Source organism: Haliotis cracherodii, unplaced genomic scaffold (genome assembly GCF_022045235.1).
Source record: "Haliotis cracherodii isolate W230 unplaced genomic scaffold, xgHalCrac1.p SCAF_1, whole genome shotgun sequence".
In the NCBI taxonomy this organism is placed as follows: domain Eukaryota; kingdom Metazoa; phylum Mollusca; class Gastropoda; order Lepetellida; family Haliotidae; genus Haliotis; species Haliotis cracherodii.
The window spans coordinates 31,246,013-31,388,732 of record NW_027266264.1 but is presented as its reverse complement, the minus strand read 5'-3'; the positions used below and the strand labels follow the sequence as shown (position 1 = coordinate 31,388,732).

General features: G+C 41.0%; 5 protein-coding genes across 6 annotated transcripts; 3 read left to right on the top strand and 2 right to left on the bottom strand.

Annotated features, from left to right (window-relative positions):
• Positions 1 to 11,759: 11,759 nt before the first annotated feature.
• LOC139463479 (uncharacterized) lies at positions 11,760 to 22,670 on the top strand. Its single transcript, XM_071244754.1, has 9 exons — positions 11,760 to 12,661; positions 13,307 to 13,613; positions 14,977 to 15,087; positions 17,553 to 17,747; positions 18,430 to 18,705; positions 19,302 to 19,525; positions 20,362 to 20,486; positions 22,032 to 22,092; positions 22,569 to 22,670. Exons 1-9 carry the CDS (start codon positions 11,765 to 11,767, stop codon positions 22,668 to 22,670), a joined length of 2,298 nt encoding a protein of 765 aa, XP_071100855.1. The 5' UTR covers positions 11,760 to 11,764.
• Positions 22,671 to 29,138: 6,468 nt separating this feature from the next.
• On the bottom strand, positions 29,139 to 44,302 carry LOC139463468 (sigma intracellular receptor 2-like). The gene is made up of 3 exons (XM_071244743.1): positions 43,982 to 44,302; positions 32,338 to 32,488; positions 29,139 to 29,734 (listed from the first exon to the last, which is right to left on the bottom strand). Exons 1-3 carry the CDS (start codon positions 44,099 to 44,101, stop codon positions 29,484 to 29,486), a joined length of 522 nt encoding a protein of 173 aa, XP_071100844.1. The 5' UTR covers positions 44,102 to 44,302; the 3' UTR covers positions 29,139 to 29,483.
• A 15,439-nt stretch (positions 44,303 to 59,741) lies between these two features.
• On the bottom strand, positions 59,742 to 64,145 carry LOC139455290 (uncharacterized). The gene is made up of 3 exons (XM_071236845.1): positions 64,142 to 64,145; positions 60,337 to 60,526; positions 59,742 to 60,075 (listed from the first exon to the last, which is right to left on the bottom strand). Exons 1-3 carry the CDS (start codon positions 64,143 to 64,145, stop codon positions 59,742 to 59,744), a joined length of 528 nt encoding a protein of 175 aa, XP_071092946.1.
• Positions 64,146 to 71,699: 7,554 nt separating this feature from the next.
• Positions 71,700 to 73,479, top strand: LOC139455279 (uncharacterized PE-PGRS family protein PE_PGRS54-like). Its single transcript, XM_071236834.1, has 2 exons — positions 71,700 to 72,134; positions 72,229 to 73,479. Exons 1-2 carry the CDS (start codon positions 71,700 to 71,702, stop codon positions 73,477 to 73,479), a joined length of 1,686 nt encoding a protein of 561 aa, XP_071092935.1.
• Positions 73,480 to 74,164: 685 nt separating this feature from the next.
• LOC139475835 (transcription factor HIVEP3-like) lies at positions 74,165 to 117,218 on the top strand. Of its 2 annotated transcripts, none has more exons than XM_071259047.1 (11): positions 74,165 to 74,388; positions 91,781 to 91,837; positions 94,103 to 94,204; positions 94,733 to 99,851; positions 100,353 to 100,490; positions 101,748 to 101,809; positions 104,332 to 104,469; positions 105,691 to 105,875; positions 106,310 to 108,031; positions 111,375 to 111,482; positions 111,855 to 117,218. In XM_071259047.1, exons 1-11 carry the CDS (start codon positions 74,343 to 74,345, stop codon positions 112,437 to 112,439), a joined length of 8,262 nt encoding a protein of 2,753 aa, XP_071115148.1. In that variant the 5' UTR covers positions 74,165 to 74,342; the 3' UTR covers positions 112,440 to 117,218. The 2 variants fall into 2 exon arrangements, with proteins under 2 accessions (XP_071115148.1, XP_071115140.1); XM_071259039.1 differs by having other exon boundaries at positions 106,307 to 108,031.
• Positions 117,219 to 142,720: the final 25,502 nt, after the last annotated feature.

Sequence of the window (142,720 nt, the reverse complement as noted above, 5' to 3'; positions counted from 1 at the left end):
TACATGTCATGATACGTATCATATCTTGACCTTGCTGTATCGTTTCACCCTAATCACAATGACTGTGCTGTCAAAACAGGGCTCAAATTTGATATGCCACTTTGAAGTCAAATTCTTTTTGGTCAAATTGTAGTGTTTATCAATAGCAGTGTCTATACACTTGGTTTGTCAGTAGTAATGTTGATAGATATGTTTGTCAACAGGAGCATTGATAAGCTTTGAAAATAGGAATGTTTATAGACTTTGGTTGTCAATTGGAGCCTTGATACCAGATCTTTAGCAAACAATCCTGATGTGAGAGTATCATTAGTGCTTTCATTACCATGTGATATTAGCGCTAAGGTGATCATAAGTCCCATAGTTTAACACAGGCTTACGATCATCGTAGCGCTAAGATCACGCCAGGTCTATAAAATTGATATTTGAGCTGTTGGTAAGTGGACAGTTATCATGGTAAGAGTGAGTGAGTAAATGTTGTTTAATGCTGCAGTCAGCCATAGTTTATCTAAATCACAGTGGCCTGTAAATAATCAAGTCTCAAAGTGACACATTAGTGACTAAAAGCTTGAGCAACGAGATCAGGACAGCGTGGATCGATGCTCATGATATTAACCACTGGATTGTCTGGTCTGGACTCTATTATTTACAGATTGCTTTTAGATGGCTGGAATATTGCTGATTGCAGTGTTAAACAACAAACGAATTGTAAAATGTGCAAAAATGTGTATAACTCTGGACGTGCCATACAAAACTGTATACACATGTATCAATAATTATATATCATACTTATCAGATCACTCAGGTCATTGCCTTCGTTAACAAATACTTAATAATACTCAAGTGTCTCCTTTACCCCTTTATCTCAGGTATTTATTATTGTGTTTGTTGCATAATCTTTGTATACTTCATCTGCTGGAGGGGGCACAGGTGGCCCAGTCATCCAAGGCACCCCGAATCGCTGTGCAGAGTTGCATCCCTTGGCCACGCCAGAAACCTATGATTGTGTGTTCGAATCCCGGTTCACCCCGATTATGTTTGTAGGTTTGTCAGCACCATACCCATGCTCATGAGTTTCACGGAAGTGGTAGACGTCTGAAACCTGCATCACTTCGTGCTTTTCTCCCACATTAAGCTGACACACGGCAATATAACTGGAATACTGTTGAAAGCGGCTTTAAACCCAACTCACTCACTCATCTGCTGGAATATTTTGTAATAGATTTGTGTTTGCTCAGGTATCCTTGTTTACCAGATGATTTTACATCATTGTTCATACAATGTTACTGTATTGATACTGTGTGTTTTGGGGTTGCCACTTCACTGTTTCCTACACTAAAAAACAGCCCTTACAAAAAACACTTGATTCTTTTAGCACATATTGTGCACAAAGTGTACTTGTTTGTATTGGCAAGGGTATAGAACTGATTATCACAAAGACCTTGTAATCCATGTCAGAACAAAGTCTATATGTTTTAAATTTCTGACATTATTATTGTTGTTGTGTACTTCATGTGTTGTTTTCATGTGTAGTATAGCTACTTCTGTGATACCTTTTATATCATTCTTACACCAATTACAGGTGTACAAGTTGTGTCATATACTATAAATCTTGAAATTAACACAAGCGTGAATTAAATGTGAAAAATGCGAGTGGTCCTTTCTCGCATTAATTAACTCTGCAATGACTATCAACAATGAGACGGCCTCACTGCACGCTTTGGATAGCGGAAATACCAACTTGAATAATAATACAAACACTGTTATTATTTCCAGATTGACAGTGCTTCATTTATAAATTGTTATTAATGAAAATGGTATGTCTTTGTACCTATACATATATACACTTCCAAATGAGTATGGAAAAAGTCAGTTTCATGCAGCCAGGGTAGTAAAAAACCAATGCAATGTGAACAAATCATTATTTTGTTATATGAATGTTGTGTAAATGTTGTGAACATTTATCGATTTCATGTGTCTTGCTACTGATATCCAGACTACAGGGATGTCCAGACTACAGAGATATCCAGACTACAGAGATATCCAGACTACAGAGATATCCAGACTACAGGGATATCCAGACTACAGAGATATCTGTGGCAATGGAAGGAGCATAATACCGTGACCTTGACATTAGTGGTGGGACCAATACATTGGATCGTGATATTTTACTTCCCGATACAAACATCGATCACAGAGGCACACAAAATACAAAATAAAGATTCATACCTTAAATGTTTACTTTACGTATATAGATTTACTTTTTTGTATTTTATTAAGTTGTGGTTGCTGTGGTGTTTTGTTGATTTGTGATAATTACATTGTTGATGTGGCACCAAATGGCATCATAATCATGCTTCACATTTCGTTGATGTGCAAGTGTGTTTCATACATGTTGTGCACAATAGGCAAAAAGCTTTCATCTATGGACAACTTGATTTTAACAGTTTACTTGCCCAAGAACAAATGATTTGTTTGTTTGTTTGTTGTTTAACGCCGCACTCAGCAATATTACAACTATCACAGCAGTCTGTAAATAATCGAGTCAAGACCAGACAATCCAGTGATAGACATCAAAACATCGATCCACGCAATTGGGGGCAGCCCCCCTTTTTATTTTAGAAATTACCACTAAAGACAATAAATAGATCTTAATTGTGCACCCCCCCCCCCTTTTTCAAAAAGGCTGTATCCGCCCATGCCATCACATATGTGCTCCAGAGGTTTCAAATGTACAATCCTCCCGCATTACCCTGACACGTTGTGATATAACTGGAATACTGTTAAAAGCGGCGTTAAACCCAACTCACTCACTCAAATGTACAAGTATAATTTATGTACTGTAGGTCCGAGATGTCCAAGCACGCTGAGAAGCATTTTCTCGAGGAAAGCGAGTCTACTAACCTATATCATAGTCTACTTTCAAAACGAGACTGTGATATAGGGTTGGGGACACGCTTGCTAAAGAAAATGGCTTAAAGGAGTCTTTTGACTTCTACCACGAGTCTCCAAATCTCACATAAAGGAAGTATTTCGTGTTTGCTATTTGTGATATCACTGAGCACTTATCAAACTTTGAAACAACAGCTTGTTGAATATTTAATAAAACTTAAAATACTTATTTAAAAGTATGTTTTGAAGTGTGTGTTTGCTTAATATGACACTGATTATATGACTGAAATATGCGACTTGGTTTAATTTGTCGGGTGACATTCTGTGTTGTGTTGACTAGGCAATCCAATGACTGAAAGCATGGGCAATCGTGTCGATGACATGCCTTTAGCAAAATCACACAGCCTGACAACCTGACAACCTCACACTTACAACAAGCATTGGCTACTGAATTTGGGAATGGGAAGTGAATCCATTTTGAGGTTGAGTTGAATCTACAAGAAAACGTTTACCAACATGACAGTGTAAGAATCTACATCGAAACGTCACTGTTGCAATAAATCAGAAGTTGTTATCCAAAAGTTGTACGTTTTCTTATTTTCTCACCAACTTCTAGAATGCCTGACAAACAGTAAACTCGGGGCGACCCAACATTCCTTCTATGTCTTAGCAGCCATGCAGTAAGTGCGGAACTGAAGTCTACTACTTGACGCAAGTCAGACAAGGGTGTTAACAGACTATAAAAGTCCAGATTCCTCTCTTGCCGAACTGTGCGGGAATATTTTGGCTCGTGACTAATCAGATTCCACCTCTCACATTACTTGTATTTGCATCAGACAAAATGGCAGCGCCCAATCAAGACTATTTGATCGATAATCAAGATCTAACTTGAAATAAAACAGGCTTTACCTCGCGAAGTAGATCAAATCATTTGAGCACCTTCATCAAACACATGAAAAGATTAGGAAAATATCTGTCGAAGCCCAGTTGACGGTTCACATGCTTTGCAAATCCTGCAGTCGTTCGAAATCTTAACGTTGAAATCCATGGTGTTTACGTACCGGATGTTCGTTGCGCGATTTTGGTGGCACAATGCATAGACTCGTAGTCCAGCCAAGATGTAACTCCGGAATTCCAGCCTACTTCAACTTTAGAGGAAACTGGACTTCTACAGTCAGTTAACTTCCTTGTCTCGGGAGACCGCCTCCGTGGTCTAGTGGTAGAGCATCTGCCCGGAAAGCGGAAGGTCCGGGGCTCGATCCCCGGCCGCGTCATACCAAAAGACGTTAAAAGATGTACTTGTTGTTACCCTGTCTGGCGCTCGGCATTTAGGGGCTAAAACAAGGACTGGTCGGCTCGGAGCCAGTATACTGTGTCTGAGTGGGGTATTCATGTTAAACTGTGGCATGGTATCTCAGTGAGCTAGCACTGTAAATCGGCATCAGTCCGGACTAGTACAAGCAGCCACACAAACACACACACGTACATGCATGTCGCTATATAAGTGCAATAATCTTGGACGCGACGTTAAACCCCGTTTCACCACACCTCACCTTGCCTCGGGAAGATGCGTAGGTCAAGAAAAAATAGCATTCATGATTACGATTCTTCCATCTCAAATGCTGCTAGTCTGATTATTGGTTGTAATACCATACCCGCACCAGAGTGAAAGGATTTCTTCCAACATGTCTCGAAATGATAGAATGGAATGTTTTTCAAAGCGGCAGGAAACCGCACTCATTCTCTCACTCACTTGTGGAGGACTGATAGACAAACGGATGCCCTGTACATAATTGACATACTGGGGAAACCCAGCTTACTAGGCTTCTGTGAATACATATGCTTCATGTCTTTCAAAATATAAAATCGATATCTCTCGGATATCATGCCGAACTACTTTCCGTCTGCCTCAGTGACATTGGGAAGGTCGTGGAAGAAAATAACTATGGGTAGAAAATAGAACATTTGTGTCTTTTCATGTCAAGTAACATGTTTAGCGTGTCGCATGAGCCAGTACAGTTGAGTTGTTCACTCGTGGACGCTCATGAAAATATGAACGTTTTGGGATCGCTCGATGAGATAAGTTACAGTCCGTTTGACACCAAATGAGAACGATGAATTGTAAAATAACTCGAAATCCAGAAAAGTGTCTGAAACATCAATACGGTACTTGACCATGAATACCCTGTATCTGAATTTTGTTTAACATCTGCTGAGTAGCGCATCTTGTCCTTGAATGAACACGGTCACTGTGCAGCACGTGCAGACCGTGCTTGCGCTGTGCCTTCCACGGTTTGTCCCCCTACGTGTCATGTACACATTTCTATACAAAATTACATGATAGTTTCTTAATGAACTTCATCCGTCATGGGTCTTAAAATAAACAAAATTCAGATTTTGTTGGGTACAGGGTATTCATGGTCAAGTACCGTATTGATGTTTCATACACTTTTCTGGATTTCGAGTTATTTTGCAATTCATCTTTCTTATTTGGAGTCAAACGGACTGTACATGTTACTGGACAAGAAAGTGCAATATCATATACCGGTACAGGCCAACATTGACAACATCCACTCACAGCAGATTAAATTGTTGGCAATGTATGGTGTGCTCTTCTTTTTTTTATCTCTACCTACCCTATAATCATGTACATTTCAACTGTAATATTTAAGTTATGTGAAATCATTAATATCATTATCATTGCAGCTACGTGACCTATAAATCATCGAATCTGGACCAAACAATCTTGTGATTGACATCAGTGACGAGCAATGATCCACGCCGTCGGAATACGATGACACGTGATCAACTACGGTCACCAAGCCTGACCACACCCGAGCCATTAAGTCGCCAGTTACGACAACCAAAGGTTGCTGGAGACCATTTTGAAAATCAAATTATTCGTTACAAGTATCTAGGCCACGCTCTAACTGGAAGAAACTGTAAACAGTAAAAGTCTAATCCAAAGATTGATGATATTCAAAATATTTAATTCAGATCAAATAGATGAAATAGTACATATATTTTAAAATCAGAAAAAATATTTGCAGAACCTAAAGTTCAAAATATGAAGTTTAATTTGCAATTATGATCATGTATTGTGTATGATATTTTCAGTGATGATAATGCAGTTGCCCTTTGCATTTGATACACAGCATCGATTTACGGGAGTGACATTACTCTTGACTTGCCCAATCTGTTTGTTATATGACACTACATTCAGCTCTTCTTAACACCACTGCTCGCCTCATGCCTTCGATTTGTGTCCACACGACTCAGAGAATTATCCTTCTACTTGTGCCAATCTCTCACATCCATATCAGAATTCGTAACACGCAGAGGCAACGAGTGTGATTTTATAACGCTTCGTGTGGTTTGAACAGGATAATAGGCGCACAAACTGCCGCAAAGTTTAGATACTTCCAATCTTAAATCTTAGCATTATTATGAATTCCAGATTGTGTATATAACTTTTAGAGATAAAAAAAGAAATAATAATAAGATCCATTTATATGGCGCCGAATATCATGCTCAAAACGCATTGTTACTCCCGGTGACGGATCAATGGATCAGTGTGCACTCAACAATCATTCTCAGCTCCCCGAGGAGTCTACAGCCCAAGCTGCCTGTAGGGCGCTTGAGGGTTAACAGCCACCTAATCCTATCGGGTACCCATTCACTGCTGGGTGAACAGAAGCACATTTCAAACAGTCACTTGCCAAGGAGACACACGTGCGTTATATGGGCATCAGTGTGGGACTGGACCTAAATCACCCATCCAAGGACTCTCCGCGACCACCTTTGTTTTATTGATTCTCCTAATTTGTGGCACTTACCTGGCTATAGACATGGCGAACTAGTTTGAATGGCTACTATATATATGTTCCCATGCTAGTTCAAAGAAACCGTACTGGAAAATATAAGCACGACATTGATCCGCCAAAATAGATCCGTCTACAAAATTGATTCTATATCACTTGCAAACGAGCGAAATTGACATCTGGTCAATAACATGCAAATAGGGGGTCTCCCCACTTGCCCGGCACCTGTTGTTCTCTGGTTTAGAAACCGGGCATAGGTGGGGTAATCCCTAAACAATGGGGTATTGTCCATTTCACATAAGATACTGTGATATACTCTAATAAAACAAGGTCGAGTTGCAATATCTGTTCTCTTATATTGACTTTTACATCCATTTGTACATGACATTGTTTCATCAATAAATTTGGGCACGGGTGGCCCAGTTATCTAAGGCGCCACGATTCGCAGTGCAGAGTTGCGTCCCTTGGGCACACCAGACCTGTATGATTGTGGGTTCGAATCCCGGTTCGCCCCGATTATGTTTCTAGGTTTGTCAGCATCATATCCATGCTCGTGGGTTTCACCGAAGTGGTAAACGTCTGAGACCTGCATTACTTTCAGGTTTTCCTCCCACATTAAGCTGGCACGCCGTGATTATAACTGGAATATTGTTAAAAGCGGCGTTAAAGTTATTTATGACTGATCAGTGGGTGAGTTGGGTTTAACTTAAACCCAACTCACCCACTCAGTCATCAATAATTTAAAAAACAATGGGCATTACAACATTGGTTTAAGTATATAACTTAGAGTGACATTATTGACGATACACGTGAGCAGAAAGGGAATTCCCTCGACTGTAATATTGGGATTCCCCGACATTCCGCAGTAAACAAAGTTGTGCGCCGCGGTGGGCGTGGCTTAATTTTTTACATTCATTGGGAAATGAATGCAGTAACAAGTGACCAATTCAGCTAATCAGAATGCAGGAATTTCCATGAACACAACGAAAATTTAATTATTTAAGTATATAACTTAGACTGACATTTATTTCATAATTCATTTTGTAATTTAGAAATAATCTTTGGGAGATATTATCAGTGGATGATCATAAATATGTTGCAATGTTTAGTTGACATATATATTCATGCTATATTTGTCCATCTTCCATACTGACATTTGAGTGAGTTCAGGTACCGGTTAAATGAAACACATTGCCCGGGTACTCGAGTAGCGACCTGGAACCGTCAACAAACAGACGCGTGAACCTGTCAAGAGCATGTTCCAGTGGTCTGAGCTACTTCTTCCTGGGTATCATTTTGCCATCTTCTGTACAACCCCATGTACCCGTGAAGAACCGGGTAGAATAGGTCTCCAGAAACCCATGCTTGCCGTAAAAGGCGACCATGCTTGTTGTAAGAGGCGACTAACGGGATCGGGTGGTCAGGCTCGCTGACTTGGTTGATACCTGTCATATGGCATCCCAATTGCGTGGATCGATGTTCATGACGTCAATCACTGGATTGTCTGGTCCAGACTCCATTATTTACAGACCGCCGTCATATAGCTGGAATATTGCTGAGTGCGGCGTTACACAACAAACAAACAAAACCATGTACAACATTTACTGACCTCCTCGATCATTACATCTCCCTAAGAATGTTCCAAATCGTCCCTCCATTTAGATTAATATTTAGTATGAGTAATAATATAATAGTTATTTATAAAGCGCTTAACTCGTAACACAAATATGTAAAGAAACAGATCGAACTACAGCTCACCTGGCATAATGAGTACAATGCAGAATCAGCAAACGCTCGATCACTCTATACGGGGCCCTCTATACACATACAAACTATAACACCATGCTCGCCCAGAACAGGTAATCCCATTTTATCCATGCAAAGTGCCGGGTATAGGTGAGAAGAAGACGATTTTATTATAGTGTCACCCGCTATGTAAAATCTGCGGCCGTCGGAAATGGCCCGCGAGACACTAAAAGATTCATAAAAAAACAATATCTTATACATATACACACCACATTTAATAATAATTATGAAAATAATATTAATAATATCCCCTGTACAAGCATCCTATATACACACAACCACATCCAGTCCTTCACTCACAGCAGCTAACTCAAACCACTCAACCACATCCGCTCATTCAAACCCATCCACACCCTCATTGACAACCGTTCAGTCACATCCGAACCCTCAGCCACACCCTATTTCTCGAACATACCCTCACCTGTACCCGCATCCATACCAACTCCCTCATCTAGATCTACATTATCAACCACGCCCTCGCTCGCAACCAGCTGAGGTAAATCCGCAAATGAAGATGTTTTGAAATAAATTAAATGTCAACTGAAGCGGATCAACTGCATAATATATGTGCAATAATTAATGTTTAAATCTAGTATGAAGGTTTATTACCATCGAAAGAAGCACATTTTACCATAGACTTAAACTAATTATAGTTATGTAATCTGGACCAGACTCTGGGACAGCACCAAACAGTATTTTCAGCAGCTTAACAGAGTTGCCCCCCTTGGATTCACTTCCGTATTATGGTTTCCATTGTAAACAAAGCTGTTGTCGCGTTAGAGTACAGACACGAGAACCAAGAAAAACAAATATCTAAAAACTGCGAAAGTCGGCCCTGGGATCGCAGATGCTGGACTGCTTGTGTGAGTAGATATGAAATCGGTACCACACACATAAATTCAGCTCCAAGATCCGATGAGTGGCTACGTGACGCATGACGAGAATACTAGTACTCACAAGCGGAGATCTCGAGTATCTTGTAAGAGTTGTTTTGACAGTTTGACCTCAACGCGTCACAGTAGTAAATTGTTTATTTAAGTGTCACACGCACTTGAACATGTAAAATATACATGTTATATACATATAAATACAGTGCTTCGACCCATAAGTGAGCATATGAGACATTATAACATTTCAATAACTAAAAAAAAAAAAAATAAATAAATAAATAAATAAATAAATAAATAAATAAATAAAATACTTGGTTGTATAAAATATAGATAGGATACAACATTTGCCTTCTCAAAAACATTATAGTTATATATCCAAGGATTATTTTCATGTGCTACATTAAAGAGATTGAAATGCAAATCATCATAAAAAATACATTGAGTTAAAAAACGAAATTAATTTTCAATGATATTAATATGTAAATCATTTGGAAAAATACAATATTTCCAAATTCTCTCTAAAAGTTGCACAAGACTCTTAGCATATCTGCCGATTTCGATATACAAGGGTAAAATACCACATCTAAATTTTGATAAAACACGACCAACATCACGTGACTAACTGCGGGTCCCGGTAGTCCTGTGAGTACCTGGGTCCTACTCAGTACCCACTCAACCCGAGTACCCGAGCTACCTGTCCCAGCCCTACATAAAACATTAAACATACTTTGGAGGGACCATTTAGTGGGGCCAAGAAATGCCATATCATCAGCATGAAACTAACTATACACCATGGGTTTATCAATAGTTATACCACACTTTGTATTATATATCTCAATTACCAAATCGTGATGTACCGTGAAGAAAGTGTTGATGACAATTTGATCCCTGTCTTACGCCTTGCGGATACTGGATACGAGTCAGTTATACAATCATTTAGTCGGACAGTACAATTCATATTTTGATATAGTGCTTGAAGAGCTTTAAGCATTTTGCCACACACTCCAATAGACATGAGTTTAAACCATAGGCAGTCTCGATCAACAGTGTCAAAAGCTTTCATAATATCAATGAAACATACACATGTAGAGAGTCCAGATGCTTTCCAGTTATTTACAACATTACAAACTGTATATATAGGTGATCAAGACAGTATCTTTCTGTTCTTCGGCAAGAATATTATCTTCTTCCAACCAGGTCCATATTTTAGTGGTTAAAATACACACATATATCTTGCAGCGGCAAAATGGGACAAAAGTAAAAATGACAATGGGAAAAGTAAAATATGAAAATAGTAAAAACCATGAATTCAGTTTATTGTTTTGTTTTTTAAATTGAATCATTATTGAAAATAAGTATTTAAAAAATTTAACTGTTATAATTATCTCTCTCATTTGGATTTTCTTGTCATGTATTGTATAACATGTTTTTTGTCATATATCACAACGAGGGACCTTACCTTTCAAGGTACAGATCATATCAAGCAGAGACTTACGTTTTGGGGGTATCTATTTTTCTTTACTGACCAATGAGTTCCTGCGGCAAATATAAATATACTGTTATCTGATTGTAACCTTTGCCCTTTAATTGGTGAAATCGGTAAACAAATTTTTTATGAAGTTTGGGGTTATTATGTAATATTTACATCGATGGATATAAACATAAATGGGTGGGGGGAGAGGGATTATAGTTTTTGATGTTCTTCAAACAGTTATAATGTACATATTTAAGATGCACTAAATCCAGTTATTCCACATCCTAAAGCATGCTCAAAGATCTACAATATTACCCCGGTCAATGGATCAGTGTGCACTCGATTTTCATTCTCAGCTCCCTGGGGAGTATACATCCCAAGCTGCCTGAAGCACTGAAAGGTTAACCGTCACATCCTACTGTGTACCAATCCACTGCTAGGTAAACAGTGACATTTTTCGAACAAAGTCACTTGCCTCCTAAGGAGACACCACATGTGCTACACATGCTTCATGTGGAGGCAGGACCTAAGCCCTATAGAAACTTTTAAGAGTCAAGCTGCCAAACACTGTTTTACATTCCACTATTCTCCGCGACCAATGATTTATATCCCCTGATTTATGACCAGTTGTCTGATTATGTTGCCATGGGAATTTGTCTTATCAGTCGTGCAGTTATACAACAATTTCTTTGTAAACTGGGAACAATAAAATTATGGTGTTATAAATGGGCTGTTTATTAGTGATGCTGCAATAAAACTCTCATAATTAATTTACAACAGCTATATTATGGCAGACTGATGAATGATGCTATGTTACTATAGAAATAAACCTATTTCTTTTAATTTGCAGATGAACAAGACAACCCTACAGAAAGTATTTTGGCATGGGATGTGGAACTTCAAAAACTTCCATTCATCAGTTTAAATCAGGAAAAGAAATTTTAACCAAAGACCTTGTGAATAATCAGACCACACAACAACAAACGGACAAACCATACGTATCACCAGAGAAGACAACAGAGATTGAGGCAAGTGAAGGTTCCCAGTCTCAGAAGAAACCTTCCACCATGGATGCTAACACTGAGGTACCCAGAGAAGAAGCAGCTGCAGAGACCAGACAGACAAAAGAAAGCGACAGTTCATCTGATGATGATCAGATTGACGATCAGTCTGTAGATGAGGATAATGATCAAGAACAAGAAGATGGAGATGAAAATGGTACAAGTCAAGGTCAAAGTGGTGCAGGTCAAGGTCAAAGTGGTGCAGGTCGAGGACCGAAGAAGCCCCGCAAAAAACTAACACCAGAAGAAACAGCGGAAAAATATCAGAAGAAGATTGCAAGGACAAGAGAATTAACTTCAAACATTATGGACAATGACATATATACTGACGAAAACATTCCGGCAGCAAGTTTTAGAGCTAACCTACTGTCAGCAGGAAAATTATACCATTCATTGCAGGGTGCACCAAAATCAGATATCAGCAGGTTAAGGCATGAAATTGCACAAATATTTATTGAAACAAATTTTCTGAATTGTTTGTGCAAGTTTTTGGTGTCAACACTGACTGAAAAGAAATATAAAAACTCGCAAGGCATGTTGATTAGTGACTTCAATAATCCCCTGAAGAATGGCCTCAAGGCACTGATCAACTTCACCAATGCTGTGCCTGCTGTTTGTGAGAGTATTTGTGAAATGGATGGTTTTCTGGATGGTTTTCGCTCAAGTCTGGAAGACATGGTTCCAGCTCATGGAGATGCAGTGACGAAAGGCCCTATAATTGTAATCAGAATCCGATTTGGATTTCTTTTCTGTTTTCTGTTGGTAAATTATGGTAAAACACCTGAAAAATGTTTCTAGAGGAATAATTCATTAATTCATTATTGCTCTTGTGTAAGGAAACAGGAGTGACATGAATTGTGCGGGGTCAGATCAAATCAGATCTTTTAGTTTGCAACAATGTGATAGCGCTGCTTTATATCTTTGCATTCAGACTTCCCTGATTATTTTCACTTTTGTGATACAGAAATATGTTATGGTTGTTTGAATGTTTTGCTCACACCTTACCAAGAATTTAAAATCCTTGATGCTGTTTAGAAAGTTCATCGTACACGACTGCCCCTTTGGAGGTGGTCATATCGGATTGAAAGATTTGATTTTAATGAGATTGAAATAATAAATCCGATGTACTTTAAGTATATTTTCAAAGCAAAAAGAACCTTCAATGCAGCTAGAGTGATAAAAATCAAATCTGGTACAAATAAGTTGTACAGGATATTGAATGCAAGATCAAGAACAGGATCCACATGCCCCCTTTTTCCAAACTCTTTACGTGTAAGTTACAAGTTTTGTTATCTTTGTGTATTTGGTATTGTGGTAACCTCCCTTTTTCAAACTCCTGGATCCGCATTGCGTTTTTGTTTTCAGAAAAATGAAGCTCTCTTAGTGAAAACTATGCTGGGTATTGTACATAATATCGGTATGCACGATCCCTGCGTGCCACATCTGAGGAGTCACAACTACACCCCAGTGCTTTTATCCTACATGGACTCCAAACTAAGCATGTCCAGGCTGGCGGCCATAGCTGCTCTTGCTGACATCCTGGATGAGAAGGAGAGTGACCTGCTGCAGTCTCACAAAGAGGGAATCAAGTTCCTGATCAAGATTTTTGAAAACTCTTTGAAAAAGCGCCAACACATCAATAGAGGCTGGTCGTCAAAAGAGTTGGGAAGGAGTAAGTACATATATTCTTCTTTAGGCCTCAAACCATTATTATTATTTGTTGATATGAGGCCAAACGGCAATTGTAGCTCACCTGAACTGAATGTTGTAACCCTGATATGAAGACGGTATGTCTAGAAACAGTAGGCTATATTTATTTCTTGTTTGTGGATTTTTTGTGGAAAGTCCTGGGATCTGTTCCACAAAGCGATGTTAGCACTATGACTATCGTAAGCCAGTGTTACAAGATGGGGATTACTATCAACTTACCTCTAAGATCGCTTTGTGGAACGAGGCCCTGGTTTGTATAACATATGTTCTTATAATACCAGTACTCATGACTACAGGACAAATCTGTCTCTATAATTATGTTATTGACCCCTGACATTATTGTTGGATCAATCAAGTTTTATTAAATTTCACTCAATCAGTGACATCTTTTGTGGACTGACAGTAATTTGAATATTATGATCAAACATGGCTGATCCATCATGTTATCATTACTCTGGCACTAAATATTTGTGCAAAACTTATTTTGTATTTAATGAAACATCATGAATCATCATCCATAACAGAGATGAGATGTCAGGACAGTCATGGCTCCTGGAGCAGGTTCAGATACTCTGAACTGTAACTATGACTGGTTGAATCCATGCATTGATCCATCTGATCATTAGTTAAACCTAAAATGTTTATGGTCATCTGTTGATTTACCTGTTAGAATTTGTTGAAAGAGATTCCTGGTTAAAAGTAAATCAAAGATGTTTTTTTTTATGTCCAAAACAACTGAAACACAGCAATAACATACACTTCCTGTTGAAGTGCTAAATCTAAAAAAATGAAATCTGTGTTGATAGCTATCAAAGCAATACTGTCTGTAAGATTCATGTAGGGCTGGGATGAGTCCAAATGTATGACCTGAGTACTCGACCCCATGTAACCCTACCCTACCCGGGTACCCACTGTAGGTCTCAAGACTTGACTATATAATGTAAGTTTGGGAATTGTTTTGCCAGAGCGCTGGCAAATACTATTCACATACACATATAAAACAATCAGATAATGCGTACACGGAAGTCAACTGAAGTTATATCTTTAGTCAAACGTATAAAAGTCAGAAAAGTTAAAATCTATGCATGAATTATAAGTCCTAAAGAAATGCAAACATAAACAGCTTCTATTGTGACTGTATTTAAACAATATATCGTGTGACTAACCCTGGGTCCGGGTAGTCCTACTCAGGACCCACACGACCTAAGTACCCGAGTTACCCGTCCCAGCCCTACTTTGTTAGAACCCAAATCCAATAAAACACTCTATCAACCATTTTTTGACTATATATGATATAAAATAGCTGAAACTTGGATCTATTTCAGCCGTGGGAAGACTGGCCAGAAACGATGCCAACAAGAAGATGTTGGTCAATGACGGTGCTCTCCCTCTCTTGTTGAAGCTCTTCAAATCTGACAACGTCGAGGAACAGAAAGGTATATACCATGATATACAGGAACTTGTGTAGCATCATACTGGCTTACTTGCGAATATAAGATATCTATGAGATAAATCCCTAAGATCAATGAAGAGTGAAGTGTGGTTTATTTCAGGATAAAACATTGTTCTATCATGACGTCATTTCTGGTGATTCAAACATGGGCTTGATGACGTTGTATATTGGACAACATTATTTTTGGGAGGGGAGTGTCTAGTGAGTTAGTTGTTCCCCAGATGTTGCTAGGAAACTCAGATAAACGTGATGGCCAAAGCGAGAGAGATATGACAATCGGTATTTGGGAGAAAAGGTACAGATAATTGACTGGAGATTTGTGAGAATATGGGGCAAATACCCACCTGTACATAAAATGGACATGTCCGATATTGCAGAGGTCGGGGTTTTTTTTAGGGAGTCATCATTATTTAAATACGGGTAAATATTTTTAAAGCTTGTACATTTTATTAACATCTTTAAAGAGGCCATGCATAATGTTAATATCTCATATAAGAAATAAATGACTCGTGGTTGTTGCGCCCCTCATGGTTAATTCTCCCTGCAGTGTTTTATTGTACGATAAACAACTCCCACGCATTGTATATTTCTCAAATAAAAGTAAGTCAATATTGACCAATGGTTGTCATTCCCACATGCGGGGTCAAGAGTGACCCAGTCGTCTAAGGCTCCGCAAATCGCTGTGCAGAGTTGCGTCCCTTGGGCTCGCCAGAAACCTATGATTGTGGGTTCGAATCCCGGTTTGCCCCGATTATGTTTCTAGGCTTGTCCGCACCATACCCGTGCTCGTGGGTTTCACCGCAGTGGTAAAAGTCCGAGACCAGCATCACTTCGGGCTTTCAACCCACATTAAGCTGACACGCCGCGGCGATATAACTGGAATACTGTTAAAAGCGGCGTTAAACCCAACTCACTCACTCACTCACTCATTCCCGCTTGCTATGTCAAGCGTTGTCACACAGGTCAACAGTTCACAGGACCAAAACAAGACATTCAGAAAGAATAATATTATGATTATAAATCAAGGGTATAAAATTCCCCAAAATTTCAGTCAGACAGCTAGGGTAGCAGCTTTGCAAAGTTACCAGACCAGATTGTTAACTGATTTCAAATAAACATGCCTCAACACCCAAAAGTACTAGAATTTGTACTTTACTAAGAAAGTGTTATCCTAAATATAACATTTGTTTCATGAGTCAATGAGGCTGTATTGAACAGCTTTGAACAGTATTTCAGTTACATCACAGTGTGTCAGCTTAATGTTGGATGGAGCCCAAAGTGATGCAGGTCTTCCACTTTCATGAGCCCAGTTATGATGCTGACAAAGCAAAGGATTATAATGAGGGAGAATCTGAGATGTGAACCTTTGATTATCAGATACTGGCATTAGCATGATCAGCCATGTACAGGCAGTGATGATCATGGGTTCATAGGTGAGGTGAAATTGGGTTTAACGTCGCACCAAGATTTATTGCACTTATATAGCGCATTGCGCATGTGCGTGTGCGCAGGTGTGTTCGCGTGTGCGTGCGCATGTTTTTATGTGTGTGTGTGTGTGCCTGCTTGTACAAGTCCGGACTGATGCTGATTTATACCATGCCGCAGTTTAACATGAATACCCCAATATACTGACTCCGAGCCGACCAGTCCTTGTATAAGCCCCTTAATACCGAGCGCCAGACAGGGTAACAACAAGTACCATCTTTTAACGTCTTTTGGTATGACACGGCCGGGGATTGAACCCTGGACATTCCGCTTTTCGGGCGGACGCTCCACCACTGGACCACAGAGGCGGTCCAATGGGTTCATAGGGACACAAATCTGTGAATTGCAGCATCTTCAGGTGACTCAGTGCCTCCCTCTCCTCCTTAGAAATAGGAAGAAGATGCAGCTGTATGGGGTAGTTGGATATGTAGCTTGTTTCAGCATGTTGAGAAAAATAATCATGAAAACTGTCCTTTCATCAATTCTGAATTTGCATTTATGATATCCAGATCATTCACACACCTAAAGTTTTCCAATTATGTTTGTTTGTTGTTTAACGCAGCACTAGGCAATATTACAGCTATATGATGGCGGTCTTTTAATAATTGAGTCTAGGTCAGACAATCCAGTGATTGACATCATGAACATCAATCTATGCATTTTGGATGCCATGACATGCATCAACCAAGCCAGCAAGCCTGACCACCCAATCCCATTAGTCGTCTTTGATGACAAGTATGGTTTGCTGAAGACCAATTCTAACCCATATCTACACAGGTTCTAAATTATTGAAGTTATTTTAGTTTCTCTGAAGTGGCAATAGTCAATAGCACATCAGAATTTTACAACATGATGTCTGTACGTACCGGTAAGCCAACTGTCTGGTGTGATGTAGATGGCAGCTTCAGTCAGATAGCTATATCCTTTGACAGCTTATTAATGTTCCTCCGTGTATCTCAACAGAGGCTATCGAGTCCATGTGGGTCCTGGCGTTTGATGAAGACAACAAACAGAGGATGATGGAGGAGCCGGGTCTGATGGAGGCTGTGGTGGACAAATATCACAGCTCTGCCGACCAGGACATCCGCAAGCCTTGTCAGGGGCTGCTGTGGAACCTGCGTGACATCCTCCTCCAGTCCCAGAAGTATGCAGACATAGGTGAGGGGGTCCTGATGACTGGTTCCATGCAACAATGAACGGTTGTGTTCAAACAAATTTTATTCATTTGGTGTGTAGAGCGGCCTGATGACTGGTTCCATGCAACAATGAATGGTTGTGGTCATACAAATTTCATTCATTTGGTGTGTAGAGCTGTGTGGATGTATTTCATGGTTTTTTAAAATTTCAGGCAGACTTTTTTATCACTGGGTGGACAAATTTGTTTTGTGTTCATTGTTTGTTCAGGTGATCTCATCAGTGACATATTTATCCATGATTTGTGGTCAACTGGTTGAGTGAGTCAGTCAGTTGGTTTTAATGCCGCTTTGAACAGTATCATGGCATATCAGCTTAATGTTGGAGGAAAGCCTAAAATGATGCAGTTCTCAGACATTTGCCACAATGAAGAAATCCATGATCATGGGTATGGTGCTGACAAACCAAGAAACATAATCAGGGACTGGAACCCACGACCATCAGCTCCAGGCGTGCCCAAGGGACACAACTCTGCCTAACGAATTGTTGTGCCTTAGACTTCTGCACCACCTGTACACCCACGAACAGGTTGATTACAACAAGTCATGCTTTTCAGATTCTTTTTTAATCTTTTTGGCATTGGCAAATCAATAAACCAATTAAAAAATGTATTACATAGAAAGCATGTCATTTCTTATTCAATTAGGCAAAGAATTGTCTGGATCTTCCACAAAAAGCAACAAAGGTCAAGGTGAAGGTCAGAAGTCCAAAGGTCATGTGATGATCAGCTACCAGTGGGCCAATCAGGAGGTGCTAATCAAGGTGAAGGACTGTCTGAAACAGAACGGCTACGGTGTGTGGATGGACATTGACAACATGGGAGGCTCCACACTACAAGCTATGGCGGAGGCCATTGAGAATGCATCTGTGGTGTTGATGGCCATGTCTCGGAGGTACAAGGACAGCCCCAACTGTCGAGCAGGTCAGTGGGTCAGTTGTCATGAAATTCCATCCTAGTTAGGTAAAGGTGGAAACTCGACTATCATAGTCAGTTAACTCCTTTGCCTCGGGAAGATGTGTCACTGATGGAATGGAAGTTTTACTCTGAATTAAAGTTCTTTGCTGTTTCTGGTCAAATATTCTTAGTTTAGTTTATCGTAGATCTGTGAAGGTACAACAGGTCAATCTTAAAAGCGAGTCATATGGTTAACTTAATAGAGGTCACTTGGAAGTGACTAGAACTGTGTTCTGGACAATAACTTCAACACATATTGATGGGATCTCAACCATAATTCATCCTGTAGACATGACATCAATCAAAACATGTCAGTTGTAACAGGCACCCAGATTGTTGAATATCTAGGTTGTCAACGTCAGCTGGCAATAATAATGATGACAATAATTATAAATTATCTATACCACTCATCATTACAGAGGCATAATGCCATTGAAACCGTGTACATATGTTGAGGTCAGTTTTGAGACAAGGGTACTCGTGTCCATATGTTGCTACACTCAGAGACCTACATTAATAGAGTTTGACTGCTATATAACTTCTGTTTACTACCATTATTACAGAGGCAGAGTATGCGTTTTCCCAGAGGAAGCCCATCGTGCCCCTTGTCATGGAATTGGGGTACCGCCCCGATGGCTGGCTGGGGATGATCCTGGGCGCCAAGTTATTCTTTGACTTCAGCGGCAAATACAGCTTTGATTCCAAGGTGGACGGCCTGAAGAAGGAGCTGGGAAGGAGCCTGTCTGATGCGGAACCTGGTTTGTCGGAGGATGCTGGGGTTGTGAAGGTACAAAGATGTCATTATGTGTTTTTGTTTGTTGTTTAGCATTCAGCATTATTCGTGCTATACCATGGTGTCCTGTTAATACTTGAGTCTGTATCAGAAAAAAAGTGATTAATATTATGAGCACTGTCCCATTTTGTTGAAATATGATAACGTCCAAATAACGTGACCCCAGTTACTCTGTATTTTCTCGTGAAGTAACCATAACAGAACAGTGTCCTTTTAAGCAAGCATCATCTTCCCTAGGGAAGTTGACTGAAGAAAAGTCCATTTTCCACTGGACTTTTATAGTCGGTGAACTCCCTTGCCACAGGAGCATTCATTATTACTAGAGCAGCATAAGACAATTCTCTCACACTGCCTCACAAGTCATCACACAGATCATGTTGTCTTGTAACCTGTCATCTTTCTGCTGTAAAATAATCAGCTTTTACCTTTAGACATGAATATATTCGACACTTTATAAATGTGCATTTGCATTCTCAAGACGCTCTCATGATGTTACCATTTGTCCATTCACTTACCTTGAATTGTATCCTTTAATCATTTTTATAATGAAACAAACATTTGGCATCTTGTGAGATTTTCATACTTAACAGTAAAAGGACTTTCCATTTAAGTGAATCACCCCCCAAAGCAATATGAATATTATTTTTGAACCCCTGTCACTCTTGGGTGACCCCAATGTGAAGCCCATTTCTGGTGTGCCCTGCCGTGATATTGCTGGAATATTGCTAAAAGCGGCATAAAACCATACTCACTCACACACTCACTCACTCACTTGGATGACCCCAATAACATGTTTATTCACTCACTCATTTTGTCCTGTATTGATACAGCCAGTAGCAGTTGCCAAGACGACCACTGCCTTCCGCTCTCCAGCAGTGAAGCCAGGTGCAGACCCCATCAAACTGTGGACAAGTGCTGATGTGGCCAAATGGCTGGCAAAGCACAATCTAAAGGGGTAGGTGTCTCTCCACTGTATACAATGTCTCTCTACTGTATATACAATGTCTCTCTACTGTATACAATGTATCTCTACTGTCTACAATGTCTCTCCACTGTATACAATGTCTCTCCACTGTCTACAATGTCTCTCCACTGTATACAATATCTGTCCACTGAATACAATGTCTCTCAAATGTAAACAATGTCTCTCTACTGTAAACAATGTCTCTCCACTGTATACAATGTCTCTCCACTGTATACAATATCTGTCCACTGAATACAATGTCTCTCCACTGTATACAATGTCTCTCCACTGTATACAATGTCTCTCCACTGTATACAATGTCTCTCTACTGTATATACAATGTCTCTCTACTGTATACAATGTATCTCTACTGTCTACAATGTCTGTCCACTGTCTACAATGTCTCTCCACTGTATACAATGTCTCTCCACTGTATACAATGTCTCTCCACTGTATACAATGTCTCTCCACTGTATACAATGTCTCTCTACTGTCTACAATGTCTCTCTACTGTCTACAATGTCTCTTTACTGTCTACAATGTCTCTCCACTGTATACAATGTCTCTCCACTGTATACAATGTCTCTCCACTGTCTACAATGTCTCTCCACTGTATACAATGTCTCTCCACTGTATACAATGTCTCTCCACTGTCTACAATGTCTCTCCACTGTATACAATGTCTCTCTACTGTCTACAATGTCTCTCCACTGTCTACAATGTCTCTCCACTGTATACAATGTCTGTCCACTGTATACAATGTCTCTCTACTGTCTACAATGTCTCTCCACTGTATACAATGTCTCTCTACTGTCTACAATGTCTCTCCACTGTATACAATGTCTCTCCACTGTCTACAATGTCTCTCCACTGTATACAATGTCTCTCTACTGTCTACAATGTCTCTTTACTGTCTACAATGTCTCTCCAATGTATACAATGTCTCTCCACTGTATACAATGTCTGTCCACTGTCTACAATATCTGTCCACTGAATACAATATCTCTCCACTGTATACAATATATCTCTACTGTATACAATATCTGTCCACTGAATACAATGTCTCTCCACTGTATACAATATATCTCTACTGTATACAATATCTCTCAACTGTATACAAAATCTCTCCACTGTAGAAAATGTCTCTCCACTGTATACAATGTCTCTCCACTGTATACAATATCTCTACACTGTAGAAAATGTCTCTCCACTGTATACAATGTCTCTCCACTGTATACAATGTCTCTCTACTGTATACAATGTCTCTCCACTGTATACAATGTCTCTCCACTGTATACAATGTCTCTCCACTGAACACAATGTCTCCACTGTCATGTTTCACCACTGTATACAGTGTTTCTCTGTTAGTGTATGGCTGTGGTGATTACTTTGTTTTATCTAAGTATTATAAACATACATAAAAAAATATGTTTGATAAAAGGGTATTAATATCTAGATGTATTAAGTAATTCCAATCATAGATTTTAATTATTAAATGTTTCAACCGCACTATAATGCTTGACTCTTTTGTTTTAGAAAAAAACTGGAGAAGTTAACAGGCCGTGAAGTTGCATTCCTCAAGAACCTGAGATTTGAGGTGAGTGTACAGATGTATCTAATATTTTAAGCACATATCACAAATTAATAAAGAATGTATTCCACATGTATCAGTGAATAATGCAGTATGTCAAGTTCACTAATATCACTGCTTAAAGGGAAATAACTTTTGTCAAGATGTGCACTCCTTTAGTCATCAAAGTACATGAAGCTCTCATAAAATCTGTACTGCTAATGTTTCCTTCATTTAACATGGCAACTATATTAAGTCCCAAGGCAAATGAAAAACTGGAAGGACTAGTATTTTTCTCCCCAAATCTAGATATTTACGAGTGGACGAGTTGAATTTGACTTTCCCTGGTAAACCTAGACATTGAATTTTTGAATGACACTACTTTTGTATATGGACAGACAATCTCCTACCGTTGTTAATGTAAAGTCAGATATGGCACATGAAAATTGTCGAAAATTAAATACGTTCCAGATTATGATATGACAATTAAAATATGTTACTAGGCACCCGAGTTTTTCTACCACACGGTGGAGACCAAACTGGCTGTCACAGATCTCCTGGGTCTCGTCAACTTCACAGAAGCAATGGATGATCTCACGTCTTGACTCAAAGGAGAAATGGCTGGAGATGACATATATCACAATGGCTGTGCTGTCAAAACAGGGCTCAAATGTGATATGACACTGTCTAGTGTTCCTGGGCTTAGTCAGTAGGAATTGTGTCTGCTTTGGCAGTAGGAGTTTCGCAAGCAATCCTTCCATGGATGTATCATTATCTAATATCATTCTGACGCATTAATTATGTTTACAGTGTTTATGATTTGAAAAATAAACTCATGTTTGAGACCATTTGGAAATTCACAGGGTGCATTGGTACAAAAGCTATGAATATGCACTTTTCATCTTGCCTGAAACTTTTGCACTATATTTTGTATGTATGTTCATGAAATCAGCTAAAATGCATTTTTATGCTTGGCTTGTTGCCACAACACCAAGTGGAACTAACTATCTTTCTCTTGTGCCAAATCTTCCATCTCAGTTGTGCCAGTAATATTGCGTGTATGAGTATGAGAGAGAGACTTCCAAGACGTCTATTTGACAGGTGGCATCAGGGAGTAGCATTGCTGTGGTGTCAGGTTGACTGGGTGTTTTCACTTATACCAACTCATATTCCACGTTGCAAAATACTGAGATATTTTGATGGTTATTTGATGATATTGTTGTAAAACATTATAGAAACACATGGATTGGATTGGGATATTTCTACCTTGTGCTTAAAATGTTGTTAATCGAACACTAGGTAATCAGGGAGGTGAAAAGGCAACCAACACAAATGTTAAAATGATGTAAAAATGTCCTGCTGTGCGTGTATCTCCTATTGGAGTCAATATTTGATAATAATAACGCAGTATTTACTAAATCATCATTTCATTTTTAACATGTTTAATAACATTTGGACTGCAGAGACAATCTAGTTGTTGATTATTTTCAAGTATTTGTGTGATGAATATGTACAGAAAGAGCCTTTTTGGCGGAATAAACTTTAAATCAAGCAAACCTTTGTCAGTTGTTACAAAAGTTATTAAGTTCGAACCCCATACAGACCTCCTCTCCACATTCTGCTTCCCATCCCCAGGTTCTGCCACTGGTGACTGAACGTGTCGGTGATAGTGACATTCAGGAATGTCAACATTCAAAACAATCTGTTCAGATAAATGTGCATGAGTAACTGGATGGGAACGATGGAACTGCTGGATGCAAAGCCGAATACCCGCGAAGATCCGGGGTAGAATAGGTCTCCAGCAACCCATGCTTGCGTAACCCATGCTTGTCGTAAGAGGTGACTAACAGGATCGATGACATGCATCAACCAAGTCAGCGAGCCTGACCACCCGATCCCGACCACCCGATCCCGTTAGTCGCCTTTTACGACAAGCATAGTCACCTTTTACGGCAAGCATGGGTTGCTGAAGAATTTTTCTTCCCCGGAATATTCACGGGTCACATCGCCATATAAGAGCAATAATCTTGAGCAACGTTAAACCCGATTTCAGTTCCCAACCACATGAGGGTGCCAACTGACAACAGATCTGAGGATTTATTCTCGTAATTGGATGTCCTCATATCTTGTTTAACGACAGCAAGAGCTAAATTGAGTTGAAACTGTGTTTTATGTTGCGTCCAAGATTATTGCACTTATATAGCGACGTGAAAACCGTACTCAGACACGGTTTACTGACCCCGAACAGACCAGTCCTTGTTTCAGCAACTTAGTGCCGAGTGCCAGTCAGGGTAACAACAAGTACCATCTTTTAACATCTTTTGGTATGACGCGGCCGGGGATCGAAGCCCGGATCTTCCGCTCTGCACGCAGACGCTCAACCACTAGACCACGGAGGCGGTCGCAAGTACTAGGATCTGAGTTTAATGAGATTGGTACAAGTAAATTACCATCACCATGCAAAGGTGGTGCTGCCGCACTAACTCAATCAGGGTTTTTTCACATCGGTATCGGGACATCCGCTGGCTTGTTCTCGCGCCACAATTGTGTAGAGTTTTCCTCTATCATGACGTCACTTTCACTATTCGTATTTGGATGCGGAAGCGGTATGAATCACTCCTGGCACCGATTTGCCTTCCCGCAGCCTCATCCGGACGCATGGAATCGTATAAAGAATTAACCTTTTCCCTTTTATTGCCGAAGTCCTTGTGGACATCCCGCACAAGAATCCTTGCATTGCAGGCCGTCCTTTCTTTTAGGATCTCACAGAAGCAGTAAAAGTGTTATCCAGTAATTTGTATGACACCTCCCACCCTCTGGAGTGAGTGAGTGAGTGAGTGAGTGAGTTGGGTTTAACAGTATTCCAGTTATATCGCGGCGTGTCAGCTTAATGTGGGAGGAAAGCCCGAAGTGATACAGGTTTCAGACGTACATGTATACAACTTCGGTGAAACCAACGAGCACGGGTATGGTGCTGACATACCTTGACACATAATCGGGGCGAACCGGGATTCGAACCCACAATCATAGGTTTCTGGCGTGCCTAAAGGATCCGAATCGCGGCGCCTCGGACGACTGGGCCACCCGTGCCCCCTTACCACCCTCTGGAAATTCCCCCAATATGGAACTAGCCATAGACTTTTTTGTTTGTTTGTTTGTTTGTTTGTTGCTTAATGTCGCACTCAGCAGTATTCCAGCTATAAGACGGCGGTCTGTAAATAATCGAGTCTGGACAAGACAATCCAGTGATTGTTATCATGAGCATCGATCCACGCATTTGAGATACGATTAGATCAACCAAGTCATCGACCTCTTACGACACACATGGGTTGCTAAAGACCAGTTCTAACCCGGATCTTCGCGGGTCCCACAGAATGTATCAGGTTACTATAATTAAACAAGGTTTTCCCCACCGCTTGACCCACACAGCCACAATGGCTCCGACACAGCATCACATGCAGACAATGAGGATGTAGGTTAGTAAGTATCCTGGTTCACTACGTAGTTTAACAGATAAATAACATAACCAATAACAGATACTAAAGTAAACATTCTATCATACTCCTTGTCTCCTGTGTGTGTTTTGTACTTTACTTTGGTAATATACTTGCAAAAAATGCACATATTAATCTTTGACTTCGGTTATACTTACAAACAATATTTGAAGCACCCTTTCGTCCACATACTATCATTGTTTATTGTGCTATTCATCGTGTATATAATATGTACTTGGTACAAGATAAGATAGATAAGACATGCATGCACGCACGCACGCACGCACGCACACATACATACGTGTAAACACAAAGGAATCATTTAAAGAAAATATTAGTATTTCAGGTTTGATTATAATATACATAAAATGGCTTAGTTTACAAAAGTGCATTCGATATTTTCTTATTTTACAGTGACTGGGAACAGGTTCTAATTTTATTTCATTTTTAACTATTCTATATGCTAAGTTTGTTTCCTGTGCCTTTCGTTGCATTATCATCTGAAGAGTTTCCTCGAAGAAAGAGTCTAATTTAATTTTTCGTGTCTCTTTGAATGTTGGTGATGCGAAATCTGAATTAAATAATATTGTGTTTTTCTAAGAATAGATTGAATTTGTATACCAATCCTATTCGTTTTTCACCAAAGATGTACCTTCGGCAAAAGCATCCTGAAGTATTATGCTTTTACACCTTCTCGAGGCAAGGGCGTTAACTGACTATAAAAGTCCAGTTTCCACCCTTGCCGAACAAGATTGGAATATCCAGGTTCGATCGTAGCGCCACCAATGACTATAACGAGTTATGTTCCTTTCTATGTACATCCCCAACTATTGCCCAATCAGATTCCACCTCTCATATCACTTGCAATTGTTGGAGACACCATATCTGATCGATAATACATAGTTCCGATCGGGAGTCATTTAACTAATCAGAGCGCTGCTCTCCTTCACTGCCGAATAGCCTGACACTTGGGTGCCATCTTGCCCGTCAAGCACACACATTATCCAAGACCTTTTACCTTTACCTTTACATGTGTTGTATTTTGTATATGACTTTTTTTATTTTAGGTATTCGCATACAGGCGTCGGGGTGCGCTTTGAAGTTTCTTGAATATGAAAGAGGTCTAAAATGGGTGAAGAACATCCATGGGCGCTCTGACACACGTCAATTTCGTAGCGGCGATGTCCCGCAAGCAGTGCCAAACATTTGACGGCGTTGGTACAAGCAAGTCATTGGAGGATTTGAATATGGACGAACAATTTTGCGTACGTTTGTATGCGCGATTGTAAGCCATTTCTGCTTGCATCTATATTTTAATTGTATATAAAGCAGGGCTAGATAAAGGATAAAACCTCATGGTTTAGACTACGTCATTGAAAGTAGCCTAATACTGCCGCATCTTTTTCGCAGAAAATGCGCCCGTGAATATCCGGGTTAGAAAAGGTGACTACTTGCTTGTCGTAACAGGAGACTAACGGGATCTGGTGGTCAGGCTGGCTGGATTGGTTGATGCATGTCATTGCATCCCAATTGCGTAGAACGATGCTCATGATGTCAATATTAGCTAGAATATTGCTGAGGGCGACATTAAGCAACAAACAAACAAATAATGTATTATTATTAACGTATAACATTTTCTCGACACGAATTGGTTGAACTACTGCCGATGTGTAAATTTCAACTCACTCCTCATGGTTTAACTGCAAAACGGTTCAAGGAGGCGTTGCACCAACTGACACACTCCTCATGGTTTTACTGCAATACGGTTGAAGGAGGCGTTGCACAAACTCACTCTCTCCTGTTCATTTAGGTCCGGGTTCGACACAAAGCGACACCTACATACATTGAGCTAATCCTGCTATTGTTGAGTATCTCCTGTCAAACTATTTACATCATCACTCCAGGATATTTTGCTTCAGAAAAGGAAAACAATACATCATGATTGTTTATCAGAGGAAACATTTGTGTGGTGACTGGCTTGGGTGAGAACAAAGGTCCGTGCATATGCAAGTTATTTCACGGCGTGTCAGCTTAATGTGGGAGGAAAGCCTGAAGTGATGCAGGTCTTGGACATTTACCACTTTGGTAAAACCCATGAAGACTGGTATGGTGCTGACAAACCTACAAAATTAACCGGGGCGACCCGGGACTCGAACCCACAATCATGGTTTACTGACGTGCCCAAAGGACGCAACTTCGCAAAGCGAATTGCGTCGCTTTACGGGCTACCCGTTACACCTCGAATCTCAGGAATATGTGTTGATATACTTCCGGAAGCGTGGTAACAAATCAAACTGACAAACGTCCTTCTACAATTAATAATACTGTTTAATTCGTATTATTTTCGCACATGACAAAAAGACGAGGTTAATAAATATTGCATAAAATGTGAATATAATGCTACACAACGTGAACCTGTCCATGACATGCATGTGTGTATATAATCACAACACCTCATCCTCGATAATACAGTGTATCAGTCGTCCTTCCTTTTCTCTTATAAACCCTGGACTTTTTCACCATCATTGCCGTGGGGTAGCCTAGTTGTCAAAGCGCTCGCTCGCCACGCCGAAGACCCGGGGTCGATTCCCCACATGGGTACAATGTGTGAAGCCCATTTTTGATGTCCCCTGCCGTGATATTGCTGGAATTTTAACCGGCGTAAACTCAACCTCACGCACTCACATAAACATGGCCGTCTTTCATTATGGAGGCTAACAGCAACAGAATTCGACTCGCTTTGTTGCGTGCCGTCTTTAACACAACTGGTTATAGCTTGTAGAACAAGGCCTTTCCTCCCTGTCTTAATACTCAGAAAACAACTATTACCAACTAAAAGTACACGTTACAGTCTTCTCATTCCTTTGAAAATAACGACTTTGTAGTACGAACACGCGATTCCAAATGCAGACCTCGCTTTCAGAAGAGGCAGTTGTATTGGTTGATTTCATGTCCATGTACGGGAGAACATATGTGGTAATTTATGTCACAAAAGAAAATAAGACGTTATGGTGGCGAATGGGCGCAGTGCATTTGTCATAATAGAATGGTGACATAATAAACTGGATAATCACTGATGACAAACAGCGTCCTCTAACAACCATTGACAAACTATGAGTAAATTACAACAAATGTATAAATGACAATACAGTGCAACATCCGGACAATTCAATAAAACTGTCTGGATTTCCGGTAATGTAATAAAGCGAGTTGGGTTTTACGACGCTTTGAACAGTATTCGTAAACCAAGCAGCAAAAGCCTGGTGTTCACGTACGTGCGATGCATGACGCAGTGATGGGTCGCCATAATATTGCAGGGATAGTGTTATAAGGTAAGCTAAACCCACTCCCTTACGATTCGGTAAGCGGGTGCGTTCTTTGTAACCATGGTTCCATCTGATGATGCGTGTAGTGCCTCGTATACTCCGATATCATCAAAATCAGATCTTAGTTCTCGCTACCGTCTAACAAAGATCTGATTTCAACTTTGGATTCTATCTTATTTTGCCGACACCCGATCCTGTGATCCCCCCCCCCCCCCCCCCCCCCCCCCCACACACACACACACTTTTCCCGATGTGAATCTTAATGAACCAGGGGTCGGGTAGCCTAGTTGTTAAAGCGTTCGCTCGTCACGCCAAAGACCCGGTGTCGATTCCCGACATGGGTACAATGTGTGAAGCCCATTTATTGTGTTCCTCGCCGTGATATTGCTGGAATACTGCAAGAAGCGGCGTAAAACCATACTCACTCACTCCCTCACTCACACTCACTTAATGAACCAAGGTTTGTGTGTTCATGTGGCCTTGCATGTGAACCACAGCATTAATGTGCACCCTCTAGGCAATCTCATCTTCATCACTGCATTAGATTTGAATCTTGTGTTTTTCTCCCTGTACATCACACCAGATACTATTCCACGCATCATGCTGTCTTCGCCTTGGGAGTATAAGCACTGCTGAATATTGCATCCACTAGATTTGTTAGTGGCACAAAAAAGAACAGACTGTAGTTGGTTCCTAGCTTCAGTCTTTCGCCAAAGTTTCTTGGTGCCACCAGCTTAGTTTTTGAAAAGTCGTCAAAGAAGACGCCTGCCTCGACTGCCGTTACGAAGGTGATGATCTGGACACAGTACATGATAACCGGGATGCGGATCCAGGGACACTGGGATGGACCTGTGGAATTCAAGACACAACATTAAGTGAGTGAGTTAGTCGGGTTTAACGCCGTTTTTAACAGTATTCTAGTTATATCACGGCGTGTCAGCTTAATGTGGGAGGAAAGCCCGAAGTGATGCAGGTCTTAGACGTTTAACACTTCGGTGAAACCCACGAGCACGGGTATGGTGCTGACAAACCTAGAAACATAATCGGGGCGAACCGGGATTCGAACCAACAAGCATAGGTTTCTGGCGTGCCCAAGGGACGCAACTCTGCACAGCGAATCGCGGCGCCTTAGACGACTGGGCCACCCGTGCCCCCCATTAAGTGAGTGCGTTAGTCGAGTTTAACGCCGCTTTGAACAATATCCCAGTTATATCACGGCGTGTATCAGCTTAATGCTGGGGGGAAGTGATGCAAGTCTCGGACGTTTACCACATCGGTGAAAACCACGAGCACGAGTATGGTACTGACAAACCTATCGGGGCGAACCAGGATTCGAACCCATAATCGCAGGTTTCCAGCCTACCCAAGGGACGCAACTATGAACAGCGAACAGCGTCGCCTCAGACGACTTGGCTACACGTGCTCCACAACATTAAGAGTAAGACTGAAACTTCGTACACTATTCAGGCACAATTTGCTTTCATGTGTTTTCTTATGGACTATTTTTGTATTACCCGCCTTTCACTTTCATCTTAACTGATGCATGTCATTGATCCCAATTGCGTGGATCGATGCTCATGATATCAATCACTGGATTGTCTGGTCCAGGCTCGATTATTCACTGACCGCCGTCATATAGCTGGAATATTGCTGAGTGCGGCGTTAAACAACAAACCAACCAACCAACCAATCTTAACTGACTATTTAAAAGTTCCGTTTCCACCTTTGCCGAACTAGGCTGGAATTATCGATTTATATTTTGGCTGGACTAACGAGTCTAATCCAATCAAAATCGCGTAACGAAATCAACGTGCAGTTTTCTGTTGATTAGGAATTTGCAAAATATCTGTACCGACAACTTAGCGTCAACAGATATTTTCCAAATCTCTTCATGCTTTTAACCAAGATGCTCACTTGATTTGAATCACTTCGCGAATGAGACCCGTTTTATAATAATAAAGATCTTTATTATCGATCAAATCGACTTCACTGGGCGACGCCATTTTGTTTGAAGCAAATGCAAGTGATATGAGAGGTGGAATCTGATTGGTCAATAGGCGGGACATGGAAGGGACATAATTAGTAATAGCCAATGGTGGCGCTACGATCGAGCACGGAAATTCCAGCCTAGTTCGGCACGGGTGGAAAGTGAACTGTTACAGTCAGATAACTCCCTTGCCTCGGGAAGATGATCACTCTAACAAACTCCAGTGTATAGGAGTGGGAGTAGGGTTGAGGTAGTCTCGTGGTTAACCTGGATTTTCAATTTTCTTCAGCCTTAATAAACTTTGTTTTAATTGTTTTCACTCATGGGTATGTCTGGTGTAGATTGCTGCAGTGTGTGATTGCAGCAGTATCATGGTGTCCATGAGAGTCGAACTTGGACCAGGCAAACCAGCGGTCAACTGTTGGTATAAACAATGACCCATTGCGTCCGCTGGGGTTACATACACTCAAACAAGTAAACAGATTACCGTTTATACATATTATTGACCCCCCTGGCCATTCTGCCAGGACTATGCATACCCATATGTACCCATATAGTCATTACAAGATGCGACCGCCTCCGTGGTCTAGTGGATATGGCGCCTGCTTGGACAGTGGAAGGTCGGTGGTTCGATCCCCGGTCGAGTCATATCAAAAGACGTACTCATAAAAACAATTATTGTCACACTAAGGGACAAAAACAAGGACTGGTTGGCTGCTTGTACTGGTCCGGAATTATGCCGATTTATAGTGCTAGCTCATTGTGATACCATGCCGCAGTTTAACATGACTACCTCACTCAGACACAGTATACTGACTCCGAGCCGACCAGTCCCTGTTTTAGCCCCTTAATGCCGAGCGCCAGACAGGGTCACAACAAGTACCATTTTTTAACGTCTTTTCGGTTAACGCGGCCGAGGATCGAACCCCGTACCTTCCGCTCTCCTGGCGGACGCTCTACCACTCAACCACGGAGAAGTTGCGCAATATACGTCTTTTATACATATATATATATATATATATATATATATATATATATATATATATATATATATATATATATATATATATATATATATATATGTGTGTGTGTGTGTGTGTGTGTGTGTGTGTGTGTGTGTGTGTGTGTGTGTGTGCGTGTGCTGTTTAACGCCGCACTCAGCCATTATTCCAACTATATAACGGCGGTCTGTAATAATCGATTCTGTACCAGATTATCCAGTGATTGACAACATGAGGTTCGATCTACGCAATTGGGATACCCGGGAACCTCATCACTCAATCCCGTTAGCCTCCTCTTACAGCAAGCATGGTTAACTGAAAACCAACCCTAACCCGGGTCTTCACGGGTCTATATATACATGTGGCATAAATAGGTAATGTATACAGTAGTATATTATCTATTGTGTATCAACCCACTCTTTAAACTCAAGATTCCTGTGGGGAATATTCATCAGAAGAAATACCTTTGTAGTATGCATAGATGGCGAAGAAGAAGAAGGGGATATGCGTGATGAACTCCACGATGCAGAAACTGGCGAACCAGGGCATGTTCCGAGCATTCGCCATGTATGGATCCCTGAAGTGCTGGATGTACCACGAGAACAGATCAGTCAGCTGTAACAGACAGGGCATTTGTAGAGATCAGTCAGCTGTAATAGATAGGGCATTGAAACAGATCAGTCAGCTGTAACAGACAGGGCATTTGTACAGATCAGTCAGCTTAAACAGACAGGATATTTGTACAGATCACTCAGCTTAAACAAACAGGACGTTTGAACAGATCAGTCGGCTGAAACAGGACATTTGTAAAGATCAGTCGGTTGAAACAGACGGGATATTTGTACAGATCAGTCAGCTTAAACAAACAGGACATTTGTACAGATCAGTCGGTTGAAACAGACAGGATATTTGTAAAGATCAGTCAGCTGTAACAGACAGGGCATTTGTACAGATCAGTCAGCTTAAACAAACAGGACATTTGTAAAGATCAGTCGGTTGAAACAGACAGGATATTTGTACAGATCAGTCAGTTGTAACAGACAGGATATTTGTACAGATCAGTCAGTTGTAACAGACAGGGCATTTGTACAGATCAGTCAGCTTAAACAAACAGGACATTTGTAAAGATCAGTCGGCTGAAACAGGACATTTGTAAAGATCAGTCGGTTGAAACAGACAGGATATTTGTACAGATCAGTCAGCTTAAACAAACGGGACGTTTGAACTGATCAGTCGGCTGAAACAGACAGGATATTTGTACAGATCACTCAGCTTAAACAAACAGGACGTTTGAACAGATCAGTCGGCTGAAACAGGACATTTGTAAAGATCAGTCGGTTGAAACAGACAGGATATTTGTACAGATCACTCAGCTTAAACAAACAGGACATTTGTACAGATCAGTCGGTTGAAACAGACAGGATATTTGTAAAGATCAGTCAGCTGTAACAGACAGGGCATTTGTACAGATCAGTCAGCTTAAACAAACAGGACATTTGTAAAGATCAGTCGGTTGAAACAGACAGGATATTTGTACAGATCAGTCAGTTGTAACAGACAGGATATTTGTACAGATCAGTCAGTTGTAACAGACAGGGCATTTGTACAGATCAGTCAGCTTAAACAAACAGGACATTTGTAAAGATCAGTCGGCTGAAACAGGACATTTGTAAAGATCAGTCGGTTGAAACAGACAGGATATTTGTACAGATCAGTCAGCTTAAACAAACGGGACGTTTGAACTGATCAGTCGGCTGAAACAGACGGGATATTTGTACAGATCAGTCAGCTTAAACAAACAGGACATTTGAACAGATTAGTCAGTTGAAACGGGACATTTGTACAGATCAGACAGTTGAAACAGGACATTTGTACAGATCAGTCAGCTGTAACAGACAGGATATTTGCACAGATCAGTCAGCTTAAACAAACAGGACGTTTGAACTGATCAGTCGGCTGAAACAGGACATTTGTAAAGATCAGTCGGTTGAAACAGACGGGATATTTGTACAGATCAGTCAGCTTAAACAAACAGGACGTTTGAACTGATCAGTTGGCTGAAACAGACAGGATATTTGAACAGATCAGTCAGCTTAAACAAACAGGACATTTGAACAGATCAGTCAGTTGAAACGGGACATTTGTACAGATCAGACAGTTGAAACAGGACATTTGTACAGATCAGACAGTTGAAACAGGACATTAGTACAGATCAGTCAGCTGTAACAGACAGGATATTTGCACAGATCAGTCAGCTTAAACAAACAGGACATTTGAACTGATCAGTCGGCGGAAACAGGACATTTGTAAAGATCAGTCGGTTGAAACAGACGGGATATTTGTACAGATCAGTCAGCTTAAACAAACGGGACGTTTGAACTGATCAGTTGGCTGAAACAGACAGGATATTTGAACAGATCAGTCAGTTAAAACAGGCCATTTGTAATTTGTATAGATCAATCCGTTGAAACAGACAGGACACATGAGGTCACGGAGTCAAAACATTTTAGTTTGTTGTAGTATGTATGGGGTGGGGATGGGGGGGGGGGGGGGGGGGGAGGAGGTTAGTGACTCGTGGTTCCGATTCCATCACAAAGTCATATGTTTCCGTGACAATCAGCAGCATACCTCGTGGCCATGAGTCATCCGCGAGGTGCACCAGTAGCTGCACAGGCGATAAGCAGTACACAGTTACAATAATTGTTATCGCAAAGCCATACCGAATTCAAGCTGCTCACTACGGCAACGGGAGGGAGGAATGTCATTAATCTGTCATCCCAATGTGTACCAGTCCAGTTGCAAATGCCAGTTGTTAAAATTAACTTCCTGAACCTGCAGCAGATCGCGCTGAATGTCTCTGAACACAAACCACGAGGATATAAAGTCGGGATTAATGATGTATTTGTATTCGCTTGCAAATAATTGGCAAAGTAGAGAGGATGTATTGTCTGACCTTAACCGCGTGAGGTAATTCCGGGCGGCCTATCACGAGCTAACAAGCTTTCATTTTTTATCCAAAGCCGAAAAGTATTTTTTCATCCGAAGCTAAGCTTCGCTCGATTCCTAAAAAGTTGAAACCCTTGCTTTGAAATATTGGATAGCATGGATCACTGTGGGCGTGCCCAAGCCCGCAGTCCCCACGGGGGACATGTGTGTTCATTAAACGACGGATGTGAATGATTACACAGGACAGAGGAAATAAGATTACTTGTCTAGTAGTAGTTGTCTGTGTGCCTAATTCCATCTTTATACACATTTCGCAGGGTTAATCGTGCTTTCGAAGCATACCTCTTGACGTGCCTCTCTGATAACATGCTAATGATTGTCGAGGCACCCGGTAAACTCTATGAGAAGAATGTACAAATCTAAATTTAATGTATTATATTAGATTTGTTTCATCTTTCAAATCTTTAAAGGCTCGCTGACTTGGTTGATGTATGTCATCGTATCCCAATTGCCTAGATCGATGCTCATGATGTCAATTACTGGATCTTCTTGTCCAGAATCAATTATTTACAGACCGACAAACGTTTATGGACTGGTACATGTCATCGATTTCGTTGGTAACGCAGGGCGAACAATTTCTCTGAAAATGGGTAGTGGGTCACGGGCCATGATTCATATGCAGAACTGACACTATTTTTGAGGTCACTAGTTGAGAACTTGCTGAAACAAGATTCGAACTTGAATCTTGCATAAATAGAGCTCTGCCAGACCTACAATGCATCGGACTTTAGACTCCCTTAAAAGCATTTAATTGTTTTCCATTCCTGCACTTGCCTCTAGTCTTTCCATCTAAAGTATTAATTTACTGAACAATGTCTCCCTTTAGGAAGTGCAAAAACGGTACATCAACTTTGGCATTTACTCCTGGACTGGAGGGCATGCATTTAATAAATTACACCTAAATTTATTTATCAAGGCTTTTTGTGCTATTTCATGCATTCCAGGCAAACGACAGTCACAAGTGTGTATTTTGCAGCGCTGATTGGTTAATCGGATTTAGCAGACCGGATGTTGTAAATAGCAACATGGCCTTCAGGTACTAGACGGTCACATCAAGACGTGCAGATTCTTACAACGAGTTGAGCGCGATGTAACGGCGTGAACCGGAAACATCGACAGTTGAAGTTAATACAGATGTCAGAGTTATAACTTGTTTCCGTATACTTATCATATCCTTTATTGAGTGAGTGAGTGAGTTGGGTTTAACGCCGCTTTTAACAGTATTCCAGTAATATCACGGCGTGTCAGCTTAATGTGGGAGGAAAGCCCGAAGTGATGCAGGTCTCTGACGTTTACCACTTCGGTGAAACCCACGAGCACGGGTATGGTGCTGACAAACCTAGAAACATAATCGGGGCGAACCGGGATTCGAACCCACAATCATACGTTTCTGGCGTGCCTAAAGGACGCAACTCTGCACAGCGAATCGCGGCGCCTTAGACGACTGGGCCACCCGTGCCCCCTCATTTTATTATGACGACATCTCTGCAGGAGCGGTAGGGTAGCCTAGTGGTGTAAGCGTCCGCTCGTCACTCCGAAGACCCGGGTCCGAGTCTCCACATGGATACAGTGTGTGAAGCTGATTTCTGGTGTTCCCCGCCGTGATATTGCTGGAATATTGCTGAAAGCGGCGTAAAACTCACTCACTCGGGTCTGTCGAACATGAGCATGTACGTTATCATCTGTTGTGAATCATGACAAAGTGGCTTCTAGTCCTGAGCGATTACTACACGCTAATGCAACTTAATTACAGTTGCTTAATTGAGTGATTATGAAATGTATACCACGGAGAGTTATTGGTTAAGATTGTCTTAATTGTCAATTCCTTCGCTCGTTCCTGACTGGTACAGCAATAATTAACGTCAGTATGCCCTAATGATTGTCTCTGTATTGGTTGTTGAAGTAATTGGGTTGGCTTAGTAATAGGAATAACTGGTGCAAAGGAATTTCGAGTGGAGCTTTGTGGATGATGACGTCCATATTAGTTATGTAAATATAAAACGTAAAAGCTATATAATAATAATTCTGGATGAACTGCAGAAACAAATTCGACCCGTGAAGATCCGGGGTAGAATAGGTCTTCAGCTACACATGCTTGCCGTAAAAGGCGACTATGCTTGTCGTAAGAGGCGGCTAACGGGATCGGGTGGTCACGCTCGCTGACCTGGTTGATCATGTTGATGCATGACTCGATAATTTACAGACCGCCGTCATATAGCTGGACTGTTGCTGAGTGCTGCGTTAAACAACAAACAAGCATATATAATAATAATCATTCTATTTTCTTTAAAATTCCTCCTGAACTGCAGTCAATGTTCTAAATGGGGTGTACAACCTCGTGTCATTTCGCCTTCAGTTTCAGTGATGGCAATATGAGATGTTGTCGAATAGGTACCCAACCCGGCACCCCAAGGAGTTAGTTTCTTTTCAGGAAACGCCCCATTACATCAACCTGACGTTTTATAGTACTGTTGAGATTCCGGGTCATACCTAATCACCTCGTGTTAAGTATTGCCGATTAAATTTACATCGTGTGGTCAGGCTCTATGACTTCATTGATGATGCCATCGTATATATCGAAGAGTGGCGTGACACATCTGGAATATATCTAAGAGGGGCGTGACACAGCTGGAGGGCGTCGTGACACAGCTGGAATATATCGAAGAGTGGCGTGACACAGCTGGAATATATCTAAGAGGGGCGTGACACATCTGGAATATATCGAAGAGTGGCGTGACACAGCTGGAATATATCTAAGAGGGGCGTGACACATCTGGAATATATCGAAGAGTGGCGTGACACAGCTGGAATATATCTAAGAGGGGCATGACACATCTGGAGGGCGTCGTGACACAGCTGGAATATATCGAAGAGTGGCGTGACACAGCTGGAATATATCTAAGAGGGGCGTGACACATCTGGAAGGGCGTTGTGACACAGCTGGAATATATCGAAGAGTGGCGTGACACATCTGGAATATATCTAAGAGGGGCATGACACATCTGGAGGGCGTCGTGACACAGCTGGAATATATCGAAGAGTGGCGTGACACAGCTGGAATATATCTAAGAGGGGCGTGACACATCTGGAAGGGCGTCGTGACACAGCTGGAATATATCAAAGAGCGGTGTGACACAGCTGGAATATATCGAATATATCAGCCAAATATCACATTTTGCATGAGGATGTGTCGGGATAAATTTGACGACAATGTACTTAACGTGATCAAGTGTGTGAGTGAATGGGTTGTACTCCGCTACTCAGTAATTCAGTTATATCAAGGCGTTTTATCAGACTGGGTAACAACAAGTGTCATCTTTTAACGTCTTCCGGTATAACGTAGCCGGGGATCGAACCATGGAACTTCCACTCCCCAGGCAGACGCTCTGTCCACTCGACCTGGGAAGATGACGAATCAATGGCCAAGAGCTTAGATGTATATGATCCTACGTTAACGTGCTGTAAGACGGTTCACATATTAATCATACGAGCTACTGTTTGTAACGTATGTCTGTATCAAGGAAGGACCATACAAAGTTAGCGACACGTGAAGATCCGGGGTAGAGTAGGTCTTCAGCAACCCATGCTTGCCGTATAAGGCGACGGGATCGGGTGGTCAGGCTCGCTGACTTGGTTGATGCATGTCATCGATCCCAAATGCGTGGATCGATGCTCATGATATCAATCACTGGATTGTCTGGTCCAGACTCGATTATTTACAGACCGCCGTCATAGCTTGAATATTACTGAGTGCGACGTTAAACAACAAGCCAACCAATCATCCATACAGCGTTTGCACATGTATCTATACAAACCGAACAAGCTACCTGCCCAAAAAAACCATCCAATTTGGAGGTGCCATTACTGGAGAAGTATGTGAATGTAAAGTATGTAGGCGTTACATGCATGTGGCAAGATAGGCATATCTACGGAAGCCTTTAAGAGCCATTTGTTTGGTTCTTTGATGCTATGTTACAATTTCAAAACACTAAGTTACAATTTCAAGATAATGATTGTAAAATTTAAAGTTGAAATGTGAAGATTTTAACTTGAAATTTCAAGGTATGTATCTTGAAATTTCAACATAGAATCTTTATATTTCAAGATTTTTTAAAATAAAGTGGCCCTAAAAGGCTTCCGTACATATAAGCAAGATTAGATAGATGAAGTGCAGTCCGGGTGAAAGTGATGTTTTCAGTAATGCTGAAACAATTATGTAGAAGTTGTCTTTGCTTCAGGATGATTAAGTACCATAATCTATTATTAATATAAGTCAATGAGACATCATTGTGCAAGTTGGTTGAGGATCAACGGTATTTGAGCTTGCGTTTGCAAATTGTTTAGGGGCTAAAATGACACTCAGGATAATGAGTTAACAGGAGTGAAATTATTAATTTATGAAGTTCTATGAAGTTTGTGCAATTCGTTTACACAAATTGTTCAAGACAAGTTGGAAATAACTCGACTCTGACACATGTCACTATCCCCGAGGGGACAAAAGGGGGTTGTGGTGTTAGTGATGGAAGCTAGAAGGGCTAAATGGTTCATGTTTACGAGATTGGCTGAAACATGCAAGGTATCACGTTGAAGCTGTCACATCTCCGGTACTTTGTATAACGTGAACAGCATGCTTCATGTACTTACGGCTTCACGGAAATAGCCGAACGTGAGATTGACTTGCATGTATCATTTCGGCCAACATCGCCCCTTTCCGTCACTTTCCGTAATTGAAAGAGGAATAAGCAGATCGTGTTTAGATAGGCCAGCATCACTTCGCTTACGGATAAAGGCGGAATTGGCCGATTAGTTCATCTAGCATGCAACAGCGGACATTCGTAGATACGATTTCCTCAGTGCTTCCTACTTAGTGTGATATGTATAACTAAGAGGTCCAATGACCTCCAAACAAAAATAAATAGGCAACGCCCACTAGCGGACTACTCTTTCCATATTAGATGATAATAGAGTGGGCGGGGCTTGTGTTGCGCTGAGTGATGTCACAGATTTCGTATTTGTTTTCGTTCAGTTCTTTTGTGTTACTGACAAAAAAGCAGTCTGTGAAGTTATCATAATTGACATGTATTTATAAGAATTGATTTTTATACAAAAACACATTGCGTATATGGAGTTATAAATGCAAAGAAAACGCAAAATATTATTGGAGTCAATTCTGAAATGTACGTCTACATATGACGTGCCATTTGATCTCATAGTTTGGGTATTACTGTATGCTTCTACAAAACCTCAATCCACATAAAGAATTGTGGTCTTGTGAAAGGGCTTTAAGAATTTAGGAAGAAATCCATTCGATGAAAACTCAAGTCACGTCCGCCTTTAACACCATGGCTAACTATGAAGTGACGTAACTGAAATTGACCAACAAGGAATTTCAAATAGACAGTGTGTATTACAAATGTTTGCCATGGTTATATCATCTCAGATTACTCCGTCATGTGACTCACTGCATGGACTGAAGATTGCAACCACCCTTATGACATTGCTTCTACACCAGGAAGCCTTTCCCTTGTGTGTTATACGGTGCACACGTAAACTCTCCATTACATCACCTCACTACAGATGCGTAATCTGGGTGTGATGGACGGGATGAGGTGTTGTTTAGTGGTTGATATGGGGAGTATTAGACTAACATCTAGTCTCTGAAATGAACATATCGTACAGAAAAAAACAGTTGTTCAGTTATCTTAATAAAAATCTAATAAAATGGGAGCCCAGCGATTCTCTTCATTTTCCTGATACTGCAGTAATCTAGACTTGCCAAACATTATAGACTTGCATGGGCTGTAGTTGATATAAATGTATCAGGGTCTGTAAGACAGACTAGGGGAGTATCTCTAATTGCGAAATCATACGTTTCTGTGGGAATAACTGAAGTATGCATATATCTGAATTTGAACGTGGGAATTAATTCTAATTGGGATTAAGAAATCGACCTCCACAATTTACATTTTAGGATAGACGTTATTGTATCGTGATTACATGCTGCGTGAACACAGTTTCTAATGGTATGCCCACGTTCAAGTTCAAAGATGACTTATAAATTTACGAACATATTTTTTCTTTTGAATGCTTCATTTATAAGGGACTGATTTGCACTACTTTATGACACGTTGGCAAGACAATCTGTTGATATATGTAAATAGTTATGTTTACCGAAATGGTAAACGTCTTAGACCTGCATCACTTCGGGCTTTCCTCCCACATGAAGCTGACACGCCGTGATATAACTGGAATACTGTTAAAAGCGGCGTTAAAGACAACTCACTCACTCACACTACTTCTGTGCACTACATCATAGGTTTTATATGACCACGACATATTCTCACTAAAAAAGTGACAGATAAACCAACATGTGTTATGTGAGGTATAGGAAATAAACATTGTAGGTACGCAGGACCCCTAAATACTCACCCAAACCTTTAAAAACAAAGTGAAGTGAGTTTTACTTGGGCTGTCGACAACTATATAAAGCACTGATCCCAGAGTCGAAGACAATTAGGATTATAGATTCAAACAAATGCACAAATATCCGAAGCGGCAAATTTCCGGTTAATGTAGGATAGAATAGAACAATACTTCTTCAGCGAAAACATGTACTACCCCCCCCCCCCCCCCCCCTCCACACACACACACACATCTTACCGATTGCTTAAATAACAAACGCCTTGTGGGTGCATGACAGTCGGCCTTCCTCATCTCTGAATGTCTGATTCGATCAAGGCTTGACATGGGCACACGTTCAATGAATATCAATTACGTATCAATGGTTCGTCATTCAGTATCTCAGTTCAATGCCGCTTCCTGAATCCCATACAGGAGTCTGGAGAGTTTGGCCTCTCCGACTGTCACCGTCCAAACATTCCTCACCCTGCACAGACAGTGTGGCCATTCATTTCCCATTCAAATCGCACTCCCCTTGAAGAATTACGGTACGCTACATGGGAATTTAGGGTGTCCTGACATAAAAAGATATTTCCTGCCTTTAAGTGGTTTCTTTGATAAAACATGTCTGCAGTTAAATCAACCTGACAATCCTAGCGCAGCTGAAGGAGCAACGTTAAATCTACATGAGGCATTCCTTATGTTTGCTCTATTAGGAATGTATGTTTTTTCAGCTACAGCTACTAAACCAGATACTGTTTTAGTTACGACTTTGAGCTTGAATAATGTTTTTAAAGAAAAACAACTTGCAACAATGTCATTTTGGTCGCAGGCAATTTCTCTTTTCTTTAAGTCTTCAGCATAATTATTTTTTTCCAGAATCTTCGGGTTAAATCTATTATTTTCGATAAAAACCCAGCATTTCGGTAAACTTACACCATGTCGTGAATAACAGTGAAATGAAAAACAATATCCTAAAATTGAACACGGATATCATGAAATTATTTAGATATCATGAAATCGAACTAATAATATAAAAGTGAACAAAATTTATATAATTGTAAAAGGGTTAGGATAGATCTTCAGCAACCCATGCTTGTTATGAGAGGCGACTAACGGGATCGGGTGGCCAGGCTCCCTGATTTAGTTGATGTATCCCAATTACGTGGATCGATGCTCATGATATCAATCACTGAATAGTCCAGGCTCGATTATTTACAGACCGCCGTCACATCTCTACGTTTCATGGTATTACAGATGGACTATGCCCCAGTCTATTGTCAGTCTACGTCTAGACGTTACAGTTTATACCCTGCGTGAAACACACACACACACACACACACACACACACACACACACACACACTGTCGCTATGAACATAAAGAGTTACAATGACATACATCACAACATTTGAGTTGACAAAGAAACTAGTGTAAAAAGAAGTTAAAGCATTTTTGCTCGGACTGCCAATTTGCTCAAACCTAGCTCCCCTATAACCCCATCAACATCAATCTGTCAGGCTGAAGGTTTCCAAACAAAAACACTTGTTTGTTTTTCAAAACACTTGCCAACATCAAAACTGTAGCTGGTCATGTATTTGACAGGTTTTCACATGATTCGACGCTCTGTTCCCAAAGCGCGTTAGGGCACGCAACGGATCTAGCAATCAACATCCAAGGTCGAGTTCCGCGGTTCTGAACTGAGCCTTTGATCTTCGTCGGCAAAAACAGATGTCCGACGCTGCTCCGGAATCCCAATAAAATGTTATCTGTGTCAGTAGGGTGCGAGTTGGTAACATATTCTGCCTCCAGCGATCCACTCGATCCCATCCAACAAGGAAAAGCGGATAATTACCATATATTTGTTCTCGCTCGAAGACATGCCTCGGGCATATACCAGAGAAACAATAGAGGCAGCTTATCCCGATCCGGAATGATGGATAGGGTCGTACAGGGGTAGGTTTAAGCTGAAGATGAAGAGATTATGATATGGAGGGGGTGGTCGTTTTAAGCTCGGCACAATTCTTCCCTTTATCCACCTTCCGTCTTATTATTCCTCTTCATTAGTTTTGCTCTCTTCCTTTCTCATTTCTTTCTCTAAATACTTTGTATGAACCCTAAGAATGCGTGTGACGATCGGAATACAGCTACTACCTTGACCCCCGACCTCTGTAGGTGAACACGTTGTTATATTTCACAGTCGTCTGTTTTCGCTTATACAAGCGTGACATACAGAATACATTATTGTACACTAAAAGCTTGACATACAGAATACATTATTGTACACAAATACACGAATATACATACATAAATACACACACACACACACACACACACACACACACACACACACACACACACACACACACACACATATTTATATATATATATATATATATATATATATATATATATATATTGCTCTAACAGAACACATATATATATTACAAACACACACACGCGTGTATGTGTTTTATTATCAGATAATTATATTTATTAAATCATTTCATGTAAGTCCTGCCTATAATCTCTCAACATTCAAACGAAACCAATAATTATATGTTTAAAATAGAACAATAAATCAATAAGTAAACAGACATTCTTCTCTGAAGTTGAAAGTGCAAAATTCACGCACGTGAATACAACACTTCGTTCAGCAAACCGCCTCTACGGCATAGTAAAAATATTTTTTTTCAAGACTTACCGGTTTTGGATAGAGATGAGAAGGTAGAAGTTGTTGAGTGTCAAAAAATATCGTAGACACTGCCTCAAACACGTAGAACGCGATGAAGAGAATGTCCAGAGACCGTCTTAGACCCGCCATGATGCCAGTGGAATGGCAAGTCGATGCCAGAATATTATATCGTTTCGTGAGGACTTCGCTACCGGCTCGTGTTCTATCCGCGGCTGTGAACACTATGACCTCTCACTCACACTGACCTAATCGTTGCTGTGGTTGTGCCTATGAAGCCAATGTTTGACGGCGGATCTAATCGCCAGCTGATGCTCTCTCCGTGACTTCAGTAAGCTCTCGACAGCTTCGCGTAGTGCGTGTCCTTATATGCAGTGAATGGAGATTTGCTGCCGTATTTGAAGCGAGTGCAACGATGAACTCTAAACTCGGTCGAACTCTTGACACACAATAGCCGCCTGTTGAGGAACCGCTGTAGAGCGTTATATGAACAGGGAATCAGGTTGATGTCGGAAATATTTGTTAGTGAGACGGTTTCTTGAGCATGAACGAGCCACACTGTGTTACACGACAATACTGTGTTGTACTTATCATTGATATTCCTGTATGTGTACGCTTAGCCCCCATCTGTTAGATTAGCATTACGTAACCCCCAGAAGCAAAGTTATCTTATTCAGGGACCGTCCATAATTTACGGATCGGGGATCGGGGATCGGGGAATTTCCTAGAAAACTTGTAACAATTCAAATGAACCCTCCCTTTCCCCTCATCCTCAAACTAAATATTGAATATATTGTAAATGAGTGAGTGAGAGAGTTGGGTTTAACGCCGCTTTTAACAGTATTCCAGTTATATCACGGCGTGTCAGCTTAATGTTGGAGGAAAGCCCGAAGTGATGCAGGTCTCTGACGTTTACCACTTCGGTGAAACCACCGAGCATGGGTATGGTGCTGACAAACCTAGAAACATAATCGGGGCGAACCGGGATTCGAACCCACAATCATAGGTTTCTGGCGTGCCCAAGGGACGCAACTCTCCACAGCGGCTCGCGGCGCCTTAGACGACTGGGCCACCCGTGCCCCCTTTTATTGTAAACAAGGAAACATTGATGCAAAGCATCAAAGTTCCCCGCCATATGTGAAGGTCAATTTAAAAATAGTTTCTTGTTTAACGCCGCACTCAGCAGTATTTCAGCCATATGACGGCGGTCTGTAAATAATCCAGTCTGGACCGGATCATCCAGTGATTGACACGAAGAGCATCGAACTAGGCAATTGGTGTTATGTAAGATGTTATGCATCGACCAAATCGGCGAGCCTGACTACCCAATCCTGTTCGCCGCCTCTTACGGCAAGCATGGGTTGCTGAAGACCTATTCTAACCTGGGTTTTTATTTAAAAAGTAGATCGAAGGAAATGGAAGCAATTTCTGGCACAAATGTAAACATGTTGAAATAGTATCAAAACTGCCAACAACATTGTCAGATGCACATACTCAAATAATAGATCACATTCTTTTTACACTTGGCATTTGGTTATAATAATGTAAATGAAAATACTAAGGGCTCCATATGGCTAAAAATCATACTAGATAAGGTCTTTTTGTCACAACCACAGATGCACATACTCAAAATATCACGTAGTTGGAGAACATTTCAATACTGGGACTAATCAATAACGGAGATTCCTAATCTCTTGTTTTACGTTTTTTAGTCAGATTCTTTTTTCTATATCTTTCTTTCAAAGAAAAGTAATTGTGATCATGATGGGTTGAGTTACTTGGTTTTTTTCTATGTACTCATTTTATCCAGTGTCAGTAACTGTTGTGGAATGTGGTTTACTTGTAACGATGACTGGTTTGAGTTCATATGATGATGATTGATTGGTTTGACGTTTAACGCCGCACTCAGCAATATTCCATCTATATGACGGCGGTCTGTAAATAAACGAGTCTGGACAAAACAATCCAGTGCTTAATATCATGAGCATCGATCCACGCAATTGGAATCGATGCCATGCATCAACCAAAGCCTGATCACTCGATCCCGTTTGTCGCCTCTTACGACAAGCATAGTCGCTTTATATACTGTTAAGATGTAACATAACAATTCATCCATACTACTTAACAGAGGAAAAACCGTTTGTCTATTCGGATCACTCTGACCCAAACCATTCCGCTGATGAGAGTCAAATAATGCATACGAATCAAAATCCGTTAAAATGGAGACATCATTAAAAGTTACCGGGTGATATCAATATTGATTGTTGAAATGATTCTATGATTTTTCTTTCCCTGCTTCAATATTTGGAGCACCTGTGACGGAGCCATAAAACTGTTCTGTTATGTAGACAATATCGCTTGAGGCAGTGGCTGCTGGGAGCTGATTATGACCTAAATACCCTTCATAGCCTTCGGTGTTAACTATGTGACTGTAGAGAGCTGTGCCCTCATCCAACAGATTATCGAGGTCAGTGGAACACGGTACAGACGCAAATAGATTTGAGCCATGGGACACAAAATATATTGGTGACCAGAGCTACAGCTGTACACTGAATTCCATTAAACGGTTGAAAAATACTACAGTCTTGATGCAAATTCGCCGACACACTACTCCGATTTTGCATTGACTTTGTTACCAAACGTTTCACATGTGGCTGTGTGCGGTGCACTGAAAAAAAACCACTGGGGACTGGGTTAATTCAAAATACGGAATATAACTATTCCAAATATTTCCAGGGAACATGAGCATCCAAACAATCAAAAGTATGGTATGTCGAATGTGGAATTCAGCCATGTTACATTTGAATTGAGATGTGGTCATTGTTCATGAATAAGCATATTCAGAACATATTTTATGTTATGCTGTTATTTAAGATCTCCGGAGTACAGTTCTTCTTTTGTATACATCGTGAAAATCAGAAAATTAGTCCTTGAGGAAAAAAGGACATCGGATTACACATAAATGGTTTAATAATGTCAGCTAATGACCAGAAACGGTCAGATGCAACAATTAACTACATAAAGACGATTTTGAAGTATCTCTTATTGCTGGAAAAGAATATCATCAACTTTCCACGCACATGATTTGTATGTTTTGTTTCCGTAAATGCGTGGCTTGAATTTTCAAATAAACCAACATGTCGACATACATGCTACAAAATTAACGTTTCCCGTATACTTCCCCGCCTAAGGCGGGGAAGAATGACACCCCAAACAACTCATGTATAAACTCGGGGGCACGGGTGGTATAAGTGCAGTAGCTGTGCAGAGTTGCGTCCCTTAGACACGTCAGGAACCTACGATTGTGGGTTCGAATCCCGGTTCGCCTCGATTATGTTTCTAGGTTTGTCAGCACTATGCCCGTGCTCGTGGGTTTCACCGAAATGGTAAACATCTGAGACCTGCATCACTTCGGGCTTTTCTCCCACATTAAGCTAACACGATATAAGTGGAATACTGTTAAAAGCGGCGTTAAACCAAAATCACTCATGTACTAAATCAGTGTTATATCGATCACATTGACATGATTGACTTGGTTGACTTGATATAGCACAATGGTGTGAGAGGGCAGATGCTGGAACGTGTCGTATATTTAAGTCCGATATGGAATACGAATACATAGAGCATGTAGCTGAACGAAACATTTCTGCCTCTTAAATACTTCAAGAAATATGAACATTTTACTGATGAGGACATATCAGCCCTGTCAATTAAAGATGATAAATTATCTTGAAAATGACAGAATGGAAGTTACATTCTCATATATCAATCATTGGAATGACTGATCCAGACTCTTTTGTTGACAGTTTTCATATGGCAAGAATATTTCTGAGTGCGGCGTTAAACAACAAACAAACGATAATATTGTGAAAAAAGGTTTCTCATGTCACATGAATGGCCCTTAATTTTAAGAATGATCAAAAGAGTTTCTTGGGAAATTCTTGGTTGCCTGTGTGCATTACGCAACAGAGTGCATTACGAAATGTCTATTTCATTTCTCCCCTAGGTCTTCAGTTTCGGGTGAATGCTTGCATTGTTCGGTGCAATGATGAACGGGAGGCTTTGTTACGTCACACTTGTGGAGTGAGTGAGTGAGTTTGGTTTAACACCGCTTTTAACAGTATTCCAGTTATATAACTACGTGTCAGCTTAATGTGGGAGGGAAGCCCAAAGTAATGCAGGTCTCAGAGGTTTACCACTTCGGAGAAACCAACGAGCAGGGTTATTGTGCTGACAAACCTAGAAACATAATCGGGGCGTACCAGGATTCGAACCAGTAATCATAGGTTTCTGGCGTGCCCAAGGGACGCAACTCTGCACAGCGAATCGCGGCGTCTTAGACAACTGGGCCACCCGTGCCCCCGTTAAACAGGAACAGACACAATGTAAAGACAAGTGAAGGTATAACCTGTCAGTGAATTCCCTTTACATAAGTACAACTGGTTACAATGACATTCATTTATCTTGTCATAAGGGGAATATTGGCCGCTGTTTTGTGTGTTTGTTTGTTGGTTATCGCCGCACTCAGGAAAACAATCCAGCTGTAAGACGGCGGTCTATAAATAACCGAGTCTAGACCACAAATCCCGTTAGTCGCGACTTACAAGCATAGGTTGCTGAAGCCGAAGTCTGACCCGGGTCTTCTTGGGTCTGGTTTTATGTGTGTGGGTCAGTAAGTATTTACCTTCAATTAACATATTTACAGCAATGGCACGTCGAGGAAACTGATCTGACGGCTTCACACATTTTACTCCTGTGGGGAATCGAACCCGGCTCACTGGCGTGACGATGACCACCGCGATCCTTACACCCCACCACCACCATCTTTTAAGGCTAAAACCGGGATCACGCCAACCATGATTTCGCCCCTGTGTTCGTATAAGCATCCGTATCCGTGACACACATCAGTATTTACGTCAACATACGTAGCCCCTGTTGCGGACGTCAAGAACGGCGATAATCAAGTAATGTTATTGAAAACAGGAAATAGGAATATAATAATTGTTAAAGACATACAATATATGAAGTCAACATAGCTTACCTTAAAATAACGCATAGAAGCACTGTTTGTGGACTTTAACAAGTCCCTCTTTGGGACTAATGGACATATCTATTGCGAGTTTTTTTTTTGTATTGATAAGATGTTTTTTTAGTATTTTGATATGATTTCTTTTTTTATCTTATATACGTTCGAGTAGATGTTCATCTCTCAGAAATAGAGTTAGTTTGGCCTTCGCTATTGCATGTCCTGGCTTTAGGAGATCTACGACAGATTGCGGATCTAATTGCAATTAAAACACCTGTGACGTCATTCTATTGTTTAAACGCTCCATTACGTTTCAGGAATGGAGAGTTGTTTGTCAATTATACTTTATCTTGAATCAATATTTCAATTAATTTACATTTGGAATTGACAGAAATATTTTTTAAATACTTTCAAATTTTGTCGGAAAAGAGGGGTTCGCATCAGCATCGTTTGATTTTAGGACGTGGAATTGTCAATCTGAGTAACGGCGACACATGAAGTTATCGTGTAAAATAAACTATTGAATATTTACATAATTTTGCATAATGCTTAAAAGCTAAAAAATGATATGCATATGTATATAATGTTGTGTTAGAGCAATATATATATATATATATATATATATATATATATATATATATATATATATATATATATACACACACACACACACACACACACACATATATATATATATATATATATATATATATTCCAGTTCGGGGGCTCTATATGTGCTATAATCCCTGTCATCCCTGTTTACAATGTGGAAGCCATTGATCAAATACCAGTTTACGACCCAAGAAAGAGCCGTGCACCGTGCATGACGGTGCTTGGTGCACTCGCAGCAGCGGCAGAGAACGCATTCCTCGTGCATCACACGCAAGGGCGTCTCATACATGAAAGTATGATGTGTGTCAAGTATGGTAATATCCTCGTGGAGACACCGGACATACCCCTCTACTCCTTGTTTTATACGTGCTTTTTGTGACCGAGTCTGAGGCATGAAGTGGCTGCTCCAACTTTCCTTTCATTTAAGTTTGAGTATGGCTTTTGGTTTGTTTGTTTGTTGTTTAACGCCGCATTCAGCAATATTCCAACTATATGACGGCGGTCTGTAAATCATCGAGTCTGGACCAGACAATCCAGTGATTTATATCATGAGCATCGAGCCACGCAATTGGGATCGATGACATGCATCAACAAAGTCAGCGAGCATGACGACCCGATCCCGTTAGTCGCCTCTCACGACAAGCAAAGTCACCTTTTACGGCAAGCATGGGTTGCTGAAGACCTCTTCTACCCCGTAATATGTCCAGGTGTTTATGACATCTGTTTTCCACATATTCTACATGTTTGCTCCAAGCGAGGTATTGATCTGGGATCACCCCTAAAAAAAATTGGTGTGTTTTCGACTTTGATTGGTTTACCCTTTATGGAGAGACGGGGTATCATAGCATCTTTATCCCTGCGTTTGAATGGAACTCCCACAGGCTCAGTCTTACGTTATGACCTAGAGATGAGTGTTCCCTTCCCGAAGCCACTTTGATCAGGTTTTTTGTGGTTGCCAGTTTCAAGGGGATGCATGAGCCTTTTAATAACAATGGCTTCCACAACTTTGCACATGTTTGAAGTGAACGAGATAGGTCGATACGAGTTTGGTAGGACTTCCTCTTTCCCTTGCCTAAGAAGCGTGATAACTGCAGCATGTGTCCATGTTTTGGGGACTTCTCCATTGAACCACATCGTGTTGGACTCAGTGAGTAAGCTCTTGGTTTGATTAGTTAGGTTTTTCAATATCTCATAGCCGGTTGTGTCAAGACCAGGTGCAGTGCCTTTTCTATGTTGTATAGCATCACCAAACTATGTCACTGTAAATGGACAAATGTATACCAGATGCTTGCTTTGCGACTGTTTTGATAATTATTCTGTTTGAATTCTTTGCTGCAATTTTTGTTGCTGCTGACAGATGAGAAGTGCTCAGCTTCTGTTGGCCTTTTCTTTGACTATTTTGGTGTTGGCTAATTTGGGCATTTTTGTAGCTCTATGCCTACCCCTGACTGCGTGTATTTTGGCCAAGACTGTTCTAGCATTTGTTTTTTCATTAAGGGACTTGTAATAGGTCTGCCATGACTCTTTTTTAGAATCATCTATGAAGTGTCTTACTTTTAAATTTGTCTTGGATGCTCGGGCATAGGCAAAGGCTGATTTATCTCTATCTCGCTCTTCTAGCTTGTGCTATTACCGTGTTCCACCATGGTACCAGAGTTTTGCAGAATTGATTTTTCAGTTGTGGCAATAATTGCTGATGTGAGATTTTTCTTAGAGAAAATCAGGATACCCCGAATAAAGCTGTTATTTATACCACTGATGCTATTAGAAGTCATGATATGGTCGCATGTTCAATTGTCACTTATCTAAACAATACTTACGATGTTGCTAATACAACATGCTGAATGTCTGAATTTAGAGATTACTTCGTTGTTTTGAAAGACTTAGTATGCAGAAATTCCTCAAATTACATAAGACTTTTCTCGGAAAGTGTGTTTTCATAGAATAATGCATGTTTACTTCTCTCTCCGGACATGTAGTCTTAACGCTTGGGACATAAATTATGAATAGAAAAATGATGACGTGTTTTTGAACTATGATATACCCCTTGGTGTCGTGGGGCTTTTGTCCTCAAAATCTTTTAAGTTGAGAGCATAATAGAAATATACAAAATACAAGTAATCATAACAAAGAAATGAATGCCAAAAAACACATCAAACATCAAAATCCATAAAGGGTTACATGATGTACTGTGTATTGTATTGCTCGGATGCAATGCCCACACACTACTTTGACTGCAACGTTTGGCTGGTCAATGATTTAAGAAAGCTGTTGTGGACTTGAAGAATGTGTATGCTAAAATGTGATGTTAAAATCTTATGGAGTTTACGGTCATTTAGAAAAAAAAATTCATATGTTGTTGTGAAACCTGGAAGTAGGGAAGATATAGCCACAGATGTGAAGGTTGTCAATAGTGTAAGGTGGTTGAATGTTCCAATACTAAGGGCAAAGAGTCAGAGACCTAACTGGGACAGTAGCACAATCAGGACCTGTTGTGAGTTCTAGCAAGAGACCATTCTGCGAAGTGGGGCGTTGGCGATATCGCAAGAGCATAAAAGACGCAACATCTACAGTGAGTAATCCTAGAAGGGTGATAGTCAGCCAGATCCCTTAGCACAATGCTAGATAAACCTGAACATGGAGTAGTGGAAGCAATTTAACTGAGATCTGGAGGTAACGCAGCTTTAACCGGGTCAGCACCGGTGACCAACATAAGGGCAGCAGAAAGGGAACGAATTTTAAAAAACACCCAAAGAGCCAAAACAAATGAGATAGTACTAGCAGTAATGGCAATAAGACCATTGGTTTCCAGGCATGATGATTCAACAGAACTTTTCCCATCAAGAACAGGTTCCATTATTGTTTGAAAACTAGTTTAATCTCTCTTAGCACTCGCTGCAATACTCTTGAGACTAATATTGTTGTTGTCATTTGCCAAAATATCAGACACTCATGTGAATGAATGTTAAATTTTGGAATAGAAAACATTAAGAGCTTTCTGAAATGTTGTATCTCCAGCAATTGGTGAGAGAGCAGACGAATCAAGGAAATGTTGAAGTAAAGCTAACTTGACAATAAAAGATAAGAGTAGTCCGCCAAGAAATTGTAATAAGATGAAAAGGCTGCTGAATAGAAGAATTCTTCAGTTGATAAAGAGCAGTAACAAGGAATTTCTATGACACTAAAACAACAACAAGTAATCATATGATTGTTACCGTTACAAGCAAGTCTTAGAAAGGGAATCCTGTAGATAAGAACATGAGAGGCATCCAGCATTAATATCTGGGGAGGCTTGGGCCAAGCAATATAAGGAAAATCACAGAGAACCTTAACATAAGATTTGATGTTTTGGAGTAAGGCAAGAGCACATGAAGGCATGAGTGTAGAATGGACGGCAATACGAAAGGGACGTAAAGTAATAAGTTCTAACCAGAGCAAGAGAATATAGTAAACATGGAAAGATCAACATAGTGTTGATGGTCTTGGGAAATTGTAATAACATCGGGGATATGTACAAGTTGTGTAGCACGAGGGGATGTTTCACTGATGGGTAAAGGCAGGGATATTACTTTGGATAGTTGATATGGCTGGGTCATGGAGGACAATGGGAATTTTATTGAAATGTTAACATGGGCTTTTGCATGGGTACAGATACATTTAGCATTAGCGCTAGCATAATAATAGTTGGGAATGGTTTTCATAATGTTGCAGCTAGGTACTTTTGAGAGAGAACATTTGCAATGTGATGTACGGTCTGTATTAAGATCTCAGGAGGAATTGGAAGTGGTGACAATTTATTTGGGCTAGATTGTGAATGCTTAACTTTAGTTCTTCAAGTTGCTGTTCTACAACATACGCCTGTTGAATCTGGTCAATTAAAAGAGATGTCAACGTCACAGAATAGACTGAACATTTTTCTCTAAAGCAACGGCAGCATACTGAATGGCATCCTGGTTTGCCTTAACACCTTTTTTACAGCATTTTTGAAGCGAGTATCAACGACGCTCATGGAATATGACATATAGGCAGAATGCTGTTTGGGAGGTTTGCGAGACTAATGTCATGTTTGGTTTTGGCATTTATGTGCTGAGCGAGTATACTGCCATCATTTGTAGTTGCTCTTCCAAATAATGTCTCAGACAATGAACCAACAAAACTTAAAATTGACGGTTTGGAGGGCAAGGAGGGAAGGACGGTGGGTCTCAGGAATGAGCTTCATAGGAATGAGCTTCATGATTTGTTGACGTGTTGCAATGAGTCGAGTGACACACTTGGTTTTGACAACAATCAAATGCATTTGAAATTGATTGAGGAGTGGACAAATGTTGTCGCCTTGGTGACAGCCGCTCATAGTTGGAATATTGTTGGAAGCTTGACCTCGTAGGTGTGGACGCAAAACTCTGTGGCAAAGTGAACTTTAGAGGTTAAGTGGTAAATGACTCCATAATTAAGACGTTGGATTGGACTTGAACACGTGATAGGGTGAGCAAAAACAGTCAGTAGCCAAATTAACACCAGACTCTGTACAGATCCTTAGAGAAACGAAAACAACGGAAAGCAATAAGATAAGATGACTTGCAGATGCAAAATGTCCTTCAGATTCATATGCAGATCCTATCACTTATAAAACACAGAAACCATGTAACTGTAGCAGTCTAACATTATCTAAGGAATCAAATGAAATATATTTAAGAGACTGCGATCACAATATGCCTTGAACTATGTGTTTGTGGAAGCGTTTGAGAAGATGAGAACTGAGGTTAGATGCAGGTCCCCTCGCTGGGAATACCTCTGAGAGCGAAGGATGTCATCAACAGGAAATGTTTCACTTTGATGAATGTCAACCTCACGTGTCTGAGATGTAGAGGGAGTGGGTGGAGAATTGAGGAAGTTAGACTGTGAGGGTACTGGGAGTGTGTCATCTTCAGGGTCATGAATGGCTGAGGAGCTGGGGATGAACATCTAATCTCTTGCTCTGCATCAGAAACTTGGGCATTGGGTGGATTTTCAATTCTCTCAGTGAATGATTTTAACCTGTTGGTGTAAACGAGGGATTTGTGAACTGTGAATTTGTAGTGTTGGCATGCATAACGATTTGAGCAATACCTACCACAGCCATGTCATTTCTCTTGGGGGTAGGTGGCACTGGTAGTCGTGGTCGTCTGCTGTTGAGGTTATGGATACTGTGTGGGCATGTTCGTTGGGTGAGCAGGCATCGGTTGGTGTTGCATGTTTGGAGGCGGCAGCTGTTGCAGCTGTTGCAGCTGTTGCTGCTGTCTACGTCTCTGCATCAGAGGTATGTTGTTGAGGTGGTCTTTTTGTCCAGTGGCTGATTGGATAGCAGCAGTCTGCGCGGTAGGGGGCGTTGGTGAGCCAGTCCACCTTCGCAGCAATATTGACATCAGCTGAATTAGCTGTCAAGAACCTTTCAGCCAAGTCTGCCTGATGCTTTACTTCCTGTAAGGTGGTTGGTTCCTTATCATAGACAATCTGCCTTAATGCCGAAAGACCATGGTTCTTCTCACTTAGATCTGGCGTTAACATTATATCTCTTCAGCGTTATCTGTTACATGACACACTACAGTTTGTTGCTATTTTATACTGAGGTCTGGGCCAGCTAGTATTTCATTGATTATTTTTGTTGGTAGGTTGTTACTTACATTATGGTCGAAATAAGCTGTTATTATTACTTCAATTGGTATTTCTGTTATAATCTACTGCTGACAGTTTTTGAATGGATGTGTTTTGACATATTTATTTCTTACTTGTTGCTAGTGGCTCAGTGGTACCTGTGATACCATTGGGCGCAGCTGTAGCTACAGTACCAGCACCAGTGCTAACAAAGGGGCTGTTATCTGGCACCGTGACAAACGTGGACATGCGCAGCAACAATAATGTGAATGTTGGAACGAATGTATTTCCCCAGGGAGTTTAGATTTAGCGAGTATTGTAACATAAACAGGCTTTACAGCGTCGGATGAATATCCGAATATCTCTTTGGTTCTTGTATAGGCGAGCCTTTTGATAAACGTGTAATTATCGGTCAAGCAGATATACATGTATTCTGTTTGTCATGTGCCCGGTGTTATAATATTAATATGCAATTCATATAGAAATCTCCTCTTAATGACAGGTATGGTTAGACCCCAACAAAAATTATATACGTATGTATACTCAAATACAATATAATGTTCATGTTCATATGTTCAATTTATAATGATTTATATATATACTGGTGCTTATTTAGGCTGAAGATTAATCATTTGATGAAAAATGCCAATGATGGCTTTGTGCTTTGTTCTTTTTAAGAAAAGTCCATGCTTACAGGCATGGATACCATATTGGTGAATCCGAAAAAGGAAATTAACAGTTTGTCATGGACTATGAAAACAATAGAGCAGCTGACCATGACAACAACAGTCGCCAGTGCCTCCCGGACCTGAATGTGTCTGGTTATTTCACGGTAAAAGTAGGCGATTATGCTTGACGTAATAGGCGACTAACGGGATCGGGTGGTCAGGCTCGCTGACTTGGTTGAAGCATGTTATCGATCCCAATTGCGTGGATCGATGCTCGTGATATCAATCACTGGATTGTCTGGTCCAGACTCGATTATTAACAGACCGCCGTCATATAGCTGGAATACTGCTGAGTGCGGCGTAAAACAACCAACCAAGTAACCAAGTAAATGTGCCACAGAGGTCAAGTGAAAAATTTAAAGACAGCAGGACCTGTATCTGTATGACAAGAGGTTGCATTTTGGTCACCGAGACACACGAATAATAGAACCCTTTACTGGAGAAAGATGGTGAGTTGTGTGTTGATACACCTACACCGACACCGACGTGACCCGTGAAGATGCGGGGTAGAATAAGTCTTCAGCAACCCATGCTTGCCGTAAAAGGCGACTATGCTTGTCGTAAAAGGCGACTAACGGGAACGGGTGGTCAGGCTCGCTGACTTGGTTAATCCCAATTGCGTAGATCAATGCTCATGGTATCAATCACTGGATTGTCTGGTCCAGACTCGATTATTTACAGACGGCCGTTATAGAGCTGGAATAATACTGAGTGCGGCGTTAAACAACCAACCAACTAACCGACACCGACGTTCCCATGTGGGCTGGCACCAGAGCAACCAATACCGACACTTGTCTCTGTGACTCCCCAGTTCGACCTGATGGGAGGTCACCGATATTACCACAAGTGAGTGTAATGCTGGGGCATTGTGACACTAGCCTTCACAAAAAACTGCGGGGTCGTTGGTTTGGAACTTATCCAGTTGACACGCTGTGTACAGATTATTCTAGAATAAGGGTTAGTTTATTTTTTGGCTGAAGGAGAGCGCCATGTTGGTTCCTCTAAATATATTTTACAATAAGCAATAGGCAATAAACAAAGGTATCTTATTCAAAAATATATAACATCAAAATATGTAGTATAATACGAATGGAGCTAAGAACAATGCTTATCTTTCTGTCTGGAGCTGAGGCAATCTAGACTTGAGTTCTGTTCATTTTTGTATTTATTCTCTTGGGTCTGGGAGACAAGTTAGCGTATGACGCATGTTTTCATATGACGCGTCTAATGTCAATGTAATGGGGTAAAACCATGACAACGTATCTACAAGAATGTTTCCAAACAGTTGTTGAATATTAAAATAATTGTTTCTTGCCAAAAACTACAAAATATCCACATCATAATCTGGAAATTTCTAATATTATTACACATCTACATTAGAATTCTAGTATTTGAATTGTGAAATGTATTTGACTCTGTTACATTTTTTTCATTTTATTTATGTTTATAATTTATCTCGTATTTATCCCGAATATTAATACAATTTGAGACAAGATTAAAGTATTGAAATCGCCATACCTTTTAATAAAAATGAACAAAACTGTACTTATTATCAATCAATCAATCAATCATTTACGAACATCAGCATGACAGATGAAATCCCGTTTCCCGATGGAGAAGTGAAAGAAATTATAAAGATTATCATACTGACCCGAAAGCAGAAAAATTGGTGTCTTATCTATACACATCTTAAATAGTTTCTTTCAGCAATGGAGGGGGCACGGGTGGCCCAGTCGTCTAAGGCGCCGCGATTCGCTGTGCATAGTTGCGTCCCTTGGGCACGCCAGAAACCTATGGTTGTGGGTTCGAATCCCGGTTATGTTTCTAGGTTTGTCAGCACCATACCCGTGCTCGTGGGTTTCACCGAAGTGGTAAACGTCTTAGACCTGCATCACTTCGGGCTTTCCTCCCACAATAAGCTGACACGCCGTGATATGACTGGAATACTGTTAAAAGCGGCGTTAAACCCAACTCACTCACTCACTTCAGCAATGGAGTCTGCCCATGTAGAATCTTTCATCGATGTAATAGGTGCATTTCACCACAAACGAGTATCATTTGGCAAAATGAATATTTTAGGAGAAGTCATTCGCTTGTTTTACACTGGGATGAGAGACGATCAATCACAGCTATAACTGTCATAATGTTATTTGGAGTCATCTTGTGAGCAAGCTTTATCGGTAGATATACACACTAGGAACTGTAGAACAGCTTTTTCACTGGTTTACATCGCAGACATTCGTCATATAATGGTCAATTGTAGTGATTGAAAAATACTTCGACTTTGTGATATTTTGTGTAAAGAATTCAGTCTCAATGTATGGCTCTGTCTGTCATTTACACGAAGCGATATATAGTTTGTTGACGTAGGTCTTTAATCCTCGACACATGACGTACGTCGCCGTTCAGTGAGGGAAAATGTGAGGGGGCGATGGGGTTGTTAATAAAACGTCTCTTATAATGAAATATGACCAGGGACATTGTTGACCTGTCCTGCAGTCAACAGAATCACACATTCCCCACATTGTTCACGATGATATAATTCTGGGAGCAGTGTGGATGTCTTAAGGAGGTATGCGATGTATGCAAGATACATATAGCACATTCTTTAGTTCACGAAACTCCGCTTATTGCTTATATTGCTGATTTGGTTTTGTTCACCAAACTATTGTACGCTGAAAAGGACAAGAAACTCCCCATGGCATTAAGCCAAACTCGGTTGTTGTACATATATTTACCTATGTCATCATGACATGCGGGTCTGTCGTGTGTGGCGCCGCAATGAGACCTTTTGACGAACTAGAAACATGATCGCCAGATTCGCCCGATAATATTTCTTGGTTCTCGTGTGTTTCACCAAAGCGGCAAAAGTTCAAGACCTGCATCGCTTCGACACGACAATGATGTAACTGAAATACTGTTAGACATAGAGTTAAACCAAACAGGATATATTTCCGAATGAATTCTTAATCGCTTCCAGTGCGTGTCTATCATGTTTAATGGTGGTAAAATGGAACAAACGAGAAATGGTTATTGGATGTTGATGTATTTGATACGGGTTGTGTTATGGACTTAGAGTTTTCAGTTTCTCGGCGACATTTTTCAGCCTATTTTTTTTTCATGTCGTTTGGAATTGTTTTCGTCAAATAAATACTTCAGGGCCCACTTGCACAAAGCGATCTTAGCGCTACGACTATTGTAAGCCTATGTTAAAGTATGGGAGTTAAGATCGCTTTGTGCAAGTGGGCCCTGGTGTATACTTTCTTTTGCCAGTAAGTTTTAAAAAAAAATGGCTTCAATATGTTTTGCGTTTATGGAGAGCACTCGGGGTGAGTCCGTACACACCACTCCACTTCACTTACAAGTATATCAGGTGTGCGATGCTCCTCCGATTTTGTCGTGCCGCCATGTTTAGATGTCTTGTTATCCCAGACAATATAGAGTGAAAATCAACGAAACTTTTGTGAATTTATGTCCTATTCAGATTTTATGTCAATTTATCAGACTATAATACCCATTCTTTTATCGATACGATAGTCAATACACCAACAGTTTTGACGAAACGCCTACATACCAAAACACCTACAGCTTAAACAAAATTGTTCACAGTTGAATGCCTGTTACCTTTGTCATGTTATTGGAATAACCCCAAGAATATTTATATACATTATATTTTACAAATGAGTGAGATCATAATCACAATAATCAAATTAATTTCGAAATGATTAGTCAGATGATAAACACAATAAGTCACTAGCCAAGTTTCAAATGATGACTAAAAGCATCCAAGTATTGGATGGGTGTTTTTTAATTCCTGGGCTAAATGTTCTTTTAAGCGGCACAGGCGATTCTCTACCTCTCGGTAGACTCGTTTCCTACTCCTGAGGGCAGCACCCAAGAGGATCTGCGAAATCTTGGCCAGATCTGCATGTTCTACCTTCTTGGGGACTTCAATGAAAAGGTAGATTTGGGGATGTCGATGAGGTAGTCCACGGTTCAGTCTGCTGTGGAATCCTTCCAGATTGTTGTTTCTTCTCGGATGGTGATGGTTCCACAATGGCAGCGGAAATCGTGCTCCGTCGTCAACCCAGTTGACAACCACATTGTCATTGAATTCAACAACTCTTGTAACGTTGGGAGTGTCATCCATCGCTTCGATCCAGGTGTCTTGAATAACTGCTTGTAGAAGCAGAGGCAGTCCAGCAGCTCTGCTTTCTATTGTGGTAGAGGGCGCTGCTCATGAATGGAAAGTTTCTTCTGGGTTGTAGTTGGCTAGTTCTCCGTTGTACAGTGTGTACATCTGTGTTGTTTCCTCTCTTGTTGTCTTCCTCAAGATGCTGACAAAGCGGACACGCTGAATGTCTTCTCCGGGATGGTTGTGTTCTGTAGAATTCCTAAGGATATTACCAACTGTGGTCACTTTCCCTTTACAGGTGGTTTTCACACACTTCCAATGAATACAAGTCTGTCTCTCTTCATTCTTGGTGTGGCGATAGCCATTAAATAAAACTTGTGCGCATCCTCTCTGTGGAAAAATATACTTAACATTCTGGAGACCGGCTATGTTGATGTGCAGTCATGTTGTTGTTGTTGCATTAAGTGTTTAAGAGGTCGCCTTCTGCTTAAGCAATTTCGGCTGACCTGTCCCTCTTTGGGACTTATGTGTGTGAGTAGGGTACATATAATAATCTATTGTGAGTTTGGTATTCACATAATTTCTCTATTTGCATTGATATGATTTCTATGTGCGTATATTGATATGATTTCATTTTATCTTCGGCTGCTCTGTTTATATACGTTCGAGTAGCTGTCCATCTCTCAGAAATAGAGTTAGTTTGGTTTTCGCTATTGTATTTCTTGGCTTTAGGTTGAAATTGGTTTATTTAAATACTTTAGGTACATTCATGCGTCAACCTTTACTCGGTTTTAAACCAATTCTGTATATCCCGGAACAGTGTTAAAATAAGCAAACCTGCTTCTTCACCAATTCAGGTTTCTTTAGAAATATAATATGTTTAAACAAACCAATCTTAAGTTAATTAATATAATCTTTTACTCAGTTTCAGTCAATCTTTCCAAATGTTAATCCAGCTTATCTTTACTTGGTTCATCCTTTACACAGATGGATTAATTAGTCTTTGGGACTGTTCCATTAGAAGTAGCTGACATCCCTTTGTTGTGCTAACCAAGTGTGGGGATACTGGGCTGTAGATCTTTTGGCACATAAGGCAGCCAGCAAACATCCAAGCAGTAAAACATGGTTAAAACAAGGGGCTGTTGAAATTTGTTCGTTACATCCGTAGTTCTCTATTCGAGAAAACTTGTTCGGTAGGTTGATCCCCCAATGTGGTTATACTACACGAGAGGAAAACAGTCAAAGATGGGCTCTGAAAGTGTCACCATTAGGAATCTGACATTTGCATGGGCCTGACTTACCTAAAGATTTTACTCCCGCACCAATTAGTGTCACAAGCGTGGCAGGGCTGAAGTTTACCGGATGTTTCCAATAAACACTGGAACTGACAAAATGCTTTGACATATAATCGGAAATAGGGGCTTATATATATATTAAATACAGACAGGAATAGTAGTTGCAAGAATCAGTACCGAAACGCGTCACTGATGAAAAAAAGAAGTTGAAACCTTTTTGTCTATCCGGTTTTGGAAGTACAGTCTCTGCGTGTCGCTTTAAGGTATGAAACATACAAATAAATAGTTAAACAAATAAAATCTTAGCATCGGTCAGTATTTACAAGTGTAATAAACACACCTCTTGTATTCTCATCAATCGTGGAATAAACCTGCACGTATAGCAATAAGTTCAAAACATTCTTCAGTACCTTTTCTTGCAAATGCTTAGGATTTTGTGAAATGACACGTGTGAATGTACACCATAATATGCATATGACTAATATGCTAGTAGTTTTAGAAGGGCAAAGTAGATATGATTGACATGGAGGCCACATAGGAACGCCTGGTAGATATTGATAGGGAGGCCACATGGGAACGCATGGCAGATATTGATAGGGAGGCCACATGGGAACGCATGGTAGATATTGATAGGGAGGCCACATAGGAGCGTTTGGCAGATATTGCTAGGGAGGCCACATGGGAACGTTTGGCAGATATTGATAGGGAGGCTACATGGGAACACCTGACACATATTGATAGGGAGGCCACATGGGGACGCCTGGTAGAGGTTCATAGGGAGGCTACACGGGGACGACTGGTAGATATTGATAGGGAGGCTACATGGGAACACCTGACACATATTGATAGGGAGGCCACATGAGAACGCCTGGTTGATATTGATAGGGAGGCCACATGGGGACGCCTGGTAGATGTTGATAGGGAGGCCACATGGGAACGCCTGGTTGATATTGATAGGGAGGCCACATGAGAACACCTGGTTGATATTGATAGGGAGGCCACATGGGAACACCTGGTTGATATTGATAGGGAGACCACATGGGAACGTCTGGTTGATATTGATAGGGAGGCCACATGGGAACGCCTGGTTGATATTGATAGGGAGGCCACATGAGAACGCCTGGTTGATATTGATAGGGAGGCCACATGGGAACGCCTGGTAGATATTGATAGGGAGGCCACATGGGAACGCCTGGTAGATATTGATAGGGAGGCCACATTAGAACGCCTGGTAGATATTGATAGGGAGGCCACATGGGAACGCCTGGTAGATATTGATAGGGAGGCCACATGAGAACGCCTGGCAGATATTGATAGGGAGGCCACATTAGAACGCCTGGTTGATATTGATAGGGAGGCCACATGGGAACGCCTGGTAGATATTGATAGGGAGGCTACACGGGGACGACTGGTAGATATTGATAGGGAGGCCACATGGGGACGCCTGACACATTTTGATAGGGCGGCTACATGGGACCACCTGACACATATTGATAGGGAGGGTACATGGGGACGCCTGACACATATTGATAGGGAGGCCACATGAGAACGCCTGGTAGATATTGATAGGGAAGCTACACGGGGACGACTAATAGATATTTATAGGGCGGCCACATGGGGACGCCTGACACATATTGATAGGGCGGCTACATGGGGACGCCTGACACATATTGATAGGGAGGCCACATGGCGACGCCTGACACATTTTGATAGGGAGGCCACATGGGGACGCCTGACACATTTTGATAGGGAGGCCACATGGCGACGCCTGACACATATTGATAGGGCAGCTACATGGGGACGCCTGACACATATTGATAGGGAGGCTACATGGGAACACCTGACACATATGAATAGGGAGGCCACATGGGGACGCCTGACACATATTGATAGGGAGGCCACATGGCGACGCCTGACACATATTGATAGGGAGGCCACATGGGGACGCCTGACACATATTGATAGGGAGGCCACATGGGGACGCCTGACACATTTTGATAGGGAGGCTACATGAGAACACCTGACACATATTGATAGGGACACCACATGGGGACGCCTGACACATTTTGATAGGGAGGCCACATGGGAACACCTGACACATATGGATAGGGAGGCTACATGGGAACACCTGACACATTTTGATAGGGAGGCTACATGGGAACACCTGACACATTTTGATAGGGAGGCCACATGGGAACACCTGACACATTTTGATAGGGAGGCCACATGGGAACACCTGACACATTTTGATAGGGAGGCCACATGGGAACACCTGACACATTTTGATAGGGAGGCCACATGGGAACACCTGACACATTTTGATAGGGAGGCCACATGGGAACACCTGACACATTTTGATAGGGATGCCACATGGGAACACCTGACACATATGGATAGGGAGGCCACATGGGAACACCGGACACATTTTGATAGGGAGGCTACATGGGAACACCTGACACATATTGATAGGGAGGCTACATGGGAACACCTGACACATTTTGATAGGGAGGCCACATGGGAACACCTGACACATTTTGGTAGGGAGGCCACATGGGAACACCTGACACATTTTGATAGGGAGGCTACATGGGAACACCTGACACATTTTGATAGGGAGGCCACATGGGAACACCTGACACATTTTGATAGGGAGGCCACATGGGAACACCTGACACATTTTGATAGGGAGGCTACATGGGAACACCTGACACATATTGATAGGAAGGCCACATGGCGACGCCTGACCCATATTGATAGGGAGGCCACATGAGAACGCCTGACACATATTGATAGGGGGGCCACATGGGAACACCTGACACATATTGATAGGGAGGCTACATGGGGACGCCTGACACATTTTGATAGGGAGGCCACATGGGGACGCCTGACACATTTTGATAGGGAGGCCACATGGGGACGCCTGACACATATTGATAGGGAGGCCACATGGGAACACCTGACACATATGGATAGGGAGGCTACATGGGAACACCTGACACATTTTGATAGGGAGGCCACATGGGAACACCTGACACATTTTGATAGGGAGGCTACATGGGAACACCTGACACATTTTGATAGGGAGGCCACATGGGAACACCTGACACATTTTGATAGGGAGGCCACATGGGAACACCTGACACATTTTGATAGGGAGGCTACATGGGAACACCTGACACATATGGATAGGGAGGCCACATGGCGACGCCTGACCCATATTGATAGGGAGGCCACATGAGAACACCTGACACATTTTGATAGGGAGGCTACATGGGAACACCTGACACATATGGATAGGGAGGCCACATGGCGACGCCTGACCCATATTGATAGGGAGGCCACATGAGAACGCCTGGTTGATATTGATAGGGAGGCCACATGAGAACGCCTGGTTGATATTGATAGGGAGGCCACATGAGAACGCCTGGTTGATATTGATAGGGAGGCCACACGGGAACGCCTGGTAGATAGTGATAGGGAGGCTACACGGGGACGACTGGTAGATATCTATAGGGTGGCCACATGGGGACGCCTGAAACATTTTGATAGGGAGGCTACATAGGGACGCCTGACACATATTGATAGGGAGGCTACATGGGGACGCCTGACACATTTTGATAGGGAGGCTACATGGGGACGCCTGACACATTTTGATAGGGAGGCCACATGGGGACGCCGGACACATTTTGATAGGGAGGCTACATGGGAACACCTGACACATATTGATAGGGAGGGTACATGGGGACGCCTGACACATATTGATAGGGAGGCCACATGGGAACGCCTGACGCATATTGATAGGGAGGCCACATGGGAACGCCTGGTAGATATTAACAGGGAGGCCACATGAGAACGCCTGACACATATTGATAGGGAGGCCACATGGGAACACCTGACACATATTGATAGGGAGGCCACATGGGAACACCTGACACATTTTGATAGGGAGGCAACATGAGAACGCCTGGTAGATATTGATAGGGAAGCTACACGGGGACGCCTGGTAGATATTTATAGGGCGGCCACATGGGGACGCCTGACACATTTTGATAGGGCGGCTACATGGGAACACCTGACACATTTTGATAGGGAGGCTACATTGGAACACCTGACACATATTGATAGGGAGGCCACATGGGGACGCCTGACACATTTTGATAGGGAGGCTACATGGGAACACCTGACACATTTTGATAGGGAGGCTACATTGGAACACCTGACACACATTGATAGGGAGGACACATGGGGACGCCTGGTTGATATTAATAGGGCGGCCACATGGGGACGCCTGACACATATTGATAGGGAGGCCACATGGAAACACCTGAACACCTACACAAGTATAAAATAAACGCCTTGATGGTTATCACAAAGGGGCGATGGAGCATCAGAACTGACACAGCATATCTTGCAAACGGTCTGCGTTCCAGATCCTGATGTTGGACATAGCCTGGGGTATATTTACTTGTGATTTAATACTGAGAGCAGTGTATTATAAGGATAACGCTATTTGGGGGGCATTTTCATTTGTAGATTCCAGGAGTATACCATCAACAGACTGATTTGTTTGTTTGTTGTTTAACGCCGCACTCAGCATTATTCCATCTATATGACGGCGGTCTGCAAATAATAGAGTCTGAACCAGACAATCCAGTGATTGACATCATGAGCATCGATCCACGCAATTGGGATCGATGAGATGCATCAACCATGTCAGCGAGCCTGACCACCCGATCCCGTTAGGTGTCTGACGCTGAGGGCTTCTGCAAATGATACTGCCCTGAAAACAAACTGTTACCAGTGTTATGGCTAAAATGGAGAGACTTTGTCCTTCGTATGATAATTTCCCTGAACCAACCCAATCAAAACACAACGCACGGCAGTTCTTATTCACACGAAGGAGCAGAGGTCAGTGTGACACTTGCCGAGAAACACGTCATCGACAATAATAAGTCATCTCAAAGAAACTCATGAAACTAGAGTAAAGATATCATCCACAAAAAGTATTTCGATTACTACATGTTACAAGAAAGGCTTGGTGAGAGGAATCAATGTTTTACACTGAAAAAAACCCATATTATATAAGACAGAAATTACCCATAAATATTGTCCCGAGTGCAAAAGTCGACTATATGCTATTCGCTGAGTCACGTGACTATGCAAGCCGGATATTGTGTGGTCATTCGTGACCGACTCGACTTATTCCGGGACAAGCCGAATGTGCAAGTGGTGACATACGATTGTGTGGTATTGCCGGGTCCTTCGCTGCACGCGATCTAAGAAAGGTCTGAATCGAAATTTGTTATATAAACTATCGAATTCAACCCGTTTTAGCAAATACACTTGATGTCTTGCATAAATACACGCCATGTATACAATACATTTCACGTTAAAGAAAAACACTTTCAAACTGAACTGACAAGACTGAGCGCCGACAGACTTTTTTACAAAGCAATTACGGTGGATTAAATTGTTTGAAGGGCTCGTAAAATCCACCAACTGACGCGAAATCTGACGCATTCAGCACACGGTGCAGGATTCGAACACCGCTGGCGATATACGTGTTTCGTCAAATCGGTTCATCATAAAGTTCAGTGATAGCGACAACAAGAAGTCGTGTCATTGAAAAGTGATATGTAACTAACGAAACAATTTCATTAGCTAACTCCCAATCAAATCGTTTAATGTCATGCCAATACAGACAAACAAAGGCATGTGAAAAAAAAAAAAAAAAAAAACAGGAACAGGATCAGACGCAAATATTTATTACTGTCAAAACGAATACTCCTATTTCAAGGAGGGGCGGTCGGGTAGTCTAGTTGTTAAAGCGTTCGTTCGTCACGCCGAAGACCGGGGTTCGATTCCCGACATGGGTTCAAATGTGTGAAGCCAATTTCTGGTGTCCCCCGCCGTGATATTGCTAGAATATTGCTTAAAGCGGTGTAACACCATACTCACTCACTTACTTCAAGGACTTCTATCTGGATGCATGTGATGTTTTCTTGTTGCTGTTTAGCACAGTCCCATAGATAATTCATGAAATTATTTAAAACATTTTGTCCATGTTTTAGAAAGGGGGACTATTTATTTATTTATTTATTTATGAGTGAGTGAGTATGGTTTTACGCCGCTTTTAGCAATATTCCAGCAATATCACGGCGGGAGACACCAGAAATGGGCTTCACACATTGTACCCATGTCGGGAATCGAACCGGGGTCTTCGACGTGACGAGAGAACGCTTTAACCACTAGGCTACCCGACCGCCCCTGGGGACTATTCATGAGATCTGATAACAGTTAAGCACATGGCTGAGCATGATGAACTAATCCTCTGTACTTTCTTTCACTTCTCGCTTGAATAAAACATTGAATAAAACGTGTAATCTTCTTATAGATATAAAACCCAATTCAAGCCACACAGTCTGGCCACCGATTCATTAAGTCGCCACTCACCACCAGCCTACATTTCTTCGGACCGGTTGTAGCCCACGGGGCGAATTTCATTTGTTTTGTTAAAGTGTTGTGCTGTAGTTGGTTTTAATGGTGTATCGTTTCTCCAATTAGACATAATCCCATTACTGCCCACTACAGCATATGACAAAACCGATTCTGTCCTCCAGGAATAATAGACCAGTGAAGATCCGGGGTAGAATAGGTATCAATTGGGATTGATGACATGCATCAACAAAGTCAGCAAATGTGACCACCCGATCCCGTTAGTCCCTTTTTACGACAAGCATAGTCGCCTTTTATAGCAAGCATGGGTTGCTGAAGACCCATTCTACCCCGGATCTTCAATTGCATGGTCCAAATACAGTGTTCTGGGTGTGATCATCTTCCCGAGGCAAGAGAGTTAACTGACTTTAAAAGTCCAGTTTCCACCCTTGCCGAACTAGGCTGGAATTCCTGGGCTCGATCGTAGCGCCACCAGTGGCTATTACGAGTAATGTCCTTTCTATGCCTCTCCTATTGACCAATCAGATTCAACCTCTCGTATCACTTGCATTTGCTTCAAACAAAACGGTGGCGCCCAGTCAAGACGATCTGATTGATAATCAAGCTCTATATTGTGACATAACGAGTCTTACATCGCGAAGTGCATCAAATCACGTGAGCACCTTGATTTAAAGCATGAAAAGATTTAGAAAATATCTGTTGACAACGAGTTAGCGGTGCAAATGCTTTGCAAATCCTGCAGTCGCCTGAAATCTGCATGACACTTTACGAACCGGATTTCGATTTCAGTGCGCGAGTTTGATTGGACTATGCATAGACTCGTTAGTCCAGCCAAAATGTAACTCCATAATACCAGCCTAGTTCGGCAAGGGTGGAAACTGGACTTTCATAGTTAGTTAACTCACTTGCCTCGGGAAGATGGGGTGTGGTGGGATGTCCGACAGTCAATTTTCAAAGCTGATCTTACTTCTGACAAGAGATTATAACATTTATATTTCTTTATTCCCTACTGTTCGGAGAGTATAAACACATTGGAACCCCACCGCTTTTCCATACCCTAAATATATCCGTACTCGAGACGAGACATGATTACCACACTCCCAAGAACGCATATGGATCAATTCGACTGCATCTCTGTCATTAATTATGTGCAAAAAGGTATCTAAAAAGCAATTACTCAAACGTAAAACGCTTGTTAAATGTTTGATTCGTCTAATGCCTTTAGGGTAATCCGTCAAAGAAGATTTCAAGGCTGTAGACTTTCGGTGTCACTCCTTTCAACGTTATGGATAATCAAGATAAAAGAATTACAGTTATCTACGTTTATAACGAACATGCTTATAACGAACTGACAGATATAACGAACTTATTTTTAGTCCATTTGCTGTATATATGCTTATAACGAACTACGGCTATGTCGAACAAAACTTAGTGATCCCTAGTTAGTTCGTTATAACCGTAGTTTACTGTAGTCAAATCAAAGTAGTGAACATAAAAAAAACTATCTAAATGAAGAATACTTGTCAAAAATGTAATTTGACTGTCATATTATCAAAACAACAGCATTGTTGAATATATCGGACTACACAACATAGGTTATTATCCGTAGGCTCGTATATGCATCTAGTGTGCTCATTCTGGTTGGTATATTGAAAATTATGAAATTTTCTCTCAACATGCGCTAGTGTTTAATTCTTTTCTGGTGTAATCCGTTCTGTAACTTAATGGATGGTGTCATTCAGATCTGGCGTTCAGTGATTCCATACCGTCAAAATGTTACTTTGTTCGCCGTGTGGATTTTACTTCAGCTATATTTACTGTATGCAAGTTTAAAGTGATGGAAGGTCCAGAGTGACAAGAGCACGGGTATCACGCCGACAGAATAGAATGATAATTCCACATGGGTGTGGTAAAGAACGACGAGCAATATCATGCACTGTTTTTTTATTTTAAAGAAAATAACATTGCGCGAATAACACTTTCGAACTCAATATTCCTCTTCCGAGGATCCCTAGGGTCATAAGAGCCTCAATACGTTTTTATCTAAATTCATGTTTCTTTTGAAATGCAGACAGTTTTGTCAAAAATACAGCCAAAAAAACAGACATGCGAAGATTCACAAAGGAATCCACATCTTAGTCGGCGTCAGAATGTATCGATTTCCTTCAGATTGCCATTTTAACTAATTCTTCAGCAGTTTGGCAAAATTAAACTTAGTATTGACTTTATGTTGGAAGTAATAATCACTGAAATTGAAAATATTTAAAATAGAAGTGTGCAGAGAATGTGACATGGGCGGATGAGGGCGTGTTCAGGCGCCTGAAAGAAACGGGCAGATTTGAATGGGAACAGACTGGACACAGAAATTGGGTTGGGGAAAGAGGGACACAGACACTGGATCGGAGAAAGAGAGGCACACGTGGACTGGGCAAGTGAAAGAAGAGCACAGAGACAGCGCCACTGCAAGAGAGGTATGGAGACTGTGTCAAAGGAATATGCACACAGCGCTGATTCAGGGACAGAAAGGCACAGGGCGGATTCATCGAAAGACATGGTTCATGGAAAGAGAGGCACAGGGCTGGTTCATGGAAAGAGAGGCACAGGGCTGGTTCATGAAAAGAGATGAACATGGCTGGTTCAAGGAAAGAGGGGCACAGGGCTGGTTCATGGAAAGAGAGGCACAGGGCTGGTTCAGGGAAAGAGAGGCATCTGGCTGGTTCAGCGAAAGAGATGCACAGAGCTGGTTCATGGAAAGGGAGGCACAGGGCTGGTTTAGGGAAAGAGAGGCACAGGGCTAGTTCATGGAAAGAGGGGCACAGGGCTGGTTCATGGAAAGAGAGGCACAGGGCTGGTTCAGGGAAAGAGAGGCACAGGGCTGGTTCAGGGAAAGAGGGGCACAGGGCTGGTTCATGGAAAGAGGGGCACAGGGCTGGTTCATGGAAAGAGGGGCACAGGGCTGGTTCATGGAAAGAGGGGCACAGGGCTGGTTCATGGAAAGAGATGCACAGGGCTGGTGCATGGAAAGAGAGGCACAGGGCTGGTTCAGGGAAAGAGGGGCACAGAGCTGGTTCATGGAAAGAGGGGCACAGGGCTGGTTCATGGAAAGAGAGGCACAGGGCTAGTTCATGGAAAGAGATGCACAGGGCTGGTGCATGGAAAGAGAGGCACAGGGCTGGTTCATGGAAAGAGAGGCACAGGGCTGGTTCATGGAAAGAGAGGCACAGGGCTGGTTCAGGGAAAGAGAGGCACAGGGCTGGTTCATGGAAAGAGGGACACAGGGCTGGTTCATGGAAAGAGAGGCACAGGGCTGGTTCATGGAAAGAGAGGCACAGGGCTGGTTCATGGAAAGAGGGGCACAGAGCTGGTTCATGGAAAGAAAGGCACAGGGCTGGTTCATGGAAAGAGAGGCACAGGGCTGGTTCATGGAAAGAGAGGCACAGGGCTCGTTCAGGGAAAGAGATGCACATGGCTGGTTCATGGAAAGAGAGGCACAGGACTGGTTCAGGGAAAGAGAGGCACAGAGCTGGTTCGGGGAAAGAGAGGCACAGAGCTGGTTCATGGAAAGAGGGGCACAGAGCTGGTTCAGGGAAAGAGAAACACAGGGCTGGTTCATGGAAAGAGAGGCACAGGGCTGGTTCAGGGAAAGAGATGCACAGGGCTGGTTCATGGAAAGAGAGGCACAGAGCTGGTTCCTGGAAAGAGAGGCACAGGGCTGGTTCATGGAAAGAGAGGCACAGGGCTGGTTCATGGAAAGAGAGGCACAGGGCTGGTTCATGGAAAGAGGGGCACAGGGCTGGTTCAGGGAAAGAGGGGCACAGGGCTGGTTCATGGAAAGAGAGGCACGGGGATGATTCAGCGAAAGAGAGGCACAGAGCTGGTTCAGGGAAAGAGGGGCACAAAGCTGGTTCATGGAAACAGAGGCACGGGGCTGGTTCAGGGAAAGAGAGGCACAGGGCTGGTTCATGGAAAGGGAGGCACAGAGCTGGTTCAGGGCAAGGGAGGCACAGAGCTGGTTCAGGGAAAGAGAGGCACGGGGATGATTCAGCGAAAGAGAGGCACAGAGCTGGTTCAGGGAAAGAGGGGCACAAAGCTGGTTCATGGAAAGAGAGGCACGGGGCTGGTTCAGGGAAAGAGAGGCACAGGGCTGGTTCATGGAAAGAGGGGCACAGGGCTGGTTCATGGAAAGAGAGGCACAGGGCTGGTTCATGGAAAGAGAGGCACAGGGCTGGTTCAGGGAAAGAGGGGCACAGGGCTGGTTCATGGAAAGAGAGGCACAGGGCTGGTTCATGGAAAGAGAGGCACAGGGCTAGTTCATGGAAAGAGAGGCACAGGGCTGGTTCAGGGAAAGAGATGCATAGGGCTGGTTTGATGGAAAGAGAGGCACAGGGCTGGTTCAGGGAAAGAGAGGCACAGGGCTGGTTCATGGAAAGAGAGGCACAGGGCTGGTTCAGGGAAAGAGAGGCACAGAGCTGGTTCAGGGAAAGAGAGGCACAGGGCTGGTTCATGGAAAGAGAGGCACAGGGCTAGTTCATGGAAAGAGATGCACAGGGCTGGTGCATGGAAAGAGAGGCACAGGGCTAGTTCATGGAAAGAGAGGCACAGGGCTGGTTCATGGAAAGAGGGGCACAGAGCTGGTTCAGGGAAAGAGAGGCACAGGGCTGGTGCATGGAAAGAGGGGCACAGAGCTGGTTCATGGAAAGAGAGGCACAGGGCTGGTTCATGGAAAGAGAGGCACAGAGCTGGTTCATGGAAAGAGAGGCACAGGGCTAGTTCATGGAAAGAGATGCACAGGGCTGGTTCATGGAAAGAGAGGCACAGAGCTGGTTCAGGGAAAGGGAGGCAAAGAGCTGGTTCAGGGAAAGAGAGGCACGGGGATGATTCAGCGAAAGAGGGGCACAGGGCTGGTTCAGCGAAAGAAAGGCACAGGGCTGGTTCAGGGAAAGAGAGGCACAGGGCTGGTTCAGGGAAAGAGAGGCACAGGGCTGGTTCATGGAAAGAGGGGCACAGGGCTAGTTCCTGGAAAGAGATGCACAGGGCTGGTTCATGGAAAGGGAGGCACAGAGCTGGTTCAGGGCAAGGGAGGCACAGGGCTGGTTCATGGAAAGAGAGGCACGGGGATGATTCAGCGAAAGAGAGGCACAGAGCTGGTTCAGGGAAAGAGGGGCACAAAGCTGGTTCATGGAAACAGAGGCACGGGGCTGGTTCAGGGAAAGAGAGGCACAGGGCTGGTTCATGGAAAGAGAGGCACAGGGCTGGTTCATGGAAACAGAGGCACGGGGCTGGTTCAGGGAAAGAGAGGCACAGGGCTGGTTCATGGAAAGAGAGGCACAGGGCTGGTTCATGGAAAGAGATGCACAGGGCTGGTTCAGGGAAAGAGATGCACAGGGCTGGTTCAGGGAAAGAGAGGCACAGGGCTGGTTCATGGAAAGAGGGGCACAGGGCTAGTTCATGGAAAGGGAGGCACAGGGCTGGTTCAGGGAAAGAAGGGCACAGGGCTGGTTCAGGGAAAGAGAGGCACATATCTTCAGGTGGTTCAGGGACAGAGAGGCACAGAGCTCGAAATAGATATAGTGATGCAGGTCACAGAGGTGTACCACTTTGGTGAAACAAGACATGCAGAGAGCTAGCATGTCGATATCCAGTCTTTTTACGGAACCTGTAGTGTGTATCTTGCCAAGACATGTAGAAATCAGATAAAACTAATTGTTATCAGCTTTTGGTTAGCCTACCATGCAGAATAACGTTTGACATATACCACCTAATGTCTTCAAATATAACCTGTCACACAATTATTGTGTGTTACATCCTTTATTAATGACACCTAGTTGAAATCACAATGCTATGCAATATTTACATATATCAAAGATCTACAACATATATTCATAATTTCATACGTTCAAAAATAATAGAAGATAATGTTTAGTGTAACTCGTTCAATTAACTATTCGTGAAAGTGTTCAGTAATCGAAACACGCAAAGTAATAAAATTAATTTATTCTTCAACTACATTTTAGATTACGTTTCATAATCATTATATTTATGATTATGACGGTGATATTCATCTGTTTTGCGCAGTAGGACATAATAGATAATTGTTTTACATGTAACATTATTCCGACGGCGAGTTCATAAAGTGACATGTTGGCCAACCACGCAAAACAAGTAAATGTAAACACAACATCAGTAGCCAGTCAGGCGTGACATCAGCAACAGAAAGGTCGCGATGACCACAAAATGCCAAGGTTCTGCTGGGATATCCACCAGCCTCGTTTTCATTTCGCCGTGACGTCACACTTCGTCTTTGTCGGGAGAAATTCCCCACATATCGAGAGATTCCCCAGCCTGAAATGTTGTATATTTCACGAAATCCTTGTGTTAAGGACATGATGTGGTAACGTACGACATTTTGACATTATTACCATGGTAACTACCTGACAGACAAGCTCGGCCAAGGCGGATTTAGCCCTGAGCTGAGTGGAAAATCTCGGGGATGCCACGTAGAAAATCAACAACTCTGGCCGCCTCACCTCTCAAACGTAAGTAGGCCTAATGTTTTATGATAATTTTTGAAACCGAGCTTGGCAAATGATGTTGCTGTCATGCATGTGTCTACATATCCTTGCTTTTGAAATACATGTTGTCTGATATTACACACGAGGAGTGGGAGGGTTATCATTTTCACCTCGTTTTGGGGAAACACCTCCAATATTCGACAGGGGTTACCCTTATTAGTTATGCATTCGCCCGCAACATCCGTTGGTTAATTCAGTAAATTGACTTTACTAACAACTTTGAATCTCAACGTGTGTGTAATTTTCGTATCTGTTAGAATGTAAACATGTGTTCATTGTCAACAAGCTTTAACTTATAACACATATTCAGCGAAAACATTGCTGTTGCGAGGTGGTAATGGCGTACGAGATGGACGAGTCTACATAGCAACATCGAGGGTGGGCGGGTTTCATGTGGCTCGTGGATCTATAAATAGCCGAGACAAGCATTCCTGCACAGGTTGTCGTGGGGTGTTCCGGTGAGGCCTCAGCACGAAAACAACATATTTATAGACTTGTGAACAGTTCGTAATGGGTTTGCGTTTCGTAAAAGCAGCTTATTGTAAGAGGGTGATATCAAACCTGAAAATAAATCATCAAAAATGTGAAAAATAATCTTGACTTAACGTTAATTAGCAGTTTCCATTAAAACAGAAAGCCTAATCCGATCCTTTGGAGACCAGAAAAGTGATTGCATGGGAGAATGAATTACCTAATGCAAAACAATACGATAAGAAAGTTTTTTTTGTATGTTTTAACTTACTTGAAAAATTATTAATACTAGATCTAAGTCATGAAAAGCGACATAAAACCCTCTGCACACGCTTTGGGACAAGCAGGTATGAATATAATAATTTGTATGAATACAAGAGTCACTGAACAGTGTCATAGTAACCCTTGACTCGTAACAACGAAACTAGACATATTTTAAAGTGGTTTGACGGGCAAGACCCTTGTGTGCTTTCGAACTCATGCATTTGGACTTTCTTCCCTTATAACTGACTAAATGTTTGCTATTAAATGATGTCATAATGCATGATCATGATTGTTAGAGAAATAATATTGTAATGTGTTTGTTGTATGACCTTTTCAAGGCCTATTCCAACTTAAGGCTGAGTCTACGTTGAGAGTGGTCGAACATGATGCCTTTTGAAGCCTGCAGGGGCATTCTTTGTTATTCCGCATCGTCTGTCAGATAGCATATTGTTTTGTACGAGTACACCAAATACCCTAGTCCTGCACCATGACCGTGGAATATATTTATTTTATGAAAAAATAATAACCTAGAAATGCATACAAAAGCAAGTCTAGCCAGCTCAAGCTAGCTCTATTCCACACTCTGAAATCAGCATAGGTTTTTTTTTTGTTTTCGCGTCAAGAAGGATATTGTGTAATATAAGATTTCAGAGACTAAATGTTAGTCTACAAATTCCCCAACAGCCTTAATCCCAAGCATAATGAGAAGGTGCAGCTGCCCAGTGATTGAAGCGTTCTCTCGTCACGCCGCGGCCGGGGTTCGTTTCCTGGATACATGTTGTAAATCCCATTTCTGGTGTGCCTGACCCGTGAAGATCCGGGGTAGAATAGGTCTTCATGCAGCAACCCATGCTTGCCGTGAAAGGCGACTATGCTTGTCGTGAGAGGTGACTAACGGGATCGGGTGGTCAGACTCGATGACTTGGTTGATGCAGGTCATCGAGCCCAATTCCGTGGATCGATGCTCATGATATCAATCACTGGATTGTCTGGTCCAGACTCGATTATCAACAGACCGCCGTCCTATAGCTTGAATATTGCTGAGTGCGGCGTAAAACAACCAACCAACCAATCTGGTGTACCTTCCCTGATATTGCTAGAAACGGCACAAACCCTTTCGCAAGCACTCGTTGTTACGAACATTCTCTGCATGTTGCTGATTCATAATACTGTTACAAGAACACCATGGGACTAGTTATATTGAATTAGGTGACCTAGCTGGCTAATAGGAAAGATTAAATGTCCTATTTCATTGTCTTTACTTAAAGCTTAATATGAATGGTGGCGATAATTTGCCAGGAATGTGTGAAGTATTTGTGTTTCTGAAGTTTAGAACTGATGTTCATGGTTTTCATGCTAATATATTGTAATAAGCCGGATATAGTTACATTGGTCATGGAGGCCTTTAGATTGACTGAGACTGTAAACTGCGTGTACTTTATGGTTTGCATTATATTGAACGGGGAATGTGAGAACTGTGCCATCCTACATGCCTTACATGCTAAAGTGTTCGCTCGTCGCGACGAAAGGTAGGATTCGATCGATACTCAATATGGGTAAATTGTGCGAAGCCCATTTCTGGTATCTCCGTGATGTTGATAGAATATTGCTGGAACGGCGTAAAACTATACTCAATCTTTCATGGTGAAAGTTGCTTTCTTATTAATAGTGACATGCAGGTTATTATACGAGCATTTGTGTCACACTGATTCTGCGAAACGAGCGTTAGAATTCTTGTATTTCTCAAGCGAGAGCGATGGTAATGCATTGATTCTTACACGGGTTTCGTTAGAACAGTATGACATACATGCGAGTGTAATGTTTTCTTTTCAGCCTATTATTCCCTAAACCTTTTGAGCTCCCATTTAGAAAAAAATGTACTGCTCACGATCACTGTCTTAAAATAACACATTTATCGAATAACGTCAATCTTCAGCCATGACGGCGTTTTCAGTGTGTCGTCATTCCGACCTTACGCCACAATAAGATTCGAATGACGTCAACAATGCAGTCAGAATGGCGTAAACACTGCACTGGTGAGCGTGAAGAGGTATTTGCACTAATGCACATACGATTTTATGACCTCAATTTACATTTAACCATATGGGTAATAAAAGATATTACGTTAGGAAACAAATTTGACATGGGTCAATAACAATTTTGTTTGTATGTGTTCAGCTACGAATTCTTGTGATTAGAGTAGATGCAAAAGAACAAAGTATTTCAGATCTGACATAAATAATTCTCTGTTTCCATGGTAATTGTAGGGCAGAATAGATCTCCACTACCATACACGTGTCGGGAAAGTCGCCTAATAGGGATCGGTGGTTACGATGACAGCTGATTCTATATCATGAAGATCCGGGTCAGTAAGAGGCGACAAACAGGACCGGGTGGTCAGGTTCGCTGGCTTGGTTTATGCATGTCATCGTTTCCCAGTTGCTTGGATTGATGCTCATGGTGTCAATCACTGGATTGTCTGGTCCAGACTCGATTATTTACAGACCGCCGTCATATAGCTGGAATATTGCTGAGTGCAGCGTTAAACAACAAACAAACCAAAAAGCATTAGTCCCGGCCATTTGCTGTATAAATGCTTATAACGAACTACGGCTATATCGAACAAAACTTAGTGGTCCCTTTGAGTTCGTTATAACCGTAGTTTACTGTAGTTAAATCTAAGTAGTGAACATAAAAAAAACTATTTAAATGAAGAATACTTGTCAAAAATGTAATTTGACTGTCATATTATCAAAACAACAGCATTGTTGAATATATCGGACTACACAACATAGGTTATTATCCGTAGGCTCGTATATGCATCTATTCGCTCTTCTATTCGTGCTAATTAATATTGTATCAAGTCTGTATAAAACTGTGTAAACAACAAACTAATGAACCAGCTATATGAGTCGCGCACGATAGCGTGCCCACTGTGGGACGATTGTGGTGCACTCAGTCACTGGTTTGTCTGACCCTGACACAGTTTTATACAGACTTGATACAATATTAATTAGCACGAATAGATCGAAGAGCCTACGTCATCAAGTCATATACAGTTACGGTGAATGAAAATCTGGACGTCAATGGAAGCAATTTGTGCTGGCGTTATTTGGTGCGATATTCTTCAGCTTGAAAACATCATTTGCTATACATGTAGATCTTTTTTGGTTTGTTTGTTGTTTAACGCTGCTCTCAGCAATATTCCAGCTAAATATGACGGCGGTCTGTAAATAATCGAGTCTGGACCAGTGATTGACACCATGAGCATCGATTTACTTAATTTGGATACAATGACATGCAGTAACCAAGTCAGCGAGCCTGACCACCCCGATCCCGTTAGTCGCCTCTTGGGGCGGTCGGGTAGCCTAGTGGTTAAAGCATTCGCTCGGGTTTGATTTCCGACATTGCTTCAATGTGTTAAGTCCATTTCTGGTGTCCCCCGCCGTGATATTGCTGGAATATTGCTAAAAGCGGCGTAAAACCGTACTCACTCACATATGTCACCTCTAACGACAAGCATGGGTTGCTGAAGACCAATTCTAACCTGGGTGTTCACGGGTAACATGATGATCTGTGTGGATTTGCAGAGGGTCATTCGATATATTCTGTTGACTTTGCTTTTATTCCTGTCACACACACATAATAATGTGTTGGTGAAAATCTTGATTAAGTTGTTCTAACGAAATAAAATCTGTGAACTATAGACGCAAAATATATTATTTCCAGCTGTTTGCGGATACGGTAACACCTACATATCTTTCGCGTTTTTAAATGTGTATTCTTCGCAAATGAAACGCTTCTTATAATAGAATTTGTATGTACATCAATATGATAATTAATAACATAATTACATTTTACTGACTCTCTTGCACGAAGCCAGTATAGCGATTCACGATTGCGAAATAGTTTGCAACAACACTTGTACCCCCTGCATTAGAAATGAACTGGTCCGGCAAACTCCCACCTGGCAAGGACCCAAGTCTTCTAGTAGATTAACGTGACCTAAATTTGCGGGATTTCGATCGATTCCGCAGTAGAAAACGAGTTCTGATGAATTTGCACAAACGTTACTGTTCTCAAAACACATATTTGATTAGACCATTGCAAAATTACGCTGAATCGATGCCAATTTATTGCCAAATTTCATGAATCATAAAAACGAGTTGTTATTCATGATGTTTTCGCGGCGATCACGGGGACTGCCGGTTAAGAGGTCCGAAAGGACACAGGTAAAGGTGCGGTTACATTAGCAATGAATAATTTAAAATATTTACCTACTAAATTACCAGATGTCACCTTGTTTTATATGGGAATTGTTAATTACCACACTCAGGGGCCCACTCAATGATTATACTGGATCGTTCAGTCGCAACTGAGTGCAATGTCTGTTGTAAATGAGACCTGACTCCATTCGAGCGCTGGGAAACTCAAGTTGTGACGTCATTGTTGCCGTGGTAGCGGTGTCACATGGGTGTTTCCCCATGAAATGATTTGCACGAGGAAGATGTTTCAAATCAATGTGTTTCAGTGTTATTTGACAAATATGAAAACAGTTGCAGGCAGTGAATGGCGGGAATGTCAGACATCATTGCTAACACAGAACCTATAGAACAACGTTTGGGAGAGAAATTGATAGCGTCCTGAAATAATTTCTGTAGACTGTCAAAATATATATAGGCAAGATAGAGATCTAAGGTATATTGTCAATAAAGCTGGCTAGAGGTTATTTAATACCAAATTCTTGTTTCTTCACCTCTCTCCAGATTGTCCAAATAGGGATGATTTTATCTATTTATTTATTTATATTTATCTAGTAAGTGACAATTTAATAAAACTAATTGATTGAATCTGGTAGTCTGGCAGAATGTTGCCATACAGGTACAGTACAGTATAATTTATGATTGTTGATCTTTGTCACAGTTTTGACACATGCAGTTATGTATCTAGATCTGCACAAACCACACTATTCTGCCCCAAGTTGGCTGCCAGTGTCTACAAATTTCCCAACTGGAATTATTTTCTTTCCTTTTAATGTTATAGGGGTTGTATAAATGTTCTGGTTTTGTTAAAATGACTTGTAATGCACCGATAATAGGACCAATAAAGAGGATCAAAGAGATTTGAATGCTTAGTTTTACACAACTGCACTGAATTTAATGAATTTAGTTAAAAGTTAGTTAACAAAAATCCCATTTACAAAAAACATGGTTTGTACCCAATTTTCTTGCCAAGGGCACTGAGTTTGGAACCCTAGATAAATCCCTGAGATGGCAGATATATGACAAAGTCTAGACAGACAATGGATACCAGACTATTGAGCACATTAAACTGTGCTTCTCTGAAATTAAGTTACTTCTGATCTGATATTTGCAGTTCACTCCTCTATTTTGATTAATTTGGTAATATCTTTAAGTGGCGTTATGGAAGCTGTGGTATTAATACAGTTGACTTCAAGTTGTTTATTGTTTCAATGGGATGTGGTACAGGTCCTATTGTCTTGACCAACACATTGAAAGAATTTAAAAAGCCAGAGTCCATGTCTGATAAAGGTCCTCAAACTCTTGTTTTTCTACCGATCAGAGGCCTCTCAGGAAACAGCTGAAAGTTTAACAGACATGAAGATTCAGCTGTCAAGTGTGTTGGCAAACATTTTAGCCATCTCAGCAATATCAGTGTCTCCTCAGCAATATCAGTATCATACAGCAATATCAGTGTCTCCTCAGCAATATCAGTGTTCACACAGCAATACCATTATATCAGCAATATCAGTGTCTCCTCAGCAATATCAGTATCACACAGCAATACCAGTATCACATAGCAATATCAGTGTCTCACAGCAATACCAGTATATCAGCAATATCAGTGTCTCCTCAGCAATATCAGTGCCTCCTCAGCAATATCAGTATCACACAGCAATACCAGTATCACATAGCAATATCAGTATCTCACAGCAACATCAGTATCTCCTCAGCAACATCAGTGTCTCCTCAGCAATATCAGTATCACACAGCAATATCAGTGTCACACAGCAATATCAGTGTCACACAGCATCAGTGTCTCCTCAGCAATATCAGTATCACACAGCAACATCAGTATCACACAGCAATATCAGTATCACAGCAATATCAGTTTCTCCTCAGCAATATCAGTATCTCCTCAGCAACATCAGTGTCTCCTCAGCAATATCAGTTTGTCCTCAGCAATATCAGTATTACACAGCAATATCAGTATCTCAAAGCAATATCAGTATCTCAGCAATATCAGTGTCTCCTCAGCAACATCATTATCGCACAGCAGTATCAGTATCTCAGCAATATCAGTTTCTCCTCAGCAATATCAGTGTCTCCTCAGCAGTATCAGTTTCTCCTCAGCAATATCAGTATCACACAGCAATATCAGTATCTTAAAGCAATATCAGTATCTCCTCAACAATATCAGTGTCTCCTCAGCAACATCAGTATCACACAGCAATATCAGTATCTCAGTAATATCAGTTTCTCCTCAGCAGTATCAGTGTCTCCTCAGCAATATCAGTTTCTCCTCAGCAATATCAGTGTCTCCTCAGCAATATAAGTATCACACAGCAATATCAGTTTCTCCTCAGCAATATCAGTGTCTCCTCAGCAATATCAGTATCACACAGCAATATCAGTATCTCAGCAATATCAGTGTCTCCTCAGCAATATCAGTGTCTCCTCAGCAATATCAGTGTCTCCTCAGCAATATCAGTGTCTCCTCAGCAATATCATTGTCTCCTCAGCATTATCAGTATCTCCTCAGCAATATCAGTGTCTCCTCAGCAATATCAGTGTCTCCTCAGCATTATCAGTGTGTTCTCAGCAATATCAGTGTCTCCTCAGCAATATCAGTGTCTCCTCAGCATTATCAGTATCTCAGCAATATCAGTGTCTCCTCAGCAATATCAGTGTCTCTTTAGCAACAGATCTGACACACAGGAGTTGCATTGCACAAAAGCTAAACAATTGAAACTGGTGCAAAAAAGAAATTTGAGTTGATTTTTTTTTATTTCAACAAACCTTATAAACAGAATAAAGTCTTACATGATAGAGACAAACAACTACATTTACATTGAAGTGGATCACATATATGCACACATCGCTATATAAGTGCAATAAACCCCTTTTTACCTCAACTCAGGTGTGAAACTGAGACTTCTCTGTTTAGTTTCTCCAACTATTGGTTGGTAGATATGATAAAGTGGAACCAGCAGACAAACCAAGTTGTGTTTGAGAGACATGGATCAAAGTCCCCCTTTAAGCATAGCATGAATCATAAATGGCACACAAATATATAAGTCAAATTCTAAATTAGTCTCAAGACCTAATTGAAAATGCAATACCTGCGCCAAGAGTGTATTGATCTGCATCTGTCTAATGATCAGTACAATTTAAATGTTGTAGGTAATTTGGTTTCCATGGTTACAGTAGGTCATTAAAAGGACCATATGTCATACGATGTTGCTCCACATGTAACAATTAAATATCTTAAACTATGTTATAATCTTTGATGTGACTACATGTTTGATACTCCATTTAATAATCAAATAGAAAAAACATATTTTATTATGGTTTTATCATAATCTACAAGCGAGTCAACTTGTCATACCAGTATGAAGTCATCGTGACTCATAGCCTAATACTTCAACTCATGTTAACCCATGTCGGGTTGTTTCCAGGCAGAGTACGCCCCCCCAATATCCCGTGGTGTGTTTGTTGTATTTTTTAATATAGTTGGTCATGACTCATAAGAACTGTGTAATGGACCTGTTTGATGATTCGGTTGGTAGTGTGCTGACTGCCTGACTGTACCTTCATGCCCTAGCACCTTAAAGAGGGACAAGCATCGGGCTGACTGGCTGTCCCAGAAGTTTGAATTGGGTCTCTCAAACAACTTTGTTGTGGTTTGTTTGTTTGTTGTTTAACGGGCACTCAGCAATATTCCAGCTATATGACGGCAGTTTGTAAATAATCGAGTCTGGACCAGACAGTCCACTGATTGACATCATGAGCATTGATCCACGCAATTGGGATACGATGACATGCATCAACCAAGTCAGCGATTCTGACCACCCGACCCTGTTAGTCGGCTCTTACGACAAGTATAGTCGCTTTTTATGGCAAGCATGGGTTGCTGAAGAGCTATTCTGTATGTCTGCCTTTTTAAATTTTTAAATTTGAGTTACCCGGTAATGGTTTCCTAACATCAAAAAGACCAAGCAAGGATTTATCTACAATTCCAAACTAAGTGCCCTTGTCAAACAAAATGGGGAAAAAACATAATTTCAGTCAAATGCAAGTCACGCCTGTAAAGCCAAAACATGAATTAACATAACATGGCAATTTGGAAATTTGTACTGACAGTTGCTTCAGACTTAGCATGCTTAGGGCTGAGCAGTCGGGAAAAGTTCCTTGAATGTCTCAACTTCACTTGGCTCTTGGAGCATTGATCCCCATAACGTACCGTATTCACCATATTAGGCACCCATCTCCATTAAGTGTCCACTTATCAACTCATAGACTAATCTATAAGTAATTTTTACAAACACCCCCTTATCAGACTGAAAATTTTCATTACAATCCATTTTTTTGTATATGCTACGCATTTATTACAGAAAACAGCGAAAGAGGTGTATAGTTACCTAGTAGCTTGTATTGAGTTTGTTCAGTTCCGCTTGATCTCTGAAAACGAATTTAACTAATGTTGGTTTTAAACAACGACCCCCTTTTCCAATTTTCTTAATTTTCTTTAATTCCGCAATAAATTTATTTTTAGTTTATCGTGCACGTTTTTCAAGGTTGCGAGGTGGCAGGTAGTTTATTTCATATATTTTAATTTTTGTTTTCCCAACGGATATGTGTACATATTTAAAACAGTCATGGATGTGATTCCAGTGAAAAATGGATGCTTGGTTGAGTTTGATCAACAAACTTTTTGTGTTGTAGAGTCAGACATACAGGTCTTTTCTTCATGTTAGACATTACAACTGTGTGAGGCAGGATGTTTGGTAGTGAGGTGGGTGGGAATGAAAGTCTAAATATTAATTTGTTATGGCCTGAAGGCATTTCGGATAGATAAGTGAAGTTTGCTTATACCCTCCTGAGCCAGCACATAGACCTATGACCTTTTGAGAAATCCTGTAAGTGTCAAGGTCACAGTGAAAATCTTGCAATTTGAAGAGAACTTTTGATGGAATTTAGCATGTAGACACTAGGGATGTTATATGTACACATTTATGTTATTAATGACCTAATTATGAAATGTAGATCTCAAGCTGTGACCTCACAACTTTTTCTTCCTGTCAGCATTGTAGCATGGTAAAGGAAAGGCCAGCTGACAGGAGACTTCTTTTGTTTATGAAGAGTGTGTAATGATATCACTTCTAGTTAAACACGAATCAGCATGAATACTTCCAATCTAACAATCAATACTGGAATTAATAATTGGTGAGACCAACATCATGAATGAGAGACTGCTTCTGTTTGTCAGTCCTGCTGGCATATCAAGTGTACAAGTGTACATCGCAGTCAACATGACACATGTCCGGTACTTCAGGATTGCCTGCAATGGACACAAGGTGGTTTGACCGTGGGGACTTAGTCTGGTAATGGTGTATATATAGCCCTGTCCATATCACCATTGATTAGGTGACGCTGGTGTATATGCCAAGCTCGACAGGTTGTGTGAGCACTGTGTCCTGTTCCAGGAATGACTCATAGAGTAAAAATATACACAATGATGTCATGAGATGTCGTTGATATCAGTTATAAGGGAAATTGATCATGGTAAGATCGAGTGCTCAGTGTAACAGTGTGTATCGTGTAGTCCCTTGTACATGGTGACACTCTGCTGCTTTTATTGTGTTTACGGATATTATTTCGTCAATAATACAACTGCCTCCATGTTTACAGTGCAGTGCAAAGAGGCATACTTGATGTAGGCAGGGCTATGTTAATAATTAATGAATGGATTTGGATGCATCATTAACCATGTCAAGTGACAGTAACTCTGACGCATCTTTAATTGTTGTCAAGTTAAAATGTATACCTGGAAAGCCTCTATTGTTACACAACTAGATAGATTTTGCAAATACTTCTGTTTGTATTAGTATTGTATGTAATTCCAAATTTGCTCCAACGAATTCAATTTACTGTTTGTACTGAATTGTTTTCTGGTAATCCTGCTAATGCAAGCGTTTGTACCCATGCTGTATAAATGGGACTAATTGTGAGTGAAGTTTTTTAAATCTGTTCCAGTATCCAAGGGTTTTACCAGACACAAAATATTGCATTTTATACGTATACATTTTGAGAATTGACACAAATCATATCAACTGTGCATCCCAATGGATGCAAAAAAAAGTATGGATGTTGAAATAATTGAAGCATGTACATAATATTTCAACATATATTTCTTTTCTGATAAGAAATGCACTTGTTCGGACAGTCCATGTCAGATAGCCTTCATTCTGTTCCTATGTTTTGAATCAAACCATCTATTATAAGCAAACACATACTTTGCAATTTGTTTTTCCTGTTGGTGTAATGGTCACCTTGAACCCCCGTTTTAATGCCCGGGACCTCAAAATTAATAACCCACAGTCTTCAGGACTCACGAATACCAAATAAATAGACCATGGTAAGTCCCTGGTATCTCATGCAAGTTGTTATTTGTTTGTTTGTTGTTGAATGCCGCACTCAGCAATATTCCAGCTGTTGATGGATGTCTAAATAATCGAGTCTGGACCAGACAAACCAGTCATTGACATCGATCCACGCAATTTGGATGTGATGACTTGCATCAACCAAGTCTGGAGCCTCACCACCCGATCCTGTTAGTCGCCTCTTACTACAACATAGTCGCCTCTTGCAGAAAGGATGGGTTCCCATGAATATTAAAGGGGACTTTAGAGGTTTTGGTGGCCAGACTCGTTGACTGGATGCTCTTGCATTGAGTCACTGGTAGTAGTTGGACGATCACAGTCGTAGTATCGATCACTGTCGCATGCAAAGTAAAAAGTATTGATTCTAACCTTAAATGTATTCTTTAATAAATGTCACACTAAACACTAATAACTAGTGAAAGTGAGTAGTGAAAATATAAATATTTTCATCTGTGCACCATACTTGACACTGCCAAGTGTAAATCGATAGTGTGCCAGGTATTTATTTGGCCATCCTGTCTATGAAAAACATGGCTTTCTCACCACAAAAAAGAGCACATGCAAGTATCGTGATACGTATTGTATCGTGATACGTATTGGATCGCACAGCTGTTGTATTGTCCCAGCCCTTGTCACTGGTGTGTATGGTCTTATTTACAGGCCACTGATGATCAATGGTGATTAAGCGTGTGTTGTAGTACCAGTATCTCGGTAAATTGAGGTTAATTTTTGCCACGATACATATCACTTTATCATTTTGTAATGCTTGGGACATATTTGGTGATTTCAATTCATGATTTTTATTATGTGTATAATTGTGTACACAATGACCCGTGAAGATCCGGGTAGAATAGGTCTTCAGCAACCCATGCTTGCCGTAAAAGGCGACTATGCTAGTCGTAAAAGGAGACTAACAGGATCGGGGGTCAGGGTCGCTGACTTGTTTGATGCCTGTCACCGATCCCAATTGCGTGGATCGATTTTCATGATGTCAATCAATGGATTGTCTGGTCCAGACTCGATTATTTACAGACTGCCGTCATATAGCTGGAATATTGCTGAGTGCGGCGTAAAACAAACCAACCAACCAAATAACCAACTTGCCAAATCCCTGGAGCATGCATCCCTCATGGTGATGTAGCTGGAATATTGTCAGCTGTGGCATTGCGCCACGTTCACTCTCACACTCAGGTTGGGCTGTTGGTAAGTACTATTAACATGATTAAAGTATTTACCGTATTTGACTTAATAAGTGCCCCGCACTAATAAGCGCCCAAGGCGATATTTGCTAATATATTGGCAAGTGAACAATCCCAATTAGCATCCCTTCCGATTGATCAATGTACAGAAGATTATTTATTCGTGTATAATATGCACTCATGTGTTATATGCACCCTTGGGCAATTAAATTCTGGAAAAATATATCTGTTGTATATAAACAGTTCAGACCGTCAGCATAAACCACGAAATTTATCTTTCAAGTCCGTTTTTATTTACCAAAATAATATTCTAATAAGAGCCCCCTTTTTCTAATTTTGAGAGTGCCCTGGGCGCTTATTACGTAGAATACGGTACTAGAAATGTGAGTAACTGTATTTGTATTCAGTTGGTAATGAAATGTATTAGGCCAACAGCCTAACTGCGATTTGAAGTATTACTTAGAGTGCTATAGAAGGTCAAACTACATGACAGAGTTCGACAATATCCTGGACATTCCAGTAGATTGTAAACAAGACCAGTCATTTCAAAATTGTGATTGTCTGAGTATTCTGTCTGTTGGAAACTATTAAAAAAATATCAGGTTGCTTATTTTATGTAACTTTAACAGAATTAGGAAAGGCAATTAAAACTATCAACAGTATGTTGGGAAATTATGAATGGTTTCATTTAGATTTCCATTCTCGGGGCTGATTTGGTGTCAATTACACCACGTAAAGTTCAATCACTTGTGGCTACTCTCATGAAGGGGCTTTTAAGATCAGTTTACAAAACCCTGATTGCTGATTATCTGAACCTGCTGAATATGATGTCAGTTAATTTGTCAAAGTTCCTGGAATGTGACAGTCCTGCCAAAACTGGGGTCTCATTTTGAACCATGTAAAGTGTGAAAATATCTAGATATTGTTGGAGTTGACATTGTTGATTTAAACTTAATTGCTAAAATAAACATTGTTCTAAACATGCTAATGTTGTCTTAATAACAACCTTAAATTTTAGCATGTTTTTTTCTCAAATATCTTTTCACAAGGATCCTTGTTTTCATTTCCTAAAATAAATACAAACGCAGATAGATGTTATAAAAACACATGTATTAATAATTTATCAAACATATTTTATTTCCTTTTTCACATTTGCAGAGGTTTTTTAAGACAAGAAACAACACTACTTTCTTCCTAGTGTGGCCCTACATTGAAATTGATGAAATTTATTTTTGTCAAAATAAGTCAAAGGGCAGGGTCAGCTTTCAAGTTTTTGTAACGTACTCATACCATTATTAATATCTGAGGTGTGGCTACCATGCACATCTTTGCAAATCTTAATAACAAATCCTACCACATGAAATGTTGATGGTCTTTTAAACATGCTAAAGGTCAAGGTCATCATTCATTGTTAGTTACTGTTGTGTGTTTCCTTTTCTTGTGCAAGTTTAACAATTCATCATGTTCAGTAGTTCAAACCCTTATATATTTGGTAAAAGAAAATTCAGGGGATTGAGAAATTCTACTTATCCAGTGTGAATGATTCCAACCCATCAGCACTAGTTTAGGGATGATAAGGAATGATAAACAAGGAAGCAGGCCAAACTTTCCACAGAACACCTTTTCCCCCAAGGAAACTAGCCAAGGCCAAACCTTTTTTGAAATTTTGGCCCGGTACTAGGGGCTCCAACATAAGTAATGAGTTCACTTTTTGTACTCAGTGAGAGTTGATTTCATGTTGGAACAATCCATAAAACTTGTCACCAGATATATAGTTAAGTGTCTGGATAGATCATCTGGCACACATGTTAAGTGTGAAGTCTGCAACGTGTGACGACTTGTAGGTTCTGGAGACAATCAATACTGCTGGAGTGGGGGAATCTTGTGGAACTTGTAACCAGGGAAGATGGCTTTCTGTATGGCCAGTGTACAACAGTAGATTCTCAAGAAGCATGCGATGACACACTGTTCTGTAACGGGGCAGTGGGGTAGCCTAGTGGTTGAAGCATTCGCTCGTCACGCCGAAGACCTGGGTTCGATTCCAGACATGGTTACAATGTGTGAAGCCCATTTCTGGTGTCCCCTGCCGGGATATGGCTGGATATTGCTAAAACCAGCGTAAAACCATACTCACTCACTGTTCTGTAACAAACCCAAATATTGAATCATCATGGTCATGGGTAATACTGTTCAATGATGTCAAATGGGCTTTTTTCAGAAGAAGCAGTTGTTTTGTATAAACTTTGCCGTGTTGATCTGAAAGTGAAAAGCTGAATGCTCATCTATATTTTCTTTTTTGAAATGGTAAATGTGACGGACAGTATAAATCTGACCCACCTGTTCAGGAACAAGAGTGTATTCAAATATGCATGACAAGATGTTATTACAGTAAACAGGCTTTAGTATGGCCATATGGCCTGTTTGCTCACAGATAATAACATTTTATCATGCCTCATCAGCTTCGGATGTGGTTGCATGTTTGTGTTCTACAATTTACCTATAAAGCTTGTTATGCTTATCATGCTTCTAGCGTGTATAGTCAAAGGTTTTACAACAGTACAACAAATCTGGAAGATTTAGCCGTGCTAGTCTCTCAAGTGACTGCATTGCCATGGTAACATGGTACCAGCATCTTATGTAAATATTTATCTTGATTTGCTTGTATGAAACCTGAACCTGGGGTTTCGTTCAGTTTATCTTTCACTTTTAATGAGCAGCAGAGTCTGAAGTTAATCCACCTAGCCATTTTCAGTGCTCATGAAGTTGTGCTTCTGATATCAACTGAGGTCAACGGATTGACTGGCTCACTGCTATGCAGTTAATTCTAAATATATAAATTGTATGTGATTCCTAGGCATTTGATTGGCTAACAAATTTTTGTCCATTAATGTTTCCATAAACTGAAAAAAACATTACGCCACAGCCACTAACAGACTACTGTTTACTGATTGGTTTATAATAGAATGGGCGGGGCTTGTGTTGCTTATTGTGCTGATCAGTGTAACTGGTTTCGTATTGTTGTCTACAGATTTGTTTGTGTTAACGATAATTCTACCATGAATTTGGAATTTACTCGAATCTGATTGGTCAATCAGAGGCTATTAAATCACAATAAACACAATAGAGAGCTTGGAATTTTGGCGCTTTTCTATATACGACCGTGACGTCATATTTTTTTGCGTCACAATTAGCGATATGACGTCATAATGGTGACACGCGATGTAGAGCGAAAGCCTTGCAAAGCTTGCTTTGTTTTCTTTAGGGATGCCCACCTCATGTTAGCTTACCAAGTTGCCGTGTTTATATGCTTTCAATGTCTGTCATATGTTCAAGTGAAGTATTACGGTGTAAACAAACTGCTTGAGTATATACAGCACAATATTTTGTTCGGTGATAGCATAATTCAGATCAATAACCCACTCAAATCACTGAACTCAACCCATGCCGCTTCACTCAGTATATTTGCTAACACCAAAGAGTTCGCGTTTTATTTAGTCATGGTAGAATGGAGATAAACATACTGTGTTTTCAATGTAGAGCTAGGTTACCTGTAGATTTAACCGCGCTAAATTTAACATTTGAAACCTCACGCTGCGCGTTCGGTTTCAAATTCAATTTAGCGGGGTTAAATCTACAGGTAACCTAGCTATACATTGAAAACACAGTATGTTTATCTCCTAAATAAGCAACAAATGTTATATCTGGGATAACTCTTTCTTAGTAAAGTACAAATACTTATACTTTTGGGGGTTGAGTCACATTCTGGTACTGACTCTCAGACTGGGGCACCTAATCACCAGCACACAAAGTCAGCGAGGCTTCCACAAAAAATGAAAGTCCGACAACTGGTTGTCTAGATCACATATTTTTTGTACCCCTCTGATAAGAGTAAGTTGGCATGGTCACAGCTATGAAGACACAATGCCATTTAGAAAGTGGTCAAATGTCACAAATGTAACAAATGTTATATGTGGGATAGCACAAATAACACTGATATATAAGCAGTCTGTGAAGTTATTATTGTTGACATTTTTATTTATTTAAGAATTCACTTTAATATGTTTTTGCGTGCACACTTTGCGTAAATCCACATTGCAGATTTACAAAATGCACAGCGCTTTTTACGTTTATACCTACTTAAAGACAAAAAAAAGTTGAAGTCAGTTCTTAACGTAGCCAACCTTGACAGGTTTTCACATGACACAAGGAATCATGCATATTTGCAACGGTTACTCATAATACTCATGGTCATATTTTTTTAGGACTTATGTTGATGCAGTATGTCATCAGTCACTACTAGTTCCTAAAAAAACCCATAGACATTTACCATGGTAACAGAAATTGTATATTTATAAGTTATAACTTCTTTTCAATCAACATTTCATGTAAGGTCAAGGACAGACAGTGTCACATGACAAAATATGTGAAAACCTTTGGCATATTCCGCATAATTCGCCTATTTACAAGCAGTAATAAAGGCTTAATGAATTTCTGACACTTAATCGGGTGAAGGTCAAAATCGCTGTTAATAGAGCCTTAATGAAAATTAAAATCACTTTCACCTAACCTAAAAATCATATCATATAGGTAAGATTAGTTGAGTATTAGTAATATAACAGTTATCACAAATATGCATTTTTTTATCAATGATAAATTTGTCATTTGTCAGTTAGTGCCAAACATTGATTATTATTTGTATGGAACATAGTATGAACATTCTCCTTGTGTCTACCTGCAGGTCCCTTAGATGATGAGTTCACCTTTGAAACACCTGGAAAGAGAAGAAAGAGTACAGGTGAGCTATTATGAAGATATGTCACCATAGCAACCACGGATATGTTGCAATTAGTATGAGATTGTTGCCTTGACATGTTTGATGTCGTGTCCCAATGGGTGTTACGCAATGCAACTGGAGCTGAGCTCTATGTAGCAGAGCTGCTACAGCTGCTGACTGCCTCGTCCAGACTTGATGATGTGCTGGTCACGTGATACAGCTGGGATGTTGCTGAGGAGAGCATAACACAACTCACTCACTCACTCACTCACTCACTCACTCACTCACTCACTCACTCACTCACTCACTCACTCACTCACTCACTCACTCACTCACTCACTCACTCACTCACGCACCCACCCACTCACTCACTTGCGTGGTTCGATGCTCATGATGTCAATCACTGGATTGTCTGGTCCAGACTCTATTATTTACAGACCAGAGTCATATAGCTGGAAAGTTGCTGAGAGCGGTGTTAAACAAACAAACAAACAAACAAACAAAACCTTTAAAATAATATGATAATAAATATCCAGGGTTAAGATACCCATTGAACATGTTGAATAAACTGAAATATGCAGACAAATCAAATCCTAGCATATCAAATATGCAAGAAAAACTATAAATACGCTATAGAAATTAAATTAATGTGTATATTACAGCTATTAGATAAAACATTTGGAAAAGCTTGTGCGACAACCATACTGATAGATGCCAATTGAAAAGCACCTCGTGCCAAGTCAATGTACATGTTGTGTCTTAAACAGTTGCTGATTGGTGATAAAAAAAATAACGCTTTTCTCATATTGCTAAATTTTGCAGACAAAACCGGCTTCCCGTGTGTGGTTTGATGCTCATGATGTCAATCGCTGGGTTGTCTGGTTATTTACTGACCGCCGTCAAAAAGCTGGAATATTGCTGAGTGCGGCGTTACACAACAAACAAACAAACAAACAAACAAACAAACAAACAAAATGTTGAATGTGTTAGGAATGAAGATGAGCATAATACGTGTGTAGAAAGATGAGCATGAAGATTATATCTGATCATCCATATTAATAGTAATAATAACAACTGTCCTTGCTTGTTATAATGTTTAATGCTGCACTCAGCAATATCCAGCTGCCTGTAAATAATCAAAAGTGGTCCACATAATCCAGTGATTGCTATTAATATCATGTGCAATGATCCACTCCTTCAGGGGATGATCACCAAGTCGCCAGAGCTATTTGGTTGTCTCTTACGACCAGCATCGGTTGCTGGGGACATAATGGTATTTTAAATATTGGCTTAAACATGGTAAACTCCTTATAGAAGCATGCTAACGGCTCAACAAACATGACTTTGAACATCAACATCAACATCAATATGAATTCAGATTGAATTTTCAGGCTCAGCTCCCTTGGGAGTATCCTGCTATGTGTTGCACCCTAGACAGGTGGCATTTCAATGATTATTATCGCGCCCAACATATTACCATCTGACTAGACATATTACCATCTGACTAGACATATTATCATCTAACTCATCATATTACCATCTGACTAGACATATTACCATCTCACTCAACATATTACCATTTCCACGGTGAGCAACTGCTCTCATGAACATAGTTATTGATAAAATTAGAGTGAGTGAGTTGGGTTTATCACTGTTTGAACAGTATTCCAGTTATATAACAACATGTCAGCTTGAAGTGAGAGGAAGGCCCGAAGTGATGCAGGTCTTAAATGTTTACCACTTTGATGAAACCCACGAGCAACGGTATGGTGCTGATAAAACTAGAAACATAAATGTGAGAACTTGGATTCTATCCCACAATCAAAGGTTTCTGGCGTGCCCGGGGGCACGGGTGGCCCAGTCATCTAAGGTGCGGCGATTCGCTGTGCAGAGTTGCATCCCTTGGGCACAACAGAAATTATGATTGTGGGTTCGAATCCTGGTTCGCCCCGATTATGTTTCTAGGATTGTCAGCGATATGTATACCTGTGCTCGTGGTTTTCTCTGAAGTGGTAAACGCCTGATACCTCTGAGACCTGCTTTCCTCGAACATTAAGCTGACATGCCGTGATATAACTGGAATACTGTCCAAAGCAGCGTTAAACCCAACTCACTCACTCACTCACTCACTCACTCACTCACTCACTCACTCACTCACTCACTCACTCTGCCATGCCCAAGGGAAGCAACTCTGCACAGCGAAGTCACCTTAGACAACTGGGCCACCAGTGCCCCCTGAACCTTGGAATGGTAATAACATGTATTTAATTGTTTTTTCATTGACAGATTCCTCAGACTCTCAGTCATCTACAAAGAAAGATGGATTGTCCAAATCTCCAAAATCTCCACGTTCACCTCGGGTTGCAGCTAAACAGAGCCAGGAGACAGGTTAGTGCCCATGGTTAAAAAAAAGATTGATCAGTGGGTGTTGTTGTTACTAGCAGAATTGTAGATTTGTCTCATACACCTTATCCAGATATTGATTCGTGGTCCTTTTTGTGTATCTTTTTTTAAAAAGTCGATTTTTCACTTTTGCAGTAATATTAAAAAAGTTTGGCAGAATATTATAAAGTTTTGCAGTAATATTTGTAAGACTAGAATTACCTTACTGCCCATCACAAAACAAGATGATAAATCTGATTGCATCCTATTGTGACCTAGCCTAAATTAACAAGTCATGCAAATTAAACACTAACTTGTCAACAACATCAACCTCTTATTAGCCAGGTCCACATGAAATGTGGAGATTCACAGGCTAAAACAGTGAAAGTTTATGTGACTTCAGTCAGGTATGGATATCATGACAACCTTAATTGTTATAGTGTTCTGTGTCTTTGCGTTCTCACATAGAGCCTGGAATGGGTTTGCGATTCAAAGACACTTAAGAAATACGATCTTCAATGTTATTTATTGCAGGAGGAAAGGGTTCTGGTACCAAGAAGGGAAAGGGAAAAGGAAGTCAGAGGGATGAGGAAGATCTGGATCCATCCAAACCTCAGTCGCCTGGATCTTCAGGATCCGAGAAGCGGAACTTGTCCTTGGAGGCTCTGTTCCAGGTGACGGACTCCGAGCTACAGAACATGACGCGACAAGTGCCAGAGACAGAGTCCGAGACTGTCGGCGAGAGAGTTATCATTCTCACGCCGGAAAACATGGGGAACATACATTACATCATATCTGAAACTCCGGAACCTGTGCAGAATATGGTTAAGATCCCTGTGTCTGAGAAAGGGATTGAAAAATATCATTTAAAATCTGATTCCCTTGAGGAACAAGGCCTTAAGCTCGTGTACACAAAGCCTGCTTTTAATCAGATTGGTTCAGAGGAAGGAAGTTCCAATTCCAGTTCTGGAGAAGTTAAGATCAGGCCTTTAAAGGAGAAGCCTACAGCTGTTCTTGGAGAGCAGCAGTCTACGCCATCTGTGGGGCGTAAAAGGAAACATCCTCAGAAACCAGGAAGACATATCTGTTCCTATTGTGGTCGTGGTTGTGCAAAGCCAAGTGTCTTACAGAAACATATCCGTGCTCATACTGGTGAGCGTCCATATCCCTGTGTCACTTGCGGCTTCTCGTTTAAGACTAAGAGTAACTTGTATAAGCACTGCAAGTCAAGAGCTCATGCTTTGAAGGTAGGATTGAGCAATAGTGGTCCTGATGACAAGGTCAAGGACAAAGAGGACGATGTGACTGTTGCCGAAGTCATAGAGGATGTTGTTGAAGATGAATCCGAAGACTCAGAAGGGACAGAAACAGATGAAGAGGTGATTGAAGAAAAGGTGGAGGAGCCTACTCTTATTATGGAGTGTACAGAAGAGAAGGATCTCCAGCCATCTGGTTCTGAAGAAATACCATGGAGAAAACAAGCCATTCTTGCAGACATCCGACAGAAAATAGACAGGAATAAACTTATGGAGTGGAGTAAAAATCTGGAGAAACAGAAGAAACAAGAAAGCGATGCAATGCTTCAGGTTCATAGTCAGTTCCCGGTGAGAATTGCACCAAAGGACTCACCAAACCAATCGGATGGTTCCACAGGTGTGCAGATTTCAAGTTCGGTGATCGGAATCAAGCCACTTGTTGCTACTCCAACTTCAAGCCAGACTGATGCAAAACCAAAGCCATCATCCCTTCCATCACCTACTCTGGTAGCAGATAAGAATATCACTGAAGTTATAAAGGTAGAGAAAACTCCAATTGATGAGAAACCTGTGATAAGTGTACAAGAACAGACACCTGCTCAACCAAAGCAGTCAGTAGATCCTTCTCTAGTTCTCTCAGCAGAAATGGTTAGCCTACCACACCCATGTACAGAACCGGAAGCTGCAACTAAAGCTCTGAGAGATTTGGAGAACTTGAGTGAGAGGTTCCAGAATGCTGCCCATGAAGGTATTGCTCTGTCAACAGCCGTAAACAGCTTACCAGATAAGTCAGTGCAGGTGACAATCCATCTGCCAAAGTATCCACAAGGAAAGGTGAAGTCTTTCCCCAAACTTCAACGAGGCAGCACTCTGCCACAGTCAGTGTCGCCATCCTCCTCAGGAGCACCATCTGTAGGAAGATCTACATCAGTTGATTCTCGAACACTGACACCAGAGATGCTCAAGGAAAGGATCCAGCAACTTATTCAAGCAAATGCAGCTATTGTAGACATGCCCATGGCTGGTCCTCCTCGGGCAAAGTCCAAAGGTCTCACAAGGCAGTACAGTGACTTTCTGATCCACAGCTGGAAACTCAATGAACCCAATACATCAGCAGCAATGACAGGTGACGCCAGTTCAAAGATCCAAATTCCAAGCATTTCATCAGTTCCGTTACAGCCCATTCAAGGTGAGGAGGGACTTGTGCGACAAGCAACTGTTGAGGAGAAAGGGTCAGGAGATGCAGCTAGACTGACAATTGAACAAGCAGAAGAACATTCCCAGATGCGTCAGATTCAAACTCTGAGAGATGCTGTGAGGAGGAACAGTTCCTCTTCCTCTGATGGAGATGTTGTCCGAGTTCTGCCGTCAACGTCGTCAGGACAGGAGATCAAGATTCAAATCAATCTGGCCAAGATGCAGAGTGAGGCAGCACTGAAAAGCCAAAAGGAGGAGAAAACAGTAGGAATTAATGTGAAAGTTGAGTCAGATCCTAAAACTGGGAAAGCAGCTCAGATCGATCCAACTCTTCTTCAAGGCTCATTAGCATTCTCCAAGCTTGACACAAGTCAGGAGAGCAGTGTGATTAAGGACTTACTCCTGAAAGGAAAGACGTTTATGAATGCAGTAAGTGCTGATCCAAAGTCATCTCCGATGTTGACTCAGGTTGAGAAGCTGAGTACAGATGACTATGGACCCTATCTGTGTAAAGATTGTAATGTTTCTTTCAAAAAGGATCAGACTCTTCAAATACACAAGAAACTCTACTGTCCATGTAGCAAGCTTCAAGAAAATACTAGGACATCAAATCCTTTTGGGGCTGGAGCTTCAGATATAAAAGCAGAGGAATTTGCCACCATTGGCAAAGAAATAATTTCAAAGTATTTCCCCAAAACAGGCCCTGTGTTAATGAGATCGCAGTCAGCGCCAGCACCAGACATGATGACAGGTGTGGACTTCAAACATGTAAAAGCAATTCCTGAAGGGTGGTATCCAAGAAAGAAAGGAAGACCCAAAGGCTCTAAAAACAGACCTAAAGACCTACAAATGCTTGCAACAACACAAGCTTCAAAACTACTAGCTCCTGCAAGTCAGTTGACACCCACAACCCCACTCATTCCAGCATCTCCTCGAACTCCAGGTACGGCTGTGGTCACCCCCAAGACTCCAAGTATATCATCTACATCCAGTGTAGCTTCCAGCCAAGCTGCTCCGTTATTACTGGCGAGTCTTCAGGCAGGTCCTCTCATCGTTCCAGGAAGCTCCATACTAACCAACCCAACAACAACATCGTCCATCAGTTCACTGATGATTGGACAACCGATGGTGTCAGTTCAAGCAGGTGCATCGACGCAGGAGTCATGTTCTAGTAAGGCTACATCATCGTCTTTATCTCAGGCTCAGACTCCGCAGACCCCCCAGACTCCTCAAACTCCCCAAACCCCCCAGACTCCTGGGACACCTCAGACACCACAAACGCCAACATCCTCTGACCCCCAAGCTTTGTGGAAACTGAAACTGAAGGGCAAGTTGCTGATGAAAAGGTCCATGAGTGTTGAGAGAATGTTGTCCCAAGAGAAAGAAGTCACAACCCCAACTACTCCTGGAACTGTTCCTTTGAAAATCAAAATAAAACAGGGATCCTTGTGCATAGAGCCTGAACATTCAATTAGCAAGATTCCTAAACTGACTGACAATGAACATACAGGACTCTTCACCTGGCATCCTCCAGTGGTCAGCCCGAATGCTCCAAAAGCACTAGCAGGTCAAACTCTGCCCAAATTCTTTAACATGCCAAATTTGAAATTGTTAACGGAGGACACTAACAGTGTTTCGCATGACATACTAAGAGTGACAATAGGAGAGACGACGTCGTCATCTGGTAATGTAATGGTACCTGTAGCTATGGCTCAGCCTATTTTTGTTAATACTCAGATCCCCAGTGCAGTGTATGCCCAGTCCTTAGCTAGTGTCAATCTCCTTACTGGTGGTCTAGTTCAGCACGGCAGCATTAACATCCCAGGATTCCACATGACATTACCAGCAGCTCCACCAAGAAATTTCTCATGTACCCAAACCACTGCTCACCCTAGAACACCAATAGCTTCAACACCAACCATCATCATCTCCCCAGATGAAGTGAAGTGTGAGGGGACGTATCCACATGAAAAAGGTGTGAACACATCCACAACTCAGCAGCTGAAAGCCAAACTGGAAAAACAGATCTCCATTACAAAATCCGCGTCTCCATCCCCAGTGAAGACCCCCATCACTGATGTAAAACCTTTCTTGACAAGCCGTCAGCTGTCAGTGCTGACAGTTCCAGAAAGCCCAAAAGCTGTGGGTGGAAGTTCACCGACAACACCGACTAAACCCACAACACCAACAGGAAGAGAACTGCCTTCACCATCAACCAAAGCAGTTCCTCTGTACCTGTATGGCCACTCCTACCCTTCTCTTCGGGGCTCCACTCATGTGACGTTCTGCTGTGTTCAGAAGCTGCAGCCAATATATGTCCCTGTTAGCAAGAACAGGAAGATTTCTATGTATTCCAACTGGAGGGTGGCCAAACACAATCCAAATCCTCCAAATCTCTCCTCCAAGATGTTACTATCTCTCTACAAGTCCCGGTACACCAGCAACCCTGTTTACAGTGAGAGCAACTTGGCGCCACCCAATGGGGGCATCCTCACTCACAGCTCGTACTGGACGTACAAGAAGAAGAAACAGGACGTGTCCAATTTGCAGGTCAAAGAAAGTCAAGAACCCAAAGGCAGCAAGGCTGACTTAACGGAAATTATCACAAATACAGAGGAGCTGAAGGAGCCGGTGTATCGACCTCAGAGTGAGAAGCTGATGGTTAAGAAGGAACACAAGGGTCTGAGAAGGATTCAGGTCTGTAAAGGAGGCTTTAAGACGAACGAGGAGTATGTTTATGTCCGGGGCAGAGGTCGAGGCAAGTATGTTTGTGAAATTTGTGGAATTCGATGCAAGAAGCCAAGCATGTTGAAGAAGCATATTCGCACACACACAGACTTTCGACCGTATCATTGTCGGCATTGTCGGTTTTCATTCAAGACAAAAGGAAATCTGACAAAGCATATGAAATCAAAGGCCCATCAGAAGAAATGCCTGGAGATCGGAGTTGTTCCAGTGCCTATCACTGTGGACGAGTCTCAGATAGACTCTGAAGCTCTGGCTGCTCAATCTGCTGTCGCTAAAGAGGCCCGGATACGAGATGCTGCCGACATCAAGACCTACCCTCCTGGTCAGGAGGACGACGACGATGACGATGAGGAAGATGATGAGGAAGAGGACATGGAAGATGATGACGATGGTGATGATGAAGGTGATGACATGCAGAACCAGATGGTTGTGGAGGAAGAAATGGAAATCAGGTTAGAGATAATATTTCAAACTTTTTAAAAAGTATTGTATTTCTTCCCAAAGTGATAATATTGTAGATCACCAAGGCACTGAAAATCATCTGTTTCTACTATACATCATACCTTTCTCTGCTTTCCAGTTGTCAGTTAAAATACCTAGCACTTTCGTTTCTTATTCTCATCAAGATGTAGTAATTTTTTTTTCTGCACAACTGATTAATGTTTTAGCCTAAGTTTCCTCATCAAGTTTATCAACCGTATCCCCAGAAGATCTGTTTAGGGATTCTAGGGAAGAGTAAGTGCACAGTGTCCCTTGTTTGTGGTATGAGTGTCATAAAACAGCAATCACTCACTCTTAGTTAATCATTGAATGGATATGTTATCATGAAGACATTTTTACTGCTAATGATCACTTCCGTATTATGATAATCTTGAATAATACTGTCACATTATTGTATCTCCATTATTTGTAACTTGGAATAAAACAGATATATCATGTATATATCTGTCTAGCACTCTTGAGGATGGTTCTGAACAGCTCCGAGAAGGAGAGAAGGAGTCGTCTCCCCCTGTTTTTGTGGCAGTTCAGGTATCCGACAGCGACCAACCAGCCCTCATACAGATAAGACCCGGGGCCATCACTAGCAGCAGGTAGGTGCAAAGACCCGAGTCCCTCAGCTTATGCTATGTGATGGTAGGTGTGACACCATTCTCCAGTGTATCAACACGTCCCAAATACACTCCAGACTTTTCAAAAAGTAACGGTCACAAAGTTTTAGCATGCTTAGTTATCAAAATACCTATTGATATATGAGGTAAGCACACTGTGACATGACTACTTCATGGTTCTAGACGAGTCTTCCTTGGTTTGGTATAGGGATGACCAGTCAAAATTTACTACCAGGGTACCCAACCCCCTATTACCTGACCCGCTGTAGGTCTCAAGAGATAGGTACAAATGCCCAATTTGGAAACGTTTGACCGTACTCCTGTCAAAATAAATTTAGATACACATATTTATGAACCGATCTGATCATGCATGCATACACTGATGTTGACTGAAGGTATATGACTATGCAAACGTATAAAGTCGGAACAAAGGAATATGAACATTTGTCACTTATAGTGTAACCATAGAGTTTTAGATTATTTTTACCATTAAACAATATAATCACGTGACTAACCACGCGTCCGGGTAGTCCTGTGGGTACCCGGATCCTACTCACTACCCACACGACCCGAGTACCCGAGTTACCCATCCCAGCCCTAGTTTGGTTCCCGATGGGGATTCTTGGTTAGAATCGGTCTCTAGGACCTCGGGCAACAGACTGTTCACAGTTTTGCGACTGTAGACTGAGTCTATGATATGTAGAGGAAATACTTTCGCGGAACGGGGCCAAGAAAACTATGCTAGTCATAAGAGGCAACCAAATGGATAAGCTTCCGTGAAGATCCGGGGTAGAATAGGTCTTCAGCAACCCATGCATGCCATAAGAGGCAACTATGATTGTCTAGGAGGCAACTAATGGGATCGGGTGGTCAGGCTCACTGGCTTGGTTGATACATGTCATTGTATTCCAATTGTGTGCATTGAAGCTGATGATGTCGATCACTGGCTTGTCTGGTCCAGACTCTATTACTTTTCAGACCACTGTCATATAGCTGAAAATTGCTTGCTGCTGCGTTAAACAACAAACAACCAATCAAATGGATTGGATGATCAGGCTCGGTGACACGGTGGATAGTGTATCCTCGAACCCCAACGATGTGGATCGCTGCCCTGATGAAGTGCATTTTTGCTATGAACTATTAGCCTCCCTGTTCAGACTCAAACATTTACAGCGACCGTGTCAATCAACGTTCAATATCCTAGAATGTGTGTTGATGCTGACTCTCATTATGTTCCAGCCTGCCAACAGTGATGAGTCTTGCTAACAACGTCACAGTCCAGGCCACCACCTCCTCACAGTGTAAGTCACCGTCAATAATTCAAGGATGAAACATTCACAAATTTTTGTTTGTTTTTTAACTGATGGGAGAAAAGAGCCCCAAACAAGACATATATATGTGCAACAATGTCAAAGTTGAAGACGAGGACATTCTCAGCCTGTATATCATGTATATATTTGCAGAGCTCCAGATAAGCTGCGTATCTGCGTAAAATAAGCATCAGAAATGCAGAAATACGCAGTAAAAAAAAGTCCAAGCTAATCAAATACGCAACGAACATAAATCAAAAATAAAACTTGTGCGTATCATCAAAATATTGTGAAGTAACCCTGCGTATTCGATTAGCAAATCAGCAACTTATGTGGAAATTATAAACGGGCATTCTGTCAACCTTGCCAAACTCCACGATGACAGTTACATCGTGATCATTGCCATCACACTTTCTTGTGGAAGTACCGTGGTATTTTAGAGTCCTATAAAGCTCTCGAACTTACACGACACCAGTTTGCAGGGACTAGTAAAGTGTTTTTATGAATAGTGTTTTTAAATATTTGACTTAAATACCCACATGTGTAAAAACTAGTGGGTAACAGAAATTTGAATACCCAGATAGAATTACTGATACCCAATGATTTTAAAATGCATGTGTAAAATACCCACAACACCAAAAGCTTATCTGGAGCTCTGTATTTGTATATATTTATCAATACATATTGTGGTACGAATTTGCATCTTGCAATGCCAGAAGTTCAAGAACAGGTCTGAGTAAGACCCAGGTGGGGTTCCAGTATTGATCCCCAGCACATGTTTCTTGTACGAGGCAACTTAATTGATCAGGGGGACAGGAAGTGACAGATTGATTGCGTGTCATAGTACCCTGGCAACTTGGGACGATTCTCGTAATATAGATTACTGTTCTTTCTGGTCCTGACTTGATTCTTTACGGGATGTTGTTAAATAGCTGAAATATTGCTGAGTGTGGTGTCAAACAAACAAACAGACTGTGTGAGGTCATCAATGTTGTACCTGACGCTTGCTTCTTGTACTAGCTAGGGAGTGTCACTGTACTGGCTAGGGAGTGTCACTGTACTGGCTAGGGAGTGTCACTGTACTGGCTAGGGAGTGTCACTGAACTGGCTAGGGAGTGTCACTGTACTGGCTAGGGAGTGTCACTGTACTGTCTAGGGAGTGTCACTGTACTGTCTAGGGAGTGTCACTGTACTGTCTAGGGAGTGTCACTGTACTGGCTAGGGTGTGTCACTGTACTGGCTAGGGAGTGTCACTGTACTGGCTAGGGAGTGTCACTGTACTGTCTAGGGAGTGTCACTGTACTGGCTAGGGAGTGTCACTGTACTGTCTAGGGAGTGTCACTGTACTGGTTAGGGTGTGTCACTGTACTGCCTAGGGAGCGTCACTGTACTGGCTAGGGAGTGTCACTGTACTGGCTAGGGAGTGTCACTGTACTGGCTAGGGTGTGTCACTACTGGCTTGGGAGTGTCACTGTACTGGCTAGGGTGTGTAACTGTACTGGCTAGGGTGTGTAACTGTACTGGCTAGGGTGTGTCACTGTACTGCCTAGGGTGTGTCACTGTACTGGCTAGGGAGTGTCACTGTACTGGTTAGGGTGTGTCACTGTACTGCCTAGGGAGCGTCACTGTACTGGCTAGGGAGTGTCACTGTACTGGCTAGGGAGCGTCACTGTACTGGCTAGGGAGTGTCACTGTACTGGCTAGGGTGTGTAACTGTACTGGCTAGGGTGTGTCACTGTACTGCCTAGGGAGTGTCACTGTACTGGCTTGGGAGTGTCACTGTACTGGCTAGGGTGTGTCACTGTACTGGCTAGGGTGTGTCACTGTACTGCCTAGGGAGCGTCACTGTACTGGCTAGGGAGTGTCACTGTACTGGCTAGGGTGTGTCACTGTACTGGCTAGGGAGTGTCACTGTACTGGCTAGGGAGTGTCACTGTACTGGCTAGGGAGTGTCACTGTACTGGCTAGGGAGCGTCACTGTACTGTCTAGGGAGTGTCACTGTACTGGCTTGGGAGTGTCACTGTACTGGCTAGGGAGTGTCACTGTACTGGCTAGGGAGTGTCACTGTACTGGGGAGGAGTGAGCTTAACCAATATTTCACTGTTAGAAAATGCAAAATATACATAGGTTTTAAATTGTTTTTGAATACTGTCTTGCTCCATCAACATTTGATCAATCTGAGCCCCAATATCTGTTTTGCACACAACGTTCTTGGAGTACAACTCACCATGGATAGCTAGCTGCCATATTGTTGATGTGGCATTGAGCGACGCTCACCCACTAACTTCAGTAATAATGACAAAATGCTACCAAGATGTTGACAAAAATCATGTGGACCAGAAATACTTTTGAATTGACGTTATGAAACATAATTCAGATAGTTTTTCAAGATGCAAAGCTTTTTGTAAAATCCCAGCTATGCACCTTGACTTTTGATGAAATGTGATGAAAGAGCCTTGACCAACATGATTAAGACTTGTCAGTGCAGCCCAATGTTCTGTCTTCCTGGCAGTGAAGGAACTGAGTACGTCACAGAAGATTGATGCGGAGATTGCTCGGAGTCTACTGGATCTGTCGAAGAAGGCCGAGGCAGATAGCAGCGGGGTTGACGGGCAGATGTCGGGCATCCTTACACCAGACTCGCAGAAAGGTAATCCTCCAACATTGATGCCAGTCAGTTCAATGAATGAATCACTGCCAGACTTATTGAGATGATTGATTACAATGGGTTATTATTGATATTGTATTGAATTGTGTGGATCTAGAAGTTTCCTGCTTAAACTTCAGTTCATCTGCCCATGTATCTCTGATTTACTAGTAACAGTGTGTATTTTGTTTTGATTGTAAAACAAATGTGTGTGCTGTGATGTGGTTGGGAGAATTGGATTGGAAGCACGAAATTCTTTTCACAATGTATGAATACATTTCTTGATAAAAATAGATTTTCAGAGTTACAATATGAATGTGACATTTGTATAATGACATGTGTACATCATATTCATCATACATCTAAGCAGTGTCCCGTTGGCATGCCAGACACCTGTGATCGTTGGGCTGTCCTCCCACGGGAAGCTCACTCACTCACTCACTCACTCACTCACTCAGTTCCAATAGTATTTGTCAGAAACACTTCGCTTTTGGTGCGTTTTCTCTGCATTCTGACCACCAGCTGAACAGGATGCCATAATATCAGCGCTGCATGTGAGAATACAAGAAGGAATAGAGAACACCTGAAATAAACTGAGAACATAGTCACAACATCCATTATGTCTATGTAATTTCTATTTATACTCAGGAACCAGAAAATTTTGCAAATAAAAACTGTGGTAAGCACAGGTGCAAATACTTTTGGGGTATATTGAAAACTCAATGACACCTGCTAATCTTGAAATGCATCATGTCGATTTCACATCGAACATGAGGAAGTCTTGAATGTATTGATGCTGATGCTGATAAATTATGATCACATGATTGTTTGCTGAGGACATATTAATTACTGCTAATGATTAATTGTTGAATTTCACTATCTTAATGTTTTTCTGCTTTACTACTGTCGTGCCAAATTGATCGTGGTGGTACCCTGTTGTGATACCAGAGTAGAATAGGTCCACAGTACTCCATGTTTGTCTGAAGAGTCGACTAAAATAAGGTCAGGTTGATACATTGTGAAGGAGGGCTGATTGTGTGTCAAGTACCCTGACAGCGTGTGTGTGTGATCAACTAAAGGTTTTCCTTGCCCAGCTGGTATATATTTTACACTGGCATAAAATAAAATTCATTCATTTGTTGATCATCAAGTTGATCTTTTTCTACATTTTTCTACCATTTTTAAGAATTTCTGAGTCATTTGTCATACCATTTCTATGTGCAGGTGTTACAAGATTAAACTCACTTATTGGAGCCTTGATGTCAAGGACAAAGCCTCTGTCTGGTCTCAAGCCAGGGGGAGAGAACTCCCCATTGACTATAGAGGTTGCTCAAGGAGGAGAATCTGTTTTATCAGTCTCCAAGTCAGGCATTGTTGCTGTTACTCCAACAACACCTAAAGGATTTGAGGTAGGTTGACAATGGAAAACATAACATCACACAGCTTCTGACAAAGGTATCTCACATAGCATATTATAGTTTCTCATTTTAACTGTTTGACTGCTCGGACAAACTTCATTTCATTCAATAGCTTGTAAAATATCTGGGGAATCATTTGACTGCTTAGCCATTTTACATGAAAAGCAATCACAGAAAAGTTTAACTAAACCTGATCACTTTTTAAACAAAGCATATGCACTACTTCCTTCTCGTCAGCAATAGTTAATTCCACATAGGCAAATAGAGCTCTTAGATCTATTATCGTAACAAACATCCATCACTTAAATTAGGGTTATTACTGTTAAATTATGTAAATTGTTTAGATTTCTTTTTGTATGTTTACTTTTATGCATACATCTGCTAGCTCTCACGGTTTATACATGTTGCCATTGTCATTGTAGCAGGCAAGTCTCCAAGCTACAAGAGGATTACCTTTTCCCATGACATTGTTTGAGAAGGCCTCACCTTTGAAAATGGACTTTTCAAAGACCTCACCAGCTAAAGACTCTCCCAGAACTCCAAGTTTCGACATCAGTATCAAGGCACTCCCAGCCATGCAGATGAACATACCAGTCATCACAAAGCCATCACTACTGGCATTTCTGCCTGCATATGCAGCTGTGACTAAAGATCTAGCCACAAAGACTAGCACTGGACCAATCGTGGGTCAGTTCATTCGACAAGAACCAATAGTCCTGCCCAACTATAGCCACTCCTGGGGGTACAAGCTGCCCAAGACAACGGAATCTTTTCAGTTCAGTCATCCCTTCCCTGGTGTTGTCATTGGGGAAGCTCCGGTCGCATCAATATCAACCAATCCTGAAGATCCGAAGAATAAGACTGTTGTCAGTGCTGGGAATGGAAACACTTCCTTTGCAGATGCATTGAAGGTTCCAGTGGTAGTTCCTGTGACAGACACGTCCACAGTTCCAATAGTTGTGAGTGAAAGTTCCGATGAGTCAACAAATCAGGACCTCGAGCCAAACTGTTCTGACAAGGTTCCAAAAGTAACAGCGTCAGATTCTGTTGAAATGGGAGCATCAGTTCCGGAAGGTGTTGAAAAGTCTGGGGTGACTCTAGTTCCGGTTCAGGAGCTCCTCAGCCCAGTGCTCCATTCCCCATCAGTCATCAAGGAGGGAGCAATCATCCTCTGCCCTCCTGAGGCAGGGGGTGCCCCCACCCCTCAGCAACAGATCGTGTACTTCATTGGAGACTCACAGGTGCAGGTGCTCGGGGTGGAGAAAGAGGGACCTCACGCTTGTGATGTCTGCAGCAAATCGTTCCCCCAACAGCATCAGCTCACCCTGCATCGGAACATTCATTTTATGGACAAGCCCTTCCGGTGTTCTGTTTGCTCCATGTATTTCAAGAACCAGGGTATGTTGGAGAGGCATGAGAAATCTGAAAGTCACATCGCGAAACATGAACTAAGATCACAACAAGAAGCTGCAATTAAGGACGACCCTCGGCCATACAAATGCTCATTTTGCAATGTCGCTTTCCGAATCCGTGGACATTTGTCGAAACATCTCCGTTCTAAACTACATGTGACCACCCTAGAGAAGATGGACATGTTACCAGCGGGGACATTTGATAGACTGGACAAGAGTGGTGAGATTGCTAGAGTCGATACATCGGATCCTCAAAGTGTGTTGAAAATCCTTCAAGGGAAGGGTGTAGGCGAGGGCTCAGATTATGTGCATTCGCCAAGACCGTCCACATCCAAAGATACAGAGGATGAAGAAGAGGATGGGGAGGATGAAGGGGAGCTGATGATAGACGAGTCTCTGGTGGAAGATGGGAACCAAGAACGAAGGGAGAGCATGGCGAGCCCCATCAAAGACCACTTTCATCTCAATAAGGTGGCAGACTATGAGAAACACGATCAAGCCTCCAATGAACGAGTGACAGTTGAAATCAAGCAAGAACCTCTGGATATCTTTGAGATTGGACAAGGGAATTCGGATGCTCAGCGTTATGGGACAGAAACGGAATCAGAGAAATTTGCAAATGTTGAGGCGGTGAATGTGGTGACTAAAGATGGAAGGACGTCCCCAGGTGTTTCGGAGGCAGCTCACAAGTGTGGTATCTGCAGGCAGAACTTCAGGTCACTTGACCAACTGAGGGTAAGTTGTCATTACTCTACATGCAGTAAACATGTCACACCTTGTTGACATTTCTTTCGGCTTCCATTCTCAGGGATATACTGGATATGTGCCAGACAAAATTATATTTGGGATAGGTAAATTAAAGGCTCTTGTGTCTAATAATTTTTAACATGCATGCGCTACATAGTCGACAAATGTGTACTCTTCTTCTTCTTCCTTCTCTTCTTCTTCTCCTTCTTCCTCCTCTTCTTCTCCCCTTCTTCTTCCTCTTATTCTCATCCTCCTTCTTCTTCCTCCTCTTCTTCTTCTTCCTCCTCTTCTCCTTCTCCTCCTTCCTCTTCTCCTTCTTCTTCCTCCTCTTCTTCTTCTCATTCTTCTTCCTCTCCTTCTCCTTCTTCCTCTTCTTCTCCTTCTTCTTCCTCTTCTTCGTCTTCTTCTAACACAGTCTATAATCAATCTGTGTCAATTAATGTGTCATCATGACTAGTTATTTTTCAGCCACTTGGAATGCTGTTATTGATTTAAGAAATGAATTATGCTTCAGAGCTGAGAGTCAAAGTGTGTTTTACTTTCTATTCTCATTCTCCATTCTATCAGGATAAATACCCTGAACCCAATAACCTCTACAGCTTCATTCAGAAGCGACCCACCATCTCCTTCTCCCTTATCAATTACTGATCACAGAATGTCTCTCTCATACTAGTGCAAGATGATTCGATGGCTATTCTTGGTGTAGTGTCATTAAAATTGGGCAAGAAATAAAGCTATATCGGAAAATAAGTCCAGGGTTTTTATCAAAACAAAATGGAGATATTATGACTGGATAATCAATGCCGTGAGGACGGAGCAGGGACAGGGATCAACACTAGGCTTTGTCCAGGACAGTTTGCTGATTGTAATTAAAAACAAATGTCCTAACCATGCTGACATGACTAAGGGCTTCGTGATAGAAATTCAATCATTTCAGGCTGTTGTTTCTTGTAGTTAAGTTTGTAGTATGAATGTCTCAAATCTGAAATCGATATTAAGCCATCTTGATCATAGTAATAGTTGATTCAATTACTGGTCCATGTAGTGTTACCTCACATTTGCAGATATAAATGTCAGTGCCTGGGTTACTTGTATTAAGCTTTGTCCTTTGTATCTTTTTCTCATCTCCTCTTTAAACTCTTTATTATCCCCCGCCCAACAAAGTTGGCGGGGGATATAGAAACGGGCTCTGTCTGTCACGTTTCGTTTCCAGAGCATAACTCATAAACCGTTCAATATTTTTTCATCAAACTTTGCAGGTCTGTCAGGTACATGCTAAAACTGGTGCCTTTTGCTTTTTAGAAATTTTAGAAATTTTTATTTTTTACGTTTCCATGGCAACAAGATGGACTTTGGTTCAAGGATCTTCTTTTTTTACAATTTCCATGACAAGTTCCACCTCAGTTAAAAAAGGTTAGGATATAGGTTAGGTTAGGATATAGCCACTTTAGTGGCAAACTCTTGTTGTTTAGAGAAAGTAGTATTGATTTCTAAACAAATTTCCGCTTCTGTTCCATGATTTCCTGTCCTAGTGAGGTATGGACCATTGTCTATGCTATTTAAGTGAACTGTGGTGTCCTAGATATGTACCTGTAGCACTGATATTGGTATAGCTCATGGATCTAAACGTAGTGGTTTAAATATGTGTCATATATGCAATATCTACGATCCCTCGTGTAGTCATTGTGTCTGAAATACATTTATCACTGGCAATAGTAGCCATTGTTTGACTTGTGTTTAATTAATGCTGGTCCAGTGCAGTGTTCCTGTTTACCGGTAATTACCGTTAAAATTAGGCTTGGACTGGTAATTCATGTGACTGCCAGTCCCTGTACACCGGTAAACAAAGTACCTAATAAATCTTAGTTTTTTAACAAAACATCGGCAATATTCATATAAGTATATTTTTTTCGAACAAAGTCAGCTTGTCTGTTACCATCAGGGTTTCCCTTGTCTATATTTAGTGCGAGGAAATAACACAAACACTAACATTTTCTTCGAAACGAAGTCAGCTTGTTGTTACCATCAGTGTTTCCCCTTGTATAATTTTAGTGCAAGTAAATACCATTTCGCTTTACTTCGAGGTTAAATTTATATTTGTGATGACTTTGCTTCAAAATATTTATGAAAAAAGAAGAAACTTGTGACTGAACTTTGTGTGAATGACGTCAAAATCTAACGAAGTTATTTCAGAGATGACGTCATTGCATTGAACGTGAGGTTGCAAAAATTAAAACCAGGTAATTTGCATATCTTTTTTTATTTGTTGAAAGTTAGGACTGACAAAAATTGGGGGGCACTGGCAGTTTCAAAACTGTGGAACACTGTCCATTGGCCCAGTTATTTTATTTTTCTCAAGGACCAGTTGAATCAGGTCAATGTGGGCCTGCACCGCCATGTTATTTTTTAAGCATTGTTTTTCTATCTCTAATTTGAAATGAAAATTTGGCACAAACTCAAGTAACATTGACTAATATAGTAAAATTTAACTTGTAGAAGTGGCAGTGTTTAAATTGTGTGTGTATGGGGGGATGTCTGAGATCTGTGACGTTTGGTCTAATAGCATTTGAATCCAGGGCCCCCCTCAGTCTCAATGTTTAACATTACCGGTTGTCGGACGAAGACCCCGTAAAGTCAAATTCTGTTAGGCATAATAATAAATACATTTTGGTCAGGACCATGTTTAGACTTTTCTGCTTGTCAATTTGACATGTATACCTCATGACAGGTTGTGTGAGATTCTGGTATTGGTAGCTGTTGTTGGCAAAATGCAAACTAGTAATATTGCACCTAGGGAGTTATCTCCCTTCCATTGAATGACATGCAAGGGGCGACTGACAGTTGCCAAATTAACTTTGTTGTCTGCTAACTCAAACAGTGTGATGTATAGAATTGTACAGGATCTAACAAGTAGTTATTATCCTACAGTCTCAGGGTTTTATCTGGACCTACTCTGAGGCTGATATTTGGCCCCAGATCTGAAGCAAATGTAGTAAAATTCCACATTTTGAATAAAAAATGGCCCAGTTCCTCAGAATTAACAGAAATGAGAACATTAAACATGTTAAATAAAAATACAATTTTGAACAATATCATATTTTTTTTCCCAATGTGCCACCCTTGGCACTTGGTTTGAAATCCTAGATATCTCTGAGTCTTCACAGATTAACATGTATATGTGACTATTTTATACACATCCAACTATACTATGAAGTACACTGATCGCTGGGTCAGATTATCAAGACTGATTAATGAGTTATTTCGGTAATTTATGCAAATTCGGTATGTTGTCGCAGACTGATTTGTTGATGTGTGATTGTTTGTGTTGCAGTCACACTTAATCACCCATGCTGAGCTCCGCCCCTACGTGTGTGAGTACTGTGATGCCGGCTTCACCAATGCCATGGCCCTTCAGAAACACCTCCAGACCCACAGAATGGTAAGTAGTCACGACTCGGGGCATCCGGAGCTCATAGGAGGTCAATACTCTGTATATGTGAGCCACAGGACACATATACCCAGCACCTCCTGCTTGTCAGAGCTATCCCCTTGGGAACTCCAGGTTGCAATGGGTCCCCAGTAACCTGTGATTTGGTTGATTGTGTGTCATCGTACCCCGAGGGCATTCGCAGTTTTAACCACTGAATTGTTTGTGTTTGATTGTTGTTTAACGCCGCTCAGCAATATTCCAGCTATATGACGGCAGTCTGTTAATAATCTAGTCTGGACCAGACAATCCAGTAATTGATGTTTTGAGCATCGACCCATGCATTTAGGATTCACGCTTATGTGTTCTTGTTTGGTGTTGCAGTTTGAGTCGTTCACGCTGTCCCAGTCAAGGCCATACATATGTGGGCTCTGTGGTGATACTTTCGCAAAATCAGAGGAATTAAAGACCCATCATGCAACACACTCGAGGACAACATTGTTGCGACCGTCTCTGCGGGACAGTTTCATCCAGTCCCAGAAGGATACCAATTCATCGAATGGATCTCAGAAAGATGCGAACAATGACAGCAATGATGCCAGTGCTTGCAATTCAGAAGACATGGAGAATCATTCAAAGGGAGATAACTCTGATTCGGGTGCTTCACCAAAGGGAAGTAACTCATTCCAAGCTAGTGTTTCTAAAGGCGAGCACTCTACCGAAGTTGATATGACAGAACAATCTATTCCTTATAAGATGGAGTTTGAGGTTAAAGAAAATAGTGAATGTGCATCAGATGTGGTTATAGATGAAATAAAGGTTCAGAGGAAACAGATTCAGAGACAGTTTTCAGTGGACGAGAGTGACAAATCCATTTCCTCAGACCAGGAGACAAAAGAACAAACTGACTTCTTAAAAGACGATTCTGTGTCTCAAAGTATCTTGTCAGAAAAAAGAGAAAACAGATGATAGCAGTTGTATGTTTTGCAGCAAATATTTATCATATCAAAAACTAAGATCTTACCAGATAGATGTGGTATTACTAAAGGAGAGGTAAGTAAACAGTGGTGGCGACTGATGCAGTAGGTTGAGATGATGTTAAGACAAATACATGGTTATTGAAATGGTCATTGTATGTCATCGAAGCAAAGGGTTAATGTTACTGGTTACAAAATTATATTGTCTCATCATATGTACGAGTATGTTCATGCTTGTACCAACAGGATAGATCGGGAAACATTTCTAGTGCTTCAGCCAGGCCAGGCCCTTGTGGCATTCACAAAAATGTGTGGAAATTGGCACAAAGAGTAAACGCAAGTTTGTGTACATTGGCGCATGTCTTCAAAAATAATAATAATAATAATAATAATATTTAAAAAAACATATTCGATGTAATAAACGCTCTTATAAGCTCTTATAAGCACCCACGGTGATATTTTCCTAATATATTGGCTAGTGAACAATCCCAATTAGCACCCCTTCCGATTGGTCAATGTACACAACACTTATTCATTCATGTATAATACACACTTGTGTGTGGCAATTAATTAATTGCAATTAAATTCTGAAAAATTATATCTGTCGTATGTAAACATGTCAGGCTGTCAGCATAAACCACGAAATTTACGATCTTTCAACTAACGATCTTTTCACCAAAATAATATTCTAATAAGAGCCACCTATTTCTAATTTTGAGAGTGCCCTGGGCGCTTATTAGGTCGAATACAGTAATAGAAAATCTTGACTGAATATAGTTTGAAACCAGTCCTTCAAAACTGTATTGCATGTGAGACAAAAGGTTTTATTTGCTACACGGTTCCTAAGAACAAGAATGTCATCGGCCATAGCTATTCCTACGAATGTGGATCATCTATGAAATGAAACATTGTTTCACAGACAAATGAAGCATTAAGTACTGTCAATTGGTAAATTGGTTAGGATGGGAAGGCAACCATGAATTGTAAGTCACTTACATCATGCAGTTGGCACACCTTCAGATATTGGTGCACAGTTTTTTGAAAAGCAATATGTCAATTAGCACTTTAGGTTAAATCCTGGCTGGAGCATTGCGGGTTGAGGTACTGGAAAGTGAAGCAGTTTAAGATGAATACAAGCAGCTTTATAACACCTTGAACACTGTGTAACCATAGTTCCAGGTTTGACTTTGTGATAGGTTAAACTATCAGTTCTCATCAATACTTCAATTTCTTGCATACACTATGATCCGCCAATATGATGTTGGAATGTAGCATAAACTCATGAAGTAACTGTCAGTATGCATTTTTAAATGGAAAAAAAATGATAACCCCCTATTTGTTTTTTAATTCACATTACAACTAATAATCAACATGCTAAAGTGGCATGTAGGGTTGTTTGTTTTTTTTTGCTTATATCAGGCCAGACCCACCTATAATTTTGCAAAGGCAATTCATTAAAAATACTTTGTTTTGATTGAAAATGCACTTTTTGCATGTTTTTAAGCATTTTTAAAGAGAGGTTATTTCATCTCAGATTATTTAAAATATTTAATATTTCTCGGCCTCCCTCTTTTCATGTTGAGCAAGAAATTCCATAACATAAGAAACTGAATTGGTCTGGCCTAAGTTTAATATTCAAACATTCCATGGACTTGTGTCTCCTGCTGAGAGGTGCTCAGGCCCATAAAGAACATGTGTGTTTCGTATTTCAGCCCATCCAAAAATGGGGTAGGTAGGTCATGGTTTCGTCTCTTACTTTTATAGTTTTGGTGTGTCAGTGGAAGCCTGCTTGCTATTGGCAGTTAGGTGTTGCCATTTTGAAGATAATCACTGGTTTATTGCAAAGCCCAACGAAGGCATGCTAGCAGCATGAAATATCGGAATGCTATGGGACTCCTTTAGGAAAAAACAAGTTGAAACGTTTAGAGATGGGGGCTTCAGATGAGGGTTGGTTGGAAAGCAGAAACACACATATTTCTTTGTTTTTCTCTAATGAGTAGCATGATAGAAATCCAATACACAGACCATCATTTGACCAGGACTTGGTTGCCTGCTATCTGCAGCACACACTGAATGTGTATTATTGAAAGTAGTTAGAAAGGTTTTTCTGATTGGGGAATAACTTGTCCCTCTTCTTGTCAAACTCTATGACTTGGAAAAATGTTGACACTGTTGACCACTGTTTCATCTGCTTCAAGACCATCATAGCTTACCTATGAATTGACTGACAACAGCTTCAGCATTGGGCTGGTGGGGTAGCTTAAGTGACAGCTTGTCCAAATGATGAGGATGTTCAGTTTCCTCACCTGGGTACAATGTGTGAAGCCTCTTTGGGTGTCCCTTGCTGTGATATGGCTGGAATATTGCTGAAAATATAAACCATCTCACTCACTCACTCACTCACTCACTCATTAAAGTGGATGGTGATGATTGTTTCTTCAGCTGGGCTAAACTGATTTTCTTCTTTAATTGATTTTTTATTTTAAAATTTGTTCATGCCCATTCAAAAGTATTGTTTGAAATAAGGACTGCATGTAAAATATTTAACCTTGCAGTTCTGACGATTGGATGATTATGACTAGATTAAGATATTCACAAAGAACTATGAATAGATAATTTATAAGTGTCTGAAGGTACCACTGTATAAATGTATGATGTTTATAATTATGTTTTCGAACTTGACTGTATCAGTCACATGTTGAAGATATTTATATCTTTGTGTACAAATTTGTTAATGGAAGCATGTTGACTCATGAATCAGCTGTACAATTTATCATATTGTTGATGTTCTTGTTTTCGTGGGCTAGCATGCTGAGTGAGGTCATGAATGAGGTGTTTGACTGAGGTATGAACTCAATAGAGTGTTTATGTATATATGGTTGAGTGGTGTATCTGAATTGTCTCAGTGTGATTTCAAAACATTTGTCGTTCCCATGGTAACAGTTTAGAGATAAAATTTCACCGCACGAGGTAGAACCGATTTCATTCTGTTTTTACCCTTTCCACTTTGACGTAGGAGTTCTGAAACTGAGATCTGGTACCAGGAAAATAAGACACAGAAATCTGTGGCGAAGAGTTTGGTTTGTGATAGGATTACCCATGATGTGACTTTCCCCTTTCCTCTTTGACGTAGGAGTTCTGAAACTGAGATCTGGTACCAGGAAAATAAGACACAGAAATAGGGGCGAAGAGTTTGGATTGTGAAAGGAGTTTTCTGAATTTTGATGGCATTCTTCCTGGATATAATCACATGGGTACTTAGTAGGTTTCTGAAGACACATATCCAGATGATGTAAACAGTATTCTTGAGGATGGTGAAGGGCCACAGGTTTTGGAGGATGGAAGGTTTTGGAAGAGTATAAAAATACCCAATTAAACCTTGCCCTAGGTACCCGTTTTCTTGTTCAACACAAAGCAAATTATATCTTATGCAGCTGTTTTTTGGCTTGGAAAAATTATGTCCATTATGATAGGTGATTTAAGACACCTTAATTATCTAGCATAAACCGATTACTCTTAATCCACTGTGTCTCAGCCTCAAACTGGGAATGTATAGCAATGCCTGGACAATGACTGACACAACAGAACGAGGGGGCTATATTACACACTTGGGAACTTCTACTCTGGATTTCTGTGTTGGATGACATGTAACAGCATTGTTGAAAATCCACATGGCGTTTGACGTAGAATAACAGGGATTTATCTAGGCTTTCAAACTAAGTGGCAGGCAAATGAGAAAACTTGTTATTTTGTTCAGAATTGGGATTTTTCAATAGCATTTGATTAAGTTCACATTCATTTTAACATTGGATTCAATGCAATAATGTTAAACTAAGCATAGAAGCTTCTTCTATATTGGCCGTGCTAACAGTGAAATACAGGTCACCTCTACAAATACATGACATTAATAACAACAAGAGCATGAATTAGGAAATGTTTAATTCCAATTTGGGAATTGTTACTGACATTTGCTGCAAAATTGCAGCCAAATATGGGCCTCTAGGCTGGTCTCGATACATCCCTTAATAACATGTGATCTGTAAAATGGATAAAAACAAGAATCTATTCTGTATTTCAAATATCCATAAATATTTAAGTAAATCAGTTTTCTGAGAAAGAAATACAAAGTGACATCATGGTGTGATTGTGAGGTATTTCAAACTGACGTTTCTAATTTTAAAAGTAAGAAAGGGCAAGATGATGAATGAGAAATGTCATGTTTCATTTTAGGAATAGATACTAAACCTAAATAACAATGTCGATATGACATTTCTTACACCAAGGTCAAGGTCATGTTGAGCACTTGATGTTGTGGAGTCTCTGCTTTTCACCTGTAGTCATGTCTCTCTCAATTCCCTTGTACTTCAACTGCCACACCCTCCTCATTACGTTACTCCCGTGTACACACGCACAGTCACTTCAGTTATTGAGGCTATGTTTACATATAACGGTTACAATAGACGCTAGACAACAAATTGATGACATGTTCTTTGTTTCTTTATTCTTTACTCATGAACATATGTCAATATTTAATCACTTTAGGAACTGCCTTGCTAAAATATGGATGGCAGAAAATTGTTTTGGATCCACCTCAGTATGGCCTTCCTAATGTTCATTGTGACAACTTTTCCTCTTGTGGGTGAACCCTCTCCCAGCCAATCAGAGGACTTCCCAACCTCATTATCAATTTGACAAGTTTTCTTCTTGTGGGCGAGTCAGGCTCGCTGACTTGGTTGATGCATGTCATCAATCCCAATTGCGTAGATCGATGCTCATGTCAGTCACTGGATTGTCTGGTCCAGACTCGATTATTTACAGACCGCCATCATATAGCTGGAATATTGCTGAGTGCGGCGTTAAACAACAAACCAACCAACCAACCAATCTTGTGAGCGAACACTCCCCCAGCCAATCAGAGGACTTCCCAACCTCATTATCATTTTGACAACTTTTCCTCTTGTGGGCGAACACTCTCCCAGCCAATCAGAAGACTTAACAACCTCATTATCATTTTGGTAACTTTAGATTCGCATTATTGTAACTATAGGCTGATCGCTCAATCCTACTCATTGTAATACCATGTAAAATGTAAACCATCTTGGTAGTTTTAAGTAACATCGCAATTTCAAGGTAATTATGACTGTCCTGTTTCAGGAGACAAAACGATGTTGTTTATCTTATGGGACATATAGAGGTACACTGAACACCCCTCAATAGGGATAGGAGCTCCCGGTGAAATCGTCCCTCTTGACATCTATCATTGACACGGGACAATACCCTTTGGGTTTTTGTAGATGTCGTAAGAGAGGACTCAGTTGACAGGTGATCAGTTTCAGTGATTTAGTTGATTGCGTGTCATCGTACCCCAATGGTGTGGATCGTCGTTCGCAATATCAATCACTGGCTTGTCTGGTTGAGACTCGTTCTTCTCACAGGCCACTGTCATATAGCTGGAATATTGCCAATGGCAGTTAAACAACAGACAAATCAAAAGTGAGATGGCTTAGGTATTTCTAGTTCTAGTCAATGATTGGGTTGGGGTTAGATCCTTTTTAATTTTTTATAAATGTTGGAAAAATGTAGTAGTAATTGTTGTAACAATTGTAACTCAATTGTTGTGTAACAACTCTGGCCTCTCATACAAACTGAATTAAGTGTAGTATCTTTACTTTAAATTTGATTTATTACATCAATATATATATATATATATATATATATATATATATATAACACTTTATTTGGAGCGAGAGTGCAGAACCGTACTAATATTGTTTTTGGGTTTTTTCCAATCTCGTTAAATTCAGATCTTAGTTTTCACTATTGCTTTGTTCAGCGGCAGCGAGAACTTAGATCTGATTTTAATGACATCTGTTTTTTTTTGTTTTTATTAATTTTTATTCTATTGATTGCCTCTCAGTACATGAAGATTTAACTTGCAGGTGAATCTACACAATACCACCTTCTTTCTATGTATAAGACTATTTTGTACTTCCTACTCAGAAATTGTCATTACATTTCTTAATGATTTGCGAAAATTGTTGATGCGATCAAATTTGATTGATTTTACGACGTTTCAGATACGGTTACTAGAGTTATGTCCCTTGGACTAAGGGAAGGCCTCTTTCAAGCACAGGAACTCTATGATAGCGGGTATAGCATAACATATTCATATTTTTAAAAAATCACATCCCTCTTTATACATGTACATATAGAGGGGTGTGATTGTTTTTCGATACGAATATATTATGCTATACCACTATCATTGAGTTCCTGTGCTTTGAAGGGCGGTTTCAAGGACTCTTAAAGAGTCGCGTACTGTCTATATGTTTATATATGTTGCAGCTCGCAGAGATGTATACCGATAACTAAGTAAACAAACTTGATAACGAAGGGAATATAAGGAATTTGCCTGCCAATGTCAGTACATCTTGACTGCACAACAGTTGTTGTCGACCCATGGTTATAATGTCACAAGAGTGTTTGAACGGGAGTACCAATTTTGCCAAATAGATGTAACGATATAAGGGCAATAGACTTGTTTTGTTTTTACAATCGTACTTATTGTCACAATTTGTGTAACAGTTTCAAGTTAAGAAGTGTGGATATCTAGCTGTTTTGAGATTTGGTTAAAGCAAGCAACCTCACAGCTTTTTGGTTTCTCTACAATCTGAGTTTTTAATGTGATTATAATTTATATCATATTTTTGTAAAATTGAAACCACGTGTATCAATAATCATGATATGATAGAGGCGATGCGTACCTTAAGACATGCATTCCAGCAACCCATTTCCTCCACAAACAGTGTTGTATCTAGATATCTACAGAAATCATGTTGAATATATTGACACGTCACCCTACGTTGACATGTACCGTACGAGGCAAATATAAGTGCCATTCTGTTTCAATTGTTTGAGGCTGAAGACCCCACGTGATCAGTTGAATTGTAAATATTGTTTCATGTTCCGTGATTTTACCATTGTTGTGAGAAATAAAGTGCTATTAATGAAACGTTATTCCTGTTTGGTTGTAATTTGATATATTTAATGGTCATTTCAAGGTCTTTGTGGCATGGCTGTCCAGCTTGAACATTCGGTATTTTAGAAAGAACAGACGAGTTTGTTCCAATGTTTTCGGCGCAATAGTGGCCCAGTCGTCTAAGGCTCCGCAATTCGCTGTGCAGAGTTGTGTCCCTTAGGCGTGACAGAAACCTGACTGTAGGTTCGATTCCCGTTTCGATCTAATTATGTTTCTAGGTTTGTCAGCACCATACCTGGGTTTAACAAAAGTGGTAAACTTCAGAGACCTTGCTGGTGATACCATGGACAATGGCTCCCACAACCGGGATAGTTTTGCTGCCAACTCACTGACTGCATCCTCCCTATCCTCATCAGTACTTCCATGTGAAGATCCGGGTTAAACTTTGCCTTCAGCAACCCATGCTTGTCCTGAGAGGTCACTAACGGGGTCGGGCTGTCAGGCGTGCAGACTTGGGTGATGCATGTCAGCGTATCCTAAATGCGTAGATCGATGCTCATGTCAGTCACTGGATTGTCTGATCCAGATTCGATCATTTACAGACCGCCATCATATAGCTGAAATAAATGGATTGCGAAGTTGAACAACAAAAACATAAATTAACAATCCTCGATATTCTTTAATTGATAGCAACTTCTTTATTCTTTATCACGACGTTTCATATACGTATTCAAATATTGTTAATGATGAAGACGTCATTGTGGCACCCTACCTGACACCTATTTAGTTATCACTGTCTCTTATACAGAATGTTTGCTGTGTAAAATATTCTGAAACCTATGTTTATTGCTTTGATTTTTCATCTGCAAATGGTCAAGGACTAGGTGTGCAACAGATCACAATAGCTCCGAAGTTTACAAAGACATAGCAGTACAGTAATGCCCCCAATCAGTATGTTGGTGTTATCCTCATGTATCAGGCCTACAGTACATAATGCATACATTTGTTCTTGAGCAGTTGAGTCTTATCAAAATGAAATGAACTTTTTCTGTGCATCATTGCATAATAAATTAACATTGAAAAAGTCCCGAACAAGTATCTTATCTGCTTAGTGAGTGAGTTGGGTTTAACGCCGCTTTAACAGTATTCCAGTTAGATCACGGCGTGTCAGCTTAATGTGGGAGGAAAGGCTGAGTGAGTGAGTGAGTGAGTTGGGTTTAACGCCGCTTTTAACATTATTCCAGTCATATCGCGGCGTGTCAGCTTAATGTGGGAGGAAAGCCCGAAGTGATGCAGGTTTTAGACGTTTACCACTTCGGTGAAACCCACGAGCACCGGTATGGTGCTGACAAACCTAGAAACATTATCGGGCCAAACCGGGATTCGAACCCACAATCATAGGTTTCTGGCATGCCCAAGGGACGCAACTCTGCACAGCGAATCGCGGCGCCTTAGACGACTAGGCCACCCGTGCCCCCGAGGAAAGCCTGAAGTGATGCAGGTCTCAGACGTTTACCACTTTGGTGAAACCCACGAGCACGGCTGATAAACCTAGAATCATAATCAGGGCGAACCGGGATTCGAACCCACAACCATAAATTTCTGGCGTGCCCAAGGGACGCAATTCTGCACAGCGAATCGCGGCGCCTTAGACGACTAGGCCACCCGTGCCCTCTCATCTGCTAAAGGAAATACAAAGGATCATAATATTTTTTTATACAACTTGTGTTTCGCAAAGATTGTGGCAATCTGGTTCAGAACATGTACATGTAACATTGCATCCTGACACATGGTACATGGGTACATGGGTACATGGGTACAATGTGTGAAGCCCATTTCTGGTGTCCCCCGCCGTGATATTGCTGGAATATTGCTAAAAGCGGCGTAAAACCATACTCACTCACTCCTGACACATCAACATCTGCAAGAAAACACTTCCCGTCAATTTCACCGAGAACATTACACGTCAAGAGTGTACATGAAGCATGACGTGTCTCCGGTTCCGGCAATACTAACAGCCATAGTAATTCATCTGACGTCACACCCGAGCACGTGTCAATCAACAAGTTGCAAATTGTGTAGCGGTTGAAGCAGAGACCATATACTGATACGGTCTCTGGTTGAAGGGAGGTTAATTTTGTTAATACCACATCCATTAATGCCTAGCCACTGGCGATTTCTAGTTTTCGTGACGACATGCTTAAAACGGATTGTCAGGTTTCACCAGTCATGTATATCTTTGAGCACCTTGACCAAGCATTAACGTTCTAAAGGCTACCGAGTGGCTCACAATTTGTTGCGTCTAGGTTCAGTTCACCAGATCAATTACAACATATCCACAGAATGTGATTTGTATTCGCAAGAGAGTGCAATTTCTGGTTGAGATGAGAAACTGTGAGCAGTGATTAAATTTCAAAACATTCGAGTATTTGTATGAGAAAAAAATAAACCGTGTTGGAACTTTGAACTAAAACTTTCAATATGACACGAACACAAAAGTTAAATTTCAGCAAAGTTATTTCCCTTCGTGACATGCGATCCATTTAACTGAACTTAATATTATTGCAGCATAAAAGAAATCATGAAGCTATTTTCTTCATATTTCCCATGGGCATGAAAAGATTATTTACACTTAACATCTTAGCATTGAATCACAAACATCACTTTACCACTCGCAGAATAACAGTGTAAAGTCTTTTAAGTGTAATGCTACATCTGGCTCCTTTTGATGTGTGTAACATACCCTAAAACCGACTTGTGGGCCGTTTTCATGAAAATCTAGGTAGACTTTATAACCGACATGTGAAACCTTTTTGCAAACACATATTTTGTAGATTTTTTCATTTCTTTTCATCAGCGCTAAACACTTTCACCTAAAATAGAATATGTGTGTTTGCTTGTTGTTGTCAAAAACACATACACCTGTGTGAAAAAATATAACACGGTGATGATAAGAATGTACCATCATACCTGTACTGACCAAGAGACCCGTGAAGATCCGGGGTAGAATTGGTCTTCAGCAACCTATGCTTGCCGTAAAGGGCGACTATGCTTGTCGTGAAAGGCGACTAACGGGATCGGGTGTTCAGGCTCGCTGACTTGGTTGATGCATGTCATCGCATCCCAATTGCTTGGTTCGATGCTCATGATGTCAATCACTGGATTGTCTGGTCCCGACTCGATTATTTACAGACCGCCGTCATATAGCTGTAATAATGCTGAGTGCGGCGTTAAACAGAAAACAAACAAACAAACAAACAAACTGACCAAGATAACGTTGCACAGTGCATGTATTCATACACAACAATTAAACCCAGAACAATGTGAATACTGTACGACAAAATGCAAATGCATATTCAAATAAAAGTCAAAACGTTTTTTTCCTTAAATCTAACATTTTCTTTACAAAGAAAACACCAGAGAGTGTCGTAATTTTAATCTCCGACTTACGGACTCTTTCTTCCGGCGCATGCTTTCCCACATAGCATTGAAAAGGGCTCTTTGTTTCATTCCTTAAGATCATGGTTAGGAATAGTGATGTCTAAAGGTCATTGTCTAAAGAGATCAACATTTCAAATTTAAACTCCAAAAGTAAAGGACCGACTTCCCGAGTATCAGTATTACCAACATGTGACTCAGTTGCATGGAACAAGTCACTTATAGTCATATGGATCTAGTCTGAACCATAAGGTTCATCATGATCATGATTATCATCATCATACAAAAAACACGTGCAGCTGGTGACGTTCTTCCTAAATGATCATGACTGCCCAAAACTTTCATATCGATTCGGTATTCAATAACCAGTCACAAAAAACAATTTCACAAGCTGTCATCCCCGTATTCCAATGACCATTAAAGATTTCCAAATGGATTTATCCGAGATTTCTGTAGTCCCTTGTTAAAGAAATCAGAAGACTGGTATTTTTCTCTTTTCTGGTCTCATAATCATTGAAAGCTCTCTGGCGCGTTGTGGGGCCGGAGTGACTCACTCGGGGAGTGAGGTTATCCTGCCATATTGACCTATTCCGCTTCGTTTCCGCTGCGATTATATAATTCCTCAGCCAGATTATTCAATATTGCTGAAAAACGGTAACGTGCTATGGCCATGATCCCATGTGCATGATTAGTAAAGGCTTTGTGTGACGGGAAGTTGCGATGAGTTGCTTCGAAAAATGTCTAGATGAAGGCGATATTTTACTGATTTATGACCGACGGCATTGAGAAATATTCTAACTTTACCAGTTTTGTTTCATGCAACAAGTTACAGAAATCCATTCAAGTGATGAATTTAAAAAGTGTCTTCGATTTTACCGTTGTAGAACTCACGGACGTGCTTCCATGTAGTTAAGTCAAACATGTAAGACAAATTAAGCTTAAAAACGACAAATATCGAAAAGGCCTGGTTAGGTTAACATAATAATACGTTTTAACTGCACACGTGGTGCCAGATGGGTGTTACAGTAACGTGGCTATGTCTAATATACTTTGATACAGGCCTGGGGATACTCTCTCCTCGGGAAGATTCCCTTGTATGCTGCAAATCATGTCAAATGGGCAGGTTTAATGTATCTGGGCTATCATCAGATTACAAACTCCATTGACGAACGTCACTTACCAGAATAAAAAGAAGTCTTGTTTCTTGGATTCACTACTATTTTGGGGCTGTTAGACTTAGTCTCAGATATATCTGATCTTTTACCTTCAAACATTTAAATCTGAAGAAAATATATGACATAAATAAACACGTCACATTAGAGTAAATTTAAGAAGAGGTGAAATGGGGTTTAATATCGCCTTCAAGATCATTGCACTCATATAGCGACTGAAAATCAAGGATTGAAGGGATTTCAGACGCCACGTATATATCGGAGACCATGCTCTAGTGTTTCTGAGTTACCTGGGCCAAATACAACTGCTGTGTAGTTTACTTCCGATGTAGATTGTACACAATCTGTAAAAAAACCCACCAAAGAACCATTGCTTGTTTTCCTGATTCACTGGGTAGACCAACAAGTGCTGATGCGACGTAAAACAATATTCACTTACTCAATTGTTTTCGTGAAGATTCCGCGTCATTTGTCTACGAACTGATAGGCAGATGAAGGAAGGGTCGAAGGTGGCCAAGTGGTCTTAAGCACCCTGATTCATTACGCCTCTTAGCTATGCCAGGATCAGCTGGTCGTGGGTTCGAATCCCAGATTCTCTTTTATTCCATGGGTTATCAACACCACATCAATATTCTTCCTATGCGACAATGTGGTTGAAAGACTGCGTCACTTCGGCCATTCCTCCCACATAAAGTTAAAACCTGCCGGACAGGGGTGGGGTGGGATAGCCTAGTGGTTAAAGTGTTTACACGTTAAGGCGAAGGCGCGCGTTCGATACGTCAAGCGGCATAAAACCTTACTCAATCACTCTGCTGGAAAAGAGTTCAGTTGACCTACATAAACAACAAACCTCATACGTTGTGGCATTGTGTGCTATTGATAATTTGATTATTAACGGTAGACGAACGGAAACTATTTGTTGGCAAGATGGTTTAAAACACATTACTAACACGTACGTTAGCTCAATATTATTATTCAATGCCATTTCTTTTATCGCCCATTCGTCTAAGGCACGCCAGAAATCTATGATTGTTGGTTCCAATCCCGGTTCGACACGATTATGTTTCTAGGTTTGTCAGCACCATACCGGTGCTCGTGGGTTTCACCGAAGTGGTAAACGTCTCAGACCTGCATCACTTCGGGCTTTCCTCCCACATTAAGCTGACACGCCGTGGTATAACTGGAATACTGTTAAAAGCGGCGTTAAACCCAACTCACTCACTCGCTCTTTTCTTTTATCCCCAATGTTTCAAATTAAGTTCAGTGCGCAAAGGAAAATACATTATAAATGTCAGAGTACCTTGATGAAATTTGTTATTTATTTCCTCCTTGTTTGCTTTTCAATTTCAGAGTGAAATACGGCGGGTTTTTAAACTCAAAGACGAGAGCCATACATCAACTTGCGCTCATTGGTGATATATTGATGTACATTGTAACAACGTTTTGATAACCCTATTTACAACTTGACAGCGCCTGAACTTAACAACTCATTACAATCTTTCTACTTAAACATATACAGGCTCGTTTATTAGGCTCCTCAATAACAAATTATCGATCGTTGACTGTGACTCATCGTTTTGGCCAGAGGATCTTGCCCAATTTCAAGAGACGTTTGTCAGCAGAAGTGGCCGGTAGATGGCGCTGCGATTTGTGCGTGCAAATTGCACGTGCCCTAAGGCCATTAAGCAATCGATGGACTCCGGGCTCGGAAAAAGCATGCAGTACATGATTCCTCGGATAATTACCCGCGTTTCTGTCTGTCTGGGAGTTGTGTATCGGAATGAAAAACACCAAGCGCATTTCTTGTCAAGGGGAGATAATAAAAAATCGAAGACCATTGAAAGGTCTTTCAGTGATGCCGAAATTTTGCTAAGTTTCAGAACAAATTTGTTCAAAGGACTCTCGATCACAGCTGAAAGATGTAAGCCGTCATTTCATCTCTGAGACGGCCGGGATGGAAATGGAATCAACACTGAACGCTTAGATTGTTTTTTGCTCAATGCGAACAAGTGACATTTCTGGAGACAGCTGTTGATAGAGTGATGAAAGAAGCTTTTAAAATTTAAGTTTGGGATTCAGACCATGTGTCAACAATTTCTTGTCATTTGCAGACATTTCCGATAATTTATTCATTGCTGTTGCGTTAGTCCCTGACTTCAAATTGCATTCGGAGAAATTGATTTTCTTTGTTCATGTAATCACAGATGAAGTTGAAATTAGAAATGAGATATGAAAATTGAAGTCATTCAGTATTAAATTTTAACAAGGTAAATTAACAGTTATAAGTTAGTATTTACCGGAAAAGTCTTACAATTAGTTTGCAAAACATGTCATTTCGGTTCTACAAAATATTGTTATATAATGTTTTATCAATCCAAACTGCAAACGCCATTCATTGATACGCTTGTTTGTTTGTTTGTGTGTTGTTTAACGCCGCACTCAATAATATCCAAGCTGTATGACGGCGGTCTGTAAATAATCGAATCTGAACAACTTCAGCATCGATTTACGTAAATGAGATACGATGACATGCAGCGAGCCTGACCACCCGATCCCTTTAGTCGCCTCTTATAACAAGCATGGGTTGCTGAAGATCAACATGGATTGCTGAAGATCAATTCTAACCCGGATCTTCACCGGTCTCATAAGTAGGTATTTCGATTAGCATCAGAAAAACCTTTACATATTTAATTCTAAATGTGTACGATTAGTTAAGGTATTCGCTAACACAAATGTGAGACATACAATCACTTGCATAGCCCTGACAAACCAAAGATCGTAATCAGGCTTCGAACTCACAATCAGCGGATCTATAAAGCAAAGGGACACAACTCTGCACATCGACGTGCACCGCCTCAGGTCACTGGACCTATTTGTGCTTTAAACCGTTTAAAATCCACATGGTTGTGTATAGACATTTGATGTAGTGTCGCGATTATCGGTTGAACATGGTGTGTGTAAACTGGTTTCATTGATGGTTCGCGGAGTAGGCTGAGCGCGTTCAGTTGTTGTGGTACACATTTGGAATGTAACCGCTGATGTAAAATTGTCACAGGCACATTTCGCCCATTCAATACAAAGGACAAATGAATGCGATGTTTAGTGTAAACCAATCGCAGCCTACAAGAAATCGGCCACCGCCAGTCACCAACACTCGGAACACGATCGGCCATTTCCTCTGAAAAGAGAACTCTGTGGTGACCCGTAGACATTGTAAGCAGGGACTATATTTGACCCGTCGACCTCGTTAACACGTGATCGTCACGTTATGTAAACATCAAAACTTGCAATTGACAGGAATGAACGCCTTTTCAGATGGAAAGCCGCTGAAAACTGGTTGTTTGTTTGTTGCTTAACGCTGCACCCAGCAGTATTCCAACTAGATAACGGCGGTCTATGAACGATCGAGTTTGGACCAGACAATCGCAGACAAATGGTAACCTATATATACTGGAATGAAATCTTGTGAACGGCGATAGATCACTACATTACAAATCATGTCACTCTCCTACCCAGGGTTCCATGCGGCCAGCATATAGTACCTCTGCCACAGGCCAGTAGACTAACATCTAGTCTCTGAAATGAACATATCGTACATAAAAAAACAGTTGTTCATTTATCTTAATAAAAAATATAATAAAAAGAAGCCCAGTGACTCTCTTCATTTTCAGCCTGATACTGCAGTGATCTAGACTTGCCAAACATTATAGACTTGCATGGGCTGTATTTGATATATATTTGTATCAGGGTCTGTAAGACAGACTAACAGGCCAGCGCAATATGACGATTCGTCACATCTTGCACAGTCCATTCAAGATATTGCATATGTGTTTCATCTGTCATCATTTTTGACAAAAAAAGTCTACACATCATGCACCCCGCTGTAGCAGTTGTTGTAGTATCTATATGATTATGCAAACCAGTTTGTTCTGTTTTCAGAATAAGCGCGTTGGTTTTCAAACAAGTAAGAGAAAATCCGGTCACGTGATATGCAAATTAGCCTGTGGCATCACTGCGCTTGAGTGCGATCTCATGTGACAGAAGCAGCCGTTTGCATTAGTTGAAGTTCACGTGCTAACCAGATTGCAATGGTGCAGGTAACTATATTGAACTATGGAATCTTTGGAACTATATTTTCAAACAGTTGTTGTATAAAAGTACCTTTTGAATATATTTAGGATAAATACTTCTAAATAAGTAACTACTTATATATAAGATTAACGAAAATTAAAAACAAATGAACAGTTAACGCTAGAAGAAAATGTGCTTCCGCGAGCGTGTTTTGGTGGAGGCCTGTTTACCGCATGAGGACTCGTTGCCCTACATTCCTACATTTCCTACATTCACAGCCGGGTCCATGCAGTTACGGAAAGGGGCGAGGTTGGCCGAGTGCTGTCTGGGTAAACAGGAGCCCAGTCAAATAATGGGTCTTGTTTGATAAAACGTAATAATAATTATGGTGTTGATTAGCCACGCCAGCGTCTCGAACTGATCTTTCATATACCGAACACACATCTCACTGCTGTTTCCTTAGATCAGGAATTCCCTTTGAACTACTTCGCCATTTTTGTCAATGGCTATTGGTATAACCTAGCTGAGATAGTTCAAAACAACCGGCACTTCAAACTTGCATTCTAATTCAATAAAGTGAATCTTGTGGGTCTCAAACTGTTTTCATCAATCACACAACTCTTTGCAGCATTATGGGACTTGAAAGAACCTCTGAAATAGAAATAAGCACTGTGGGGAGCTTTCGTCGTGTCAATTTACCCACACTTCATCGGCTTACTCCCAGTGACTATAATCCCCCATGCATCACATTCACCAGCACTCGTGTTTTTCCGTAAAATTCTCGGTGCACCCCTTGATCTCCGATCAGAGACAGACATTTGTTTTCTTCGAATGTGCACAATTCATAGCTCCATCACAATTTTACTTTTTGTCTATTGTATTGATGAAAGGAAATCTGTCATTCATTGCTTAGAGCGAAGAACGAGAAATTTGTGCCTTAAGATGAGGATGTATATTTCTTCTGTGTTTAAGTATTTTTATTTACTTAAACAGGTAACGTTTTTCCATTAGTATCCTAGCTAGTGTCGTTATACCATGATCAGTGATATATGAAGATCCGGGGTAGAATAGGTCTTCAGCAACCCATGCTTACCGTAAAAGGCGACTATGCTTGTCGTAAGAGGCCACTGACGGGATCGGGTGGTCAGGATCGCTGACTTGGTTGATGCATGTCATGGTATCCCAATTGCGTGGATCGATGCTCATGATGTCAATCACTGGTTTGCCTGGTCCAGACTCGATTATTTACAGACCACCGTCATATAGCTGGAATATTGCTGAGTGCGGCGTTAAACAACAAAAAAACAAACGTAATATATTGGTGGCTCTGGTATTAGGTAACAAGGAGTCTCTTGCACAGAGGTGACGGCTTCTAACGACACAGCATCACATGATGAAGCGGTGACTGTCAATCTTGAGGACTCAATCTTGAAGGATAGAACTATCGTAGAGATGCACACCAGTTTGGACAGGCCCGCAGTATTCCTAAAGCTTTGTAAAACCTTCCAATAATGGTAAATCATATCAGTGCTTGTATATACGACATTTGTACAATGGGTTAGCCATCTTCTCTTGAATTCAGTCCTTCATCAATATCAGTCATCAGTTTTTGTTTGCTACAGTAAGCGAACTGTTAACATGTTTTTGTTTGTTGTTTTTATGAAAGGAAGGAATTATGAGTTTTACTTATCGCATGCACTATATTGAACGTGAGGGTGAGTGTTGTTTAACGCCGCATCGAAAAGTATTTAAGTTATATCACGGCGTGTCATCTTGATGTGATCTCTTCGTTATTCATAGCTTGGGCGTTTACCAGGGCGATTCAAACCCACGAGTACGGTTATGGCGCTGACAGATTGCAATGGCACTTGACCAATGGATTCTTGAAGGTCAACTTCTGTAAAATTGGATTAGAGTGTGTAGTCATCAGACCATTCCCGACATTTATGTCTGCATAAAGGTACCAGGAGCTACAACTAAGATGACACTGATCAAAGGTTACCAATAATGATTCAAGCCACATCATGCATCAGTGTGGTACCGGAAAGGTTGATTTGCACCCACAGCACCCAGAATAACCCCAAATGTCGTATTTGAAAAACAAACACCTTCAATAACAGCTAGTTTACTTTGGAAAGGTCACGGATACATTTTCACACCTGACAGGTATTTTTAAAAAGAAGACGTGCTACCGGTGCTTACGCTTTTCCCGAACACCCGCTGTGATGGCTGAAATTCCGTGATTCATTCGTATAATTTACATAAGCACTATTGGGCCTTGTGCGTCCTATGGAATCTGGTTCGGGAAATATTCGAGACAAAAATGGAATACATAAGCACGCACACGATATGTGAAGCAAAAATAGGACTTGATTTGGCACTACAATTATTGTTGAAAGTGTTGTCACTGTTGGAATCATCAACACAGGAATGACGTAACAACACAGAGAAGAAGCACCGCGTGGAGAACCCAAGAATCGATGCATATACTCGTACTGCACATGCAGCTTCGCGAATAGGCCTAAACAGCTACGTATATGTTTGTGTGGTAGGGTGGGTAGTGGTGCAGGTAACCGAGGCACAACAGAACGTCGTCGGACGATTGGAAGCTTGAGAATCGCAGTCGGCTCAAGCCAGGGATATTCAATGTGACCCAGAATATTTTGCTCAACGAGTCAAGTTTGATGATGCATCATACTGAAAAGAGAACCAGTGTGTACCGACGTTGCCATGAAAGTTTTGTCGCTAACTTCATCCGGGTGGTCGACAGATTAATGATGCGACAGTGTAATGATGCGGGCGGTAATCCCCCACACTGTTAAAACAAACCCGTGACCCGATATGACACCTAATATGTCATCGCTCATCAAGCATTCAGATTTGCAGTAAATGTGTGCTATTTCCCACATAAACAAATGGTTACGTGTTTGGTATTTTACGGAGTACATGTGTGTGTATATTGTTTTATGTGTATAGTATGTCCGGGCATCCATTATTCAAGTTCAAGTTTGTATCCGAATTCAGTCAAGCGCTATTCGAGATATTTTCGCAAGGACACCTAGCTACAACAATACCCCAGATGTAAATAATCAAGACTGGACCAGACAAACGAGTGACTGATATCATGAGCAACGTCGGGTTACGTACGACATCAGTATCAACAAAGTCACCGAGCCTGACTACCCTATCCATTTGGTCGCCTCGTACGACCAGCATAGGTTGCTGGGACATATTATTACCTGGAATTCACACTGGGTTTTAAGTATATATGTATATTATGTAAAATACATGTCACCAATAATACTCAATTTTCATGTCGTGTCGTGTCTGGACCGAACATAGTAGACTTCGCAGTCACATGGCATTTCCCGATTTCAATGTCGAATTAGAGATGATAAAAGTAACCCTATTAAGTAAGGGTAAATATAACAGCTCAGTGGGACAGTGTTGACTGACAATACAAACTGCAGGTTCGATGCCCAACAAGGGCCTTTGTGTGAGGATGGTTTATTGGATACGGACGTAATTGAGTAACGTTGTGTACAATTATTAGAAACCTAATTATACTCTATTTTCTGCCTACATGTTTAAAATTAATCTGCCCTGCCTCTCGAATGTATCAATGTATTACGCGTTCTCTTTGAACTGAAAGACACTCCCCTGTGGTAATACACGGCTGTCGGAGGTACCCTCGGGGGTATAATTCTTCATTGTAACCAACCATCACTCACCGTGCTTCCAGCCAGTATGGTATAACCTGGTTCAAAATAACCAGCATTTCAAACTTGCTTTCTAATTCAATAAAGCGGACCTAGTGAGTTCCAAATTGTTTTCATCAATCACACTTTCAGCCCAACTCTTTGCAGTGTTGTGGAAGCACTGTGGGGAGCTTTCGTCGTGTCGATTTCACCAGCCTTCATCAGCCTCCTCCCTAACAGCTATAATCCCCCATGCATCACAATCGTCCCCTGTGTGTCTTTCAGAGACATGCTCGAAATAGGGGATTTGTGGTGGTCCTAGAATAACATCTAGTCTCAGAAATGAACATTTCGTGCAGAAAATAAGTTGTTCAATTATCTTAATAAAAATATAATAAAAAGGAGGCCAGAGGATCTCTTCATATTCAGATACTGTAGTAATCTAGACTTGCCAAACATTATAGACTTGCATGGGCTCTATTTGATATATTTGTATCAGGGTCTGTAAGACAGACTAATGGTGGTCCCTTAGTTCGTAACAATGAGTGAGTGAGTGAGTTGGGCTTAACGCCGCTTCTAACACTATTCCAGTTATATCACGGCGTGTCAGCAATTTTGTGGGCGGAAAGCCCGAAGTGATGCAGGTCTCAGACGTTTACCACTTCGGTGAAACCCACGAGCACGGGTATGGTGCTGACAAACCTAGAAATATAATCGGGGAGAACCGGGATTCGAACCCACAATCATAGGTTTCTGACGTGCCCAAGGGACGCAACTCTGCACAGCGAATCGTGGCGCCTTAGACGAGTGGGCCACCCGTGTCCCCTCGTAACAATGAGTTTATCTTATACTTTGATTTGATAATATCAGTAAGTCATGGTGTATGTTTAAGAATATATTCGAACACAGCTTGGTAAATAACTTAGGTCTGGTGAAATGGGATCTAACATCGCGTTCAAAATGTTGTTACTCTCACAGCGATGCGCATGCACACGTGTATGTGACTGCTAATACCAGTCCGGACACTGTAATGTTAGCCCGCTGAGATACCATGACGCAGTTAAACATGTATACCCCTCAGACACATCATACAGACTCCGGACTGACCAGTCCTTGTTTTATCCAATTAACGCAGAGCGCCTGGCGAGGTAACAATAAATACCACTTTCTTACTCGAGTACCCGTGTCTCAAGAACGACGCGGGTTGGAGGAACGAAGATGTGAGTTATCTCCCCTGGTCGGGTACTCGTAATTAAATAAATGTATATCTCAATGTGACTTATACCTTAATACACTCATTTCCCAACTTGACCTTGATGCCAAAGTGAGGTCAGAATTCTTTAAAAAATTGGTTTACGAATCCGCCAAGTGATATCTAAATTGACATGAAATGTGAAAACAAAGAAATGAAAAGCAGACTATTTGATATTCCGACGATCAGAAATAAGTAAAATGTTAAAAAAATGCATCATTTATTGTTGCTATCTAATATAAAAAAAATATTTCTGATACTAAAATTGTAAATTGTTTTAAATATATCCCCCTACTTATCATTTTGAGGAAATTATATAAAAAAATATTATAAATTATTGTTAGCTGGGATTTAGCGCCATGTAAATAGTGACTTATATGTGTCCGTGTGCGTGCGTGCGTGTGTTTTGAACAAGAATTGTATATATCATACCATTTTAGTCGGGTTAAGTGACAATTCCCGATCGTAAAGACACGTTTGTCTAATACTGTAGACGGCAGTACACGACAGTGCCAGTAATATGTCTCCCTATACTCAGCACCCTATACCAAAGTGTGTTTTCTTGTAGTTAAAGGCACTCTACCAACGGAATCCAGCTGTGGCAAGGGCAGTTGTCAGTATGTCACACACAGGCGTGGCACGTACAACACTACACTGTTCGGCCAGGTATGTTACTGTTTGAAGATCAAAGGGGACGGATGAATAAGGAAACATGTCCCTGATCCTTGTCCATGACCAGGGCTCCCTGTCAAAACGTAGAGACCAGGAACATGATTCAACAACGAACGTTTACTTCATTTATCCTACTGTGTGAAGCTGATGTCAACCTACAATACTTAGTAGACTACTGAGCTAATTTGTCAGATTAGTCGAACAGACTAGACTATGTCTGTCATCTTTAATGTTCATTTTATATTATGAATTACACATCAACAACTTAGGATACTGTATCTGCACATGTTGATGTGACGAGGTTCTTCAAAGGTAAGGCCTATTCTACTTTCATTAATTATATACCAGGAAATGGGATATTTCTTTTCAAAATGACCAAGTTGCTGCCATATTTCTAAGTGACAGGAAATTGCGTACGGCCTTGCTTGAAACAATGAAATGTCATTCTATGGTTTTTTTCGCAACATATTTTCCCAGGACATCTATCACATCAAGCAAACACGTTCTTTGGTAAACGTGACGAGAAACTATTTTTTTTCCATTTTTGTTCTGGAAAAAAAAATCTTTTTTCATAAGTGACAGAGTGTTTTGAATTAGACATTTTGTCACGAATCTTCCATAGTCTTCACATACATTTTTTTTAAAACGCCACGTATATACTTCTTAATCGATATATACTTGCCATGCACATTGTGTCATGGTCGACATGTAAAATCGACAATGCGACAACGCGACATTTTTCAAGGTAAAAAATGTGTAAAAAAAGGCGCTAAAATGCGCGACAACGCAACAATGCGACATTACGACATTTTGATAATGTCGCGTTGTCGTTTGATATTCTGAGGGATCGGGAGGTTTAAAAAAAACTGTTCCCGAAAATGTTAAAAACAGTAATGTATCCCGAGCCTATAGAAAAATAGAAATATATAAATATCGCTGACTTGACGTGTTCAGTGTTTCTAAAAATAATGTGTTATGAATCTAAGATGGCCACGTGACACCACCAGTAAGGCAAGACAACTATCGCGTGATTTTACAATATTTATTGACGACCGAAAAGGCAGTGCATTAATAAGAATTATTTACATGTACTCAAAAGGCCAAGAACATGACACACATATAAACTGAATCTTAGATTTCCTACAGTATTCCTTTCTATAGTATCAGGGGACACGGGTGGCCCAGTCGTCTAAGGCGCCGCGATTCGCTGTGCAGAGTTGCGTCCCTTTGGCACGCCAGAAACCTAGGATTGTGGGTTCGAATCCCGGTTCGACACGATTATGTTTCTAGGTTTGTCAGCACCATACCCGTGCTCGTGGGTTTCACCGAAGTGGTAAACGTCTGAGACCTGCATCACTTCGGGCTTTCCTCCCACATTAAGCTGACACGCCGCGATATAACTGGAATACTGTTAAAAGCGGCGTTAAACCAAACTCACTCACTCACTCTATAGTATCAGTACGACACGAGGAAGTATTAACCACTAGTTTGTATCAAAACTGTCAAATAATGTCAGGGTCAAGAGACTTTGTCTGGTGTCTTGACTTTCACGCGATATAGAGTTACCAGTAAATGTCATTTAGATTTCAGCAAACTAAAATTTACTAAAATAACCGAAGAGGAAAAGAAACTATACCTCTCATGTGATTTTATTACACTTTGGATTTTCAGTCGAAAATATCTTATGTTAGCGATATTATGTGTAAAAATGAACTGTACTGGTTGAATACTTCAAAAATGTTATATTTAAAAAAGATATAATTTTATCAAAAAGAATAATTTTCTTTTCGCATAATACTCAACTGGTGAAGGGGGCACGGGTGACCCAGTCGTCTAAGGCGCCGCGATTCACTGTGCAGAGTTGCGTCCCTTGGGCACGTCAGAAACCTATGATTGTGGGTTCGAATCCCGGTTCGTCCCGGTTATGTTTGTAGGTTTGTCAGCACCATACCCGTGCTCGTAGGATTCACCGAAGTGGTAAACATCTGAGACCTGCATCACTTTGGTCTTTCCTCCCATATTAAGGTGACACGTTTTCACATTAAGCTGATATGACTGGAATAATGTTAAAAGCGGCATTAAACCCAATTTACTCACTCACTCACAACTGATGATGGGTATCTTAGACATCTTATCTTTAACAAAATATATGTTTGCTTTCTACGGCACAAATTTACATTTTATACGTGGATTGGGTGAAGTGGATGCAAATACATTCCTTACCCAAGTCTGCTTTGAAGAAATTTATTTTTACACTCAATTACCCAGTCACAGATTACTTTTTACAGACTGTTGCAGGAATGTGCGTTTAATGGGTATAATCAAATTTAACAATAGTTCTTTCAATTGTCAATTCCATAAAAAAACAACTCTTAATACTTTCTTATGCCACTCAGTTAATATAGTTTACATGAAGAAATATCAACGATAAATGATTTGAAGAATGTTTTGATTTTGGTTAACGCAGTCAACAAAATTCCAGTATCACGGCGGCCAGTGTATAATCGAGTGGGTGTGTAACCAATGGTTAGTCACGATGGTTAACGTCCCAAGTTCTCGGGTTTCAAGGACTAAACGAAAGTGATACATTTCAGAAATATATCCCTAGTTTAGGTTTGGAACAGAACTACAAGGAATCGTCAACCGTTATACCAACCTCCGCCTGGTAGTGAGTGAGTGAGTATGCCGCTTTCAGCAATATTCCAGCAACATCACGGCGGGGGACACCAGAAATGGGCTTCACATATTGTACCCATGTAGGGAATCGAACCCGGGTCTTCAGCGTGACGAGCGAACGCTTTAACCACTAGGCTACCCGATCTCATTTCGTTTTGATAAGATTCAACTGCTCAAGAACAAATGTATGCATTATGTACTGTAGGCCTGATACATGAGGATAACACCAACATACTGATTGGGGGCATTACTGTACTGCTATGTCTTTGTAAACTTCGGAGCTATGGTGATCTGTTGCACACCTAGTCCTTGACCATTTGCAGATGAAAAATCAAAGCAATAAACATAGGTTTCAGAATATTTTACACAGCAAACATTCTGTATAAGAGACAGTGGTAACTAAATAGGTGTCAGGTAGGGTGCCACAATGACATCCTTATCATGAACAATATTTGAATAAGTACACGGTTAGGAAGGTTCAAAAGTGACCTGTTGAACATTGCTGCTTCTGCGGCCATATTTATAATCGGTTCGGAAATGCATGTGTATTTTCATGAAACCACTGTCTAGCTTCTTTAGTACTCGTACGTGGTTTAGTGCTTGTCGTAAGACCCAAGGATTGATGAAGCATTTAGAAGTTGGAAGAACATGAATACATGAGACTTTTTTTGATGTATGGACAGCAACATCTTTATTCTTTGTCACGACGCTTTCTTGTACCCATGTCGGGATTCGACCCCGGGTCTTCGGCGAGCTTTAACCACCATGCTACCCGACCGCCCCTGGTAGTGACAGAGCACTTGGGTTACACTCTGATGGGATAGACAGTAGTGAGTACGGCTAGTAGAGCACTGGGTCCTTTATTATCCAGGTTCAAGACCATACTGAATAAGTATGGTTATACGCCGCTTTTTTTAGCAATATTCCAGCAATATCGCGACGGGGGACACCAGAAATGGGCTTCACACATTGTGCCCATGTCGGGAATCGACCCCGGGTCTTCGGCGTGACGAGCGAACGCTTTAACCACCCGACCACCCCTTTCAAGACCATAGGTTTGATGAACAACATTAACTGTACCAAACTGTTCGACGTCATGGTGTGGTCAACAGTAGAGTATGGATCTGCGAGCTTGAGAACATACAGCAAATTAATGACATTCAAACCAGAGCTGTGCGATGCTCGGCCGCGTCATACAAAAAGAAGTTAAAATATGATACTTGTTGTTACCCTGCCTGGCGCTCGGCATTAAGGGGCTAAAACAAGGACTGGTCGGCTTGGAGTCAGTATACTGTGTCTGAGTGGGGCATTCATGTTAAACTGCGGCATGGTATCTCAGTGGGATAGCACACACACACACACACACACACACACACACACACACACACACACACACACACACACACACACACACGTCGCTATATAAGAGCAATAATCTTGAACGTGACGCTAAAGGGGAGGGGAGAGGAGGTGTTTCAAGACTACATAAAACTCAACTGCCTAAGTGATAACAGCTTAGCGTACAGAGTATTTCAAAGTTCGAAACGCGACATTGGACATTCAGATTTAGAGACAAATTACTCGCTCTCTTGATCTTGAATAAGTGTCTAACATTTCGAAAGGTAATTTAATTAAACACACTGTATCTTCTGTCGGGAACGCAGATGATAAGCATTTTGTTGAACTTTGGCAGACAAGATATCGATTTATCGACCGGAGGACGCAATAGGAAGTGAAGGAAACAAGCTGCGTGTGTACAACACATTGAAGAGAACACTGGAAACAGAATCATACATCAAGCGCGTGATCTATGTCCCGATGCGGAGTTGTCCCTATCTATGCTGAAACTGGTCGTTATTGTAAACATCCCACAAGCAGAGAGAACATGTTTTCACTATCGAAATGCAGCAGCATATGAGTTGCACGTGTTGATAAACAGTCCTTTACATGTCGACTTCAGGGAATATCTGTTGAAGAAAACTGTCGAACTGGGATGTTTTATGTATGCTACAGATGCAGATTAAGTGTGTAATATTTTGTCATGCCGTACATTATATTATTGCCCATACCTACAAAATGATATTGTACTTAAGGAACGATATTTTATGTCGCAGCTCAAGTTTTAAGGTATTTTATCTTGCCTGTCTTTTATGTTATTGGCTCCGTGTGGAGCGGGTCAGTTTTTTGTTTTTTATAAAATCGTATTTTGTTATATTTGACAAGGTAAGACTGGAATATATTCTCTGTCTGTCTGTCTGTTTGTCCGTCCGTCCGACTGTCTGTCCGTCCGGGTATCTGGCACGCGGCATTATTGGGGTGAAACAAGGCTTGACCGGCTACTGTCTGAGTGGGATATCCACGTTAAACTGAGGCACGCACACGCACGAACGCACGCGCACACGCACACAGAGATAAGGGTACGATATGTGTGTCAATGTCGCCATCACTAAGATTAGGGGAGGTGAAACGTTAAGTGTTGCGCAGTTGAGATGTTCTCCGCACACCCCTTTTAGATATGATAATTTTATTGGTACACATTTGATCACTGTGTGATCTAATGCCAAGGAAGGTGACTGTCCCTTTCTCATGTTCCATCCATAGTGTTAGGTAATATAAGATAGCTACGCGATAATCGCAAAGAACAATGAAAAATAAAGTATGGTTTATTTCACAATAAATATACATTGTTCTATCATGACTTCATTTCTGGAGATTCGAACATGCTTGATGACGTCGTAAATTGGACGACGTTATTTTTTAGGGGGAATTGTCTAGTGAGTAGTTCCCTATAGATGTAGCTGTGCAAAGTAGATAAACGCAATGGCCAACGATACCAAAAATGGGAGAGATATGACAATCGATATTGGGCGAAAAGGAACAGATAATCGACGTTAAATTATCCGGGAAATACCAAACTTAACCACCCCGTTAATAAAATGGACTTGTCCGACATTGTTCCAGGTTATGTCGGATTATATTCAGAGAGTCCTCATTATTTATATACGGGTAAATATCATAACACTTATATAAGGAACACAATGCAAATATCAAATAACCTAAGGAAGAATGAGGACATCTAGAGGGAACTTCCTTCATTCATGAATATTGACAATTTCCAGACACTCTTGTTGATGAACATATAAATAGTGCAACATTATTCCTTTAGGTATGTGTAGTTGGAAAATGTTTCATGTGTGACTCAAATACAGAGACAGCTATAGTTTGTTATCATGTGTCTACGCGACAAACAGGTAGGTTGTGTTCGCTATAATCCATCTCTGATTATGTTCTATGATCGATGAAGGTTCGTTTTCAACCATTTCAATCCTAGAAACAGTAGTAGAAGGCGATCCATTTGGCATATAACTACGTACAATTGTCACGTTACAGTGCGTCCAAAATTTCTTCTGCTGATGTGCGATGCTCTTTGGTTAAAATACGAGCTTCAGAACAGATTCTCTAACTGAAAATAATGAAAACATAAATTATGCAATGTTACATAATATGTGTGACATATATGTTCTTTTTCATTTGTTTGTGATCTTAAATTTCTTTCAATTCATTGTATTGGAACATGATATTTGGTGTTGGAATTTCGATAGCTTCCATTCGTAAGAAAACTGCATTATTTTTATATAGAAGACAGGCTCTCGCACAATTATTTACATTTTACGACTTTTTTCTGTTATGATAAGAAAGGATTTATTCGCAGATCTGGTTTCTTTCAGGCATTAGGTGCCTTTGGGAAGATCATGTGTTTTCTATATAAGCTATGTCTGATTACTGTGTTGTGTCACCTCGTCATGGGCACGACGGGGTCTGGTTCTATTCTGGAAGAAAGTATTGAACAGTTTGATTCAGTTGCCATTAAGCAATGCCTGGCTCAGTGTAGCATGTACGGATTCTGCGACTTCATCGTCTACGACACAGAACATCTACGTTGTGATCTCCTCCATGATGGAAGCATTCCTCCAAGTTCAACTAGCAGGATACTGCAGCCGACAGACCACGTACGGTTTGACAAGCAGCTTATGTGAAAGCAAGTGAGGCTCATTTGGATGGAAGGAACTATGTGTACGTATAGAAATCAATATGTACATGACACCATATCTTTAGGGGATGTGGCATCGAAGACCTTATCAAGTGTCTTAGGGTACCATGGGGAGATAATACATATTGTGTTTTGAGATTTGTTAGTGAATATAAAATGCAATTAAATAGCGGTTTTCAAATGTTTGAATTCTACGGTGTCAGACTTACTGGATTGGAATGATCATGACGTCATGATGAAATGACGTCATGATAAAGCGGAGGATGTGCTTCCATGACAACTGAATCCGCCCTATTGGCAGAATGGAAGGAAAAGCACCTAAATTGAAGTTGTTATCAAACGGAATATAAAAAAGATGCAGTACTTTTGTTGCAATGCCGAGTGGCATGTTTTTTTTTAAATTAGAGATATGATTATGAGGAAAAGGCTTCATACGCAGGAAATAGCCTTATCAGTAGAGGGGGAGGGGGCGGTCGGGTAGCCTAGTAGTTAAAGCGTTCGCTCGTCACGCTAAAGACCCGGGGTCGATTCCCGACATGGGTACAATGTGTAAAGCCCATTTCTGGTGTCCCCCGCCGTGATATTTCTGGAATATTGCTAAAAGCGGCGTAAAACCATACTCACTCACTACTCACCATTTTGTCGGCTGGATTTCGCTCACATACGCACTGCCTGTAGATCAAATGGTAAACGTGCCACCACTGTGTTAACCATCACTCCGTCGGGGAACAATGCACGTAGAAGCGGCAGAAGCAGCTCTGTGTTGCTGCACTGTTCAAGTTTCCCGAAAACTGCTTGACACCCAAATCCATGGGTGATTGTTTCAGCCTTTTCTTATAACCAGAATGTTGCGAAAAGCTGGTTATGCGTGACTTTGTACAACCAGTGCTGGGACGTCGGCTACTGATGTTTCATTCGCTTGACTAAACGATCTAGATGAACAAGAACTAAACCGACATAATGTTTGCATCTTGCTAACTCATAACTATCAATATAAGCACTATAAAATCATAATAACAAAGGTACATTGTATAAGCGATATTTTCAAATAGAAATGACATTCTAAATCAGTGCAAATTAATAGTTTATATAAAGTCATCAAAAATAACGAAGCAGCCTCACACGTTGATATGCAACTGTGTTAATATGTATGAGTGTTTTTTTTCAAAAGCAGAAAAGGTTAATGATACGTTTGCACAACAGCTGAACCAGAATTCCGTTTCTATACCGTGTATATATATATCATCTTCGCCCATTTTGTAATTTGAGGGAGATACATTTTAAGGATAATGATGACCCGGGTGTTACTTTATCTCGAACTCGACACTCTAAATATATTTACCAGGCGCGGTTGGCTTAAAAAATACAAACGAACCAGGAGAAGATATCTCTCTGTTAAGTAAATCGCGCAAAAAAGACGCAAATTAGTTCCGCGGTAAATATCAGTGGCGAATCGTCACGTGATCTCAGCATAATCGTTTATTTTCCAGATGGTCACCACACGGACATTGTCCAGCGGAGCTAGATATTAACAAATGCCCCTCGGGAGGTCAGTGTTTAAACAAAATCAATTATCCCATGCCAGCGCCTCATTATCTACTCATCGGTATGAATCCGTATTCCGCACCCTGGTTTAGTCCAAACTTTATAATTACCCCAAGGGACTTAAATTCAGTTAATTATATCGCGTACATACGACACTATAGCAATCATCGAGGGGAAACAACGGGTTCTGCTCCTGGTCGAATTCTTGGACGCATTTTTTAAACAAAATTATATGTTTTCTTACGGTGACCACAGTCCTGTTTTGTACTGCTTTACATTCTAGGTGAATAAAAACCAACTCGGAAATTACAAAAAAAGACAGGATGAGTGGTAAAAAGTAATCAGTTTCTTCTTTGGAAAACGATTATTGAGTGTAATTGGTGTGCGCTGGCCTTCAGGATACCATTAGAACATCGGAGAATTGATTAAAGGTTCCATCTGCTTTTTGACTGAAAGTCTTCGAAACTGAACACGCGTGATGCCATTTATTGGATGGTATGTTTTGTGACTTCTAACATTTTCTTTCAACATAACGTTGCCTTTACAGTTTTCAAGAACATAATCCTTGCAGCCGTTATAATAACAAGCATGTAATTCAACCATTCCCTAGGTTCTTCAGCTTTCACCTTTCGTTATATTCAGATTTAACATGATTTCCGTTTCTTGTGGTGGTGGAATGGGGTTTAACGTCGCGTCCAAGATTATTGCACTTATATAGCGAC

Excerpts from the sequence above, each read along its gene's own strand:
- LOC139463479 (XM_071244754.1), top strand. The coding sequence starts at position 11,765 with ATGGGATGTGGAACTTCAAAAACTTCCATTCATCAGTTTAAATCAGGA. Across the intron at positions 13,614-14,976 it reads GTCAAAAGAGTTGGGAAGGA|CCGTGGGAAGACTGGCCAGA; the intron begins GTAAGTACATAT and ends GATCTATTTCAG. Across the intron at positions 19,526-20,361 it reads AGGATGCTGGGGTTGTGAAG|CCAGTAGCAGTTGCCAAGAC; the intron begins GTACAAAGATGT and ends GTATTGATACAG.
- LOC139463468 (XM_071244743.1), bottom strand. The coding sequence starts at position 44,101 with ATGGCGGGTCTAAGACGGTCTCTGGACATTCTCTTCATCGCGTTCTAC. Across the intron at positions 32,489-43,981 it reads CTCATCTCTATCCAAAACCG|CTGACTGATCTGTTCTCGTG; the intron begins GTAAGTCTTGAA and ends TGTCTGTTACAG. Across the intron at positions 29,735-32,337 it reads CATCTATGCATACTACAAAG|GTCCATCCCAGTGTCCCTGG; the intron begins GTATTTCTTCTG and ends TGAATTCCACAG.
- LOC139455290 (XM_071236845.1), bottom strand. Across the intron at positions 60,076-60,336 it reads TCTACAGAACACAACCATCC|TGACAATGTGGTTGTCAACT; the intron begins CGGAGAAGACAT and ends TGTTGAATTCAA.
- LOC139455279 (XM_071236834.1), top strand. The coding sequence starts at position 71,700 with ATGATTCAGCGAAAGAGAGGCACAGAGCTGGTTCAGGGAAAGAGGGGC. Across the intron at positions 72,135-72,228 it reads GAAAGAGAGGCACAGGGCTG|AGAGGCACAGGGCTGGTTCA; the intron begins GTTCATGGAAAG and ends TTTGATGGAAAG.
- LOC139475835 (XM_071259039.1), top strand. The coding sequence starts at position 74,343 with ATGCCACGTAGAAAATCAACAACTCTGGCCGCCTCACCTCTCAAAC. Across the intron at positions 74,389-91,780 it reads GGCCGCCTCACCTCTCAAAC|GTCCCTTAGATGATGAGTTC; the intron begins GTAAGTAGGCCT and ends GTCTACCTGCAG. Across the intron at positions 105,876-106,306 it reads CAACACCTAAAGGATTTGAG|CAGGCAAGTCTCCAAGCTAC; the intron begins GTAGGTTGACAA and ends TTGTCATTGTAG.